Below are 108314 nucleotides of genomic sequence, written 5' to 3' on the forward strand. Positions count from 1 at the left end.
TCTCGCTCCGCCACCAGTCCCAGCCGCTTTCGTCCTCTGGCTGTGCTGAGGGCTCCTGCGCCAGGCCTGTCCCCCTCAGGGCCCCATAGGTCCTGCCACACACACAGATACATCCCACAGACACACATCACGTGCACACACACATACGCACCCATACCACACGCACACACACACCACCAACATGCACACATGTACACACACACAAACACACACCAACACACAGATACCCTTCCCACATCCTCCCCTCACAGATCCCAATGGAAACCCGATAGCTCCCAGCACATCCTTGAGACACGTGTGTGCATGAAAATCAATTTGCAAAGAATATCCCCATTGCAGAGACTGGGGTGGGGACTGGCAATAAACTATGGAGAAGGCAGATCTCTGTGGAGACCTGAAGGGGAAGACAAGGGGTTGCAGCGGGGAGGGTGCTCCGAGCAGAGGGAGTGATGTGTGCGTGAAAGCTCTGCAGCCCTCACGGAGCTCCCCAGGCAGGGGGAGTCCTAGCCGAACACTGAGGCTGTGGACTGTCCTAAATGGGGTTTGTCCTGGAAACTGGGAGAAGTGGGGAAAGACTGGGCCAGGAGGCTGCTAAGAGAGTGGGAGAACTGGGTTTCAATCCTTCCTGACCCTCTCAGGATCAGCGACATCGGACAAAGCTCTCTGCTTCCGTGAGCCTCAGTGTTCTCATCTGCAGCCTGGGGGCAATGCCCCTTCCTAATAAGATCATCTTGGGCATGAATCTGGATGGATTGTACGGCAGGTGGTGGGGACGGAGCCTGGCCCAATGGTGGTGAGCAGGAGGAGTCACCTCTCTGAGTCTGACACAGCGGGGGGTGCCCCCTAACCCCACCTGCTCCGAGTGGCCCCCATTTTCACCCCGTCCCGCAGAGGGCAGGGGAGTGACACTGAATCCACCTTCCTGTCCTCCAGGGGCCTCCAGCAGGCCGTGCCTCCTGAGCAGGCATAGACTTGGCAGCCTTACAGTTTTATTTTCTGAGCCCCCTTGCCTGGCCTTCGCGTCGGCCCCAGCAGGCGGCATAAATTTCCCGCGGCCTATGCAGGGCCCCATTTGCGCATCGCCAGGAATGCTAATCGGCCCCTGGCGGTCCCAGGCGGAGAATCCCGCCTTTCCCTGACATTTGTAAAGTTCACGTTTTCAAAATAAAGCCACGTGAAGGGCGAGGCACCCGTAGATCACTTCCCCGTCACCGGCCTGCTGGCTCCTTCCCTGCCCTTGGCCTTCACTCCCCTGCTTAAAAGCCATCAGTCCTGGGAGAACAGCCCCCACCGAGCTTTGAGCTTTGCTAGCCAGTTCCTTTCTCCCAGCTTCCCGTCTATTTCTGCCCTCCCTCCCTCCTTTCACACACTCACCCATTCACTTATTCTTTCATTTTGCACTATTTATTGAGCATGTAGTGCTCACCCTTCCTGGGTGTGCGTCAAGGACACAGCAGGAAGCCCCAGAATTCTTATCCCCAGGAGCTGACAGTCAAGTGGGAACGCGGGACATGAAACACTCGCTTAATGACAAGTGTGAGAAGCGCCACAAAGTGGAAGGCAGGGGAGGTGTCACAGGGTTGGGGCACCAGGGACTGCTTCCCTGAGGAAGTGGCATCACCCCAGGCCTAAAGGAGGAGCAGGAGTCAGCCCCCACCCCACCCTGGCGAGAAGAGGTAGAAGGGAATTTCAGGATCTGCAGGTGCAAAGTCCTGGGATGGAGAGACCAGGGATGCCTGAGGGTCTGGAGGAGGCTGGTGAGTTCTGGAGTCTTAGGAGCTTCGGCTCAAGAGATCCCCTTTACCCGAGGGGAATGGGGGCCCTGCAGGGTCGTGCCAGGCCCCTGGTGCAGACTGGGGTCCTGCTCAGGTGAGGCTCAGTGCACATGGCGCTCACATGGCCAGGCCCTAGGGCAGCCAAAGCTATGCGTGTGCCTCCCGTCCCTGGATGGGTTCTGCTGACTTTTCATTGGGTTATAACTGGGTTCTGGTGACTTATAACTGGGTTCTGGTGACTTATAATTGCTGTTTCCTTGTCCTCAGCAGAAAGAGCTCAGAAACGAAATTACTGTTTGAGGACAGCCTCCCTGCAGTGAGAACTGCTGGCAAAGACCAGTGTCTTCTTCCTATAGCCGCATAGCGGCAAGCAAGGCCGAGCTCATGGTCTGGAGGGGAGACAGGCCACAAACAGACAAGCAAAAACATGCCCAGCAGGTGCAGTGAGGGCTAGAGGGGAAACCCACAGAGTGGCAGGGGAGCGCTGGGGAAGGTCAGCAGGAGGGTCTGGGACGGCCTCTCCGTAAAGGGACGTTGGGACAGATTGGGATGCAGAAGAAAGGATGGGAAGAGCGTTCCAGGCATGAGGAGCAGCAAGTGCAAAGGCCCCGAGATGGGAACGGGCTCTGTGTGATCAGGACGGAGGCCCGTGTGGCTGCAGCCAACCCAGTGGGCAAGGGGACAGAGTGGCAGGTGTGGTCAGTGAAACCGGAACTGGGTAGGGGGCAATCAAGCAGTGCCTCCTGTAGGGACAGCGAGGCCCGCACAGCTGGGGGCAGAGGCTGCTGGAGAACCCAGGAAGGAAAGGCTCTCCTTTTAAGCAGTACTCATTCATCACTGACTCCCTCTTCATTGATTCACCATCATTCATTCATTCTCACTCATTCATTCCTTTTCTGTCCATTCTTCCATCCACTTCCCATTCATTCATCCCCTTTGCCTTTTGTGAGCATCCACTCTGCTGCCTGCCTGGAGGAGGAGTCAGACCCACTCCCTGCCTGCCCTCAAAGGGCTCCTCGTCTGTGGTGGGGTCAGAGAGACAAGAAAGCCCACTGTAGGGGCCTGAGGTGTTTAATCCACCCATGGCGGGGGGGAGTTCCTGGATCCCTGGCTGGGCCCATCTGTGGGTGACACGTGGCACCGCGAGCTGTGGGCCAGTATCTGGGCACTGGGCAGGGGGTGCTGTGTCATTGTGGACCTGGCTGCCAGCATTTTATCAGGAAGTACCAGGCCCAACGGGAGCTGCTGGGAACCCTGGGTCCCCAGAGGAAGTAGCAGTGGGGGCCAGCAGGGGCCAGAGGCTGGGGCTGGAGCCTCTCACCGGTGGGGCAGACAGCCTGGACCCCTGGGAGCAGCCTGGAAAAGGGAAGCCACTCTAGGCAGACCTCAGAGGACATCCTTTGCTTCCCTTTATCATACAGATGGGAACGCTGAGGCCCAGAGAGGGGAAGGGACTCGCCCAAAGACACACAGCATGGGAGGGGCTGAACCAGGAGAAGAGTCTGGCCTCCTGGGTTCCTCTGGGCACACACCTTCAGCACTGGCAACCAGCTTCCCCATCTCCCCCAGGCCTTCTCCCGGACCGGTGACCCTGTCCCAGCACAGCATGCCCACCCAGGCTCCGCCCAGAGACCCAGAGCCAGCCTCAGCTTTGCTCACCCTTCCCCTAGTCCAACTGGTGATTTTCTGTCCCCAGTGCCTTTCGGTACAGACACCCCCATGCCCAGGGGCCACAGCTTGCTTCCCAGGTCCTGCAGACCCCAGCTCCTCCCTGCTCCTGTTTAGGCTACCACCTCGTTCTCCTCAGGTCCCTGCAGCAGCCACCAAACCATTTCTGCTTCCATACCACCCCCAGCGGGCCAATCGCCCTGCACATCCCAAGAGAAAATCTCCCCACAGTTCCCCATGGCCCCCCGGTGAAGTCTGGGCTCTCCAGCAGGATGTCCCAGGCCCTTCTTGGTTCCCCTCTTCCACCCGCCCCACTCCTCAAATGCCCATCCTCCCACATCCACCCCTGGCTTTTGAGCCTTTCACATGCTGCTGTCTGCCTGGGATGCTCTTCCCCAACCCCTTTTCCTGGATACTCCACTCTCTCCAGGTCTCAGCTGAGACCCCACCTCCTCCAGGAAGCCCTCCCTGATCTCTCCAGACTGGGTGAGGCACCAGCTCTCCATTCTCACTGCCTGGTGCTTATAGCCTTGTGTTGTTATTAACAGCTTCTTCTCTGGATCCCTAAAGTGCAGGGACAGTTTCATCATTTTTCATCACTCTGTCCCCTGTGCCCAGCCCAGGGCCCAGAGTGTAGGCTGAGTAAACATCTGTCCAGTAGATAAATGAATGAATGAATGAATGGATAGACAGCCACGTTTATCTCCTTTGTAGCCCAGCCTGTGGCCCCTGCACCACCCAGAAGGGGACATCCTTTATTCTTCTGAACCCCCTGAACTTGAAGGGCTGCCCAGGGCTGACTCATCCAGGCCCAGACCCACCTCAGACTGAACACAGCAGGGAGGTTGAGACAGTTGCTAGACTGAGTAGTGACATGCCCTGAAGCCAGCCACGTCCGTTGGTCTGTCTAAATCTGTTAACTCTCTAGGAGGAGATGCTCCGTGAGGGTGACAGCTGAGGGGCCCCCTGTCAGCTCCCATCAGCTCCCTCTCCATCCTGCCTCCCATCTCATCTGGCAGGTCTCCACTGAGCTGTCACCTCCTCCGAGAAGCCTCCCTGATTGCTCACCCCATCATGGAGTTCATCCCAGCCCCGTGTCTATTTCCTTTGCGGCTCTTATCATGATCAGTCACTATCTAATTCATCAGGTTGCTTCCTGGGTCACTGTCTGTCTTCCCGATTCTCTGGGGAGCACCATGAGATGACAATCAGCAACCAGCCCAGGGAGGGCGCGGAACAAATGTCCCCTAAAGGAAGGAAGGAAGGAATGGATGGATGGATGAAGGAGTGAATGGAGAGCAAAGTGGAAAGGGCCAGGCACACTGGGGTGTGTACGCGGCTCTCTGCTGACGAGCAGAGTGGTCCTGGGCAAGGAGCTGTCTCTTGCTGGGCCTCAGTTTCCCTGTCTGCAATATGAGGAGAATAACAGTAACTACTTGTGCAGTTGGTGCACTCAGCCCAGGTCTGGCTCCCAGGAGGCCTCACAGGGGGTGACCTTGTCCTTGCTCAGAGGGGCAGGGCCGTGCCCATGGGGATATTGCAATACAGACAGATGAGCATGGGCCTGGCAGTGGGATCCTGGGGGCTGATGTCGCCACTTGCTAACGTCTCTCTTCCATAGTTGTCCACAAGCCCTTGGCAGACCTCCTAGTTTTTAATTCCTGCCCTTGAAGGCTGCCTGCAGAGCGAGTGATGTCTCCCCACTGAACAGAAGGGAAGACCGAGACCCAGGCACGTGGACAGAGGGCACAGGCTTAACAGAGCTTCTGAGCCAGACTGGGCATCCTGGGAACCATCTAGACCAACGCTCTTGCTGTCCACACCAGGAACTGAGGCACCCTAGAAAGGCAGAGCCCTACCCAAGATACCACAGTGAGTCTGAACTCCAAAGCTGCGGGGTGGGGGCAGGGGGAGTTGCCTTTCCCCTGTGCGCTGTGCCCCCAACGCTGGGCTCCAACGAGGCTGCAGAGCTGTCAAGAGAGATCAGCAGGGCCCTGGCCGATCTCCCCAGATTTAATTAACAGGCCTTTCATCTCTGTCCTGAAGGAATCAGCTATCTTCTGTCTTCTTAATTAACGTTCATTAAGCAAATCAGAACAACAGGGTTTTTCTCCCTTCTTTCTTCTCCCGGAAGGTTTTAACCCTTAGTAGGTGGGCTTCAGGGAGGGGAGCCTGCTACCTTTGCTGGTAGCCCAAGCAGAATGCCAGGTCTCTACAGGAGCCCCCTAGGTCCCCAATGTAGGCACATTCCTCATCAGACACATACACACACACACTAGACACACACCACACACACTGGACACACACACACACTCACATATCAGACACATGGGACACATACACACACATCGGACCCACACACACATCAGAGACACACACACTTCAGACGCACACACACATTGGACACACACACACATCAGAGACACACACATACACTGGACACACATGCATACTGGATACACATATACACATATCAGACACATGGAACACACACACGTGCACGCACACGCATCAGCTCCTCCTACCACACCACCATCAGTCTGGTGACCTGGTCTCCACTCCCATCTTCCAAAAGGAAACAGGCCTGGGCGATCTGCTGCTCAGGAGCCTTCTCTGGTTCCCCGCTATGGCTAGGACAATGGGCAGACTCTCACCAAGCTCTGCCGGCTTCATGTCTGTCTGCCTCCCAGGCCCCCTCGTCCGCCTTGTTCCTCTCACTCGCTTCCCACCTCCCCACAGGGCACTTGCAGTTCCTTCCTCAGTTGTGCCCTCCCCACTTCTCCTCCGGAGACCCTCTCCAATGCCACTCCTCTCCTTCCCGAATCAGCTCTCTCTGCCGGTGCTAAGGACAGCTCCCTGAACCCCTGAAGGAAATATTCAGGGGTCCCTGCTCCCGGAGCATTCCCAGACACAGGCACACCCACCAGTGGGTCAAGGCCAGTGTGACGCAGGTCCCACTTACCGATCCTAGGAACTGGTACCAGCAGGGGACCTCACATGACATGGTAGGAAGTACTTAGGTGGCACCAGGGCTCCACTGGGGGGAAGGATGCAGGGGCTGCCACCAGGTGTCAGGGAGAGGGGCTGGAGGTTGGGGATCTGGGGAGGGGCCCCAAAGCTCCAGGCTGCAGGGAAACTGAGGCCACGTGACCTGTGGCTTCTGTGGGTTTCCGGTCATGTGTGTAAAGAGGGGGCCCCTGGCTTCAGGGGACAGATGTCTTGCCAGGGTGGGGGGCCCAACCAGAAGGTGCCACTCAGAATCTTCCCCTGATGGAGAGCTGGCAGCCCTCACCCAAAGACTGGCTTCCTCAGTTCTCCTGGCTCCTTCCCAGCCCCTTCCGGCAGTGCACGTATTTATTGTCCCCTTGTTGCCCAGATTTGGGGGGTTATTCTGAGACTCTTTTTGTGGGTGCACAGACACTACTATGCCCAGGGAGTATACTTTGCTTCCTGAATTCCGTGGACCCCAGTCCCTCCCCGAACCCTATCCTAGGAGGAGCTGACCACAGGGATAGGAGAGAGCTGGTCACATCCTGCCTCGAATGTGTCCCCAACAAACTGCTTCTCTTCCTTGGGCCTCAGTTTCCCCTTTTGTACAGCCTGTGCCCTGGATCCAACCATCTTTATAGGCTCAGATCTTATCGGATCCCAAGCCACAGGGAAGCGGGGACCTTTAGCCACCCCGCCCACAGTGCCATCCCTTCTACTCTGGCTGTCTGAGCCCCTCCTTCCCGCTCTGGGCTTCCCATCAACCTGGCTGCTCCACACTCAGCGCTGGGGCCCCGAGTGGCTGGGGAAGGGCGAGAGGGTGTCAGCTCTCGGGGCCTGAGACATGCTCGTGCCACTCACCCAGAAAGCGGCTTCGGGAAGGAGCTTTGTCCGATGGAGCTCCGCGCCCCCCACGGCGCTAGTCAGCTCCCCTGCCCTGTGCAGCAAGGGCCCGGAGTGTCCTGGGCCACCAGGGGCCGGAGAGGGGCCCGTCCCCGTATTGTGGCCAACATCGCCACCTGGTGGTTGGTCGCCGGTGAACTTGAGCAGCTGGACGGTGAGAGCTGGGAGCAGAAGCTGGGAATGCAGGAGGCACGGGGGTGCTGGGGACCTCCGCAAATGAGGTCACCAGGCCAGGCAGGACGGTCCCCTTAAGGCCTGCTGCTAGGGCTTGAGAGAGGTCGGTGAACACCCAGCTGGTGCCTCTTGAAGGAGCCCTGATCTCTAGCCCAACCCCTAAAGGATCAGTCTTTACTGGCCGCGGGGTTCTCAATTCCAGAAATGCTCCTGAACACCGCTCAGTGCAGGCCACCGGGACACCAGGCAGGGGCATATGTGGCCCTTGCCCCCTAGGGGCTCACAACCTCCAGCCCCTGCAGATCCTCACAGGACAAACTGCCACTGCCAAGAGACCCACATCCTCTGGCCTCTGTGCCCTGCTCCAGCCTCACCCCACAGGACCAGCTCCCTACTCAACACTGCAAACACAGGCCGCCGACCTCACCTACTTGTGCACCCCTCTGGACCTTTGTGTGTGCTGCTGTCTGGGATGCCCTTTCCTCTACTCATCCTTTACAGCTCAGCCTAAATGCTGCCTTTTCTGGGAAGCATCCTCCAACTCCAGGCAGAACGAGCCACCCCCCCCTCCTTGCACCCATTCCAGGCACTGTTTTGTTGCATGTGTCAGCCTGTGTGTCCAGATCTATGCATATCACACCTCTGCCTCACTGACTGTGAGCCCAGAAGGGCGGGGGTTCAACAGTGGGTAACAGTACATTTGCTGAGGGACAAATGACCACAACTCAGTCTTCATCAGGTTCAAACAAGTCTTGGAATGTCATTTGGCTGTTCCCTTCTTTTCTTTAATTAGAAAAAAAGACTTCCTTCCTTCCTTCCTTCCCTCCCTCCCCCCTCCCTTCCTCCTCCTCCTCCTTCTTCTTCATCTTTTTCTTCTTTTTTCTTTCTTTCTTTCTTTCCTTCTTTCTTTCTTTGTTTCTCTCTTTGCTTTCTTTCTTCCTTCCTTCCTTCCTTTCTTCCTTCCTTCCTTCCTTTCTTCTTCTTCTTTTCTTTTCTTTTATTTCCTTCCTTCCTTTCTTCCTTCCTTCCTTTTTTCTTTTATTTTCTTTTCTTTTTCTTCCTTTTTTGAGACACGATCTCACTCTGTTGCCCAGACTGGAGTGCAGTGGCACAATCACAGCTCGCTGGAGCCTCCACTTTCCAGGCTCAAGTTATCCTCCCACCTCTGCCTCCTGAGTAGCTAGGCCTACAGGTGTGCACCACCATGCCTGGCTAATTTTTGTATTTTTTGTAGAGATAGCGTTCCACTATGCTGCCCAGGCTGGTCTTGAACTCCTGGGCTCAAGCAATCCACCAGCCTTGGCTTCCCAGTGTCGAGATTACAGGTGTGAGCCACCACTCCTGCCCATCAGGCTATTTTTTCATGAACTATTTTCCTCTCTGACCAGACCACGGGCTCATAGAGAGCAGGATCTTGTGGGAATTATGGCAATAACAATTTATGGAGCACTCACTCCATGCTGAGCTCTGAGCCAAATACTCACCAAGTGCTTGTGTATTTCCAACAGGAAGGATTGAACACAGGTCACTAAGTGCTCAGGAGATGGTTGGGAGGACTAGAGGGGCTGACACCTGGGACACTGCAGAGCTGACCCACCAAGGAAGCTGCCACCAACCATGTCTGAGGCTACCACTGCTGTTGGCTCTGAGAACCCACAACTGTGCCTGCAATCCAGGGGCTGGAAATAAGAGTCAGAAAGCCACTGCTCCTGCTACTGCCACCACACAGAGACCTCTCAGCACATGCAGGGCTGGAGAATGGGAAGCAGGTCAGGCTGAAAACCTCCCTTCTCTCTGACCTCACTTGCACCAGAAAAATCTGCCAGAAGGGCGGAAGTTGGCCTCTGCCCACTTCCACCTTCTAATTCTCAAGTGAAGACACCCTGCTGGCAGGACCGATTCTCTCTCTCTCTCTCATTTTTTTTTTTTTTATGAGATGGAGTTTTGCTCCTGTTGCCCAGGTTGGAGTGCAATGGCGCGATCTCAGCTTACCGCGACCTCTGCCTCGTGGGTTCATGTGATTCTCCTGCCTCAGCCTCCCGAGTAGCTGGGATTACAGGCATGCACCATCATGCCTGGCTAATTGTGTATTTTTATTAGAGATGGGGTTTCTCCATGTTGGACAGGCTGGTCTCGAACTCCCGACCTCAGGTGATCCGCCCGCCTCAGCCTCCCAAAGTGCTGGGATTGCAGGCATGAGCCACTGCACCTGGCCTGACAGGACCTATTCTACATGTGGGACCCTAGTGGCAAAAGCAGCTGGGAAGAGTAGCTCTTAGGGTGGCAACCTGGGCATATCAGGGAGACATCCAAGAAGGAGGGGGGACCAAGGCTTCATTATCCTCCACAGTCACACAGGTGGTGGAGATAGAATCTGAGCCCAGGTCTGTCCCTGAACATCATGTGGCCAATGGCTTCTGTGTCACACAGATTGAATTGAGAAGATGACCAGTTAATTCGTCCAAGCAGAGTCCTTGACTGAGAATTAGGGTGGCAGGGGCAGGGTCTGCTTTGCCGTGGAGCCTGGGAGGAAGGATGCTGGCTTCCTTGTCCCCATCACCTCCCCCTACATCATGGTCCTGAGCTCTGGAGGGTCCAGAACAAAACTGGCCCCGTCCCACAGGTCTATCTACATGTCCCTGCCGTCAATCTTGCTACATGGGTTGCTAAGCCACTTGCCACTGTCCACGAGTTCCTGTGCATCTTTCCCAGGTGTACAAACACTGCCCATTGGAATCACTATCCCCAGGGCCACCCTAGAGTTGGCTGGAAGGGCAGTGGCAGTCCATTCTGGTCCCATAACTGCACATTGAGCTGACTTACCTGGGAGCCAGGCTAAGATTTTTTCTTCCTCCACCAGCTGGTCATAGTGAACGCCTTCCTCCCAGGCTATAGGTATGAGCCAAGAAGGAAGCATCAGAGATGGGGGGCAACCCGGGAGTCTGTGCCACCAGTTCCTGAACTCCCTCACACTAGGGACGACCCGTCCCTGACCCTGGACCTACTGTTTCCATTTCATGAAGGCTGGCTGTTGGGTCTGCATCCTTGACTTCACGGGGCTAACTGCATCCAGTTCTTGATAGCAGTACCCACCCTATGGTCTGTTGATTTCCTTTGATCATCACTCAGCCTCTACAAGAGCCCGGTCGCAGACCAAGATCTGCCTTTTGGGTGGCGTAGAGCTCTCTGCGGGGCTGGCAGAACCCTGGGGCTCCAGAACCCTGGGGCTCACGATAGTTATGGTTCTTTCCCAGCACAGATTCCACCAGCACCACGGGGCCCACTGGCACACATGCCTAAGAGGCAGGGCTGTTTGCATATGGCCTGGAGCTGCTGCCCAGCCCTTTCCTACTCTGGGCACATGTGCAGCAAGTAGCCTTACCTGTTCCCTGATAAGTGGGTCCGAGAAGTGTTCCTACATGCAGAATATGCTGCTTCTAGGACCGAAAGAGGCCCACCAAGCATTGTACATCTCGGTGATAGAGACAGCGTGACTTTTACTTTGGAGGGTGCGATGGTTCATTTCATGTGTTCACCTGATAAGCCACAGCACCCAGATGTTTGGCCAAACGTGATTCAAGATGTTTCTGTGGAGGTATTTGTTAGATCAGATTAATGTCTAAATCCAAACACTTGGAGAGAAGCAGAGGCATAAAGTGGGTGGGCCTCCTCTAATCAGTTGAAGACTTAGTAGAAAAAGACTGAGCTCCCTGAGAAAAAAGGGCCTTCTACCAGCAGGCGGCACGGGAACTTCAGCTCTTTCCCGAATCTCCAGCCTGCTGGCCTATCCTGCAGATTTGGGACTTGTTGACTTCTACAATCATGTGAGCCAATTCCTTAAAATAAATGTCTCTCAATGTATTGATTTATTTTTACTTATTTATTTTTTTGAGACAAAGAATCTGGCTCTGTCACCCAGGCTGGAGTGCAGTGCCACAATATAGGCTCACTACAACCTCCGCCTCCTAGCTTCAAGCGATTCTCCTGCCTCAGCCTCCCTAGTAGCTGGGATTACGGGTGCATGCCACCACGCCAGGCTAATTATTGTATTTTTAGTACAGACAGGGTTTCACCATGTTGGCCGGGCTGGTCTCGAACTCCTGACCTCAAGTGATCTGCCTGCTTCGGCCTCCCAAAGTGTTGGGATTACAGGCGTGAGCCACCACCCTGGCCTTCTCTCAATTTATTTTCAGTTATTTATTAATCTCTCTCTCACATATATGTGTGTGTGTATATGTGTGTGTACATATTCTCTCTCTCTTTCTCCATATATATATATGCAGCCATGCATCATTTGATGACAGGGATACATTTGGAGAAATGTGTCAGCAGGTGATTCTGCCATTGTGTGAACATCAGAGAACATACTTACACAAACCTAGACGGTATAGCCTACTGCATACCTAGGCTACATGCTGTAGTCTGTTGTACCTAGGCTACAAACCTCTACAGAATGCCACTGTACTGAATACTGCAGGCAATTTTAGCACAATGGTAAGTATTTGTGCCTCTAAATATAGAAAAGGTACAGTAAAAATATGTGGGCTGGGCATGGTAGCTCACACCTATAATCCCAGCACTTTGGGAGGCCCAAGTGATTGGATCACTTGAGGTCAGGAGTTTGAGACCAGCCTGGCCAACACAGTGAAACCCTGTCTCTACCAAAAATACAAAATTTAGCTGGGAGTGATGGCGCCTTTAGTTCCAGCTACTCGGGAGGCTAAGGTGGGAGAATCACTTGAACTTGGGAGGCAGAGGTTGCAGTGAGCCGAGATTGTGCCACTGCACTCCAACCTGGGCAACAGATGAGACTCTATCTAAAAAAAAATGTATATGCTATAAAAGATTAAAAATAGTATACCCATATAGGACACTTACCATAAATGGAGATTGCAGGACTGGAAATTGCTCTGGGGAGTCAGTGAGCGAGTGGTGAATCAATGTGCAGGCCTTGGCCGGGCGCGGTGGCTCAAGCCTGTAATCCCGGCACTTCGGAAGGCTGAGACGGGCGGATCCCAAGGTCAGGAGATTGAGACCATCCTGGCTAACACGGTGAAACCCCGTCTCTACTAAAAAATACAAAAAACTAGCCGGGCGCAGTGGCGGGCACCTGTAGTCCCAGCTACTCGGGAGGCTGAGGCAGGAGAATGGCGTGAACCCGGGAGGCGGAGCTTGCAGTGAGCTGAGATCCGGCCACCGCACTCCAGCCTGGGCAACACAGCAAGACTCCGTCTCAAAAAATAAATAAATAAATAAACAAATAAATAAATAAATGTGAAGGCCTAGGATGTTACTGTACACTACTGTAGACTTTATGAACACTGTACACTTAGGCTATATTAAATTTATTTAAAAATATAAAGTATTCATGCTACGATGTTATGATGGCTATGACATCACTGGACAATAGGAATTTTTCAGCTCCATTATAATCTGATGTGGTCCATCATTGAACAAAACATCATTATGTAGCATATGACTATATATATATAAAGTTAGCACTATTAGCCAATCCCTGCAAACTTTTTTGGGGGATAATCCTGCTGCATCCTTAGCAGGCCCAGAACTTCCCCAGTCAGGCCATGCTGAACTTTTTCCTAGTTGCTGGACCTCTGGCCAAGAGGGGAGGTGGGCAAGGACCATCTTACAGGAGAAAGGCAAGGATGAGCTTACAGGCACCTGCCTCATTTGAGGCTCCTGCAAACTCTTCAAGCAGTGGTGGGGTGGTGGGCACTATCTTCTAGAAATGGGGAGTGGATCCCTTCTTCAGGCCCAGAGTGTTAAAGGAATCTGGAGATTCAAGGTTCTCAGTGAATCTGTCCAGATACCCACCCTGAGTCTCAAGGTCCCACTCCTTCCCTATCTGGACCCTGCCTGTGATTTAGGGTGCTTTCCAGGGATGGGAAATCAATCTCCTCTGGAATTCAGCGCAATGTACAATCAGATCCTGGGCCTGCTTTTCAGCTTTGTCTACCCCGTGTGGTTTGTTTGCTTGTTTTTTGAGATGGAGTCTCACTCTGTCACCCAGGCGGCAGTACAGTGGCACAATCTTGGCTCAGGGCAGCCTCTGCCTCCCGGGTTCAAGTGATTCTTGTGTCTCAGCCTCTGGAGTAGCTGGAACTATAGGTGCACACTACCACACCTGGCTATTTATTGTATTTTTAGTAGAGACAGGAATTCATATGTTGGCCAGGCTGGTCTTGAACTCCCGATCTCAAGTGATCCACCTGCCTGGGCATCCCGAAGTGCTGGGATTACAGGCGTGAGCCACCACACTCAACAGGTCTTTTTTTTTTTTAATTGTTGACAACAAGGGCCTCTGGCTTTCTAAATTTGTTTTGGATTGGTCCAAGATCACCCTGACCTGGTCATTTTCCCTCTTGAAGGCATCAGTGACCTTCAGCAAGGGCCACCCAATCCCACGGTCTCTATAATCACTATTCCCTACTCTCAAGCACCAGAGATTGGATGAACCATCGTCTCTGTCCACCTGTACCTTGGTCAAGTTCACTGTAGGTGAAAGTCTCCTTGCTTTCACTGTTACTGCATGCTGGGAGCTACCAATACTCCACCTAGCTCTAGTGATACCAGCCGGATGTTATTGTAAAAAGTAAAGTAGAAGTTCCTCTTCAAAGAGACTTTCCTCCCCATCTAATTAAGAATAAATGTGTAATCCCAGCACTTTGGGAGGCCGAGACAGGCGGATCATGAGGTCAGGAGATCGAGACCATCCTGGCTAACATGGTGAAACCCTGTCTCTACTAAAAAATACAAAAAACTAGCCGGGCAAGGTGGCGGGCACGTGTAGTCCCAGCTACATGGGAGGCTGAGACAGGAGAATGGCGGGAACCCGGGAGGCGGAGCTTACAGTGAGCTGAGATTGCGCCACTGCACTCCAGCCTGGGAGACAGAACGAGACTCCGTCTCAGAAAAAAAAAAAAGAATAAATGGTAACTTCTCTTAGAAGCAAAATTTATTCAAAGACCCGTGCTAACATTCTTAAGTATCTGCTAGCCGTAATAAAGAAATCAATGTACTTTATGTTCTTAGCTTCCACAATTTAGCCTGAATATTTGCCCTGGCATGCTTATACTGATCCAAGCAGGCATCAGGTCATAACTTATTCCTCTTTCTTATTTAGAAGTGTTTTTACCTTTCTCAGCATTCCACAAGTTATTTCCTCCTTCCTTTATTCTCCTTTGCCTTTGCCTCTTTTAAAAAGTTCTAAGTTGCTAGCCAATCAGGACAAATACAGAATGTGAAGAACCGTTCCAGCCAATGGCAACTGGACTCGGCAGTAAAGTAGACGTGTCAGGTTATAAATGACCCTGTCTCCTATGTTCAGTGTACTCTAGTGGCAAAACTGCTGGTGAGTGTACCCTTTCTGCAGAAAGTAAAAATAGCCTTGCTGAAGAAATTACAGTTATGTTCAAGTGCTATTTCTCTACAGCACCGAGGAACAAGCATTTCTAACATTATCATGGACACATTATGACTTTCCTGGACATTGGGCAGTTTTGTCTTAGCGGGCTCCTTTATTTATTAAAAAATATTAAAAATTATATTTTACCAAGGAGAGAAGGTTATAGAGTTATTGTTTAAGGGGACAGAGTTTCAGTTTCGCAAGATAAAAAGTTTTGGAGGCCGTGTGCAGTGGCTCACGTCTATAATCTCAGCACTTTGGGAGGCTGAGGCAGGCGGATAACCTGAGGTCAGGAGTTCGAGACCAGCCTGGCCAACATAGTGAAACCCCACCTCTAAAATACAAAAATTAGCTGAGCATGGTGGTGGGCGCCTGTAATTCCAGCTACTAGGGAGGCTGAGGCAGGAGAATTGCTTGAACCTGGGAGGCGGAGGTTGCAGTGAGCCAAGATGGCACCGCTGCACTCTAGCCTAGGTGATAGAGCAAGACTCCATCTCAGGAAAAAAATAAAATAAAAGGTCTGGAGATGGATGGTGGTGATGGTTGCACAACAAGGCGAATGTACTTAATATTATTTAACTGTAACTTAAAAATGGTTAAGATAGTACATTTTATTAATATGTTATATGTATTTTACCACAATTATAATTTTTTTTGAGACAGGGCCTCCCTCTGTCACCCAGGCTGTAGTGCAGTGGCGTGATCTCGGCTTACTGCAACCTTCGCCCCCTGGGCTCAAGCAATCCTCCCACCTCGGCCTCCCAAGTAGCTGGGACCACAGGCGTCTGCCACCATGCCTGGGTAATTTTTTGTATTTTTAGTAGAGACGAGGTCTCACCATGTTGCCCAGCCTGGCCTCAAACTCCTGAGCTCCAGCGATCCACCCGCCTTAACCTCCCAATGTGCTGGGATTATAGATGTGAGCCACTATGCCTGGCACTAACATTTTTAAAGATTATATTTAACAACTGTATTGATCTAAAGATGGGTATAGTAATATCATATGTTAAAACATGTTCTTCAGCCTAAAAGTTCATTTTTTTCTTCTGACTTTAAATAAATTAGAACAACTTTTGTGGGTTCCTAGAATTCCTGTAGGCCGCCACATTTCCTGTGCCTGATCGATGAATTAGCTTTGGATGGGCGCACAGCCCAGTTCAGGGTAGCTGGGTGGACCACCAAGAGTCTGCTGCAATCATGTTCTTGACCATAAGAGAAAGCTTTAATGAAAAAGCTTCCATGACACCATCAAAAAATAATCTGGTATTACATTAAATTGATGTTTTAACTTGGGGAGAATTTGTATATGTAAACAGTTGGAAATCCGTGAATACGGATGCTGGTCTCTTCAGGTTTTCTGTCTCTCAGTAGCGTTTTATAATTTGGTTCATTTATGTCTTGCACGTTTCATACTGCATTTATTATTAAGTGTTCTACCATTTTCTACATTATTGCTGGCATCAGCTTTTTTTTTTTTTTTTAAACGTGCTCTATTGCATAGGCTGGAGTGCATTTGCATGACCTCGGCTCACTGCAACCTCTGCCTCGGATGCAAGCGATTCTTGTGCCTCAGCCTTCCAAATAGCTGCGATTACAGGTGTGCCACCATGCCTGGCTAATTTTTGTTTTTTAGTACAGACGGGGTTTCACCATTTTGCCCAGGCTGGTCTCGAACTCCTGACCTCAGGTGATCCGCCTGCCTCGGTCTCCCAAAGTGCTGGGATTACAGGCGTGAGCCACCACGCCCAGCCAGAAAATGCCTATTGCTGGCATAAGTTTTCATACTCTATCCTGTAGTCAGCCATCTTACGGAGTTCTTACTAATTTTAATAGTCTTGGTAGAATCTTTTAGATTTTCTATATGTATGTTCAGGTAAATAGAAGATATAAATATTTATACCTTTTAAGTTTTTAGCTTATTGCATTAGCTAGAACTTCCAAAATGACCTTAGGTACCAATGGTGATATCATATACTAACTCTACTTAGATATAGTTCTGAAATCTCTAACTTATTCCATGGGTCTATTCTGTAGCCCTTTCCAGAACTGTATTGTTTTAATCATGTGTAAATAACTGGTGGTGACCAGTCCACTATAGTTCATCTTGCTTCCAAAAATTTTCTTTCTTTCTTTTTTTTTTTTTTGAGATGGAGTTTCTCTTGTTGCCCAGGCTGGAGTGCAACGGCATGATCTCAGCTCACTGCAACCTCTGCGCCCCAGGTTCAAACAATTCTCCCGCCTCAGCCTCCTGAGTAGCTGGGATTACAGGCACGCACCACCACGCCCAGCTAATTTTTGTATTTTTAGTAGAGACGCGGTTTCATCATGTTGGCCAGGCTGGTTTCGAACTCCTGACCTCAGGTGATCTGCCTTCCTCGGTTTCCCAAAGTGCTGAGATTATAGGCGTGAGCCACCACCCGGGCCAGGAAATTTATTTTTATTTTTTATTTTCCTTAGAGTTTGTCTGGGAATGGCTGCCTTTTTTTTTTTTCGAGACAGGGTCTGACTCTGTTGGCCAGGCTGGAGTGCAATGGCACTAGTACAGCCCACTGCAGCCTGACCTCCCGGGCTCAAGGGATCCTTCCACCTCAGCTTCCCAGGTAGCTGGGACTACAGGCTTGTGCCATGACGCCGGGCTAATTTTTGTATTTTTTTGTAGAGATAGGGTCTCACTATTTTGCCCAGGTTGGTCTCGAACTGCTGGCCTCAAGTTATCCTCCCGCCTCCACCTCCCAAAGTGCTAGGATTATAGGCGTGAGCCACCGCGCACGGCCTGGCTGCTAAATTTTATCGAATGACTTCTCTCCTTCGATTTACTAATGTTAATAAATGGAGAGTAAAGGGGGCATTTATGGGGTTGGGGGCAGAAGGCCTCTCCGAGGTGACATTTGTGATAAGACCAGGTACCCTTGTCACAAATATCAGGTTAGAATCTCTTTGGTGTGAGAGCAGAGCGCAGCCGGCAGCAGGAGTGCTTCTCAGGGTTAAGGGCAACAGAAGCCGCGCAGAGCCATCTCACAACGCTGTCCAGAGCGCACTTTATTGCTAGGAGGAGATGCGCAAACGGTAGCGATCAGGTAGAGATCCTCGTGTCCCCTTTTATCTCAGGACTTCCAAGGCACTGGTGAGCAGTTTCTACTTAATGAGCAGCCACTGAAGCCTCCCAATGGCGATAATGAGCCTGCATCTTTACCTACCCCACTCCACAGACTAGGAAACTGAGGCTCAAAGAAGCCCGGGTCGCCCCTGGGGCGGACTCCCGAGCAGCGCACTGCCGAGCACGTCCAGCAGGTGGGAGTGGGCGCCCGGGGACGGCGCGGTCCCTGGTATTTTTAGTGGGGTGGGGCCGCCGCCGCCCGCCCCTCCCTCCAGCCTCCCCGCCTAGCCGGGGAAGGCGGGTCCTGGCGGCCAGCGCGCGGTCCGCGCCCACCCCAGCCGCGCCCACCCGTGCCGAGAGGGGCCAGCAGAGCGCGCGGCGTCGGTGCCCTTGACCATGGCGGCGGCTGCGCTCCTGCTGGGGTTGGCGCTGCTGGCACCTCGGGCGGCCGGCGCGGGCATGGGAGCGTGCTACGACGGCGCGGGGCGCCCGCAGCGCTGCCTGCCCGTGTTCGAGAACGCGGCGTTCGGCCGGCTTGCCCAGGCCTCGCACACGTGCGGCAGCCCGCCCGAGGACTTCTGCCCCCACGTGGGCGCCGCGGGCGCGGGGGCGCAGTGCCAGCGCTGCGACGCAGCCGACCCCCAGCGCCACCACAACGCCTCCTACCTCACCGACTTCCACAACCAGGACGAGAGCACCTGGTGGCAGAGCCCGTCCATGGCCTTCGGCGTGCAGTACCCCACCTCGGTCAACATCACCCTCCGCCTGGGTAAGCGCGGGCTGGGGGCACCGCCACCACACCCCCTGTCCCCACTCCACTGGGGGTCTGAGGCCAAGGCTTGAGCTGCTGTGCGCCCAGGTGGGGCTGCAGGACCCAGATATGGTGTTGGATTATGGGCGGCTCAGAAATAGGAATTAGGCTGGGTGCGGTGGCTCACTCCTGAAATCCCAGCACTTCGGGAGGCCGAGTTGGGAGGGTCGCTTGAGCCCAGGAGTTCAAGATCAGCCTGGGCAACGTAGTGAGATCCCATCTTTACAAAAAATAAAGAAAAATAGGCCGGGCGCGATGGTTCACATTTGTAATCCCAGCACTTTGGGAGGCCAAGGTGGGTGGATAACTTGAGGTCAGGAGTTCCAGACCAGCCTGGCCAACACGGTGAAAACCCGTTTCTACTAAAAATAGAAAAATTGGCTGCGCGTGATAGTACCTGCCTGTAGTTCCAGCTACTCAGGAGGCTGGGGCAGGAGAATTGCTTGAACCCGGAAGGTGGAGGTTGCAGTGAGCCGAGATTACACCACCTTAGTCCAGCCTGGGCCACAGAGCTAGACGCTGTCTCAAAAAAACAAAAACAAAAACAAAAACAAAAAACAGCTGGGCGTGATGGTGCACAACTATGGTCCCAGCTACTCAGGAGGCTGAGGCAGGAGGATCACTTAAGACTGGGAGGTTGAGGCTGCAGTGAGCTATGATAGTGCCACTGCACTACAGCCTGGGCTACAGAGCGAGACACCATCTCTTAATAAAAAGAAAGGATGAACAAAAGAAGAAAAAAACCAGGACCTGTACCCCTCGATAGCCAGAAGGCTAGACTGAGGGGTGCCCCGTGGGGCGGGAGGGGCAGGGAGGCCCTTGCAGAGCTGTGGGTCTAGGTTGCGATTATAATCCCCTGTAATGGTTTTCCATCCTAGGCTGGAACTGTTGGGGAGGTGACACACCAAGGACTGAATTGGTCACCCTCTAGGACAGGGGCTCCTGATCTTGGGGCTTCTGGTCAACTTCAGTTACTCAGTGGACCCCTGAAGCTGCCTGCAGTCATTGGGTGGGTTCTGGAAGATAGAGGTTGTGACATTCATCACTGCACAGGCAAAGTTTAACCCTCTGGGCAAGGAGGACTAAGTCTCTTTGTGCTGCTGAGTAGCTGCGCCCGGTGGCGTGGCCTCTCCACCCTGCTCATGACTTGCTGAGGTGCAGGAGCCCTTAGATCTCCAGGAATCACAATCTGGAGTCTGAACCCAGCCCTGGTTCTCAGCCCCTGCCCCCACTGCAGGGAGCTGGAATGCTCTCTCCTCCCTGCGAGTTCAGCCCAGTTCCCATGTCCTCTGTGGCCGGGTATGCGCTCAGTGTCTTTCCTGTTGCAGCCTCCACTGCCCTTTCAGGAGGGGCTGGTATCACTAGTTAGACTCCCTTATCTTCCAGGTCAGTCTCCCAAAGCTTTGAAAACTCAAATTATTTTTATAACTCATTTTGGCTGCTAAACCTGACCTGAGGCTGTTTATAAGCTATGTTTATCCTGGTGAGAATGAATATTCATTCGCTTTGCTACTGAAATCTCATCTGAGTGCAGCCGGCAGCCCCAGACCCCACTGGGGGTATTAGCACAATATATGATATAAGGCCTGCATCATCTTTCTAAAAGCTGAAAAATTCTCAATTCCCAAACACATCTGGAGCCTAGGAGTTTGGATTAGGGATGGTGGGACTGTCTCCCATGTTTCAGAAGAGAAAATTGAGGTTCAGAGAGGTTGTTGTGCACAAAGGCACACAGCTGCTAAGTGACCATCTGAGCGTGCAGACAGCTGAGGACATCAGAGGTCAGAGCATAAACTCCTTGATGTGAGTTCTGCCACCATCAACTGAGTCAGCTCCACCTCAGCCTGGTGACAGTGTCCTGGGGAGGGCTGGGAAGTGACATTGGAGTTGGGGGGGACCGTGAGCCCCCTTTGCAGAGCACACGGGTACTAGCTGCCACCCCAGAAGCTCCCTTCTTGGACCACATCACCTTCTCTCGGCCTGTGTGGATCATTAGGTGGGGCTTCTGGACGGGACAAGGGGGAGGGGACAGGAAGCCAGTGGGGAGGGGGGAGTCTGGGGGAGCTGTCTGAATGGAGCTGGCAGGACCCCAAGGCCACAGGGGAAGGAATCTGGAACAGGGTGGGGAGTTGCGGGGGAGACACTGCTGCATGGCAAAGGGTATCACATGTGTCCTGGGAACCCAGGGGCCAAGGAAAGGGCTCAGCCCAGGCACAAACAAGGTGGGAGGAAGTTGGGAGAAATGGCCAAGGTTTTGGATTTGGGGTAGTTCCTGTTTCCTGAGCCTCTGCGGTGTGCCAGGCCCTGTGCTGAGCTGTGCGCCCTCGTTGAACTCTGCCTAGAACTTTAGAAGCGGGGTGGTTCTGATCCTTCTGAAAGCCAGGAGCCTGAGAGCCTCCACACTGTGAATGAAGACAGCAAAGACACAGACACACACACACACACGCACGCGCACACACACTCACACTCACACAGACACACACACGCACACACACACACACACACAGACACACACACGCACTCACACACACTCTCACACACACACACACACTCACACACACTCCCTGCTGTGTCTTATCCCGGTGAGCATTCTTTCTGTTTTGCTGCCAAAAACCAGGCATATAGGAGAGAGTCCACAAGCACGAGTGACAGGGTCACCTCCTCTGTCCTGTGCTCTGGGGCCAGCTCAGCATTCTCTTTTGCCTGCTCTGGGAGGCAGAATAGGGTAGAAATCATGAAACGGGGGCTTTGGACTTAGGCCCAGCAGAGCCACTCACTGGGCAAGCAGCATCCCCTCCCTCAGCCTCAGTTTCCTCACCTGTACCTTGCGGATAAGAGTCGCTCAGGATAATAGCTCCTGAGCAGCTGTTCGGGTTTATGAGGCCGGGTCGGAGCCGTGGCAGTCCTTGTGTGTGACCAGCGAGGCTGCTGAGACGGCTCAGGGCTGAAGCTGCCCTGCGGGTGGGCTCCCCTGCAGGGATTGAGAAATGCTCCTTGCGGCCACCCTGCCTCCTCAAAGACATCCTGACCCTGGGCTCTGTTTACGCACAAGGGGCGCCGGGGGCTCAGCGCAGTCCCAGATTTGGGCTCTTTTTGGTTTTCTTTGACTTAGGTTTGCTCCAGGCTAAGCCATGGCTTGCATAATAGCGGGGGAAGGAGAGGCCTGGGATTGTCAGTGTCCCCTGTGGAGGCCGTCTGACAACCTCTCTTCCTGGTCCTTAGGCCACCTCTGCTGGCTCTGTCCCCCACTGCTCCCTCTCCTTGAAGGCTCATGGGAGGGGAGAGTGGGCGGCCAGCTTTGGCCCGGGGTCTCCTAGAGGGAATGGGGTGAGGGGCAGGGAAGGAGATGGAGGTCGCCGTGTTCCCAGCCCCCCGTGGCTCTCGGACATCTGTTCCCGATCCTCCCGTCATCTCTGAGCTGAGCCTTCCTGTCTGGGATGAAAGGCAGCAGTGGGGTCTGGCAGCCCCAGCCTGCCACCAAGGCCCAGGGAGGCCACTGGCCTGGGGCCTGGGAGTCAGTGGGGGTGTGAGGGGAGTGGACAGTGACGGGGTACAGACCGTTCCGGGGCTCTCACCATGTGCCAAGGACTCGCCCAGGCAGCATTCCACACCGGCGTGCTTTGTTCTTTTACAGACAGCAAAACTGAGGCGCTGAGGGTGAGATCAGTTGCTTAGGATCACACAAGTCAATAAATGGTGGCCCCTGGGACCATCACCCTAACGGCTGCACTTGGGAATGAAGAGGGTCCGGGCTAGGCTGGTTCACATGCTTCAAGCCTCGGTCCTGGGAGGAACAGTGTGGGCTGTGGCTTTCACTGGGCTGGGGGAGTCTCCTGCCCGCTTGCACTTAGATCGCTGAGAATCTCCTGGAATCACAGAAAGACCTCAGTCCCCAAGCGGATGAGTTCTTCCCTCCCTCCCCTGCAGGTCCTGGATGCCCCTGTGTGGAGTTGATTTCTTCTTGCTTTCATTTAGCTGTTTGCTTGGTGGTCACCCAGCCTTGGCTCACTGGCCACAGGATGCAGCTGTGAACAGGGCTATGTGCGGCCCCTGTCCTGGGGGGCTCGGGGCCCGCCAGAAGGTAGCCTATACTGAGCAATGCTGCAAACGAGGATGTATGCTCTGAGAACATGCACTGGTGTGCATGAGCCTCATCAACAGGGTCAGGAAGGGTCTCGCTGAGACCTGAAGGATGGTAGGAGCTGACAAAAGAGGAAAGGATGTTCCAGGCTGAGGGAGCAGCACCAAGAGGCAGAGGCAGCTCCGTGTGTTCGTTGAAAGGCCGGGCCTGGATGGCCTGAGTGCAGACACCAAGAAGACGCTGCGGTCTGGCCAGCCACAGCGAGGAGCTGGGCCCCAGGGGACTGGACATTAGGGGGACCCTGCGACCCCTGAGGGGCCCTGGAGCCAGCTGGGTCTCCTGAGCTTTGGCTCCGTTCTGTCTTCCTGTCGAGTGGGTGGCTGCGTTTGCCTTGGCCTGGGCCAGTGCTAGGGGCCAAGTCCTCCCTCCTGCTCCTGGGGGTTCTGGCTGGAACGCTGAGCCCCAAGCAGGGCAGGGGGTCAAGGCAGCGGCTGGTTAGCCTCCATCCACCCACAGAACTGCCCCCCAGTCCCCTGGGCCCAGCTGGCCTTGGCCATCTCTCTCTCTCTCTGGGCCTCCCAGGACTAATCCAGGAGATGCAGGGGTAGGAAGTCACAAAGCCCAGGATGGGTGTAGGCAGCCTCCCATGGCCTCCGCGTCAGGCCTGTCCACTTCCCACACTGCCCTCCAGCAAGGCCTTGGCCGGGCCAAGGCACTGTCTCTCCTCCAGCGCTTTACATGTGCTGTGGCTTCTGCCCAGCACACTTCTCCTCCCACCTTCAGCCTAACTCACGTCTTGTTCATCCACAAAACCATTGCATGTCTGCCGATCCCTGTGCCGAGCCCTGGGGATGTCTGTCTGCCCCACTCAGCTTAGAGGTGCCTCCTCTGGAAAGCCTCTCACCCCTCCAAGTTTGGGCAGAGGGCCTGCCTGTGCATCCTTGCAGCCCCTAATCCTCCTTCCACCAAAGTCTGGATTACACTGCGTGAGGGCTTGGTTTGTTTATGTCCATCCCTATCTCTGAGCTCCAGAGGGAATGCCTGTTTTCACACCTGTACCCTAGTGCCCAGCCTGCATTTGCCTACTGCGCAGGGTGCTGGGTAAAGGTTGGTCAGGCGAATGAATGGAAGAGCAGCTCAGATTTCACTGAGGCTGGGTGAGACTCACACCTGTAATCCCAGCACTTTGGGAGGCAGAGACGGGAAGATCCCTTGAACCAGAAGTTCAGGGTCAGCCTGGGCAACAAAGTGAGACCCTGTCTTTACAAAAATAAAAATAGAAACGAAAAAATTAGCCAGGCATGGGGGTAAGTGCCTGTAGTCCCAGCTGCTTGGAAGGCTGAGGTGGGAGGATCACTGGAGCCTGCGAGTTCGAGGCTGCAGTGAGCTGTGATCACACCACTTCACTCCAGCCTGGGCAACAGAGCGAGACCCTCTCTCAGAAAAAAGAAAAATGTAGTTGCACAAATGCTTCATGCCTGAGACTGTTCCAAGTGCTTCCAAGGTGTTTGTTCATGTAGCCCTGTTATTGTTATGCCTGTTTTGCAAATGGGGAAACCGAGGCACTACATTGCAGTCACTTGCCCACTGAACCTGAGGGAGTTCAGGTATTTTGCCCAAGGCCACAGAGGCAGGAATTGGTGGGGCTGGGCTGTGAACCCCAGGACTGCAAGATTGCACTGTGTTTCCTCACTGAGAGCGAGGGAGTGAGGAATTCATGGAGGAAGGACCCCCAGCCTTGGAGGTGCCTCCCATACTCCTAAGCCATGGCGTTCATGGCAGCGCTGCCATCCTCCCAACCAGCCCTTCCCTACCCTGCCCTGCTCTCCCTTGCCCAGGCTCCAGTTGCTTGGTCTACCTCCCTTCCCTGCGGCCCCTTGTCCCAGGCAAGCCCTCCCAGAAGCTGTGCCCTTGCCCACCTCATGCCCTGGCTTTGCTTATTTAAATCATAGTCGACATCCAGGACTCCACCTGCACCTTTCGCCCTGGCTCGGTCTCCACCTGAGCCCTTGACTGGGTAACTGGAACAGCCTCCTCAACACCGACCACTCTGGATGTCATGCAGGGGTCCCTGTGTCCCTAGAGGCATTTTCTTTTCTTTTTTATTTTTTTGAGACAGAGTCTTGCTCCACTGCTCAGGCTGGAGTGCAATGGTGCGATCTCGGCTCATTGCAACCTCCACCTCGCAGGTTCAAGCAATTCTCCTGCCTCAGCCTCCTGAGTAGCTGGGATTACAGGTTCCCGCCACCACACCTGGCTAATTTTTTGTATTTTTAGTGGTGACGGGGTTTCATCATGTTGGCCAGACTGGTCTCGAACTCCTGACCTCAGATGATCTGCCCGCCTCAGCCTCCCAAAGTGCTGGGATTACAGGCATGAGCCATGGCACCTGGCCCATAACAGCATTTCCACAGTAACCAAAGCCGAGGCAGCCTAAGTGTCCACCAAGGGGTGAATGATGAGCAAGAGCAAATGTGGTCCATCCATCCAGTAGAATATTACTCAGCCCTGAAAAGGAAGGAGATTCTCACACAGCCACAGTACAGATGAACCTTGAGGACATAATGCTAAGGGAAAGAAGCCAGTCAAAACAGAACAAATACTGTAGGGTTCCACTGATATGAGACGCATCCTGGGATAGTCACATCCACAGAGACAGAAGGTAGAAGTCTGGTTGCCAGGGGCTGGGGGAGGGGCCATGGAGATTGACTGTTTCATGAGGACAGAGTTTCAATTTGGGAAGATGAAAGAGTTCTGGAGATGGATGGTGGTGAAGGTTGCACAACAATGTGAGCTGTGCAAATGGTTAAGATGGTAAATGTCATGCTATGCATATTTCACCACAATAAAAGAAAGTTTGGGGAGAAGTACATGTCGGCCCTGTGGGAAGGCAGCTTGGCAACATGGATGAAGACTTACAAGAATATTCCCGGCCTTTGGCAAAGGAATCCTACTTCTGGGAATTAAAATAAGGGAAGGGTCCTAATGCATGAAAACGTTCATCGAGGCGTTCTTTATAGTAGGGAAAAATTGGAACCATAAGGGAATAGTTAAGTAAATTGTGGGACATAAATTCACATGGTGATTGGAGCCATTCAGTGCAACAGCTGACAAAGGGTTTGTAATACACAGGGAGCTCTTAAGTCAAAATGTTGAATGAAGAAAAAGACACAAGTTGGTACATGTGGAATCATCAGATTTATATTTTAAAATCCCTAAAGAGTAGGCAAAAACGAAAGATATCAAAATGGTAAAAGCGTGTTTGTCCTTAGGACTTGCAGCGACTTTTCTTCCATTTTTCATGTTTCTACATTTTCCCAATATTCTCTCATGAAGCTTGTTCTAATTTAAAAACTGGAGAGAACACATTGCTACAGTATTTTTTTTAAAGCACCCGCATTGCTATGTTTTGTTTTAAGATGTTTTTCAAAGTTCTGGTGCAGCACAGCTTGGCACCGTAACTCCCAACCCCTTAAAAGAAAGCGTGCGGAGCAAACAGAGTCCGGATCTGGGGGCGGCCTGGTGTCTGTGTCTGTTTGGAGCAGAGGTTTCGCATCTTGGAACCAGGTGGGGGACTGGTCCAGATGTGCATTCGCTAAAGGATGCTGTGCGCGGGCTGCTGCGGGTCACCGGCGCAGACTCCTTAGTAAACATCTAGCAGCCAGACACCTCTTGGGAGGGGAGCTTGGAGCCACTTAAAAGGTAGCTGGCAGCTAGAAGCGTGATCGGAAAAAGGCAGTCACTGGGACTTCATGCAAAGGAGCAGCCTCACGCCATAGGAAACATCCCGGCTTTTCCGTCCTTGCCAAACCAGGAGGTGAGAGAAGACACAGCACTATCACAGAGACACAGAGGGGACTTTTTGTTACGAGAGTTAATTAGAGGCTGGGCGTGGTGGCTCACGCCTGTAATCCCAGCACTTTGGGAGGCTGAGGCTGGTGCATCACTTGAGGTCAGGAGTTTGACACCAGCCTAGCCAACATGGTGAAACCCCGTCTCTACTAAAAAAAAAAAAATTAACTAAGTATTTTGGTGGGCACCTATAATCCCAGCTACTTGGGAGGCTGAGGCAGCAGAATCGCTTGAACCAGAGGCAGAGGTTGTAGTGAGTCGGGATCAGACCACTGCACTCCAGCCTGGGTGATAGTAAGACTCTATTTCAAAAAAAAAAAAAGAACGAGTCTGGTGGTTCAACCTGTAATCCCAGCACTTTGGGAGGCTGAGGTGGGTGGATCACCTGAGGTCAAGAGTTCGAGACCAGCCTGGTCAACATGGCAAAACCCCATCTCTACTAAAAATACAAAAATTAGCCAGGCATGGTGGCATGCGCCTGTAATCCCAGCTACCCAGGAGGCTGAGGCAGGAGAACCGCTGGAACCCGGGATGCAGAGGCTGCAGTGAGCTGAGATTGTACCGCTGCACTCCAGCCTGGGCAACAAAGCAAGACTCCATCTCAAAAACTAACTAACTAACTAACTAACTAACTAACTAAATAAATAAATAAATAAATGAAAGCAGCTTAATCCCTCCTTTGTGATGAAAAGGTTTCTTCCAAAGGCAACCAAAAGGCTAGGAAAGGAGTGGCCCCAAGATTTTTTTTTTTTTCCCCTGGTGTCGGAGTCTCACTCTGTAGCCCAAGCTGGAGTGAAGCGGCATGATCTCGACTCACTGCAACCTCTGCCTCCTACGTTCAAGCGATTCTCGTGCTTCAGCCTCCCGTGTAGCTGGGACTACAGGTGCGTGCCACCATGCCCGGCTAATTTTTTATATTTTAGTAGAAACGAGGTTTCACCATGTTGCCCAGGGTGGTCTCGAACTCCGGAGCTCAGGTGATCCGCCCGCCTCGGTCTCCCAAAGTGCTAGGATTACAGGTGTGAGTCACCATGCCCGACCCCCAAGATCTTTTAAACAGCGACGAGAATTAAAACCTGCAGCCCTAGCCCAGCCCCTCACAAGCTCCAGGGGCTAATGAGGCTTCTGGGTGATTGAGACAGCTGTGTTCCTATCAGGAAGGCCAAGCCAAAGTATCATCCTCAACTGTTAGCTGGTGGTGACACTGCTTGGGAGTACTTGGCTTCCCTCACCTCCAGGCCACCCGATACGCTGTTCTCTGTGCGTAGAATTCTGTTCCTTCTGCTCTCCTCACCTGTCTGGCTCCCGTGCACCCCTGCTCATCCCACCAGCTTACTAGACCACATGCCCCAAACTTACTTCTCACCACCTCCTCCCTCTCCATGCTCCTGCCAGCCTGAACTACAGGCTTCACCACGAGGTGGCCAAGCTCTGCCAACATCCTGCCTGATGTGGAATGCACCTTATCTTCACCTTCCCTGGCTAATGGCTGCTCATCCTTGGAACCATAGGATGCCTTGTTGATGCTCCCACAGCCTCCCTGGGCTACTTTGGCCTGTTCTATAAAGACCTGTCTGTCTCAGCTGGGCACGGCAGCTCACGCCTCTGATCCCAGCACTTTGGGAGGCTGAGGCAGGCAGATCACTTGAGGTCAGGAGTTCGAGACCAGCCTAGCCAACATGATGAAATCCCATCGCTACAAAAATACAAAAATTAGCCAGGCTTGGTGGTGCATGCTTGTAATCACCGCTACTCAGGAGACTGAGGCAGGAGAATGGCTTGAACTCAGGGGACGGAGGTTGCAGTGAGCCAAGATTGTGCCACTGTACTCCAGCCTAGACAACAGAGTGAGATTCTGTCTCAAAACAAACAAACAATAACAAAAACAAGACCTGCCTCTCTCTCCCTACCTGTCACCTCCCCTTGGGGCAGGTGCCATGAATCCTTATTGCTGAGCATGGCACCTGGCACACAAGAGGTGCCCAATAAATGCTTGCCAGATGAATGAGTAGATTTGAGGCAGGATTTGTACCTTCAAGGAGTTTATAATCCAGTGAGAGAGTGGAGACAGCAGGTAGTCCTGACAGTATGGGACACTGTCCCAAGTGTGCCTGGGAGTCATGATCCCTGCATGAGTCTCTGCTTAACAATAGCCAGCATTTAGTAGGCACCTGCTGTGTGCCAGGTGCTTTGCCAAGTGCTTTACACGCACTGTATGGCTGAGATCCCCAAACGCTTCATTTACTAATGAGGAGTCAGGCTCAGGGAGGAGAAGGACTTCCTCAGTGTCGTGCCCAAAGTCACTGCTCAAAACCAGGGTGCCCTTCTACTCAGGAGTCCATGGGACCCCAGAGAGAAGGGACTGCCTAGGAAGGGAGTGAAGGGGCTTCTGGTGCCCATGGAGACGTGGAGGTCCCACCCACCCCCCTCCCGGTCTTCACCTGCTGGCTGAGCCAGCAGCTGGGCACAGCAGAGCGTCCCCCACCAGCCGCCCCGCACCGCCCAAGCCAAACAGCAGGAGCGCCAAGTTGCATCCTCTCCAGCCAGCTGGAACATAAAGCCCATCAAGAATGATACCGGGACAGTCATAAAAATCAAGCCGGCCCACATCCGGCACTGACCAAGCAGAATGAGCTCAGTATGAAGAGGCTTATTTTGGGAAAATGGAAACAAAACAAAGCCCTTTAATTGGAGCCATCTGGGGAGTAGCGGCCTGGGGAGTAGGGCGGGAAGGGCTAGGGTGGAAAGTTGAGCTGGGAATGCATGGGTGAGGCTGCCCTGCCCACCTCGAGCATTAGAACCAGGCGGTGAGCTGCTCCCAGCCTACAGGGGAGTCACACACAGCAGGGTCCCTGAGCCCCATCTGGCCACCCACTGCTCCTGTTCTTCCTCTTCCAGGCGAACTCTTGGCAATTCTGGGTGTGGTGACTCCCTGTGAGGAGCTGGGGACTCCCCATGGCCATGACACCAGATACCACAAGACCCTGGCTGAACCAGGGCTAGGCTCCATCACAGCCCTCCCATCTTGGCCCTAAGTCTAAGCCCCAAATATGAATCAAGATTGCCAAGTCTGAAAAAACAAAAAGATTGCCAAGTGCTCCTCTAACCTGGGGAGACCAAATAGTTTTCCTTGGATTGATTGTTGCCTAGGACTTTGTGTTAAGAAGGATTCTGAGGTACAGTCTGAGCTGAAACATGACTGAGACATGACTACACGTTTGCAAAGAGAGGTGGCAGGGCATTCCAGACCATTGCATTAAGTCAGGGAACAGATGAGGGGCTGAGAGGTGACAGAGAGGAGGGCAACCACACGGAATATTCCAGTGAATGAGCTAGTGATCTGGAGAATACTGAGGTCACTTGTTGAGGATGGAGGTGATTCACCAGCTTCTTGTTTTGGTGCATAGAGAGACTAGGGGAGGAAGGAAGATGTCTTTATTTTTTTTCTCCAAATACATATAACACAAACGTGGAGTCTGGCTTTCTTTTGGGTATATCCCCAGAAGTGGGAGTGCTGGATCGTATGGCAAAAAAAAAAAAAAAAAAAAAAAAAGCCTGTTCTTAGGTTTTTTGGTGTTTTTTTTTTTTTTCTCCCCAAATGGCAAAGAGTCACTGGCTTGCTTTTAATTAGCTTTCACTTTTAAGCTTTTGTAATCAACCAGGTGAGAATGGTAGGCGATATTTCCCAACCCTTCTCATGTAAATTCACATTGTAGGTTCTTATTTGGAGTGACACAGGCTCTTCACTGCTTACAAGGTTATTCTTGAGTTGCAAAAATTCTCTCTCCATGCTTTTTCCTGTATTCCTCTATTCAATCTCGGCTGCCACAGAAAGCAGAAAGCAGTCAGAGAGAAAGCACAGGGACGCTCTTTTTGCATCTGTAGTGGAAACCTTAGCCGACAGTAACTGCTCTGGGGCTGTCAAATAGATGCATTGTTTTTAGTTTTTACAGGAACCACCAGCTTTCCACAGCGGCTGCACCATTTCACATTCCCACCCACAGTGCACAAGGGTTCCAATTTCTCCATATCCTTGCCAACACTTGTTATTTTCTGTTTTTTTTTTGTAATAGCCACCCTAATGGATGTGAGGGCCAATTATACATATATATATATAACTGTGTAGGGAAAAACTCCTCAAAATGTGTTTTTCCTCTGCTCTCAGACCACAAGCATCATCAACACAGAAGACTTCTGTGACCAAATGCATGGGGTTTTCCCCCACACAACAAGCAGCAGTACCAGCTGGGTGTCCTCTAATTCAGTTCCAACACAATCTAGTCAGAGATAGCATCAGATCCCACAGGTTGAGAGCTCAGTCCCCAAGGCTGTCTTCCGCCACACACACCAGTCGCAAGTCAAGGCCTCAGAAACTTCTGACAGACTAGCTTCAAGTTCCCATGACCCCTTCTTTGGGTTCAATCAGTTTGCTGGAGCAGCTCGCAGAACTCAGGGTAACAGATGGACCGGTTTATTGTAAAGAATATTGCAAAGGATATGGATGGAGAGATGAGCAGAGTGAGGAACGGTGAAGGGGCGGGAGCTTCCATGCCCTCCCTGGGTGCCACCCTCTAGAAACCTCCCAGTGTTCAGCCATCCAGAAGTTCCTTGAACCCTGTCCTCGGCTTTTTATGGACGCTTCATGCATCAGCATTGCTTCCCCTGGGTATAGGGTGGGACCCTCTCCTGGAGGGTCTTAAGACCCACAGTCAGAAAGGTAGGGGAACTTTAGAGTGAAAGGAGGGCAGGAGAAGGCAGAGGCCTGTCCCTGAGGCCCAACACACCCAACATTCTAACAAAAGACCATAAGGAGGGCTATGGGAGTCATAAGCCAGGAGCTGTGGATGAAAACACACACACACACATATCTATTTTGTTTGTTTGTTTGTATAGAGACAGGGTCTCACTCTCTTGCACAGGCTGGAGTGCGATCACGGCTCACTGTGGCCTCTACCTCCTGAGCACAAGCCATCCTCCCACCTCAGCCTCTCAAGTAGCTGGGATATGCAAGCCACCACACCCAGCTAATTTTTAAATTTGTTCTTATTTATTTATTTTTTGTAGGTCGGGTGTGGTGGCTCACACCTGTAATCCCAGCACTTTGGGAGGCTGAGGTGGGCGGATCACGAGGTCAAGAGATCGAGACCATCCTGGCTAACATGGTGAAACCCCGTCTCTACTAAAAACACAAAAAATTAGCCAGGCGAGGTGGCGGGTGCCTATAGTCCCAGCTACTCGGGAGGCTGAGGCAGGAGAATGGCGTGAACCTGGGAGTGGAGCTTGCCGTGAGCCGAGATGGCGCCACTGCACTCCAGCCTGGGCGACAGAACGAGACTTCCGTCTCAAAAATAAATAAGTAAATACATAGAGACAAGATCTTGCTATGTTACCCAGGCTGGTCTTAAACTCCTGGGCTCAAGCGATCCTCCAGCCTTAGCCTCCCAAAGTGCTGGGATGACAGGTGTGAGCCACTAAGCCCGGCTTGGAACACCTTTATTACCCTGTACCTATTAGCAGTCACTTTCTGTTTCCCCCCAATCCCCGTCCTGAACCCCTATCCTGTGACAACCACCTGCCTTCTTCCTATCTCTGTGGATTTGCCTATTCTGGACATTTACGTGGAATCCCATAATATGTGGTCTTTGGTGATTAGCTTCTGCCACTTAACGTTCTCGTGGTTCATTCTTGTGGTTGCTTCTGTCAGCACTTCATTTCTTCTTGTAGCCCCGTCATATTCCATCATATGACATACCACGTTTTATTGATTCATTCATCAGTTGGTGGGCATTGGAGTTGTTCCCACTCTTCGGCTGTTATACAAAGAAAGCTGCTGTGAACATCCGTATGTATGTTTTGGGTGGATGTATATTATGTGTTTTCATTTCTCTTGAGTATATGCTGAGGAGTGGAATTGCTGGGTCCTGTGATAACCCTGTGTCTAACATTTTGAGGAACTGCTGGGCTGTTTTCCAAAGTGGCTGCCCCATTTTACATTCCCATCAGCAGCGTATGAGGGTTCCAGTGCCCCCACTTCCTCACCAACACTTGTTATTATCTCTGTCGACGCTAGCCAGCCTAGTGGATGTGAAGGGGATCTCATTATGGTTTTGACTTGCATTTCCCCGCCGGCCAATGGTGTGGAGCATTTTTTCTTTTGTTTCTTGGCCATTCATATATCCACTTTGGAGAAATGTCATTCAAAACCTTTGCCGTTTTTGTTTTTTCTTTTTTGAGTTAGAGTCTCACTGGGTTGCCCAGGTTAGAGTGCCAGGTTCTCACTCGGTTGCCCAGGTTGGAGTGCAGTGGTGTGATCATGGCTCACCACAGCCTCAACAGCTTGGGTTCAATCAGTCCTCCCACCTCAGCCTCCTAAATAGCTTGGAGGCACAGGCCACCGCGCTCGGCTTATTTTTTATATTTTTTGTAGAAATGGGGTTTCACCATGTTGCCCTGGCTGGTTGCGAACTCCTGGGCTCAAGCAATCTACTTCCCCTTTGCTTGTTTTTAGTTGGGTTGTCTTTTTGAGTGGTAAGTATTCTTTATATATTCTGGGTAAGTCCCTTATCAGATATATGATTTGCAACTATTTTCTCCCACTGTGTGGGTTGCCTTTTCATTTTCTCGGCGGTATTCTTTAAAGGACAGAACTTTAGATTTTGATTAAGTCCAGCTTATGTATTTTTTTCTTTTGTTACCTGTGCTTTTGGTGTCATTTCTAAGAAGGCTCTTCTAGCACAAAGTCCCAAATATTTATTTACTCCTCTGTTTTCTTCTGAGAAAGAAGTTTTAGCCTTTTTTTTTTTTTTTTTTCTTTTAAGACAGAGTCTTGCTCTGTCGCCCAGGCTGGAGTGCAATGGCACCACCTCAGCTCACTGCAACCTCCACCTCCTGGGTTCAAGTAATTCTCCTGCCTCAGCCTCCCGAGTAGCTGGGATTACAGGCGCCCGCCACCATGCCTGGCTAATTTTTGTATTTTTAGTAGAGATGGGGTTTCACCACGTTGGTCAGGCTGGTCTCGAACTCCTGACCTCAGGTGATCCATCCGCCTCGGCCTCCCAAAGTGCTGGGATTATAGACATGAGCCACCGCACCCAGCCTTTTAGCTCTTACTTAGAGTCAAGATGTTTTGGGAGAAGACTAGGATGGCTTGTCCTTGACACCTAAGGAAGATGGTGATGGCAGTGGGCAGCCTCCTGGGGGTCTCTGGGACCAGGGATGGAAGGATCAGAGAATAGAAAGCCGGCCATGGGGAGGGGACTGGGTGAGTTCTGTGCTGCTCTGGGGAGTAAGAGGCTACTACCAACGGTAGAGATGCAGGAGGGACTTCCTGTGTGGGCCATTCTTCCCTTCATTCATTCATTCCTGCACCAACACTCAGTGAATGCCTGCCAGGTGTCAGGCACCTTGCTAGGTGCTGGGGTGGCAGAGATTACCAAAGAGACGCCCGGTGCCGACGATGAGGAGCTCTGTCCAGAGTGGGGAGCCACTGCTGAGCAGGTAACTCTGCAGGAGGCTAGCTGTAGGGTCACATTGCAGGAGGCCCCCTCCCCTGTCTTGGGGGGATGTCAGGGGTGTGGATTAGGGCTTAAGGTTGAGTTGGGCTTCTGTGAGGAGGGGGTACCTGGATGGAATCCTTAACGTAGGAGGGTAGGGGGAGATGGTGGCATTTCAGGCAGTGGGAAAATTGCCTTTTAAATTCAGGCTGTACTTCCTTCTTATTATTGAAATTATACCCGCTCTCAGCGTAGACGCCAGATACTTCCCAGCTCGAACTGTGGAAGGCGGGAGTTCTCCTGCGCCCGCACCCCAGCCTCCCTCTCCGCCTGACTGTCTGAGCCGTTTCTGTTCCCTGATGCATCCTTATCTCCCAGCCTTGTGCCTGCACTGCCGCGTCGGGGTTTTTCTCTTTTTAGGCATTGCCTGTTGACATCCCATGAGGGAAGGAGGAATTGGGAACCCCCTTCCCTCTACCACAGCCATCCTTTCTACCCCAGGGTAGCTGAGTCATTGTGATGGAGTCAGGTCCGCTGTTGAGGATGCTTCCAGGGTGGAGCGCAGGGCAGGCAGGTGCCTAAAGCCTGCAGATCCCCTAACTGGATGTCGGGGGCATGTGGGGGAGTGGGGCTAAAGCCCAGGGAAGCGAGAGGCCACTGGAAGGTGGGGGTTCAGGGAGCAAGCAGAGGGGCTCAGGAGGAGGCCAAGGCAGGCAAGGGAGAGGAGAGCAGGTGGAGGCCCCGGGACAGGGGACTTTTGAGGTGATGAGCATGATCAGAGGCCCAGGAAAGGAGGTGTGATCAGGGGCCCCTGGCTGTGGCCACGGGGGGCTGTGAGTGAGGTGACTTTGCAAGTACAGTGTCTTCTGTGGAGTGGCCCAGAGAAGCTGAATTGTAGTAGGTTGAAGGTTGAGTTGGGAGATGAGGCTGTGGGGCAGTGGATTTAGACCTGTCTTGGGAAATTTGGAAGATAGAAACTTGGAGCAATAAGGGGTCCAGGGAGGATTTCGTGAGGATTAGGAGATCTGTAGTCATTGCAAGGGAATGAGGCCGAAGGCCCAGTGCAAGGATCGGCTTTGTTGGGGTACAGTAAAAGAAATAACTTTCTAACAGTAGAGCAGGTTTTCTTAGAATGTGGCAACATCCCATTGCTGGAGATATTTGAGCAAAAAGAGATGGCTGCCTATCAGGGGTGTTGCAATGGAGATTCCTGTGCAGGGTGGTAAGTTGACCCGGAAAAGGAACCGCAAATACTTGGGAAGCATGCGGGCATTGTCCTTCCCAGTGCCCCAACAGGCATCACGAATGGAGGGTGGCATGCCCTGTCTAGAGCTCTAGACAGCTTCCAACGATCCATCCACGCTAGTGCATGCAGTGCAGCCATCTGCCCTCCCCGGACCAGGATTCCATTCCTCCCACCCCTTCCATAAAATGGGCCCTGTCTTCCTGGCTGCAGGGAAGGCTTACGAGATCACGTATGTGAGGCTAAAGTTCCACACCAGTCGCCCTGAGAGCTTCGCCATCTACAAGCGCAGCCGCGCCAACGGCCCGTGGGAGCCCTACCAGTTCTACAGCGCCTCCTGCCAGAAGACCTACGGCCGGCCCGAGGGCCAGTACCTGCGCCCTGGCGAGGATGAGCGCGTGGCCTTCTGCACCTCCGAGTTCAGCGACATCTCCCCGCTGAGTGGGGGCAATGTGGCCTTCTCCACCCTGGAGGGCCGGCCCAGCGCCTACAACTTCGAGGAGAGCCCTGGGCTGCAGGTCAGAGAGGAGTGGGGCTTGGGGCGTCGGGACGGGGTTGGGATTGGGTCATGGCAGTAGGAGGGTCTGATGTGGCAGGACACACAGGGTGGGGGACCTGCAAAACCCCACAGGTTTTATTTTATTTTTTTTCTGAGTCTTGCTCTGTCACCCAGGCTGGGGTGCAGTGGCACAATCTCTGTTCACTGAAATCTCCGCCTCCTGGGTTCAAGCTATTCTGCCTCAGATTCCCAAGTAACTGAGATTACAAGTGCCTGCCACGACGCCTGGCTGATTCTTTTTTGTATTTTTAGTAGAGAGGGGGGTTTTGCCATGTTGGCCAGGCTGGTCTTGAACTCCTGACATTAAGTGATCCACCTGCCTCAGCCCCCCAAAGTGCTGGGATTACAGGCGTGAGCCACCACTCCTGGCTGACCAGCAGCACTTTCTGTGATGACGGAAAGCGCCTTTAGCTGCACTGTCCCATGTGGTGCCACCAGCCACCATGAGATGTGGCCAGCACAGCTGAGGAACTGGATTTTATATTTTATTTAATTTTAATACATTTTAACTTAGATAGCCACATGTGGCCAGTGGCTGCCACGTTGGAGCGACCGCTGCGGGGTGGCGGGAATGCACACACTGTGACCAGTGTGGTGCTTGGCACGTAGGGCGTACCCACCCATGCTCTGGAAATATGCGTGCATGACAGCTCCCTGTCCTTGTCCTCGCAGTAGAGAGGCCTGTGGCCATGTCGGTCCATTCAGGGCCCTCCAGTTCAGCCCACATAGGTCCACCCAGGTGTGTGGACCTGCCAGTCCACGTTGCTATGTGTCCATAGCTGTTTATCTACACACAAGTGTGTTGGGCGGCTCTCCAGTCCACCGGTCCCCAACCCCTGACTGCAGACTGGTACTGGTCCGAGGCCTGTTAGGAACTGAGTCACAGCAGGAAGTGAGCAGCAGGCAGGCGAGCATTCCAGCCTGAGCTCCGCCTCCTGTCAGATCAGCTGCCTGTGGCATCAGATTCTCCCAGGAGCCACTGGGTTGCATGTCCTCATGAGAATCTAATGCCTGATGGTCTGAGATGGAACAGTTTCATCCTAAACCACCGCCTACCCCGTTTGTGGAAAAAATTTGTCTTCCACGAAACCTGTTCCTGGTGCCAAAAAGGTTGGAGACTGCTGCTCTAGTCCATTTCCCCAGGTTCGGACCCGAGACGTGTCTGAACCCGGGGAACCTGCCCTCTCCTCCCCTCCAGACTTTCAGAGCATCTCCTTTGCCCATCTGGGATAACGAGGGAACCGGGGTTAGAATCCTGCTTCCAGAGGGGACACCGAGACCCAAAAAGAAGTTGCATCCTGCCAGCGATGTGCAGCACGAGAACACATGGAGCCGGCTGTGTCGGGGTCCCAGGACCACATTTGGGTTTAGTGATTCACTATAAGGACTCATGGAACTCAGAAAAGCTGTGAGGCTCAGAGCTGCAATATTTTGCAATGAAAGGCTACCGGCTAACATTAGCCAGGGGAGAGGCGCACGGCCAGGTGTCAGGAGGGACCAGGCTCTGAGTGTCCAGCTATTCTCCCAGTGCAGTGGAGTCACACGCACAGCACATATTTCCCCAGAGCCGCATGTGACCGTGTGCACAGACTACTGCCAACCTTGAAGGCCAGAGGTTTATTTTTAATTTTTTTTTTTCTTAGACAGAGACCTCGTCTCACTATGCTGCCCAGGCTGGTCTCGAACTCCTGGGCTCAAGCAATCCTCCCACCTCAGCCGCCCAAAGTGCTAGGCTTAAAGGTGTGAGCCATCACACCTGGCCTGAAGTCCAGTGTTTTTACTGGAGGTTGGCAGTGTAGACACAGCTGACTGCCTGTGTGGCCGACCTGTCTCCAGCCCCTCCCAGAGGTGAAGCCGATTCTGTGTGGCCCAAGGCCCTCACCGCAAATCAATTTATCAGCATAGACTGTGTAGTGTGGCCAAGGGAAGTCACTCTTATCAGGTGGGACATCCAAGGATATGGAGGTCACTCCCTTGGGTCCAGGGCAAAGGGCCAGGCCCCTCTTCAGGCAAGCCAAATCCTTTATCACACAGAACCACATCTCCAGACCTCCAGGCCCTGCTTATCCCACTAAAAATGTACACATGTCACCATGATTTTGTTTACAAATTACAATTTCTTCTCCGTGGGCTCCAAAACTCTGTAGGTTAGAAAACGTCAGCTGAGATCAGATGAAGACAGGCAGGGAGGGCCGGCCCCTGCTCCCACCTGCGTCTGTGCAGCCACCACCCCGGGGACATCCTTGGCCGTTGGAGGTTTTCTGTCTCGTTGCCTCATGTATTCTGAATACTGTCCCTGATGGAGAGATGATCTTTTGAGAAATGTCTCCCCTGCTGCTTCTGGATAGAAACCAAGAGCAGAGCAGGACAAAGAGAGGCAAGTCTACCTTACTCTTTTCTCCTGATGCTCCCTGGACACATTTAGGGTGCAGGTGCTTTCTCAGAGGACACAGAGCTTGGAAGGAAGGATGTGGCTCCTGGGTCTTGGGCCCCTCTGACCCCCATGGAGCGGCCTAGGACTTTGGAGGAGAAGGCCGCGACCTGGCTGTTGCAGAGTAAGACCGCCAGAGTTGAGTGGCTGCCTGAGCACCCCTTGGACATACAGCCCAAGTTGTGCACCTCCTGCTTCTCCTTAATACCACAGCCTGGGTCCTGGGATCCATCCAAAATCAACTCCAGCACCCACTCGTAGCTTAAGCTGGAGTTCCAGTGCCTGAGGTCAGTGGGGCTTGCCCTAAAATGACTTTTTTTTTTGCTTTTTTTTTGAGACAGAGTCTCACTCTGTCGCCCAGGCTGGAGTGCAGTGGCCGGATCTCAGCTCACTGCAAGCTCTGCCTCCCGGATTTACGCCATTCTCCTGCCTCAGCCTCCAGAGTAGCTGGGACTACAGGCACCCGCCACCTCACCTGGCTAGTTTTTTGTATTTTTAGTAGAGACCAGGTTTCACCGTGTTACCCAGGATGGTCTCAATCTCCTGACCTCGTGATCTGCCCATCTCGGCCTCCCAAAGTGCTGGGATTACAGGCTTGAGCCACTGCGCCCGGCCTTTTTTTTTTTTTTTTTTTTTTGAGACAGTTTTCGCTGTGTTGCCCAGGCTAGAGTGCAGTGGCATGATCTTGGCTCACTGCAACCCCTGCCTCCAAGGTTCAAGCAATTTCTCTTACCTTAGCTTCCCAAGTAGTGGGACTGCAGGTGTGCTCCACCACATTGGCTAATTTTTGTATTTTCAGTAGAGATGGGGTTTCGCCATGTTGCCCCAGCTGGTCTTGAACTCCTGGTCTCAAGGGGTCTGCCTGCCTCGGCCTCCCAAAGTGCTGGGATTACAAGTATGTGCCATCGTGCCGGGCCCTCAAATGACCTTTAAGGCACCAAGACATGCCCCCTGCAATTGAGGCTAAGGCTTCTCTCTCCCGGTGTCCATCCTATGTCCCAGAGATTTTGACCCCACTCCTTTACTGCCGTTGTCCTTGCAGACTGATGGATTGGGTTACAGACCAGGAAGCAGAGGCAGGAGACCTTGGGCAGGTCACTGCTGTCTCTGGGCCCCACTGGCATGATAAGGTGTTGGGGTAGACACAGGAAGGCAGACCAGCTTCGTGGTTAAAGCTGGGGCCCTGGGATCAGGTAGACCAGAATCCCGGCTCTGCCGTGCATGGGCTGTGCAACTTGGAACAGAACAGTTACCCTCTCTGAGCCTCAGTCTCCTCATCTCTAAATGGGGTTAATAACAATACCTACTCCAGGGTTACTGTGAGGCCCGAGCGCTAACCACACAATATGCGCCAGTAGCCGCCGCACCTCCTAGCTCTGACTTCCAGTTGGTTTGAATTCTCCAGGTGGCACTTTTTTCTCGGGAAGGAAGCATCGCGGTGCCTTCAGCTCTGGACGGCCGGGCTTCCCCACCCCAGGCCTTAGCTCCTTGTTCAGCAGCCGGTCCAGCAGCATCAGAACCTGGGCACTTGTTAGAAATGCAAGCTCCCCGGCTCCACCGCTGACCTCTGAATCAGAAGCTGCACTTTAACCAGATCCCTGAATGCACGATGACCTTTGGGAAGTGCATCCTGGGGTGATCCGGGCCTGTGAACTCAAACACAAGCTTAGCTTGGTGCAGAGGCTGCCACTTTAGTGTTTGGGTGCTGGACCCCTCTTCCTGGCCAAGGCATCCTCCGGCAGAGTCCCCGGGTGCCTGGCGGTAGCTCCGGTTGCCGAGCTCTAGGGGAGCAGGAGGGGCTACAGGCCTGAGTCACGCTGGGGCAAAAAGACGACCTGCCAGGAGCTCATTTTCTGTACTGATGGGCCTGATTGCTAAAGCGGGGGCTCCTGAGCGGAATCAAAACGCTGATTAATATTCAGCTGGAGCCGCTGCTGATGGTAACAGCAGGCAAATGAAAATGTCAGTCTTCACGTGGGTTTTCCCCGACTGCCCCTCCACGCTCTTCCATGGGGAAGCTGCTCATTCGGGAATCCGCAGGTATTTCTCGAGCGCCTGCTAGAGCCAGGCAGAGCCCAGGGCTGGGGAAGCAGCAAGAACAAGGTGCCGCAAGTCCCTGCTGTGTTTAGGGCAGGTGACCTAAACACAAGAGCCTGACCCTCAGCATGTGAGAAGCCAGGAAACTCAGGGCCTGCTGCACGCCAGGCCCCACTGAGCAGGGGAGAAGGTCGCGGGGGCACACCATCCCCCTGCTGTATCCCTGGAATGGGGTGCAGGAGCCCCTGGGAAAAGCCAGGTGACCTGCACAATGGGGTCTTCAGTGGGCTGCTTCGACCCCTGTCCCCCCCAAACCTCAGCTGCTTCCTGACCACGGGCCCGACTTCACAGCCAGTGCTGACACTGGCTACCCTCCTCCAGACACCATTGAAGGGGAAGTGCTATTTTTGTTCCATTTCACAGGTGGAAAATGGAGGTTCTAAGACATTGAAGTTGCACCAGTCGGTGGCCTAGCACCCAGGTTGGGGTGACCCCCCCAAAGCACAGCCTCATTTCTGCAGCATTCTCAGAATTGGCTTGAGCTTGGCCTGTTCCTGTGTCCCAGGAGCCCCTGGGGCAGCCAGCTGGACCTGCCAGCAGAGTGATGGGGGTAAATACTAAATACTCGGGAACCTGCTGATGGCTCCCTCTCCCCTCTGCCCCAGGAGTGGGTCACCAGCACTGAACTCCTCATCTCTCTAGACCGGCTCAACACGTTTGGGGATGACATCTTCAAGGACCCCAAGGTGCTCCAGTCCTACTACTATGCCGTGTCCGACTTCTCTGTGGGCGGCAGGTAGGTGGGAGAAGGGAGGCAGGGTCCCAGGACTCAGATCTGAGAGCAGAAAGCGGCTGCTGTGGGGGGGCACAGAAGCTAGGTGTGCCCCAGGGGAGAGGGAGGGAGCACCTGCCATTCAAGGCCCTGGGGGCCCCCACCCAGCCCACCTCCTGCCGGGTCCCCTGCATCAGCTGATTTGCCATGTGCCAGACACACTGGGTCTTGGTGCCCATTGTCCCCTCAGCCTGGAGGTTCCTCCCTTTCTCCCTTCCTTCCTCCCTCCTTCCCTCCCTCCCTCCCTTCTTTCCTCCTTCCCTCCCTCCCTCCTTTCCTCCTTCCCTCCCTCCCTCCCTTCTTTCCTCCTTCCCTCCCTCACTCCCTCCTTTCCTCCTTCCCTCCCTCACTCCCTCCTTTCCTCCTTCCCTCCCTTCTTTCCTCCCTCCCTCCCTTCTTTCCTCCCTCCCTCTCTTCCTACTTTCCTTCCTCCCTCCCTCCCTTCTTTCCTCCCTCCCTCCCTTCTTTCCTCCCTCCCTCTCTTCCTACTTTCCTTCCTCCCTCCCTTCTTTCCTCCCTCCCTCCCTCCTTTCCTCCCTCCCTCCTTTCCTCCCTCCCTTCTTTCCTCTCTCCCTCCCTTCTTCTTTCCTCCCTCCCTCCCTTCTTTCCTCCCTCCCTCCCTTCTTTCCTCCCTCCCTTCCTCCTTTCCTCTCTCCCTCCCTCCTTTCCTGCCTCCCTTCTTTCCTCCCTCCCTCCTTTCCTCCCCCCCTCCTTCTTTCCTCCCCCCCTCCTTCTTTCCTCCCTCCCTCCCTCCCTCCTTTCCTCCCTCCCTGCTTTCCTCCCTCCCTCCCTTCTTTCCTCCCTCCCTCCCTTCTTTCCTCCCTCCCTCCTCCTTTCCTCCCTCCCTTCTTTCCTCCCTCCCTCCCTTCTTTCCTCCCTCCCTCCCTTCTTTCCTCCCTCCCTCCTTCTTTCCTCCCTCCCTCCCTTCTTTCCTCCTCCCTCCCTTCTTTCCTCCTCCCTCCTCTCTTCCTACTTTCCTCCCTCCCTCTCTTCCTACTTCCTCCCTCCCTCCTTTCCTCCCTCCCTTCTTTCCTCCCTCCCTCCTTCCTCCCTCCCCCTTCTTTCCTTCCTCCCTTCCTCCTTTCCTCCCTCCCTCCCTCCTTTCCTGCCTCCCTTCTTTCCTCCCTCCCCTCTTCTTTCCTCCCTCCCTCCCTTCTTTCCTCCCTCCCTCCCTCCTTTCCTCCTTCCCTCCCTCCCTTCTTTCCTCCCTCCCTCCCCCTTTCCTCCCTCCCTTCTTTCCTCCCTCCCTCCCTTCTTTCCTCCCTCCCTCCCTTCTTTCCTCCCTCCCTCCCTTCTTTCCTCCCTCCCTCCCTTCTTTCCTCCCTCCCTCTCTTCCTACTTTCTTTCCTCCCTTCCTCCCTCCCTCCCTCCCTTCCTTCTCTCGCTTTCTTTCTTTCTGAAGGAGTTTTGCTCTTGTTGCCCAGGCTGGAGTGCAGTATCGCAGTCTCGGCTCACTGCAATCTCTGCCTCCCAGGTTCAAGCAATTCTCCTGCCTCAGCCTCGGGAGTAGCTGGGATTACAGGCGTGCACCACCACGCCCAGCTAATTTTATATTTTTAGTAGAGACCGGGTTTCTCCATGTTGGTCGGGCTGGTCTTGAATTCCCAACCTCGGGTGATCTGCCTGCCTCGGCCTCCCAAAGGGCTGGGATTACAGGCGTGAGCCACAGCCCCCTTCCCCTTTCTAGTATGGGAATGTTACTGGCTCCTCTCTGGCCCCTGGTCCTGGTCCTGGTCCTACACACCCTTAGCACCCGTCAGTGCCCTGGGCAGTTTGTCTCTCCTCCAACATCTGTCCCCTCCACGAAGCAGGGGCTGCCCAGGAGAAAGAGGCCCATCTCTCACCTCAAGTCTCAGGGCCTGTCTTGCACATGGCCACCTGGCAGTGGGTGCCCAGGGAGGGCTGTGGGACGAGGGAGGCACGAACGTCTTCCCCGTCAATGTTTCTCAGTTTTCTTTGAAAGGAGAGAGGAAAACAGGTGCTTTCCTGCCCCAGTCACATGGGGACGGCAGACACTGATCAGATTGCTCCCCAGTGAACACATCAGCCCGCGCCAGGATGACAAGGAAGGGGAGGAAAGGGACAGCGTGTGCCTGGGGTCGGGGAGGACAGGAGCTGGCGCTGCAGATGGGACCCGGGAGTGGGAAGGCTGGGGTTGAGGACCAGGGGATGGCCAATGTGGCTGGGTGGACGGTAGGCGGGCAGACGTGGAGAGATTGGCAGAGTGTCGGGGCCTGGGCAGGTTTAGCCTCACCTGGCAGTCAAGAGGAAGCTGTGGAAGGATTTGGTCAGGGTAGTAACAGAGTCAGATTTTTAAAACACCCCCAAACCCCTGACAGCCAAGTGGGGCGGATAAGAGGAGAGAGGAAGTCGAATGTCAGGAATCAGGGCAGGAGGTGGCAGCTTGGACCAGAGGGTTGGGGTGGGGGGAGCATGGGTCTGAACGCGATTGAGGACGGAAACACAGCTCTGTGTGTGAACCATGGGCCGTGGGAGTGGGGAGCAGGGATGACACCGGACTCTGGGCCTCCACAGTTCAGACGCACTTGGGTGGCATTAGAGAGATGGAGAAGGGGGAAGCATGAGGCTCAAATGCCTGTTTGGGTGTGTGAGCTCCAGGGAAGGTCAGGGCTCGTCACTGAGAGCCCCTACGGCCATGAGGATCCCCCTGCTCCAACCTGCCCTCTTATGTGAGTCAGCGGGAGGAGCTCCCCGGGGAAGGCGGCCGTGAGCTCCAGTGCCTGCTGTCAGGGGACTTTGGGCCAGAGGACATCCAGGTTCCAGCTGCCAGAGCCAGACCACCCTCAGACCGCAGCTGGCTGGGGCAGGCTGCTCACGGCAGGGGACAGGTGGCCCCAACAACCTGTGTTCACAGTGGAGCCCATGGGGTCTCACTCTCCTTTCCCGGGTCGGAGGGCTTCACAGGGCAGGTTGCAGCATCCCCTCCAAGGCAGAAGCAGTCCCTTGTCACTTCCCTGGTGACCACTGTCCCAGGATTGCCTGGCACCTGCCTCACCCCAGGAAACCCTGGGGTGCTGCCTGCCTAACCTGGGCCCTGAGTGGAAGCCGTGCCGCGTGCCCTACCACACACTGTGTCCCCATATCAGCTAAAGCACCTGGAGTCCCAACAGCAGTTGGCGATTTGTCAACACCCGCTGAGGGTAGAGCGTGGAACGTGGCTTAGGGGAGCCACCGAGTGGCCACAGAGGAGTGTCCAGGAGCTCAGGGTCCACGTGTAGTTGGCGAGGACGGGCTTCAGGTCCAGCTCAGCCACTTAGCATCTGTCAGTTCCAAGGCCTGAGCCTGATGCCTCCTGTGTGAAATGGGGACACTAACGTCCCTCCCACCTCCGGTGAGGCTCTAGGGAGAAGCTATTGCCTTGGCCAGGGGCACAAGCCATGGCCTCTGAACAGCTTGGGACAGGGACAGTGGTGGGGACAGGGACAATTACTCACAGGTTCAGGCTCTGCCGACCATGCCGCGGGCTCCCAGGGCACCCCTGTTCCTGCCGGATTCCACCCGTCTCTTGACCCTGTGTGTGGAATGGGGACACAGGCCGGGGCTGCGCTCAAAGATGCTGTATTCGCCCGTTGTTGTACTGCTGTAAACACCTGAGATGGTATTTATTTATTTATTTATTTTTGAGACTGAGTTTCACTCTTGTTGCCCAGGCTGGAATGCAATGGCACGATCTCGGCTCACTGCAACCTCTGCCTCCCAGGTTCAAGTGATTCTCCTGCTTCAGCCTCCAGAGTAGCTGGGGTTATAGGCATGCACTGCAACACCTGGCTAATTTTGTATTTTTAGTAGAGGCTGGGTTTCTCCATGTTGGTCAGGCTAGTCTCGAACTCCTGACCTCAGGTGATCCGCCCACCTTGCCCTCCCAAAGTGCTGGGATTACAGGCATGAGCCACCACACGCAGCTGACGGTAATTTATTAAAAGAGGTTTCATTGGTTCACAGTTCCACGGGCTGTACAGGAAACACGGTGCTAGCATCTGCCTGGCTTCTGGGGAGGCCTCAGGAAACTTACAACTTAAAATCATGGTGGAAGGTGAAGAAGGAGGAGGCCCATCACATGGCCAGAGCAGGAGCAAGAGAGAGAGCAGGGGACAGGGTGGGGCGGAGGGGCGGGTGCCACACACTGCTAAACAACCAGATCTCATGAGAACTCACTCACTTTACAGTGCCGAGCGGGGAGGATGCTAAACCATTCAGGAGAATTCCAACCTCGTGATCCGATCACCTCCCACCCAGGCGCCACCTCCAACACAGGGGATTATAGTTTGACATGAGATTTGGTGGGGACACAGATCCAAACCATATCAGACATAGGCTCACAGGGGATTTGGAGGGACTCAGGGGCTGTCCCTGTTTGGGGTACCCTCTTTCCTGCCCTTTGGGACACAGTTAAGGGATAGCTGCTGGAGGCGGTCCCCTCAGCCCCCCACACCTGTGCTGCTGTGACTGCCGGCCCGCTCTCTACTCGGGAGACTAAGGTGACTTCTTCCTGGGTCCCTCTCAGCCCCCAGGTGGGGCTCCTGTCAGGTAGAAGCTTTCTGTGGCGGGCACTTGCTAGCTGGTGGCTTTGGGCAGCTTCTCCGTGCCTCACTTTGCCCACCCATTATATGGGGGTGGGACCAGGCTGGTGAAGATGGAATGGATTTGTTCCAGAGCTCACCAGCACAGTCAGTTCTCTGTTACTGCTGCCCCCAGGGCACATAGTAGGCGTTCAGTGAGGGCCAAGATTGAGGGTGGAGTCTGGCTCATACCTTGTCTGCCCTGCCGGCACCTGCGGGTCCCCTTCCTCTTCCCTGTCTTTTCCCAGGTGCAAGTGCAACGGGCATGCCAGCGAGTGTGGCCCCGACGCGGCGGGCCAGTTGGCCTGCCGGTGCCAGCACAACACCACCGGCACGGACTGTGAGCGCTGCCTGCCCTTCTTCCAGGACCGTCCGTGGGCCCGGGGCACCGCTGAGGCCGCCCACGAGTGTCTGCGTGAGTGTCACGGGGCATCAGGGACCTGAGGCTGGTGTTGCAGGTGGGGAAACGAACTCCCCCGAAACCTCACAGTGGTGGCTCCTCCTGGGTACGCCGGGAGGGGCAGCTCGGGGTCTCTCGGCTGCTGCAGAGATGAGGACGAGCGGAAGGGGAGCCTGGGGAGGGGGTGCATTTAAGCCTCAGTCTGTCCTCCACTAAGTAGCTCAATCTTGGCCCTCACTGAACACCTACTATGTGCCCTGGGGGCAGCAGTAGCAGAGAACTGAGTGTGCTGCTGAGCTCTGGAACAAACCCACGCAGAGGCGCCTGTGGTGGGAGGGCTGGATGGTCCCTGACTTACTTCTTTGTGTTAACCGCTCCCACCCCAGCAGTTAATCAGAACCAGGCTACCCCACAAGCAAGGGGGTGCTGACGGCCCACCCAGACTCTTCCACGGGCCCCCAGGCAGCTCTTTGGTGTCCCAGCCCCCATGTGATGTGGCTTTGACCATCTAACCTCAGAGAAGCGCTGGAGAGAGGATGATGCCATCATGTCTTCTCCAGGGACACAGGCCGAGAGCAGGGACCCCCTGACTTCCCTTCTGGCTACGGCGCCGGCTGCAAGACCCACCCTGTACCCAGACAGCCTGGTTTCCTCCAGGCTCTCCATGCACAGCCACTGTTGCTGGGCGCCGGATCCCAGCTGGTGCTGGTGCTGCTGGCAGGAGCACATCTTCACTCACAGGCCCGCCAGGCTCGCCGGGCGGGCAGCTTGGCCTCTGGGCCCCGCTGTCTTCTTGGGCCTGGGCCATTGGCGACCATAACCGGGGCTGGGCGGGGAGGGGTGGGGGGCGGCTTGTTCTGAGGGTGGGGCGCTGTCTGCAGGAGCTGCCCTTGCTGGCCTACCTCCACCAGGGAGTCCTGGGGCCAAGGAAGCTTTGCTGGCTGGCTTCCACCGTCCCAGCCTGCTGCTGTCTCCGCGGTGGGGACACAGTGGCCAGACTGCTTCTACCATGTCCTCAGCCCTGTGCTCACGTCTGTGTCTCTCAGTCAGCAGCCTGGGAGCCAGGGTTTCATACTTGACCCTTCATCCCCACCCTCACCCGCAGCTGAGACAGCCCCGAGCCCTGAATTCTGCCCATCCGCATCACTCCAGTCTGTCTAACTTCTGTCCATGGCAGCCGATGCCTTGGGCCTGGGCCTGTCTCCTCTCCCTGCACACCTGAAGTTTCCTCTTCCCTGCTCTCCATGCCCCCAGCCCTCCCCTGCCTGCAGCTAAGGCTCTTTTCTTGAAACAAGGTCTCACTCTGTCACCCAGGCTGGAGTGCAGTGGCACAGTCATAGCTCACTGCAGCCTCAAATTCCTGGGTGCGTTTTCCTCCCACCTCAGCCTCCAGAGTAGCTGAGACTACAGGCACATATCACCATGCCAAGCAATATTTTGTAGAGATTGGCTCTCACTGTTGCCCGAGCTGGTCTTCAAACTCCTGGGCTCAAACAGTCCTCCTACCTTACCTCCCGAAGTGCTGGGATCACAGGTGTGAGCCATGGCACTGGGCTAGGGCTTTCTAAAGGACAAATTGAATAACATCCATCCCCTGCTTAAACCTTCCCATGGCTCCCCCTTTGCTCCCAGCTAACGTCCACTGACCACGGCAGCCCAGCTTCCCTGGAGCAAGCTCTGCTAGCCTCTGACTTCACAACTGCCTCTGCACTGCAGGCCCCCACTGCACAATGTCCCCGCTTCCCTGCCATCATGCGACATGCCGCCTGCAGCCTCATGGCACACCCACACCAGGCCATGCTTCTATCTCTGGAAGTGGGGTATCCCCTGGGCTTTTGCCTGTGTCTGTGATGCCCTTCCCGCTCACTGTTCCTCTGCCTGGCCTATTCCTCACTGCTCAGCCTTCAGATTCAGCACGGCTGTGACTTTTTTTTTTTTTTTTTGAGACGGAGTCTTGCTCTGTCGCCCAGGCTGGAGTGCAGTGGTGCGATCTTGGCTCACTGCAAGTTCCGCCTCCTGGGTTCATGCCATTCTCCTGCCTCAGCCTCCCAAGTAGCTGGGACTACAGGCACCCGCCAACACGCCCGGCTAATTTTTTTTTTTTTTTTTTTTTTTTTTTTTGTATTTTAGTAGAGACGGGGTTTCACCGTGTTAGCCAGGATGGTCTCAATCTCCTGACCTCGTGATCTGCCCGCCTCGGCCTCCCAAAGTGCTGGGATTACAGGCGTAAGCCACTGCGCCCGGCCACGGCTGTGACTTCTTCTGGGAAGCCTTGTCCCACCACCCCAGCACAGCTGCAGGGGCCCCTTCTTTCGGCTCCCAAAGCCCTCTGACTCTCCTGTCCCAGCCCTGCACCTGCAGGGGGTTTGCTTGCTTGCTTGCCGTCTGGCCTGTGGGCAGCATGAGGGCGGCAGGTGTACGTGGCTCTGCACCTTTCATGGATGCACCCCTGAGCTCACTCTGGGAGCCAAGACAGAGCCAGTCCCGCACACAGACTTTTAAAAATGATTTAATGGGGAAATGAAAGGTGACTTGTGCTTTCTGTACCCCTGAGTGACCTCACACAATAGTGAGGTTCACACTGTTATTATGGCTTGGAGGACCTACAGGAGATTTTTGAGTGAGCCATGCTGCCACTCCAGAAGGCAGCCAGCCTCTGATCAGTGCCCGTCTATCTGGGTGTATATCCTGGTTGCCTGGGGGGTCCTCTTTCTGCCCGTTGTTTCGGTGTATTTACTAACGGTGTCCCGTTTGCTCTTAAGAGTGTCCTGTTTTGGCCGGGCGCAGTGGCTCACGCCTGTAATCCCAGCACTTTGGGAGGCCGAGACAGGCGGATCACGAGGTCAGGAGATCGAGACCATCCTGGCTAACACGGTGAAACCCCATGTCTACAAAAAAATACAAAAAAACTAGCCAGGCGAGGTGGCGGGCACCTGTAGTCCCAGCTACTTGGGAGGCTGAGGCAGGAGAATGGCGTAAACCCGGGAGGCGGAGATTGCAGTGAGCTGAGATCCGGCCACTGCACTCCAGCCTGGGCGACAGAACGAGACTCCATCTCAAAAAAAAAAAAAAAAGAGTGTCTCTGACCTTGATCAAGCTGGGCCTGAACTCCATTCTGGACCATGCTCTTGCCCTTCTCTTTGCGCTGCCTGCTCATTTAGCACAGGGAGGCTGACTGGCACAGATGCCCCCTCCTGCCACATCACAGGAGACTCACACACCTTTCCCCGCTCCTGCCCACAGCCTGCAACTGCAGTGGCCGCTCCGAGGAATGCACGTTCGATCGGGAGCTCTTCCGCAGCACAGGCCACGGCGGGCACTGTCACCACTGCCGTGACCACACAGCCGGGCCACACTGTGAGCGCTGTCAGGAGAATTTCTATCACTGGGACCCGCGGATGCCATGCCAGCCTTGTGACTGCCATTCGGCAGGTGAGTGGGCTCTACATCCCCGGCCTCCAACTCCCGCCCCTCCTGGCTTCCACTGCCCTGTGCCCTTCCTCTCCCAGGCTCCCTACACCTCCAGTGCGATGACACAGGCACCTGCGCCTGCAAGCCCACTGTGACTGGCTGGAAGTGTGATCGCTGTCTGCCCGGGTTCCACTCGCTCAGCGAGGGAGGCTGCAGGTGAGGGCGAGGGGCGGCCTAGTATGGACACATTGCACGGAATGACAAGAAGCAGGGGGGACAGGCTGTCGGTAGTGCCTCCCCTCCCCATCCCTTCCTGTCTGCAGCTACCTTGCCCTAATCCTGGTGAGGACTGGGGAGGCCAAGAGACAAAAACAGACCATAATGAGACCAGGCTGAGCCCTGTGGCAGCTCGGCGGATCTTGCAAGTGGAGGGCAGCCTTCCTGCAGGAGGTGCTGCATAAGTGCAGGGAGAGGGGAAGGATGGGTGTTTGAGGTGGGGCGGGGGGCACGGGGGGCCTCTGGAGGAGCTGTGGATCGGTGGGAAGCAGGAGTGGGTGAGGAGGAGGCTGAGTGGAGGCTACAGCAGAAACACCTGGGCAGCGTGCTTGGGGATTTGACTGTGGAGAAGGAGAGCAGGGCAGATTCCAGAGCCTAGTGCAAGGAGGAGCTGACAGGACATGGTGACCAGGGGGTCGAAGAGGAAGAAGGGGTGAAGGCTGACCCTTGGGGTTCTCGGGGCCTCTGGATAACAGGGCATGCAGTGTGGGGGAGTGGGGTGGGAGAGGCTGAGTGTCATCTGGGTACTCTGAGTCTGGTACCCAGTGGGACAGCTGAGGGGAAAGAGGAGCAGGGGCTCCTGGGGTCTGGACCTTACCCCAACAGATTTGCCATCACTTGATTGAGAAAGTATACAGTGGTCAAAAAACAAACAAAACAAAAAAGCTATGATAAATTTAGAAGCACTTTTTTTTTGAGACAGATTCTTGCTTTGTTGACCAGGCTGGAATGCAACACCGCAACCTCTGCCTCCCCGGTTCGAGCAATTCTTTGCCTCAGCCTTCTGAGTAGCTGGGATTACAAGCATGCACCACCATGCCCAGTATCTCTATTTTTTTTTTTTTTTTTTTTAAGATAGAGCTTGCTCTGTCACCGAGGCTGGAGTACAGTGGCGTGATCTCTACTCACTGCAACCTCTGCCTCCCAGACTCAAGTGATCTTCCTGTCTCAGCCTCCTGAGTAGCTGAGACTACAAATGTGCACCACCACACCCGGCTAATTTTTGTATTTTTTGCTAGAGATGGGGTTTCGCCATGTTGCCCAGGCTGGTCTCGAGCTCCTGGGCTCAGGTAATCCACCCTCCTTGGCCTCCCAAAATGCTGATGACAGACATGAGCCACCCCGCCCGGCCCAGAAGCACTTTTAAGTGAACTTGCTTTGGTTAATAACAGGCATCCTTGTATATTTGAAAGGCAGTAGAAACACATTGGGGATATCTAGGAGATCTCTGATTCCTCGTAAAATATTTGGTGGTTCTGGGCATAAAACTGACCATGAGATGGGGCCTGGCTGTTTCCCTGGGGTCGTTCTCACTCTGGACCTTTGCACGTGCCACACTTCCCAGCCCTGCCCCCTCTCCCCATCCTGTGGCTCACAGCCTCCTGCTCATTCTTCAGGTCTCAGCTGAGGGGCCCCCCTCTCTGGACGCCTTCCCTCCCACCTGCCCCTTGCCTGCACCCCCAGGCTGAGTCAGAGGCCCTGCAGTGCGGGCACAGCCTCTCGTACATCTCCCATAACACGTATCGTGGTACAGGGTCTGTGTGATCTGTCTGTCTACACTGGACTGTGGGATTCACTAGGGAGGAACCATGTCTTGTTAGATGAGTGGATGGATGGAGGGAGGGATGGAAAGATGCATGGATGGGTGAATGAATGGGTGGATAGGTGGCTGCTGGACAGAAAGATGGAAGCATGAATAAGTGGATGGAGGAGTGAGGGGAGAGATAGAAAGATTCATGGAGGCCGGGCACGGTGGCTCACTCCTGTAACCCTGGCACTTTGGGAGGCTGAGGCAGGTGGATCACCTGAGGTCACAAGTTCAAGACCAGTCTAGCCAACATCATGAAACTCTGTCTGTACTAAAAATACAAAAATTAGCTGGGCGTGGTGGTGTATGACTGTAATTCTAGCTACTCGGGAGGTTGAGACAGGAGAATCACTTGAACCCAGGAGGCAGAGGTTGCAGTGAGCCGAGATCGTGACACTGCACTCTAGCCTGAGTGGCAAAGTATGACTCTGTCTCAAAAAAAAAAAAAAAAAAAGAGAAGGAAGGAAGGAGGGAGGGAGGGAGGGAGGAAAGGAAGGAAGGAAGGGAAAGAAAGAAAGAGAAGAAAAGAAAAGAAAGAAAAAGGAAAAGAAAGAAAGAAAAGAAAAGAAAAGAGATTGGTTCATGGATGATGAGTGAGTGCATGGATGAAGATGGAAGGGTCCTGGATGGTGTGTGCCGGCTGGGCAGATGGGCCACTGTACCAGGGATGGATGGGTCATTTCCTTGGCAAGATGGGAACAGTAAAGCCAGGTGAGACTCCTGCATCAGCCTCACTCTTGATGTTGGGAGCCGGGAATGCTCCCTTCCTAGGATGAGCTGTTCCCACTCTGAAGTTGCTCATTGCACATTTTCCCCTTGTCCTGTCTCTTTGGCAGACCCTGCACCTGCAATCCCGCTGGCAGCCTGGACACCTGTGACCCCCGCAGTGGGCGCTGCCCCTGCAAAGAGAATGTGGAAGGCAACTTATGTGACAGGTGTGTGAGCTAATCCAGCAGTAAGCTTGCTGGAAGTGACCTGGGGGCTCACTGATGAGGTAGCAAAGCTGTGGAGTGCAGGGAGGAGCAAGGGGCACAGTCTTCATGGACTTGGGTGACCTTGTTACCCTGTGCCCTTCCTGGAACACCATGTATCTGTCATACAGGAAGTTACTCAAAAGCTTTATGGCACTGTTTATGCTTTGATCCAACACCACTGATCATTTATAAGCTGAGAAAATACATGTCTTAGCTTAGAATCCTGAAAAGAAAAAGCTGGAAGAATAGGAGAGACCATCTAATCCAGGGATAGCAAATACATGGTGCTCGTACTACCACGTGCTGTGGCAGACATCACTAATGGTGCACTATCACAGCCCTCCCGTTTCACACTCACTGCAGACATAGCTAATGGAGCACTATCACAACCCGCCCTTTTCACACCCACAGCAAAACATCACTCATGGAGTATTATCAACCCTCCCCTTTCACACCCATGACAGACACCACTAATGGAGCACTATCACAACCCTTTCACACCCACGGCAGACATCACTAATGGAGCCCTGTCACAGTCCTCCCTTTTCACACTCACGGTAGACATTACTCATGCAGCACTGTCAGTACCCCTTTCACACACACAGCAGACATTTCTAATGGTATACTCATGGTAAAGATCACTAAAGGAGCACTACCACAGTCTTCCCCTTTCTTACCCACAGCAGATATCACTAATGGAGCACTATCACAACCCTCCCTTTTCACACTTATGGCAGACATCACTCATGGAGCATTGTCAACGCACCCCTTTCACACCCACAGCAGACATCACTAATGGTATAACCATGGCAAACATCACTAAGGGAGAACTATCACAACCTCCCCCTTTCATACCCACAGCAGGCATCACTAATGGAGGACTATCAACCCTTGCCTTTCACAGCCACGGCAGACATCACTAATGGAGCCCTATCAACTGTTCCCTTTCATAGCCATTGCAGATATCACTAATGGAGCACTACTACAACCCTTCTTTTTCACTCCCACAGCAGACATCACTCATGGAGCACTGTCAACACACCCCTTTCACACCCACAGCAGACACCACTAATGGCATACCCACGGCAGACATCACTAAGGGAGCACTGTCACAACCCTCCCCTTTCATACGCACAGCAGACATCACTAATGGAGCACTATCAACCCTCCCCTTTGACACCACGACAGACATCACTAATGGCATACCCATGGCAGACACCACTAAGGGAACACTATCACAACCCTCCCCTTTCACACCCACAACAGACATCACTAATGGGGCACAACAGTCTTGGCCATGAGCCCTACTATAACCTCAGGATCCTTCTTAACACCCTGCTTCAGGAAGCCCCTACCCATTGAGCTGGGTTTTGAGCCTGTCTGCCATCTTTGCAGTCTGATCATGGTACAAATGGAGCATCTGAAGCTCTGCAAGTCAAAGGGGGCTCTCCCAATGCCACGAAGTTCATAAACTTCCTCTTTCAAGTGTTCAGGAGGCCTTCAAGCTCCAGCAGTGCAGCCAGCAGACAAACATGGGTTTAGCTCCTCGGGTACACACTATCTCTTCTTCCTGGCTTTGTGTCTGACATTCCCCAGAGCTGCTTGGAGAAGTGGCTGATTCTGGGGCTGGGGCTGGAAAAAGACAAGATAAGTCCAAGGCGTCTTATAGTGCTAGGAAGCAAGGAAATGCTGAAAAACAGACACAAACAAAACAACCCAAACCAGAATGCAGGCCCACGTCAAAAGGACACAGGAGCCGACATGAAAGAGCTCTCAGGGCTGAAACAATTTGAGCAACAAAATAAACAATGATAGTATTGGATTATAACCCAGAGAATGAAGTCAAATCCACAAATCCATCCTGATGTAAATAGATAGTTGAATACATAAATAGATGGGGGTTAAGGGACAAACCTTCCTTGCAGAAGAATTCCAAGTGATGAATGTGGAAATGAAGGAACTAGAAAACCACTGTTCAAACCTCACAGCGGGAATTGCTACAGGCAAGAGCTGCTGATGCATGCTGACATTGGTGGGCAGAACTTTAAGGAAAGGGGGGATATTTGCATAGCCTCAAAATATCTTTTAATTACTGGGGTGGCTTGAACATCTGTCCATGGGTTCTTTGATACTCTTCCCTCCAGGAAGTCGAGCTTAATCCCCCTGTTTTTGAGACTGGGCTGCATTTAGTGACTTGCTGCTTTTTTTGTTTGTTTGTTTTTGTTTTTGAGATGGAGTTTCGCTCTTTCACCCAGGCTGGAGTGAAGTGGTGTGATCTCGGCTCACTGCAACCTCTGTCTCCTGGGTTCAAGTGATTCTCCTGCCTCAGTCTCCCGAGTAGCTGGGATTATAGGTGCCCACCACCATGCCTGGCTAATTTTTGTGTTTTTAGTAGAGATAGGGTTTCACCACGTTGGCCAGGCTGGTCTCGAGCTCCTGACCTCAGGTGATCCACCCACCTCAGCCTCCCAAAGTGCGTGAGCCGGCTGGGTGCAGTGCCTCATGCCTGTAATCCCAGCACTTTGGGAGGCCGAGGTGGGTGGGTCACGAGGTCAGGAGTTCAAGACCAGCCTGGCCAACATAGTGAAACCCTGTCTCTACTACAAATACAAAAATTAGCCGGGCATGGTGGTGCACACCTGTAGTCCCAGGTACTCGGGAGTCTGAGACAGGAGAATCGCTTGAACCCGGGAGACAGAGGCTGCTGAAATCACACCACTGCACTCCAGCTTGAGCAACAGAGCGAGACTTCATCTCAAAAAATGTAAAAATAAAACATAAAAAAATAAAAATAATAAATAATAGATTTTTAAAAAGTGCGTGAGCCACCGCGCCCGGCCTGTTCACTGACTTGCTTCTAATCATTGGACCGTGGTGATTGCACAGTGGAGAAGACTGGCAGACAGCACCCTCAGCAGGTGATGAAAGTCAGCATCGCTTGGATGTCATGTGGGTTTCCTGTGCTCCCACGTGATGTGACAAGAAGGGCACTTCACCTCTGTGTATTTCTTTCCCAAGCCTACAACCCTGGTCTAATCATGAGGAACATCAGGTATTCTAAAAATACCTGATTAGTGCTTTTCAAAAAGTGTCAAGATAGTGGCAGATATGGAAAGACCGAGAAGCGGTGATAGGTTGGAGGAGAACAAGGATACCGCTAAATGCAACGCCACGTTCCGGATGGGATCCTGCAGCAGAAAGCAGACATTAGAGGAAAAAGTGGAGAAATCCTAATAAAGTCGCTGGGTGTGGTGGCTCAAGCCTGTAATCCCAGCGCTTTGGGAGACTGAGGCAGGTGGATCGCCTGAAGTCAGTTCGAGACCAGCCTGGCCCATATGGTGAAACCCCATTTCTACTAAAAATACAAAAATTAGCCGGGCATGGTGGCAGGCGCCTGCAATCCCAGCTACCCGGGAGGCTGAGGCAGGAGAATCTCTTGAACCCGGGAGGCTGAGGCTGTGGTGAGCCAAGATTACACCACTGCACTCCAGCCTGGGCCACAGAACAAGATTCTGTCTCAAAAAAACGAAAAAAAAAATCCAAATAAAGCCTGGAGTTTAGTTAACTTAGTTTTGACAAATGTACTGTGGTAATGTCAGATGTCAGCATCAGGGGAGGCTGCCTGAAGCAGATATGGGAACAATCTGTAATGTTCTTGCTATTCTTCTAGAATTCTGAAAAAATTTTGTTTTTAAGTTTCTGCAGTGATTCTAGACTCTCATTGGTCCAGGTGGGATACCCTGGTCCCACCCCTTCCTGGCTGATTTCTGAAAAACTTTTGTTTCTAAGTTTCTGCAGTGACTCTAGACTCTCATTGGTCCAGGTGGGATACACTGGTCCCGCCCCTTCCTGGCTGATTTCTGAAAAACTTTTGTTTCTAAGTTTCTGCAGTGACTCTAGACTCTCATTGGTCCAGATGGGATACCCTGGCCCCGCCCCTTCCTGGCTGATTCACGTGGCCCTGGTGGGCATGTTCTGCCTCCATTGCAGATGTCGCCCTGGGACTTTTAACCTGCAGCCCCACAATCCGGTCGGCTGCAGCAGCTGTTTCTGCTATGGCCACTCCAAGGTGTGCGCGGCCACTGCCCAGTTCCAAGTGCATCACATCCTCACCGATTTCCACCAGGGTAAGAGGTGCCCCCTGCAGACGTCTCCCAAGGGTCTGCTCCCAGCCTAGCGGCAGGTGGTCCTGCCCTGGGGACATCTTGCACTGGTGGATCTCCCATTGAGGAGAGAAGCCACAGGGCTGCACAGCCTAGGTGGGGTCGGGGGTGAGATGATGGCTCCCCAGTGCCCACCTGCGACCCCCAGCTCCCTCTCCAGTCTCTGACTCTTCTCTTTATACTCCTGGTGGGGTTGGGGCCCAGGTACGTGACGCTTTTTGGATCCTGTAGGGGAATTTCCACTCACCCCATTGAGACTGGCCTCCCTTGGTATATCTAAACACTGGGTATATCTAAACACTGGGAATTCAGGCTCTGTCTCCTGGCCTCCACTTATTGAGCACCTGCTGTATGCCAGGCACTGCGCTGAGCACCTCACATGCAAGGATTCTCATTCTCCTTTTAATGATGAAGTAACTGAGACCCACAAAAGGTAGGCCACTTGCCTGAAGCCACATAATAGTTGTGAGCACTGGGTTTATCAGCTCCTGAGTTTTGCTCCTTTTTTTTTTTTTTTTTTTTTTTGGACACAGGGTCTTGCTCTGTCACCAAGGCTGAAGTGCAGTGGTGCAATCACGCACAGCTCACTGCAGCCACCACCTCCCTGGGCTCCCGTGATCCTCCCACCTCCTGAGTAGCTGGGACCACATGTGTGCACCACCATGCCCGGCTCATTTTTGTATTTTTTTTGTACAGACGGAGTCTTACCATGTTGCCCAGGCTGGTCGAGAACTCCTGAGCGTAGGTGATCCGCCCACTTCGGCTTCCCAAAGTGCTGGGATTATGAATGTCGGCGCCCAGCTGTGTTTTGCGCTTACTACTATGGCAGCCGCTACCATGGTCCCTGACTCCACGTGGTACAGCCGCATCTTTTTTTTTTTTTTTTTGAGACGGAGTCTCGCTCTGTCGCCCAGGCTAGAGTGCAGTGGCCGGATCTCAGCTCACTGCAAGCTCTGCCTCCCGGGTTTACGCCATTCTCCTGCCTCAGCCTCCCGGTTAGCTGGGACTACAGGCAGCCGCCACCTCGCCCGGCTAGTTTTTTGTGTTTTTTAGTAGAGACGGGGTTTCGCTGTGTTAGCCAGAATGGTCTCGATCTCCTGACCTCGTCATCCACCCGTCTCGGCCTCCCAAAGTGCTGGGATTACAGGCTTGAGCTACTGCGCCCGGCTGTACAGCCGCATCTTTAAAGAGGAAAACAGCAGAGCTCGGAGCTCTGCATTAAACCAGAGGCTGCGTGGGCCCCAGCTGTGTCCCACAGAGCGCCCCCCGCTTTCTGCTTGTTCCCAGAAAGGAGCGAGGCATCAGCTGGAGCAGAACCTCGGGGCCCACGCTGGTGCGCCCCAGACATGAGGGCCGCGCGCCCTCTGCTGGATACCGTGCAGAAAGCAGGACCCAGAGATGTGCGGACCAGGACAGCGTGTCTGGATCCTGGGTCCGGGGGTCTAGGGCGTTAGCGTTGGGCAGGACTCATTTTCTAGACCCTAAGAATAGTGTCATGATCTGTTTTCACCTTGGGCCAGGCACTGGGTGTGGCCGGCCCTTCAGGGGTATCGTCTCATTTTGTCTCACAGTTGCCCTTGGGCAGCAGTTCTCAAACTTTTTGGTCTCTGGATTCCTCCTTTTTTTTTTTTTTTTTCCCGAGAGGGAGTCTCACTGTGTTGCCCAGGCTGGAGTGCAATGGCACGATCTCAGCTCACTGCAACCTCCGCCTCCTAGGTTCAAGTGATTTTCCTGTCTCGGCCTTCTGAGTAGCTGGGACTGCAGGCGCCCACCACCATGCCCAGCTTATTTTTGTATTTTTAGTACAGATCTGGGGTTTCACCATGTTGGTCAGGCTGGTCTTGAACTCTTGACCTCAACTGATCCACCCTCCTCAGCCTCCCAGAGTGCTGGGATTACAGATGTGAGCCACTGCACCCGGCCTCTGGATCCCTTTATGCTTGTGAAAATTATTGAGGACCCCAAAGTGCTTTTGTTTAATGTGGGTGGTTTACATGGATATTTGCTGTCTTAGAAATGAAAACTGTGGCTGGACACAGTGGCTCATGCCTGTGATCCCAGCACTCTGGGAGACCGAGGGGGATGGAACACCTGAAGTCAAGAGTTTGAGACCAGCCTGGCCAACATGACAAAACCTCGTCTCTGCTAAAAATACAAAAATTAGCCAGACATGGTAGCCAGCTCCTGTAATCCCAGCTACTCAGGAGCCTGAGGCAGGAGAATTGCTTGAACCTGGGAGGTGGAGGTTGCAGTGAACCGAGATCACGCCACTGCACTCCAGCCTGAGTGAGAGGGTGAGACTCTGTCTCAAAAAAAAAAAAAGAAAAGAAAAGAAAAGAAAACTGAGTGGTTTTTAAATTTTTATTGTTTATTATTATTTTTTTTTTAGCAGAGACAGGGTTTCGCCATGTTGGCCAGGATGGTCTCGATCTCTTGACCTCGTGATCCACCTGCCTCGGCTTCCAAGAGCACTAGGATTATAGGTGTGAGCCACCATGCCTGGCTGATTTTTTGTTTGTTTGTTTTTGAGTCAGAGTCTTGCTCTGTCACCCAGGCTGGAGTACAGTGGCATAATCTCAGCTCACTGCAACCTCTGCCTCCGAGGTTCAAACGATTCTCCTGCCTCAGCCTCCTGAGTAGCTAGGATTACAGGCACCTGCTTCCATGCCTAATTTTTGTATTTTTAGCAGAGACAGGGTTTTGCCATATTGGCCAGGCTGGTCTCGAACTTCTGACCTCAGGTGATCCGCCCACCTTGGCCTCTCAGAGTGCTGGGATTACAGGCATGAGCCACTGCGCCCAGCCTCCTAGTTTCTTCTAAATGCCTGTCTGCAAACTTCTCTTCATGTTGACATCTTCCTTTCTCTGACCTCTTTCCCCACGTTCCTTTCTTCTTACCCCTTGGCTGTCCCAGATGTTTGGCCTCTGCCTCATTGCCCCCTGTCCCCTGGAGAGGCAGCCCCTTAAGGTCACTCGCTGTGTGCTGGGCTGTGCTCTGTGTTAACTGCTGTGGCCAGAGGGAGGAGGCACTGGACTGGCACGGGGACCAGAAGGCCTGGGCTCCCGTCCTGGCTGGACCCCTTCCTAACCAGGTGGCCTCCCTGCCTGTGATGGTGTTAATAACACGGGTCACTAGAAGGACAGGGTTCGTGAGGTCACAGGTGAGAAAGTTATCTGAGAGCCTGAAGATGAAGTCAAGTCTGGTACTATTAGAGATGCCCTGATGTCCCAGGGCACCCATGTGGGGGTCTTCAGGCTGTCTTCATGTTGAGCTCAAAACCCCACTGAAAGGGCAGGGCAGGCTTCCAGGCCTGACCATGCCCCAAGCAGAGCTGGGTCCCTGAGCTTTCTAGCTTCTCCTGAGGCTCCCTCCCACCCCAAGGCTCCAGCTGGGGCTGGCACCTGGAGACCACCCTCTGTGGCCTCACACTGATCGGGGGATGTCTGTGTTTGCTGTCTAGGAGCCGAAGGCTGGTGGGCCAGAAGTGTGGGGGGCCCCGAGCACCCCCCACAATGGAGCCCACATGGGGTCCTCCTGAGCCCAGAAGACGAGGAGGAGCTCACAGCACCAGGTACCTCCAGCACCAGGTGGGGGCTGACTGCCCCGTGTCAGTTCCTCCTGCTGCTAAACAACTCGCCACACATTAGAGGCTGAAAACAATGCCAGTTTATTCTTTTGGAGTCCTGGAGAAGTCAGAAATCGGTCTCTCGGTGCTAACATCAAGGTGTCAGCAGGACTGAGTTCCTTCTGGAGGCCCATGGGAAAGTCCCTTCCTTGCCTTTCCCGGCCTCTAGAAGCTGCCTGCATTCCTGGGCTCGTGGCCCCTTCCTCCATCTTCAAAGCAGCTGAGTTTGTCTCATGCCCCATCACTGGCTCCAACTCCCCTGCCTCCCTCTTGTGTGTTTACTATTAAACTGGGCCCAAATGATTGATAGGGCCCAGCTGGATAACCCAAGATGCTCTTCCTACCTCAGGTCAGCTGATTAACAACCTAAATGTCCCCTGCCACAGAACACACCATATAAACAGATTCCAGGGATTAGGGTGTGGATGCCTTTGGGAGGCTGTTATTCTGCCATCAGACCACAGTATCTGATGAAACCCCCATTTTTCTGGTCATAGCTTTATCACGGAGGGCTTCTTCAGTGCCACAGAGCCATAGCCACTGTCATGGCCCAGAGAATCTCTGTGTTTCATCAGCCCCTCGCCCACCAGGCCACCGCACCCCAAGCCCAGGGCCACAGCATTCTTGCAAAAGGATGGAGGTTCTTGATCATTCTGACCTCTCCACCCCACAGTGAGGGGACCTGTGGGTTCCTGGCGACTGTCTCAGTCCCAGAACCCAGAGCCTAGAGCCCATCTTTAGCCCCACTGTGGCTGATTCAGGGCCTGCCAGCGCCCCAGACCAGCTCTGCCCTCTCCCTCCCTCTCCCAGAAAGGCTGGGGAGATGATGTCACAGATGGCTGAGGAGCCGTGTGCCCCGCAGCCAGGAAGTCAGAGGCCTCGGGCCCTTCGTGGGGCAGGTGCTACAAGCTCAGAGTCCCATGAGCAAAAAACACACTCTGCTCCATGGCCACTCTGCTGGCATATGGAAGAAGAGGGGCTTATTCCTGCAGGAAGTGCTCGCTGGGTGTTGGGCACACTGCAGGGGTGAGATGGATGGACGGCCTGTCCTCGTGGTGCTCTCAGGCCAGCCCACTCCCAGAGCACCCTGAGCAGCTGGAGGTGAGGGCATGGCAGGGGAGCCAGGCTTCTGCCCGTTGCTCACGGAGGGGACACAGAAACAAGCGTCTGGGCTGGCTGGTGACAGCATCAGAGGGAATGAACACGCAGACCCTCTGGCCAGCATGTCCACTTTCTGTAGTCTACCTATGAGCACTTGGGGGCAAAGACCAGGAGCTGAGTGAAGATAAGTATTTAGGCCGGGCGCAATGGCTCACACCTGTAATCCCAGCACTTTGGGAGGCCGAGGTGGGTGGATCTCCTGAGGTCAGGAGTTCAAGACCAGCCTGAAATGGTGGCTGGTGAAACCTCATCTCTACTAAAAATACAAAAAAGTTAGCCAGACGTGGTGGTGCATGCCTGTAATCCCAGCTACTCAGGAGGCTGAGATGAGAATTGCTTGAACCCGGGAGACGGAGGTTGCAGTGAGCCAAGATTGCATCACTACACTCCAGCCTGGGTGACAGAGTAAGACTCTGTCTCAAAAAAAAAAAAAAAAAGGGGAGTATTTAGTGGTGTAAGCTTGGGGCAGTCCCAGGAGGGATGGGTAGTCTATTGGTGGACTGTGATGCAACCTTTACAAAGACTGCCGATTGTGGAACAGTACGTGGATCCATCTCACGTGTAGAACATGAGTAGCAAAAGATGGGAGGGGAGCATTGCACTGGCGCTGGTGACTGATTCTGGAGGCTGAATCGGGGTGCAGCCGGAGCATGTGGCCACCATCTCCCGGGGCTCCCTGCTTCAGGCTGCTTCTGCACAGGTGAGCAATTCCCCCAGCCAGGAAACGCTCTGGGGCAGAGGGACACAGAGACTCTCAGTGTATCAGGAGCTGCCCACCGAAGCTGTGGCGGGGCATACTACAGAATTTGAGGGGTGCACTGCAGAATGAAAACTGCCCCCCAATTCCCAAATGGGGGAAGTACCATTAAAGGTACTAAAATATAAACACTTGTTTTTCCCTACAATTTTGCCCTTTATTTGTCATGGTGTTTTTTGGTTTGCTATTTGCTGCCATTCTAGGTAAAGAAAAATTTTAAGTTATTAGCAGGAAACATATTAAGTTATTAGCATGAATTTTACCTTTTTTTTTTTTTTTTTTTTTTTTCTTTTTGAGACGGAGTCTTGCTCTGTTGCCAAGGCTGGAGTGCAATGATGTGATCTCAGCTTACAGCAACCTCCGCCTTCCGGGTTCAAGCGATTCCCTGCCTCAGTCTCCCGAGTAGCTGGAATTACAGATGCCCGCCACCACAGCTGGCTAATTTTTTGTATTTTTAGTAGAGATGGGGTTTCACTATCTCGGCCAGGCTGGTCTTGGACTCCTGACCTTGTGATCCACCCGCCTCGGCCTCCAAAAGTGCTGGGATTACAGGCGTGAGCCACCGCGCCCGGCTGCGTATTTTGTTCTTACGAGGACAGTGGAAATACTGCACACAACAAACCCAGCCACTTTTATTTCACTCTTTGACACATGCATGTTCCACTAACATGGCACACGTCCATGGCTTTCTCACAGGTAAGGGAAAGACTGCTGGGAAAGGAGGGTGGCCTGTGCTCTTTCCTCATGGGTCACGATCTTCCGAAGCAATGATTGATTGATACAGGGAAGTGACATGAGTCAGAAGGTACTGTACAGGGCTTCTCCGTGGTTTGTGTTTCTCGGAACACCAGTGCCTTCTTTCCAAGTTCGGAGCAAGTTCTGATTGGAAGGGAAGGTGTGGCCTGGGGCCCAGCGCGCCTCTGCTCGCTCAGCCAGCTCACTTACCTTAATGTCACCTGGAGTCCCGCCAAACTCCTGCTGCTGGGTGTTCCCTAGGAATTCCGTGTTCGTGGGCATCGTGAATGCTGCTCGCGAGCAGGCAGCAGCCTCTGTGGTCACACGTGTGTGTGTATCCCCTCCGTTCATGCTTGGACTCTGTGTTCCATTGGACACCACTTCTAAAACCCTAGTTCAAAGATAAAATTATTAAGAATGTGAAGATGGTCACAGTACAGCATGAAGCCAAGTGTGGGGGCGTGTGTGACTGCACAGGTCACACGCCTGTGAAGCCGGGGACAGGCTGCGGAGGTGTGGGCGGGTCCCCTGCAGGGTCTGCCGTGCCGGGAGCTTTTGATTTTCTACCCACTGCACTTTTATCTTGTTTGAATGTTTAGTTGCCAATAAAATCAATATAGACTTTTTAAATCAAGCTAACCATATGAAGACTGTCAAAGCCTTCTTTTGTCTTCAGAGAAGTTCCTGGGAGACCAGCGGTTCAGCTATGGGCAGCCCCTCATCCTGACCTTCCAGGTGCCCCCCAGGGGCTCCCCACTCCCTGTGCAGCTGAGGCTGGAAGGGGCGGGCTTGGCCCTGTCCCTGAGGCACTCTAGCCTGTCTGGTCCCCAGGATGTCGGGCATCCCAGGGAGGTAGAGCTCAGGTTCCAGTAAGTATCCTCTTCTGTCCTGAGAGATGGGGAGGTGGGAGGGGTGGTCTCTGAGGTCCGGGCACATTTCAGATGCCCCTGTGGTCTGGGGGGCTGCACCCCATCCCCAGCCGTGGCACCCCCACCCTATGTCGGGATCTCACTTTGACCACTTCTCTCACCAGCCTGCAGGAGACCTCTGAGGATGTGGCCCCTCCGCTGCCCCCGTTCCACTTCCAGCGGCTCCTCACCAACCTGACCAGCCTCCGCCTCCGTGTCAGTCCCGGCCCCAGCCCTGCTGGTCAGTAAAGACAACCACATGCCCAAGACCCGAGCGCTTGCCAGTTCTCAGAACTGGGCTGGGCTCCTGGGGCCACGGTCTTGTTGGGACCTCGCGGCCGGGTGGTTATTGTCCTGTTTTGCCAAGAAGGAATCTGAGTCAAAAGTCAGGACCGTTGCCGGAAGTCATATAACCTGTGAAGGCAGTGGGGATGGTGGCTGAGGTCAGATGCAGGGACTGGACAGGAGAGAGGCCTAAAGGATGGGCCTCAGAGGCAGGTGTGTGGCCAGCAAGCCACCCAGACCCACTGGGTGTGGGCACTCCACCTTCGCTGAATCCACCAAGCCCCGGTCCCTGCCGGACGCAGCCCACAGCCGGCAGTCCAGGAGTCCCCTGGGAGAGTGACTCCCATGCTGGTCACTGGTGGTATTCTACCTAAGCCACCGTAGGAGGGTGTGGTCTTCCCAAAGGGGGCCAAGCCATCACACATCATTGATGGGGATCTGTCACCACCTCCCACCCTGGTCACAGTGATTGACAGCCTTAGCCTCTGATGTGTTCCTCATTATAACCTACCCACACACGCTATTTTAAAAATCAATATAGGCCGAGAGCAGAAGTTCACGCCTGTAATCCCAGCACTTTGGGAGGCCGAGGTGGGTGGATCATGAGGTCAGGAGTTTGAGACCAGCCTGGCCAAAATGGTGAAACCCCATCTCTACTAAAAATACAAAAATTAAGTGGGCATGGTGGCATGCACCTGTAATTCCAGCTACTTGGGAGGCTGAGGCAGGAGAATCGCTTAAACCCGGGAGGCGGAGGTTGTAGTGAGCCAAGATTGCACCACTGCACTCCAGACCAGGCGACAGAGCCAGACTCCATCTCAAAACAACAACAACAACAACAACAAGAAAAAAACAGCCGGGTGTGGTGGTCTGTACCTATAGTCCCAGCTACTCAGGAAGCTGAGACTGGAGGATCGCTTGAGCCCAGGAGGTTGAGACTGTAGTGATTTGTGCCACTGCACTCCAGCCTGGGTGACAGAGCGAGACCTTGTCTTTAAAAAAACAAAGCAAAAAACAAAAACCCTAGTGTCTGTGTGTAAAATGAAGCTGAGCTCTAGGCTCAGATGTTTACAAAGGGGTTTTTCTACCCTTCCAGCACCAAGCAGGACATTTGAAAGTCACGTGGGGAGTTTCTGGGAATGTCAGTTTCTGGGAACTTTAGGCCTCTTCATCCACATGACAACTAACATGTCCTCAGATTTGCTTCCAGGGGAGGGAGATTTTGCTCTTTTTGAGAACCTCTGGCTCAAATGGTAGTTTTCCCCGGGCCTCTTTTGAGTCCAAGGGTGCTGGAATGCACTGGAGAAGCAGGCGATATAGTGACCCTCCCTCACACCTGCAATCCCCAAACTTCCTCTTTCCATGGGTAATGTTTTGGGAGGCCTCTCTCTAAATCTTTCTGTGTGTGTGTGCTTAACATCTGTATTTTTTTTTTTTTTTTTTTTTTGAGACAGAGTCTCGCTCTGTCACCCAGTTTGGAGTGCAGTGGCGTGATCTCGGCTCACTGCAAGCTCCGCCTCCTGGGTTCACGCCATTCTCCTGCCTCAGCCTCCCGAGTAGCTGGGACTACAGGCGCCCGCCACCACGCCCGGCTAATTTTTTGTATTTTTAGTAGAGACGGGGTTTCACTGTGTTAGCCAGGATGGTCTCAATGTCCTGAGGTCATGATCCGCCCGCCTCAGCCTCCCAAAGTGCTGGAATTACAGGCGTGAGCCACCGCGCCCGACCTTTTTTTTAAACATAGAAATGTGATTACACAGTCGGGCGTGGTGGCTCATGCCTGTAATCCCAGTTCTTTGGGAGGCCGAGGCGGGCGGATCGGTTCAGCTCAGGAGTTTGAGACCAGCCTGGGCAACATGGTGAAACCCTGTCTCCGCTAAAAATACCAAAATTAGCCGGGAGTGGTGGTGCACACCTATAATCCCAGTTACTCGGGAGGGAGAATCGCTTGAACCTGGGAGGCAGAGTTTGCAGTTAGCCAAGATCATGCCACTGCACTCTAGCCTGGGTGGCAGAGACAGACCCTGTCTCAAAAAAAGAAAGAAAAAGAAAGAGAGAGAGAGGAAGGAAGGGAGGGAGGGAAAAGAAAAGAAAGAAAAGTAATCACACAGTACAATATTCTGGGACTTACTTTTTGTCAGCTAACCAGCTAACATTGTGTCCTGCAGGTTGTTCCTTGTCATTACGCGTAGAAAGCCTGGTTTTCGGTGTCTGGTGTGTAAGATCCTGCGGTATGGGTGCTCTGTGAGGTTTTAGCCATCCCCCTATTGACAGGCACTTGAGTGGTCTCCAGTTTTCCCCATTACAACTGTGTCACAGGGAATAGGGACCAGACTCATAGAAAGGTCTTGGTATTCCAGTATAAGTGTTGCTTTAGGACAGAGTGTTGGAAATGGAGATATTAGGTCAAAGAGGGAGCATTTTCCATTTTCATCCACGCTGCGGAATTTTCCTTCAGAAGGCCTGCTCTGATGAGGAGTGTCAGCTGCCCCCAGTCTCCCTGTTCTGTGTCTACAGATGGTCGTTTTCATATTTTGCCCAGAGTTTATAGTCGTTTTCTGTGGGAAGGCTGATCTGCCAGGACCCCTACTCCTCTGTTACTGGAAGCAAAACCTCCTGATTAGTATTCATACATCCACACTCATTTTTTTTCAAATATCAGATTTCTTTATTTTTAAAACGTACCCATTATAGTTTATCTAAATGCAAAATGTTCACTTTCCTTGCAGGTAAGAAATGTCACTGACATTTCTGTGTAATTAGCTTCTTTTACATCAAAATCCTGTTCTAGTCATTAGTCTCAAAATCTCCTATAACACTTAGAACTTTAGGCTGGGCGTGGTGGCTCGTGCCTGTAATTCCAGCACTTTGGGAGGCTAAGACAGGAGGAGTCCTTGAGGTCAGGAGTTCAAAACCAGCCCGGGCAACAGGGCAAAACCGTTTTTCTACAAAAAAATTAAAAATTAGCTGGGTGTGGTGGCACACACCTTTGGTCTCAGCTACTTGGGAGGCTGAGGCAGGAGGATCATTTGAGGCCAGGAGTTCAAGGCTGCAGTGAGCTATGGGTGTACCACTGCTCTCCAGCCTGAGTGACAGAGCAAGATTCTGTCTCTCTTAAAAACAAACAAAACAACAAGAAAAATCTTAAAACTTTAGAAATAGACCTTACACTTTGCCTAAATGTAGCATTCAGTTATGAGCAGGCCAGGTGAATTTCCTACACCCCATCCTCCACTAAAATTCATCTATAAAATGTTACCAGTCTGAGAGGTGTGAATGGTATCATCGTTGTTTAAATCTATATATCTTTAATAACCTGTGGAGTGGATATCTTTCCATAAAATTCTCAGCCATATCTATTTCTTCTTGAAAACTGCCGATTCATCTCCCTTACCCTTGAATTGACTATTAAACAAAAAAAAAAAAATTCAACTGGCACAGTGGCTCACACATGCAATACCAGCACTTTGGGAGGCCAAGGCAGGGGGATTACTTGAGGCCAGGAGTTCAAGACTAGCCTGGGCAACGTGGAGAAACCCGATCTCTACAAAAATTTTAAAAATTAGCTGGGCTTGGTGGCTTGCCAGCTCCTGGGGAGGGTGACGTGGTAGGATCACTGGAGCCTGGGAAGTCGAGGCTGCAGAGCTATGATTGTACCGCTGCACTCTAGCCTGAGTGACAGAGTGAGAATCTGTCTCAAAAAAAAAAAAAAATCATTGATTGTTAGGCTGCCTTTATATATGTGGGCCTGGTTCATATGTGAATAGGAGGGTTTTGAGGGGAAGCATGTGCAGGGAGCTTGTGCCTCCTCTCTTCCTCTCTCCCTTCTCGCCCTGCAGGCCAAGTGTTCCTGACTGAGGTCCGGCTCACATCTGCCCGGCCAGGGCTTTCCCCGCCAGCCTCCTGGGTGGAGACTTGTTCATGTCCCAATGGCTACATGGGCCAGTTCTGCGAATCCTGTGCTCCGGGATACAAGAGGGAGACGCCACAGGGGGGTCCCTATGCCAGCTGTGTCCCCTGCACCTGTAACCAGCATGGCACCTGTGACCCCAACACAGGTGAGTGTCCCGGCATCCCATCTGAAGGCACCCAAAACAGCGAGATGAGTACTGACCTGAACAGGGCCAGCCTGGCACAGGCATTGAGGTGTCGGCCAAGCTGAGGGGCAGTGTGGGCACTGAGCTTTCCCATGCTGCTTACTGCCTGGCCGCCTCATATTTTAATAAAAGTTACTACTGGGATTTATTGAAGCCTCAGACTCTGTGCCAAGGACTTTTTATGCATCAGGTGAGAGCCGTAAGCCAGCTGCTATGCAGGCCGTCTGTCCGTGCCACCTTCTCCCCGGGCTGATCCTTTTCCCGGGAAGGATCAGAGAAAGACCTCAGGCGTTCTTACATGCAGAGGGTGCTGTGAGGAAGGGCAGAGGCACCAGCATAGTGGGTGACAGCAGGAGGGTTCTCATGAGGGTCACACAGGTGACAGCAGCTCATAGGTGCCAACCCAGAACCACAGACCTGCCACCCTCACCCCTTAGTGGCCTTGAGAAAGTCACTTCCCTCCCTGAGCCTGCTTCCTCTTCTGTAAGGTGGGGATATTGACAGTATATACACAGCCTCTGTTTCTACACAAAGCCGCATGGAGTTCAGGAGACACCGAGGCTCTGAAAACACAGGCTTGGTTGCATCAGAGCTCAGCCATAGCTAACCAGGAGTACCTTAGGGAAGCGCAGATAATGAAAGTCTCTACTTTTCAGGACACTTGGGAAATAATAAAATAGGGTCACCAGGTTCCTATATGTGCTATTCACCTTCTCTACACTACATCATTGACTCCTGCAGACATTCCTGCGGGAGCCAGGCCCCTTCCTGTCCCGTCTCACAGGAGAGGGCCCCACGGGCAGATACGTGGCCAGCAGGCGGCAGAGCCGTGCCTCCCTCCAGCCTGGACTCCCAGGGCCTGGTCACTACTGGCTACTCATTCCCACTTCTTTTAGTTTTATTTTATGTTTTATATTTTATTTTATTTTTTGTGGGGGGTGACAGAATCTCACTCTATTGCCTATGCTGGAGTGCAGTGGTGCAATCTTAGCTCACTGCAGCCTCCTGCTGAGTTCGAGAGATCCTCCCACCTCAGCCTCCTGCGTAGCTGGGACTATAGACACCTGTCACCATGCTCAGCTCATTTTTATATTTTCAGTAGAGATGGCATTTTACCATGTTGAGGCTGGTCTCAAACCCCTGACCTCAAGTGATCCACCTGCTTCAGCCTCCCAAAGTGCTGGGATTACAGGTGTGAGCCACCATGCCTGGCCCACTGATCCCCACTTCTATAGGAGCAGACCTGGCCTTGCTCGGGGTCACATGGCCAGGAGGCACTTAAGTAGGCTGGGCCCAGGCCTCTCTCCACTCCCACACAGAGGGCCTCATGCCTAGATGCCTGCTGCCTCCCCAGAGCAGGTGGGGGCTCTCTGAGAAGAAGGCTACTGGGCATTTTTCTTCCTGAAAAGACAGTAGCAAGGCATGGTGGCTCATGCCTGTAATCCCAGCACTTTGGGAGGCCAAGGTGGGTAGATCACCTGAGGTCAGGAGTTCGAGACCAGCCTGGCCAACATGGTGAAACCCATCTCTACTATCTCTACTAAAAATATAAAAATTAGCTGGGCGTGGTGGCGGGCACCTGTAATCCCAGCTAGTCAGGAGACTGAGACAGGAGAATCGCTTGAACCCAGGAGGCAGAGGTGGCAGAGAGCTGAAATCACGCCATTGCACTCCAACCTGGGCGATAAGAGCAAGACTCTAGGGGGAGGGGGAAGAGGCCAGGCGCGGTGACTCACGCCTGTAATCCCAGCACTTTGGGAGGCCAAGGCAGGCAGATCACCTAAGGTTGGGCGTTCAAGACCAGCCTGGCCAACATGGTGAAACCCCATCTCTACTGAAAATACAAAAATTAGCCAGATGTGGTCAGGTGCCTGTAATCCCAGCTACTTGGGAGGCTGGGCATGAGAATTGCTTCAACCTGGGAGGTGGAGGTTGTAGTGAGCCAGGATCACGCCACTACACTCTGGCCTGGGTGACAGAGCAAGACTCCATATCAAAAAAAAAAAGAAGTCGGCCGACGTAGCCAGGGAGGGCAACCACAGCCACGCGCCACATGCCACACACCACATACAGGGCACTCTCTCTTCTTATGTCCATGGCAGGCATTGGTAATCGAGCCCAGATGAGGCCGTCTAATCCCTCCCTGTTGCAGTGCTTCCCGCAGCCCCTCTGGAGGAAGCAGAGTCCTCCCATGGCTGGGATCAGTCTGTCATCCCCACAGAGCCTCTGGCCCTGCCACAGCATCCCGCTCAGCTTGGCCAAGTCCTCGTCTGTGAAATGGGCAGTGTAACCCTGCTCCCTAGGCTGGGAGGAGGAATGAGCCTATGGGTGTTGGGCCTAGGCTGGGGCAGTTCCCTTTGGATGCCAGCCCTGCTGTGCATGAGCGGCCTGGTCCTCACTCTTCCTCCCAGGTCACCTTGTCTTGGCTGCTGGGGTGCTTGCTGCCTGGGGACCTCCTGGAAGTGGTGGTCTTGGTTAACCCCGTCTCAGCCAGGCTTCTCACTCAGTCCCTGGCAGTGGGCCTCCCTTCTCAAGCACCCCAGGCTCTGAGCAGATGCCAGGTGTGGTCATCCTGGGGAAGAAGAGTTTGCAGAATCCACCATCATCAGGAGCCAGAGGGCAGAAACAGGGGTTCCCGCCTCTGAGACTAGGTATCCCCTGTGTATCCCAAACCACATAAAGGGGAGCCTCTTTGCAAAGTCATGTGAGGCAGAATTCTGGGTCTATGTCTCCCTTGGAAAAGTTGCTCTTCCTTTTGGTCCCTTGGAATCAAGAGGACAACCGTGTAGCGAATGGTAGCTGTGTCACCTGTTGGTTCAGAGAGAGATTTCGGAACACAAAATAATAACAGTGCTGGCCGGGCGCAGTGGCTCATGCCTGTAATCCTAGCACTTTGGAAGGCCGAGGTGGGCAGATCGCTTGAGGTCAGGAGTTTGAGACCAGCCTGGCCAACATGGAGAAACCCCATTTCTACTAAAAATACAAAAATTAGCCAGGTGTGGTGGCGCACACCTGTAATCCCAGCTACTTGGGAGGATGAGGCAGGAATATCACTTGAACCTAGTAAGTGGAGGTTGCAGTGAGCCAAGATTCTCGCCATTGCACTCCAGCCTGGGTGACAGAGTGAGACTGTCTCGACTAGTGATAATAATAATAACAACAGCATCGACTATTATGTGTGCCAGAGAGTGTGCAAGGCACTTTGAATGCATGGTCTTGTTGGACCCTGACAAGAACCCTTTGAAGTCAGTGCTGTGGTTGTTCCCATTTTGCAGATGAGGAGACTGAGATGTGGGGGCATTAGACAACTTCCCCAGCTTTGCACAGGCAGTAAGTAGTGGACATGAACCGGGTGGTCCAGCTCCAGGCCTGGACCCTCAATCCCCAGGCCCTGCTGCCTCCGCCTGGGAAAGGTTCCCACCCCACTTCTGCCCGGGATGTGCTCCCTGACCTCTCCTGCCAGGATGCCCACCATCTCTGGGCATTCTGGATTCAGATAGTGGTAAACAGGTGCTTGTCTTGCCCCTCAGGGATCTGCGTCTGCAGCCACCATACCGAGGGCCCATCCTGTGAGCGCTGCTTGCCGGGTTTCTATGGCAACCCCTTCGCGGGCCAAGCCGACGACTGCCAGCCATGTCCCTGCCCTGGCCAGTCAGCCTGTACAACCATCCCAGAGAGCGGGGAGGTGGCGTGCACCCACTGCCCCCCGGGTCAGAGAGGTGAGTGACTCCTGCGCCAGAGCCCTGCCCCACCAAGGGCCAAGCCCCGGCGCTGTGACTCTGCCCTGGGCTCCAGGGTTAGGGCTCTGGGTTTAGGGTGTGGCAGGTGAGGGAGAGCCCAGCTTATAGGCAGCAGGCATGGAATCCCTTAGCCCCATAACCAGAGCCCCAGGCTGCTGCATATTGCCAGCAGAATTTGGGCCATTTAAAATTTGGGCCATTGACGCCGGGCGCGGTGGCTCAAGCCTGTAATCCCAGCACTTTGGGAGGCCGAGACGGGCGGATCACGAGGTCAGGAGATCGAGACCATCCTGGCTAACATGGTGAAACCCCATCTCTACTAAAAATACAAAAAACTAGCCGGGCGAGGTGGCAGGCACCTGTAGTCCCAGCTACTCAGGAGGCTGAGGCAGGAGAATGGTGTGAACCCGGGAGGCGGAGCTTGCAGTGAGCAGAGATTGCGCCACTGCACTCCAGTCTGGGCGACAGAGCGAGACTCCACCTCAAAAAAAAAAAAAAAATTTGGGCCATTGAAAAATACTCATATCTGGTCCCTGGCCCCTTAGAGTCTGGGTTAGTGATAGTTGAACAAGTTCCCTGGGTGATTCTGTCACACAGCTAAGGTGGAAAACCTCAATTAAACTTCTAGCCTTTAAAAAATGTCATCAGGTGATGTGCAAAGCAGAACCACCCACGCCCACCCTTGTTCTCAGGCTTATTGCATTCTTTCCTGCTCTGGACTTAGACATCCTCGACTGGTTTTTTTTTAAAAGCAGCTTTATTGGCTGGGCGCGGTGGCTCAAGCCTGTAATCCCAGCACTTTGGGAGGCCGAGATGGGCGGATCATGGGGTCAGGAGATCGAGACCATCCTGGCTAACATGGTGAAACCCCGTCTCTACTAAAAAATACAAAAAAAAAACTAGCCAGGCGAGGTGGCGGGCGCCTGTAGTCCCAGCTACTCGGGAGGCTGAGGCAGGAGAATGGCGTAAACCCGGGAGGCAGAGCTTGCAGTGAGCTGAGATCCAGCCACTGCGCTCCAGCCTGGGCGATAGAGCAAGACTCTGTCTCAACAACAACAACAACAAAAAGCAGCTTTATTGAGATACTATTCATATACCTGACAGTTCACCCATTTAAAGCATACAATTCGGCTGGGTGTGGTGGCTTATGCCTGTAATCTCAGCACTTTGGGAAGCCAAGGTGGGCAGATCACTTTAGTCTAGAGTTCAAGACCAGCCTGGGCAACATACCAAGACTCGCATCTCTAAAAAAAAAAATACAAAAATTAGCTGGGTGTGGTGGTATGCACCTGTAGTCCCAGATACTCTGGAGGCAGAGGTGGGAGGATGGTTTGAGCCTGGGAGGTGGAGGCTTCAGTGTGCCCAGATTTCACCACTGTACTCCAGCCTGGGCGACAGAGCCAGACTCTATCAAAAAAAAAAAATTTAAATAAAGTATAGGCCTGGTGTGGTGGCTCATGCCTGTAATCCCAGCACTTTGGGAGGCTGATGCGGGCGGATCACGAGGTCAGGAATTTGAGACCATCCTGGCTAACACAGTGAAACCCCGTTACAAAAAATTAGCCAGGCGTGGTGGCGCGCACTTGTAGTCTCAGCTACTCGGGAGGCTGAGGCAGGAGAATCACTTGAATCCAGGAGGTGGAGGTTGCAGTGAGCCGAGATTGCACCATTGCACTCCAGCCTGGGCAACAAGAGCGAAATTCCATCTCAAAAAATAAAGTAAATTCGATGACTTTTGGCATATTACAATATTAATTTTTATTATGATAAAATATATATAACATGAAATTTGCCATTTTAACCATTTCTAAGTGTGTAACTCAGCATCAGGAAGTACATTTGCAATGCTGTGCAGCTGTCACTCATCCATCTCTAGAACTTTTTCGTCATCCCAGACAGAAACCGCACCAATCAAATGTATTGTTGAGACCGGGCGCCATGGCTCACGCCCGTAATCCCAGCACTTTGGGAGGCCAAGGCAGGTAGATCACCTGAGGTCGGGAGTTCAAGACTAACCTGGCCAACATGACAAAACACCATCTCTACTAAAAATACAAAAATTAGCTGGGAGTGGTGGCAGACACCTGTAATCTCAGCTACTTAGGAGGCTGAGACAGGAGAATCGCTTGAAACCAGGAGGTGGAGTTTGCATGAGCCAAGAGTGTGCCACTGCACTCCAGCCTGGGCAACAGAGCAAGACTCCATCTCAAAAAAATTAAAAAAAAAAAAAAAAGTATTGTTGAATAGATAACAGCTGTTCTCCTCTCTGTCTCTATGAATTTGACTGCTCCCAGTATTCCATTTAAATGGAACCATACAGTATTTGTTCTTTTGGGTCTGGCTTGTTTCACGTAGTGTAATTTTTTAAGATTCCTAGACATCTGATTTTGCTTTTGGTACTTGTGGCTGCATTAAATTGATTTGTCAAATGCCGTGTGCTTTCACTGGGACCATTCTGAAAGCAGTTCTCTGGCAGCCAACAGGGCAGGGCGGATGGCCACAGAGCCAGGAGCTCAAGAACCGAGGGATGGAGATTGCACCGCAGAACCCTGCACCTCACTGGCCACCATGCTGTCCCTCCATTCTCATTATCTTCCTTACATTTTCTAGCTCCCGACTGTGGCTCCCCTGGCTTGCAGATATGCGTGAGGCCAGTGAGAATGGACAGTTAGAGAAGCTCAGGCGGACCCAGGCTGAGACATACTTGAGGGAGGATTTCAGGGGAGCAGGCAGTGCTGTGTGCAGAGGGGACCACCCTTGAGAGGGAGGGTCACCTGGAATGGACTTTAGACCTGGGACCTTCTGCCACTACCCTTCTTACCTACACCAGTGTCCTCTGGGTCCTGGGAGGGCCTCACACACCAAGAGCTCACCTGGGGACGTCTGAGTCAGGATTGACCGAGGTCAGGTCCTGATTCTCACTTGTCCCGGGACGACTCCTGCCTGCCATCCTGGCCCCTTGCAGCCCTTCCCAGGACCTCCAGAGCTGCCCCCTGCCCTGTGAGCTGTCCCCACCTGGTTCCAGGTGAATGGCCACTTAACACATGGGGCTCATTCTTCATCATCAGTTTCAATCTCCCCCTTTCCTGTCTTATTTTATTTCTATTTTAGAATCTACAAGGCGGGTGCTAGCCTCGACCTTGAACTCTGTTCCAGTTTGTCTTTTCCTTTCCTTTCCGTTCCATTCCATTCCATTCCCCCCTTCCCTTTTCAGGGTTGCCCTTAGCACTATTAACTTTTTTTTTCTTTGGAAACAGAGTCTGGCTCTGTCCCCCAGGCTGGAGTGCAGCGGCGCGATCTCAGCTCACTGCAACCTCCGCCTCCCAAGTTCAAGCGATTCTGCTGCCTCAGCTGCCTGTAGCTGAGATTCTCCTGCCTGTAGCTGGGATTACAGGCACCTGCCACCACGCCTGGCTAATGTTTGTATTTTTAGTAGAGATGCGATTTTGCCATGTCGACCACACTGATTTCGAACTCCTGGCCTCAGGTGATCCACTCACCTCAGCCTCCCAAAGTGCTGTGATTATAGGTGTGAACCACCATGCCCGGCCAGTACCATTAACTTCATTTCAACTGACCAATGACTTTTGAGGACACAAGGGGCTCACAACTATTCTTCACAGTGGCAGCAGCTATTTTTTAATTATAAAATTATTACATACTCTTGACTGACTTAGTAACTTCAGAAAAAATAAATGAAAAAATAGAAATAAATGTACATACTCGTTGTAATGTTGGAGCAGTGTAAAAATATTAAGAGGCACATAAAACATGTAAGCGGCCAGGCACGGTGGCTCACACCTGTAATCCCAGCACTTTGGGAGGCCAAGGCAGGCGGATCACCTGATGTCAGGAGTTCAAGACCAGCCTGGCCAACATGGCAAAACCCCATCTCTACTAAAAATACAAAAATTAGCTGGGTGTGGTGGTGCGTGCCTGTAATCCCAGCTAGTTGGGAGGCTGAGACAAAAGAATCACTTGAACCCAGGAGATGGAGGTTGCAGTGAGCCGAGATCATGCCATTGCACTCCAGCCTGAGCGACAGAGCAAGATTCCATCTCAAAAAAAAGAAAAAATAATAATATGAGCAAAGCAGCATTCCTGTCACGTCCAGGGGACCATGGCTATTACTTGGGCCTGACATTGGTTTCATGTAGAGATAGGCAGAGAGATGGACATGTTTATAAAGAGTGGCTGATACCACATGAAGCACTTGGAACAAGTATGTTCTTTTTTTTTTTTTTTTTTGTATTTTTTAGTAGAGACGGGGTTTCACCGTGTTAGCCAGGACGGTCTCGATCTCCTGACCTCGTGATCCGCCCGTCTCGGCCTCCCAAAGTGCTGGGGAAACAAGTATGTTCTTTTATGCCCCGTCTATGTCCAGAGTGGATCCCTAGAAACACCCTCCAAAAGCCCCCTCACACAGCATCTCTTCTGTGGCTCACAGTGACCTGGGGGCTGGAAGATGAGCCAGAAAGTCCAGGTCAAACCCAGAAAGCAGGGCAGGAGTCTGCAATTCAGAGTCTAGAGGAAGTTCAGGAAACATGAGAAACAGAAAAGGTAAAGGGGCAGGGACTGCACAGGAAAATCCACCCAGCTAAGAGGGAGATGAGGAAGAGGACCAGGAGAAGCAGGTGACTGACGTTGGATGGTGACAATGAAGAAGGTGAGGAAGAGGGTGATCAAGACAATGGTAATGAAGAAAATGAGGATAATGATCAGAATGATGACAATGAGGTGATGATAAAGATAAGGTGATGATGACAGTTGTGCGGGTGCAGTGGGAATGTGGACCTCAATTCTGTGGGCAACTGTGACCCCCCTGTCTGGCCACTGCCTGCGCTGGCTCACAACACCGCAGGCGACCACGGGTGATGATGAGGATAATAGTCAAGAAGGTGATGATGATGAAGATCATGGTCAAGATGACAATGGTGATGAAGGTGATTATGAGGAGGATAATGGTCAAGATCATGAAGATGAAGGTGATGGTCAACATGAGGATGAAGTAGGTGATGAGGATGAGGATAATGGTCAAGATGATGAGGAAGATAACGGTCAAGATGATGATGAAGGCCAGGTGTGGTGGCTCACGCCTGTAATCCCAGCACTTTGGGAGGCCGAGGCAGGCGGATCATGAGGTCAGGAGCTCGAGATCATCCTGGCTAACACGGTGAAACCCCGTCTCTACTAAAAATACAAAAAATTAGCCAGGCATGGTGGCAGGCACCTGTAGTCCCAGCTACTAGGGAGGCTGAGGCAGGAGAAAGGTGAACCCGGGAGGCGGAGCTTGCAGTGAGCCGAGATCGTGCCATTGCACTCCAGCCTGGGAGAGCAAGACTCCATCTCAAAAAAAAAAAAAAAAATTAGCCAGGCATGGTGGTGTGCACCTGTAATCCCAGCTACTACGGAGGCTGAGGCAGGAGAATCGCTTGAACCCGGGAGGCAGAGGTTGCAGTGAGCCGAGGTCACACCACTGCACTCCAGCCTGGTGACAGAGCGAGACTCCATCTTGATAATAATAATAAAATATGATGATGAAGAAGGTCATGATGATGGTTGAGGTGCTGATGGGGATAGTGGTGATGGTGAAGATGATGGTGACGATGATGATGAGGGTGTGAGGACAGATATGTGATGATAGCCACTGCTGCTGAGTGCTTACTACATGTCAGGCCGGATGTTAAGCGCTTTCCACAAATTATGTCAGTCCTATGGGGAGCCGCCATTGTTGTCCCCACTTTAGAGAAGAGGAACCTGAGTTCCTAGAGGTGCGGTGGCTTGCCCGGGACCACATAGCTGTGGGCGGCCACTGGGAGCTGGTCCCAGGTCCTCCTGCCCAAGCCTGTGCTTTGCCCCGGGGAGGCTGGAGGGACGCTTGCTCTGCTTCACACCCACCCTCATCCCTGGTGGGCCCAGCTGACTGCGTTCCTCACACGTGCTCCCTCTACGCACAGGGCGGCGCTGTGAGGTCTGTGATGATGGCTTTTTTGGGGACCCGCTGGGGCTCTCGGGGCCCCCCCAGCCCTGCCACCAGTGCCAGTGCAGCGGGAATGTGGACCCCAATGCCGTGGGCAACTGTGACCCCCTGTCTGGCCACTGCCTGCGCTGCCTGCACAACACCGCGGGTGACCACTGTGAGCGCTGTCGTGAAGGTTTCTACGGGAGCGCCCTGGCCCCTCGGCCCGCAGACAAATGCAAGCGTGAGTACCCACCTCCAGACCCCGGGGTGGCGCACAGTGGGCCCCTTCTCCTCTGCCCTGGCTCAGGACCCAGAAGGGGTGACTAAGGAACCCACTGGAACCAGCTGGCCCCTCTGCAAGACCATCCAGCCTCAGGCAGGTCACTCCCTTTCCCTGTCTCTGTGTCCAGAAAGCACAGGGGTTTGCCCCTCTCCAGGGTCTCTTTAAGCCAGGAGATCTCATAAACTCTGATCCCAAAGCCTGGATAGTCTACCGCTTACCTCCCGCTCTGCAGTTAGCACATATGGCTGACCCGGTGATCGCCCTGCGCCGGGTCTCCAAGGCCATGCTTCCCCGCATCGCCTCAGTCAACATTCAGCCCCTGGGAGGCTCCCAGAGCCCTGCAGGACGGAAGCTCAGTCTTCACCCCACACTCATGTCCTTGGAGCCCTTTCCTACGCCGCAGCTGCCGGCTCCTGCTCACTCTTTTTGTGGAACCCCGGCAGGAAACACAGCTCTGGCCCAGAATGAGATGCTCCCCTGGTGGTGGCCAGGAGAGCAGGGTCACGGGACCCAGAGCAGTGGGTGCAGGGCTTTGCCTATGACCCTCACCCAAGTCTCTGGCCCTCTGCAGCCTGCCAGGGCTCAGGGCAGGCTCAGAAGGACTGTCTGCCGCCATGACCATCCTGGGCTGTCCCTCTAAGGATATAGTCAATGGGCTGAGGCTTGAGCTCGGTCCTGGAGCCTTTTTCCAGCAGGGGTTTTGGAATCTGGGCTGAATGTGCAGTATCATCTCCGGAGGCTCCCCCATCTCCTCTGCCTCTGTTGGACCCCCAAAGGTGGAACAGACAATCTGCATTGTTGCCAACACCCCTTCCTGCTCCTGCCCCCAGCCTGCAGCTGCCACCCACAAGGCTCGGTCAGGGAGCAGATGCCCTGCGACCCAGTGACAGGCCAGTGCTCCTGCCTGCCTCACGTGACTGGACGGGACTGTAGTCACTGCTACCCTGGCTTCTTCGACCTCCAGCCTGGGAGGGGCTGCCGGAGGTAAGTAGGGTAAGACTGCTGGTGCCCTGGGGACCTCACCAGGATGGAAGAAGGCACCAGGCAGCCCCCAGGGAGGGGCCTGGTTCGGAAGGTGTTATCCTAGGCCCACTGCCAGGCGCGTTGTGCCCTTTGCCAAAGGGGGGCAAAGGGATGGACTCTTGGCATCGGACTCATGGTCCTGCCAGCCTAGGATGCAGGCCAAGAGCAGCCCTAAGGGATGTCCAGGTGGGCAGGTGGCCGGTTTGGTCTCTGATTCCCTTCTCAGTGACACTGTCACTGTGTGGCCTTTTGGCCACAGTAGCATCTTAGACAAGCGTCCTTAGGGAACAGTGGAGGACTCCAGGTAAACACCAAGTGGAACAAACAGGTTTCTTCCTTGCAGGACTTCTCAGAGCCCTTGCTATGCTGATTGCATCGCGACTTTCCAACAGAGGGGTATAGTCTGCCCGAGACATGTTTGTCCCCATAGCCTTATTTTATCTTCTTTTCTCCCCGAGCATCCAGGGAGACTTGTGCTTTCCAGAGCACAGCTGGGGAAGCTGTGCCATGCACCAAGAGGAGATGGGGTCTTGTCAGCAGAGGGCTGTGATCTGAGGCCCCAGCCAGCTGCAGCTGGCAGAGGCTGGGCCAGAAGTGGCCCTGAGCTTGCCTCAGACCCAGTTCCTTCCCTTATCACAGCTGCAAGTGTCACCCACTGGGCTCCCAGGAGGACCAGTGCCATCCCAAGACTGGACAGTGCACCTGCCGCCCAGGTGTCACAGGCCAGGCCTGTGACAGATGCCAGCTGGGTTTCTTCGGCTTCTCCATCAAGGGCTGCTGGGGTAAGGAGGCTGGGTCCTTCCCAGGCTGCCTGGAAGGTTGGGCCTGAGGTCTCTGGGCAGAGATGACAGATGGGGAAAATGGGTGCAGCAGAAAAGGATGGTCAGATACAGGACAGGGTCCTGAGAGCAGCCGGAAGCGTGGAGGGAGTTGCTCCTGTGGCAGTGACCAGGAGAGCAGCATCACATGAACCCAGAGCAGTGGGTGCAGGGCTGTGCTTGTGACTCTCGCCCAAGTGTCTGGCTCTCTGCAGCCTGCCAGCGTCCTCATGCCAGCCAGAAATGTAGTCCCAGATGCCGCTATTAAGTGCCTGTGTGCCTGGGGCCATCATGTCACTCTCTGGGCCTCAGTTTCCTCACCTGTAGAGCTGGGCTGCATTGTCAGTTGCTAAACCTGGCTGATCCTCAGATCCCCAGGGAACATTGGAATAAGCCAGACTCTGTGCCACCTTCAATCTTCTGAATCAGAATCTCCAGGGAAGGGCCCAGGAATCTGTTTTTGATGCTGCCCAGGGCGTTCTGGGAACACCCAGAACCCAGCACCCACTGCCCCGGCCCCTCTAGCCTGCAGGTGCTCCCCACTGGGCGCTGCCTCAGCCCAGTGCCACGAGAACGGCACATGCGTATGCAGGCCTGGCTTTGAGGGCTACAAATGTGACCGCTGCCACGACAACTTCTTCCTCACGGCAGATGGCACACACTGCCAGGAATGCCCGTCCTGCTATGCCCTGGTGAAGGAGGAGGTGAGTCTGCCCAGACCCACTCAACTTTCCATTCATTCTGTATCCCTAGCAAGTGCCAGCTCTATGCCAGGCACCAGGAACTGCCTGCTTACCCCCAGAGCTCAAGCCTTACAAGCCCACCACCCACCTTCTCCCTATGCCCACCCAACCCAGCTTCGGGCCTGTTCCAGCCTGGCTCAACCCTCACCTAGGCCCTTCCCCTGCTCTGGGTGGATGGGGGAAAGGTGACTCTTGTCACCTGCCTTTCCCGAACATGCCGGGCTGGGGTCTCACTTTCTCAGGTTCAGTGGGGGTGAGACCACAGATGACCCCTTGGTAAACAGGGTTAACAGGAGGCGATTCTGAGTGGGGAGGTGGGTGGTGCTGGAGTCAGGAGTTCAAGCTCTAGGGTTAACCCATTGGGGTTCCCCTCCCCCAACTCTGTTCATTGTCATGTGTCTGGGCAGGCAACAGCCTTGGTAAGCCTCAGTCTCTCTCCTACTCCAGACTGGAGATAGTTAGGCCTGCAATCCTTTTCTAGAAACCAGTGGGGCCAGCTTTCAGAATGTGTGGTATTGTAGAAAGATAAGATGGCATGCACTGAAGGCCGGGCGCTGTGACTCACTCCTGTAATCCCAGCACTTTGGGAGGCTGAGGCGGGCGGATCATGAGGTCAGGAGTTTGAGACCAGCCTGGACAACATGGTAAAACCCCATCTCTACTGAAAATACAAAAATTCGCCAGGTGGGGGTGGCGTGCACCTGTAATCCCAGCTACTCGGGAGGCTGAGGCAGGAGAATTGCTTGAACCTGGGAGGTGGAGGTTGCAGTGAGCCAAGATCACGACTGCACTCCAGCCTGGGTGACAGAGCTAGACTCTGTCTCAAAAAAAAAAAAAAAAAAAAAAGGCTGGGCGCGGTGGCTCAAGCCTGTAATCCCAGCACGTTGGGAGGCCGAGACAGGCGGATCACAAGGTCAGGAGATCGAGACCATCCTGGCTAACACAGTGAAACCCCATCTCTACTAAAAAATACAAAAAAAACTAGCTGGGCAAGGTGGCGGGCGCCTGTAGTCCCAGCTACCTGGGAGGCTGAGGCAGGAGAATGGCGTAAACCTGGGAGGTGGAGCTTACAGTGAGCCCAGATGGCGCCACTGCACTCCAGCCTGGGCAACAGAGTGAGACTCTGTCTCAAAAAAAAAAAAAAAAAAAAAGACATGCTGCACTGAATATCACGTAATCCCCCACTGTGAATGGGCAGCCCCCATAGTCAAGCCCGGTGATATTTATGCAGGAAAACAGATGACTATTTCCACCAAGTGGGTAAATGAAGACCACAAGTAGCCTTTTTCAGAATAGGTTTATTTCAGTTCAGGTTTTGCTCGAGTGAGGAATGGAACGCCCTGTGGCTTTTCAGAACATTTTGGACTTGGGAATGGAGGACAGGGCCCGGGACCTGTGCCGGCCACTTAGAGCGGTGACAGGGGGAATCAGACTGGGGCATGGCAGGCATTCGTGCTAAGGCTGGCTCCAAGGAAGTGCTCTGTAAATGTAGTTATTGTTTGTCTGATGAAAAGACGGGGCTAGGGAACGTTTGTAGCACATTCAGCCAGTGTCCATAGCGTGCTTTCTCCATGTGGCGTCCTGGGAACACAGTGAACAGGACAGACAGAAATCCTCCTGAGGCATCCCTTCCCATCCCTTCCTCTCTCCCTTCGAGGTAGGACAGCAGTGTGGTCAGTGGTGTCAGCAGGTGCCGTGGGGATGGGAGGGGAAGGGACAGCTACCATGGGGTGGGCACGGTTGGCTCTCAGGGGTGCGGCATACCCTTAGCATTGAGGCCCAGGGAAGGATTTGGAGAAGGGAACCCACAGGGAGAGTGGCAGGGTAGAAGCTGGGGGAAATGTCTGGGCAGGACCTGCATGCCAGCAGCCTCATACACCTTTTCTTCCTGTCCTCTCCAGGCAGCCAAGCTGAAGGCCAAACTGACTTTGATGGAGGGGTGGCTGCAAGGGTCCAACTGTGGCAGTCCCTGGGGACCACTGGACATTCTGCAGGGAGAGGCCCCAAGGGGGGACGTCTACCAGGGCCACCACCTGCTTCCAGGTACAGCGGGAGCGTAGAGTGGGAGGGTGGGAGGCAAGGGGAGGTCCCCAGTGCCTGATGTCTGGTCTTGTCAGATGCTTTGGGGACCCTCACAACACAGCCCTGTTGCCATGGGCCTCTCCTTCAATGTCCCTAGCCCACCTGTAATTTTATGAATATCAGTCCTTGTCCCCATGCCCCTGCCCTACCCAGACTCTAAGCTCAGTGAGGATGGGGCTGGGCTCATTCATTTATTCACTCCCTCCACAAGGGTCATGAGACGCTGCTCCAGAGGCTCGACTGGGAGGGTCTTACTCTCTTGATTCTGGGCTGTTTTGCTTACTGCCATAGCCCAGCACAGTGCTCAGCACATAGAAAATGTTAATAAATGAGTAAATAAGAAAAAAGAAGGAGGGCCAGGTGTGGTGGCTCATTCCTGTAATCCTAGTACTTTGGGAGGCCAAAACAGGAGGATTGCCTGAGCCCAGGAGTTCGAGATCAGTCTGGGCAACATAACAAGACCTTGTTTCTACGAATGGAAGCAGGGAAGGAGGGAAACAGGGAAGGAGGGAGGGAGAGAAGGAGGGAAGCCGGGAAGGACAGAGGGAGGGAGGGAAGGAGGGAAGCCGGGAAGGACAGAGGGAGGGAGGGAAGGAGGGAAGGAAAAAAAAAAAAAAAAGAAGGGAGCTGTCACTAAAGCCAGGAGGAATTTGGCCTTGGGACCTGGAAAGGCGCTGAAATGGATTGGATTCCTTTGTGAAGTTTTATGTGTATAAGCGCCATACTCCTTTAGCAGCCAGACAGAGGCGAGCTGAGAACCTGTTAGCAGGACTCACTGTGGAAATAGGGGCTATCAGATACCATGTCTTAAAATGCCCATGTGAGCCACATGGTGAATTAGAGCTGATTTGAGGGGTCCAGAACTGCTTGTGTGGCCCCGGGAGGCCTGGGTCTCTCCCGGTCCCTGTGTATGACTGACTGACTGTGGGTGGGACCTTGGGTCCTGTTTGCCTTCTCTGGGCCTCAGCCTGCATCTGGAAAATGGGGAGCCTCTGCCTTTGGGACTACCTGTTGGTGCTTGGGGCTGCTGATGCCTGGGAAATGGAGGGCACAGAAGGGGACCCCTGGGGGTGGGGGCTTTTGTGTGACGTCTCCACCACTCTGTGACCCCCGGGCTGTGGGCTTCCCATAGGAGTTCGGGAAGCCTTCCTGGAACAGATGATGGGCCTCGAAGGTGCTGTGAAGGCCTCCCGGGAGCAGCTGCAGAGGCTGAGCAAGGGTGCCCACTGTGCCCAGGCCGGAGCCCAGAAGACCTGCACCCAGCTGGCAGACCTGGAGGCAGTGCTGGAGTCCTCGGAAGAGGAGATCCTGCATGCAGCTGCCATTCTCACGTCTCTGGTATCCCAGGGGACCCCCCTACCCAAACACACCAAGCCTGGGCATTGGTCCCTGCCCCAGCCCTTCCCATTGACCTGGTGACCTTGGGTATGACTCCCCACTTTGGGAGGCTCCATTTCATCTGCGAAATGGGGATCACACAGTACCTCCTCCGTGGATTCAGCGAGAGGACATTTGCAAAGGGCGAGGCATGTTCTGAGTAGACTGAATGCACAGTAAGTGGTGGGCAGCATCCTTATTGGGGTTTCTGTATCCTAGGACTCTGCTCACTGGATGCCGATGTCGTGGCCAGCTTTGTGCATTTATAGAATGACTGGTGCCATCCAGTTCTGCCTCACAATTGGGCCAGATGTGGCCCTTGCCCTTTGGGGACGGGAAGTCAGTTTCCTCCTCTCTTCCTCTTCTTTCTACAGGAGATTCCTCAGGATGGTCCTGGCCAGCCCACCAAATGGAGCCACCTGGCCACAGAGGCCCGTGCCCTCGCCAGGAGGTGAGTCCCAAGACATGGTGAGGTTGTGCCTGGCCCTTCTCCTGGGGGTTCCTGAGTCAGAGTCAGCCCCATAGGTGCCCCCACCCAGAAGTTGGGATCAGATATTACAAGAGCTATCTGGTGGGGGCAGTGTCACCAGTAGGTGGAGGGGCAGGCAAGGGGAGTCCAGAGATGTTGGGGGCAAAGCTTGGTTGACTGAAGGCGTCAGAGAGCATCTGCCTGCTTTCTCTTTGTGAGAGTTGTATAATATACAAGTTATTATATTGGGGGGAGAGTTCACACTATACAGAGGCCTTTACCCACGGCACTCCAGCCTGGGCAATAGAGTGAGACACTGTCTCACTGTATAATTCAGTGATTTCCCTATGTTCTCAGGGTTGCAAAGCCATCGCCACAACCAGTTTTAGGATTTTCATCATCCCCAAAACACCCCTGGACCCATCTGCCATCAGCCCCCATTTCTCCTTACCTCCCCAGGCCCTGGAACCACCGCTCTACTTTTTGTCTGTATAGATTTGCCTATTCTGAGCGTTTCATAGAAGTGGAATCACACAGTGTGTTGCCTTTTACCACTAGCTTCTTAGCCCAGTGTTTTCAAGGCTCATCCACATCGTGGCATGGACGGGTGCTTCGCTTCTCTTACGGCTGAGTAGTAGCCCATTGTATGGAAATGCTACATGTTGTTTATCCGTCTTCTGTTCACAGACATTGGGTTGTTTCATCCACTGCCTTTAAGAAGCAACTTTAGGCCGGGCGCGGTGGCTCACGCCTGTAATCCCAGCACGTTGGGAGGCCAAGGCGGGTGGATCACGAGGTCAGGAGATCGAGACCATCCTGGCTAACACGGTGAAACCCCGTCTCTACTAAAAATACAAAAAAAAATTAGCCGGGCCTGGTGGCAGACGCCAGCAGTCCCAGCTACTCAGGAGGCTGAGGCAGGAGAATGGCAGGAACCCAGGAGGCAGAGCTTGCACCGAGCTGAGATCATACCACTGCACTCCAGCCTGGGCAACAGTGCGAGACTCCGTCTCAAAAAAAAAAAAAAGGAAGCAGGTTAAGGCCAGGCACAGTGGCTCACACCTGTAATCCCAGCACTTTGGGAGGCTGAGGCAGGTGGATCACTTGAGGTCAGGAGTTCCAGACGAGCCTGGCCAACATGGTAAAACCCCATCTCCGGCCGGGCGCGGTGGCTCAAGCCTGTAATCTCAGCACTTTGGGAGGCCAAGACGGGCGGATCACGAGGTCAGGAGATCGAGACCATCCTGGCTAACACAGTGAAACCCCGTCTCTACTAAAAAATACAAAAAACTAGCCGGGCGCGGTGGCGGGCGCCTGTAGTCCCAGCTACTCAGAGGCTGAGGCAGGAGAATGGCGTAAACCCGGGAGGCGGAGCTTGCAGTGAGCTGAGATCCGGCCACTGCACTCCAGCCTGGGCGACAGAGCGAGACTCCGTCTCAAAAAAAAAAAAACAAAAACAAAAACAAAAAAAACCCCATCTCCACTAATAGTACATAAATTAGCCAGGCGTGGTGGCGGGTGCCTGTAATTCCAGCTACTTGGGAGGCTGAGGCAGGAGAATGGCTTGAACCTGGGAGGTAGAGGTTGCAGTAAGCTGAGATCACACCAGTGCACTCCAGCCTGGGCAATAGAGTGAGACTCCATCTCAAAAAAAAAAAAAAAGCAGCTTAAGATCCTAAAAACACAAGATCTGTGACAATTTTCTCCTTGAGCTACACTCCAGGGACCTTAGACTCATTTTACAGATGGGAAAACATTCAGAGAAGTTAAGGAGCTTCCTAAGGACACCCAGTTTGGAAGCAATAAAGCCAGGATTCAGACCCAAGCTGTTGTGACCACTCTCTTCTATGCTGTCTACATTGGGGTGACTGTACAATTTATTGTCCAAGCTGAGATGCTTTCATGTGTGATAAAATGTCCTATTGGCCAGGCACAGTGGCTAACACCTGTATTCCCAGCACTTTGGGAGGCTGACACATGAGGATCGCTTGAGGCAAGGAGTTACAGACCAACTTGGGCAAGATGGTGAAAGCCCCATCCCTACAAAATAATTTTAAAAATTAGCCGGGCATGGTGGCACACACCTGTAGTCCCAGCTACTTGGAAGACTGAGGCGAGAGGAACCCTTGAGCCTAGGAGTTTGAGGTTGCAGTGAGCTGTGATGGTACCCACTGCACTCCAACCTGGCCAACAGTGTAAGACTCCATCTCTTAAAAAGAAAAAAATAAGGCCCTGGCTGGGTGTGGTGGCTCACACCTGTAATCCCAGCACTTTGGGAGGCCGAGGCGGGTGGATCACCTGAGGACAGGAGGTCAAGACCAGCCTGGCCAACATGGTGAGACCCCGTCTCTACCAAAATACAAAAATTAGCTGGTGCACACTTGTAATCCTGGCTACTCGAGAGGCTGAGGTAGGAGAATCTCTTGAGCCCGGGAAGAGAGGTTGCAGTGAGCTGAGATCACACGACTGCACTCTAGCCTGGGCAATAGAGTGAGACTCTGTCTCAGGAAAAAAAAAAAAAAAAAATCCTATTAATCCTTATGCCGAGACAACAGACACAAACTCCATGTCTCTACGTAACAGGAACAGGGCATGGAGTACCTTTCCTGTCAGGCCTTGAAGTGTGTAACACAGAAAGATGGAAAAGGAGTACTTGTCTTTGTGGCTGTCCTCTGTTTGGGGCAGCAGGAGGCCTGTGTAGTAGGGGGCATAGTTCTGGTACTGGGCCCCTTCCCTGCGAGCCCTTGGTGATGCTCAGGTGGGTGTCCTCACACAGCCACAGAGACACCGCCACCAAGATTGCAGCCACTGCTCAGAGGGCCCTGCTCGCCTCCAACACCAGCTACGTGCTTCTCTGGAGTCTGCTGGAGGGAAGGATGGCCCTAGAGACCCAGCGGGACCTGGAGGACAGGTGAGGCCTCCCCAGGTGTGGGTAGAAACTTTAGAGTTGGCCTCCTGGAGTTGACAGGCCTCGCCAGAGGCTGCTATTTCCAGGGCTAGCTCCCTTGAGTCCCGACATTCTTTGTCATTGGTGTCTTGGGGTGTCTTGGGTCAGCATCCCGCTGGAAGTGGGGCCACAGGGTCTTGGGCCACTCGGTGGTGAGTCGCAGTAACCCACTTTTGCCTGGGATGGAGTGCAACTCAGCCTCTTCAAGAGAAGGGACAAGAACTGAAACCCAGAGCAACAGATCCCTCGCTCTCCCTCTGCAGCATTCCCTGAGCACCCCCTGGCCCCTGTGCCCCAGCCCAGGGCAGCTCCTCTGAGCTCCTCTGCGGCACCAGCTTCTTTCTCTGCCTCTGCAGACAACCGGCTCTGCTTCTCTGCTTTGGTGACCCCTTCTGTCCTTCTCAGTTTAAAGGTCCATGGAGACTCCCCAACATCTTGCTGAGCCCCTTGACGTTCCTAAACGAGAATGGGATTGGCTCCGTTTAGATCAGATGTCCTGCCCTGAGCCAGTTGGCATGGCTGGGGGAGGTCACATGACCCACTCCAGGGGCAGGGCGCTGGCTCTCTAAGGAAGAGTAAAGGATGGAAGGGAAGCCAGAGGTCTCCACCCCAGCAGTGCCCTTGTCAGGGAGGAATGGGTGGGACAGGGTGTGGACAGCTGGTCAGGACAGAAAACCCATCCTAGCTGATTGGTTATAGACCACAGGCCCATCAGGGCAAAAGGGCCCACAGAGATTCTGCAGCCCAGGGCTCTCCATTCTTCCGTGGTGAGGATGTGCCCAAGGTCTCCGGAAAGGGCATGGCTGAGTCAGGATCAGGGCCAGGGCCACTGTGCTCCCCACTTCACCGGGCATTTTCCTCTTCGCCATTTACCCAGAAGAGCCAAACATTTGCAAACATGTGATTCTTGAGTGGAAACCAAGCAGAGCCCTTTTCAGCAAAGTGTGGCTGAACTGAATGATGCAGAAATAAGAATGTGGCCCTTTCACAGCCCGTCTGGCTCATTTGAAAGCTGCAGAGAAACGGCCACTTTCCGGGGCAGCTGTACCGACCCCACAGAGAGCTATTCTGCCTGGGAAGTTGGCAGAGGCCTTTGCAAACCAATGGCTCCAGCCTGGGACCCAGACAGGGATGGGGAGGGCTAGTTCTGCACCCATCTCCATGGCCTCTATTTCCTCCCAGGTACCAGGAGGTCCAGGCGGCCCAGAAAGCACTGGGGACAGCTATGGCAGAGGTGCTGCCTGAAGCGGAAAGCGTCTTGGCCACAGTGCAGCAAGTTGGCGCAGATACAGCCCCGTACCTGGCTTTGCTGGCTTCTCCGGGAGCTCTGGTCAGCTCAGTTGTCTCAGAGCTCCAAGTGGGGTCGGGAGGGTCTATTATAGAAGCTGGAGGCTGGGCACAGTGGCTCACGCCTGTAATCCCAGCACTTTGGGAGGCCGAGGTGGGTGGATCACCTGAGGTCAGGAGATTGAGACCACCTTGGCCAACGTAGTGAAACCTCGTCTCTACTAAAAATACAAAAATTAGCCAGGTGTGGTGGTGTGTGCCTGTAACCCCAGCTACGAGAGAGGCTGAGGCAGAAAAATCGCTTGAACCAGGGAGGCAGAGGCTTCAGTGAGCCAAGACTGCAGCACTGCACTCCAGCCTTGGTGACAGAGCGAGACTCCATCTCAAAAAAGAGGAAAAAAAAAAAAACCAACAAACCTATTATAGCATCTGGAGAAACCAGTGGGGCCCAGGCAGAGGCAGGTGATGCGGCTCATTTTTAACTATATCACAGCTAAGTCAAATGATATAAGACCCAAATGATATGAGGCTTGGCAGAGTTAGAGCCCAAGCATTCTCTGTTGATGATAATGTCAAGGCTGGGGCCTCTTCCTCCTTACAATGACATTAGCAATGTCATCAGATGGACACAGGATGCAATTCCAGCTCTGCCACTCCAGCTCTGTGACCTCGGCCAAGGACTTTCCCTCCCTGAGCCTCAGTCTGTCACATGGAACTCACCCATTAGCTTATTTCAAGGCTGCTTCCATGGGCGCTGGACAGAGATTGGGGAGCAATGCACGAGGTAGCTGGCCGGCCCCTCTGTGCCCATCACCTTATACTCATCACCTCTGTGTGAATCAGGTCCATTGTGTCAATTCAGTAACCCTGAAATCCCAAAACTCAGAAACTGAACATGAAAGAATTCAGCTTATACAAATGCATTTGGGACAAATGCTAACCCAGATTGATGCCCAAGGCTGCTTGTTTGAGGTCTTCACTCCTCCCACGGCATGTGGAGAGTGATGCACAGCTGTTAGTGTGTTCGAGCCCAGGTTCTGCTTCCAACACCGCTGAGGGTGTTCGATTGTATGTAGTACCTGCATGGTTCTCCTCTAAAGTCTGGGAAATTCTGCATTCTGAAGCCATCCAGCCCCCAGGTCTCAGTTCAGGACTGTGGAGCTGAGGAAGCGTTCCCACTTTGCAGTGAGGCAGTGTGGGTTGGGGAGGTTGGCTGGGTTGCTCAAGGCCACACAGCTAGAAATTGGTAGGGCTGTCATCCGAGCCCCAAGCTAGGGGTTCCCCAGCCTGGCTCCTCTTGCCCTGGCCCCTCTGCCTCCTAGGGTCCACACAAAGCCCCACCCCTGCTATTCCTGCCTCTGGGCTTCCGAGCTACCTGGGGCATCCGCTAGCTCATCAGGTTTTCAGGAGGCTTGGGGTTCTGGGCTGGCAGCCAGGGGCAGACCCGATGCCTCAGTCCAGCAGGGCACCTCCCCTAAGTAGAGAATCTGCCACTTGCCCTTCCTGCCAGGCCCTGCCTGAGCCCACTGTCTCCCTGCAGCCTCAGAAGTCCTGGGCTGAAGACCTGGGCCTGAAGGCGAAGACCCTGGAGAAGACAGTTGCATCACAACAGCACATGGCCACCAAGGCTTCCCGAACCCTCCAGGCTGCTGCCCAGGCGGCACTACGGCAAACAGAGCCCCTCACACAGGTCAGCTTCAAAGCGGGGGACCTGGGAGAGGTTGGGGCTACCCTGAAGGTGACTTGGAGTCAGGGTTGCAGGAAGGAGAAGGGCAGAGACAGAAGTAGCTCTGTCCTGCCGGGCACAGTGGCTCACGCCTGTAATCCCAGCACTTTGGGAGGCCGAGGTGGGTGGATCACAAGTCAGGAGATTGGGACCATCCTGGCTAACATGGTGAAACCCCGTCTCTACTAAAAATACAAAAAATTAGCCAGGCGTGGTGGCACATGCCTATAGTCCCAGCTATTTGGAAGGCTGAGGCAGGAGAATTGCTGAACCCAGGAGGCGGAGGTTGCAGTGAGCTGAGATTGCACCACTGCACTCCAGTCTGGCAACAGAGTGAGACTCCATCTAAAAAAAAAAAAAAAAAGGTATCTCTGTGCATCCCTGTGGTACCTCCTGCAAAACTCCACATGCAGCCTGAGGCAGGGGAGGGGACCCTGATACCCTGAGAAGAGACGATGGACAGACCGACAGAGGATAGCACCAGCAGCACGCGGGGCCACACCCACCATCCTGGGATCGTTCTCGCTCATGCCTGCATTCATTAGTTCATTCTGTAGTTCATTCATGGCTCATTTGAAAGCTGCAAAGAAGTGGCCACTTTCCAAGGCGGCTGTACCGATATTTTTGTTTGTTTTCAATTTTGTTTTTGAAACAGAGTCTTGCTCTATTGCCCGGGCTGGAGTGCAGTGGTGCAATCTCGGTTCACTGCAACCTCCATTTCCCGAGTTCAAGTGATTCTCCTGCGTCAGCCTCCAGAATAACTGGGACTACAGATGTGTGCCACCGTGTCTAGTTAAATTTTTTTGTATTTTTAGTAGAAATGGGGTTTCACCATGTTGGCCAGGCTGGTCTTGAACTCCTGGCCTCAAGTGATCCACCTGCCTTGGCCTCCCAACGTGCTAGGATTATAGACATGAGCCACCACACCCAGCCCCATTCCTTTTTTTTTTTTTTTTTTAATTATTTTATTTATTTATTTATTTATTTATTTACTTTGAGACAGACTCTTACTCTGTTGCCAAGGCTGGAGTGCAGTGGTGCGATCTTGGCTCACTGCAGCCTCTGCCTCCCAGGTTCATGCAATTCTCCTGCCTCAGCCTCCATAGTTGGGATTACAGGCCCGCGGCACCACGCCTAATGTTTGTATTTTTGGTGGAGATGCGGTTTCACCATGTTGTCTAGGCTGAACTCCTGATCTCAGGTGATCTCCCCTCCTCAGCCTCCCAGAGTGCTGGGATTACAGGCGTGAGCCATCGCACCCGGCTTCCATTCCTTTTAAAGACAGGATAAGGGGGCTGTCTGTGAGGCGTGAGAATGTATCTGAAGAGCAGAGCCCAGTGCCCGGCGCTTACTTGGGGAGCTTGGCTTTGCCCCGGGGTAGCACCTGCTGATCTGGTCCACTGCCCTCGTCCAGGGTGAGGGTGCCAGGAAGTGAGGTGACTTCCCCAGGAGTCAGGGCCAGGCCCCAGCATGTACTGATGCCTCACCCCACCACAGCACTCATACCTTCGTCCTCCTCTCCACCCCATGAGCAATCAGAATAGGCCTGAGGCAGTACTAGGTGGCTCCTCAAACTCTACTATTATTTATTCTTTTTTTTTTTTTTTTTTTTTTTTTTTGAGATGGAGTCTCCCTCTGTCGCCCAGGCTGGAGTGCAGTGACTGGATCCCAGCTCACTGCAAGCTCCACCTCCCGGGTTTACGCCATTCTCCTGCCTCAGCCTCCCAAGTAGCTGGGACTACAGGCGCCCGCCACCACGCCTGGCTAATTTTTTGTATGTTTTTTAGTAGAGACGGGGTTTCACCATGTTAGCCAGGATGGTCTCGATCTCCTGACCTTGTGATCTGCCCGTCTCGGCCTCCCAAAGTGTTGGGATTACAGACTTGAGCCACCATGCCCGGCCTATTTATTTATTCTTATTACAGTGATATTCACATGGCTTACAAACACCTATTTTAGATTAAATGGCTTTTAGCACATTCACAAAGTTGTGCCACCTCCACCTCAGTCTAGTTTCAGAACATTTTCACCACCCCTAACCCCAGGCCCACTCAGCAGTCACTCCTCATTTCCACTCCCGAGGCCCTGGCAGCCTCCACTCTGTTCTCTGTCTCTGTAGATTTCCTTCGTCCAGCACTTTCGCAGAAACAGAATCATGTAATACGTACCGATGGTGTCAGGCTTCCTCCTGTTAGCATCCTCTTTTCAGGGTTCACCTGCCTTGCAGCCTGGATCTATACTTCCTCCCTTTTTAAGGCTCGGTCATATTCCAGTGTGTGGATGAAGCATATTTTGTTTACCCACTCATCCATCAAACCCATATTCTTTCAGTGGATCTAGTCCTGTTGAGTGGCAGCGGGGAAGAAACTGATTTTCCATAAGTCAAGGTGTGTCATAAACAGATTTGTGATTTTCACATCTACTTACTGAGATAGAGCAGTCTTGTCTTCTCCTCTTCTCTCCCCTTCCCCTTCCCCTTCCCCTCCCCCTCCCTTCCCTTTTTTTTGAGATGGAGTCTTTATGCCACCCAGGCTAGAGTGTAGTGGCTTGATCTCGGTTCACTATAACCTCTGCCCCACAGATTCAAGCCATCCTCCTGCCTCAGCCTCCCTGAGTAGCTGGCATTTCAGGCATGCACCACCACACCTAGCTTTTTTTTTTTTTTTTAATTTTTAGTAGAGACAGGGTTTCACCATGTTGGCCAGACTAGTCTCGAACTCCTGACCTCAAGTGATCTGCCCACCTCAGCCTTCCCAAGTGCTGGGATTATGGGCAAGAGCCCCTGTGCATGGCCAATAGAACATGTTCTGAAGAGATGTTCAAGTGTTCTTCTCGTTCCTTTTTTCTTTTTTTTTTTGAGACGGAGTCTCGCTCTGTCGCCTAGGATGGAGTGCAGTGGCACAATGGCGTGATCTTGGTTCACTACAAGCTCCGCCTCCTGGGTTCACGCTTTTCTCCTGCCTCAGCCTCCCAAGTAGCGGGGACTACAGGCGCCAGCCACCACGCCCGGCTAATTTTTTGTATTTTTACTAGAGACGAGGTTTCACCGTGTTAGCCAGGATGGTCTCGATCTCCTGACCTCGTGATCCGCCCGTTTTGGCCTCCCAAAGTGCTGGGATTACAGGCGTGAGCCACTGCACCTGGCTATTCTCATTCCTTTAATCCTAGTGTTTCAGTTTTCCTTTGGGATTTTGTGGACAGATATCTCTTGGGAGATATTCAGGGTTCAACTTTTATATAATAGCACAGATCAGGTGCTCCGGGTGAACAGTGTGACCCAGAGTCAGGGATTTGGTGATGACTTGGGCACCCATATATGTGGGTTTGGTGCCCACTGAGCTGCCCCCAGGCCCTGCACCTGTGGAGCCAGCTGCCCAGCCTCTCCTCGTCTCTCTCCAGCTACACCAGGAGGCCAGAACCGCCCTGACCCAGGCTTCCTCATCTGTCCAGGCTGCCACAGTGACCGTCATGGGAGCCAGGACTCTGCTGGCTGACCTGGAAGGTATGTGAGTCTAGCTGACCACTAGGCTCTGTAATGCACAAACGCCCCTGACAGACACTCAACTCTCACCTCAGCCAGGGCAGGCTTGCAGAGGACAGGAGTCTGGTCTTGTGGGCTTAATGAAGCTAAGCGGACTTTCCCTCCACCTCTCAGGATCCTGCCCCATCTCATACATCACTCACCTTGGACTTGCCCATGTGGCTATCCTATACACCCCAGGTCATCAGACCACATGCAGAGCCCCTCCAGACCAAGTGAGAGGAGACTCTGATATCATTGGCTGTCCACCCAGGTCAAGTCCACTCTGGCCTGGGCTCCAGTTAGTTATCTGGTACAAATATGGCTGTCTGGGTCCAATGTTGAGTTGCGGCTATGGGAAGGGGATGGAGTTTCTCTTTAGAAGGAGTTTTGGGTTGATGCCATTCCAGGCTCTTTTTTGAGCTTTGGGAAAACAGGGCCAAGTGCCCCCATTTTGCAGATGGGTAGGCTGAGGAAAGGAATTGCTATTCATCCCTGGGTCAGAGCTAAGCTGGGAATAGAAGCCAGCAAGTATTGCAATTCTACAAGTACCCACCTGTGCAATGGGCTTCTGTGATATCCAATTTGCTCCGGAGAGAAGCCCCCTCACCCTTTATTTGTGGCTCCTTATCCAACAGGCTGGATAAGGAACATACTCTGAACCCCAGATGTCTCTTGGGGTCTGAGGCCAGAAGTCAGGCTTCTGCTGTTGTCTTGGTTCTGTGGCCTCCTTCCCCAACCCTGCCCATTGCCCAGAAGAGATGGAGCTCTAGTTGTGGACCCAGCTCCTCGGGGGCAGAGTATGGGCTGCCAGTGCTCCTGTTCCCCAGTTTCCTGGCAGCTTGAAGTCCTAGTCACCCATCGTTTGGGGACTTCCTGTGGGAAAGGCGTAGCCATGTGTGCTTAAGTATCTAGAGTCATATTTAGAAAAAGGTACATTCAATGACTTATAAGGATGAAATGTTAGGATCTTAGAACATTAGAATTATAAGAGGTCTTACGGTCATCTGGTGCAAATCTCACACCTGGCAGTAGACTCATCCACCCTCAGCTTGCCTATCTCCTACAATGGGGATCTCACTACCTTACAAGGGTTTATCTTCTCATTGTCGGGGTTCTGAGAATGAGAACGTTCTTGTTTGTAGTGGATGGAAATTTCCTTGCACTGCTCCCATAATCCACAAGAGGGCTAACCTCAACCCTCTAACCCCAGGCTCTTTTTCCCATTCTGATCCCATTTTAGAGACACTCCCTCTTACCACCAGCTGGGCTGTGCTCAGTTGGTGTTCAGGATAAAGGGAAAATTCACGAAGTGAACTGTGGAGCAGTTTTCCCCAGGGTGTGGCCGGGGGTCTCCTAGCCTATGATACGCTCTGCCAAGAGAGGGCTTGTATTCAAATAAGTTTAGGAACTGTCTCTTGCTGCAGCGTCCTCTTGAGGTCTTACAGAGAACACTTGAGATTATTAAAGGCTCTGAGAAGGCCTGTAATAAAGAAACCTGCTTCACTTTCAACTTAATTGACACTTCTCCCTAATGTTTGTTAACACCGTGGACAATTAGGGTTCCACAGAATACATATTGAGAAACATCAATTTTGTGTAAAAAGGAGCAAAGCAGATCTAATTTCTGGGTAGAACAATTCTATAATATTATGCCCCCAAAGATTAGAAGGCTTCATTCATTTTAAAAATTGACTTTGTCCACTGTAATCGGTAATTTATTATTATTATTTTTTTCCTGAGATAGTCTCACTCTGTCGCCCAGGCTGAAGTGCAGTGGCACAGTCTCGCCTCACTGCAACCTCCGCCTCCTGGGTTCAAGCAATTTTCCTGCCTCAGCCTCCCTAGTAGCTGGGATTATAGGTGCCCACCACCATACCCGGCTTTTTTTTTTTTTTTTTTTTTTTTTTTTTGGTATATTTAGTAGAGACGGGGTTTCACCATTTGGCCAGGCTGATTTTGAACTCCTGGACTCTGGTGATCTACCTGCCTCAGCCTCCCAAAGTGTTAGGATTACAGGTGTGAGCCACGGCGTCCAGCCTGTAATCAGTTCTTTTGATGATAAACTTCCTTTAGAATTTTTTTTTTGAGTTGGGGTCTCACTCTGTCACCCAGGCTGGAGTGCAGTGGTGCAATCATAGCTCACTGTAGCCTCCAACTCCTGGCCTCAAGTGATCCTCCCATCTCAGTCTCATGAGTAGCTAGGTCTATAGGTATGTGCCACCATGCCCAGCTAAGCTTTTGTCGTCTTGTAGAGATGAGGTCTCACTATGTTTCCTAGGCTGGTTTCGAACTCCTGGACTGATCCTCCTGCTTCGGCCTCCAGAGTAGCTGGGATTACAGGTCTGAGCCACCACATCTGACTAAATTTCCCTTAGAATGTTATCTGAAAGGAAAGAAAATAGTCTCTTTGTTTACCAAGAAGGAAACTGCTTCTTACTGGATAATAAAATCTATGGGAATTCTAACATTTCCACCAGGTGTGGTGGCTCACACCTGTAATCCCAGCACTTTGGAAGCCAAGGTGGGTGGATCACTTGAAGCCAGGAATTTGCAATCAGCCTGGCCAACAAGGTGAAACTCCATCTCTACTAAAAAAGAAAAAAAAAAAAAAAAAAGCTTAGCCAGGTATGGTGTTGTGCGCCTGTAATCCCAGCTACTCAGGAGGCTGAGGTAGGAAAATCACTTAAACCCGCGAGGCAGAGGTTGCAGTGAGCTGAGATCTCTCCACTGCACTCCAGCCTGGGCGGAGACCTTGTCTCAAAAAAAAAAAAAAAAAAAAAAAAGGATTGTAACATTTCCCTTTTTGTCTTGATCGCTTGAGAGCTCAGTGATCAATCAAACATTTGGTTTCTGCAATGTCATTATCCAGATTTTCTGGTACTTGTTCCTCCTTCTCTGTCCTTCCTCATCCTTCCAGTTACATCAGACTCTTGGTTTTCCATGGTAAGGATCCATTTGTTGATTTACTCATCACTATACACTGCCTCAAAGTATTGTTTAGATATAGGCGGTACATGAAAATGCCGAGCTGAGCAGACTGAGCCGTGGACTGTGCTAGCCCCCATCACTGGCCCCAGCATGGACCACCACGTAATTCCTTGACTTTAATAGACGTCCTAATAGAATGAATACCCATCTCAAAATTCCCCGAGCAGTATGTCTGTGTCTTGCTTGCTTTTGTTTCCTCCTGGATAAGCCTGAGAAGGTGATAACGCAGGTTGCATGCACCTCAAACTTCCACTCGTTGTCCAGGGATCTGTGGCCAGCCAGGCAGCTCTGCCAGCGGCTGCCTGGGAGGCACTAGAGGTGTGAGCCCAGTTCCCCTGACCCAGCCTCAGCGGGGTTTGCAGGAATGAAGCTGCAGTTTCCTCGGCCCAAGGACCAGGCGGCACTGCAGAGGAAGGCAGACTCCGTCAGGGACAGACTCCTTGCAGACATGAGAAAGAAGACCAAGCAGGCGGAGAGGATGCTAGGAAACGCGGCCCCTCTTTCCTCCAGTGCCAAGAAGAAGGGCAGAGAAGCAGAGGTGTTGGCCAAGGACAGTGCCAAGGTCAGGGCGGTGGCTGTGACAACAGTGGCCTCCTGCCTCCTGGGGGACTGCCCTTCCGTGGGCCCCTTCCCGACATCCGTGCTGACTACTCCGCACTCACTCACTGCTCAGTGGGCCCAGGCATTTAGCTCAGGGACTTCACGGGGGTGAGCCTGTGGGTTCCTCCCAAAATAGGCGTCATTGCTGTCCCCGTTGTACAGGTGAGAATGCTGAGATGCAGCCAGGCTCATGAACTTAACCAGGACTTACACCTGGGTCTGCTGGCTTTCCTGCCTAAACTTCTAGGTTTTTCTTTTCTTTTTTGTTATTTTGAAGTTTGCATTTATTTATTTTACTTGCCTTTTTGTTTTTAATTTTTTTCTTAATTTTTTGAGATAGAGTCTTACTCTGTGGCCCAGGCTGGAGTGCAGTGGTGCCATCTCAGCTCACTGCAACCTCTGCCTCCTGGGTTCAAGTGATTCTCCTGCCTCAGATTCCAGAGTGGCTGGGATTATAGGCGTGCTCCACAACACATGGCTAATTTTTGTATTTTTAGTAGCGCGGGGTTTCACCATGTTGGCCAGGCTGGTCTCCAACTTCTGATCTCAGGTGATCCACCTGCCTTGGCCTCCCAAAGTGCTGGGATTATAGGCGTGAGCCACTCCACCCAGCTTAAGTTTTGTGTGTGTGTGTGTGTGCGTGTGTTTTGTGGAGACTGTCGCCCAGGCTGGAGTACAGTAGCGCAATCACAGCTCACTGCAGCTTCAACCCTTGGGCTTAAGTGACCTTCCTGCCTCAGCCTCCTGAGTAACTGGGACTACAGGTCTGTGCCACTGTGCCTGGCTATTTTTTTTTTTTTTTTTTTTTTTTTTTTGTAGAGCTGTGGAGTCTCGGTCGGGTGTGGTGGCTCACTCCTGTAATCCCAGCACTTTGGGAGGCCGAGGCAGGCAGGTCACTTGAGGTCAGGAGTTCGAGACCAGCCTGGCCAACATGGTAAAACCCTGTCTCTACTAAAAATACAAAAAAATTGGCCGGGTGCGGTGGCTCAAGCCTGTAATCCCAGCACTTTGGGAGGCCGAGACGGGCGGATCACGAGGTCAGGAGATCGAGACCATCCTGGCTAACACGGTGAAACCCCGTCTCTACTAAAATATACAAAAAATTAGCCGGGCGAGATGGCGGGCGCCTGTAGTCCCAGCTACTCGGGAGCTGAGGCGAGAGAATGGCGTAAACCCAGGAGGCGGAGCTTGCAGTGAGCTGAGATCCGGCCACTGCACTCCAGCCTGGGCGACAGAGCGAGACTCCGTCTCAAAAAAAAAAAAAAAATTAGCCAGGCATGGTGTCGCGCACCTGTAGTCCCAACCACTCCGGAGGCTGAGACACAAGAATTACTCGAACCTGGGAGGTGGAGGGAGGTTGCAGTGAGCCGGATTGCACCACTGCACTCCAGCCTGGGCGACAGAGTAAGACTGCCTCAAACCAAAAAAAAAAAAAAAAAGAAAGAAAAAGATTGGGGTCTCTATGTTGCCCAGACTGGTCTTGAACCTCTGGCCTCAAGCAAGCCTCCTGCCTCAGCCTCCCAAAGTGCTGGGACCATAGACATGAGCCACTGCACCCAGCCCTGGCTGATTTTAACTAGGCTTTTTAAAAATTAGTGCCAAATTCTAATCATTGCATATCTCCCCAGCTCTGCTGCTGGTTCTGTTGCTCACACACCAAGGAAACTGTCTTTATGGTGCCTAGGTAAAGTGCTGGATTTGCTGTAGGGGCCCCCTGGCTTGATCTCTTGTCATGCCACTTGGGCTTTGGCCAGCCCCTCCTCCCCTCTGTGCCTCCGTTTCCTCATCTGTAAAATAGTGGGAATTTCTCCTCCTGAGAGAAATGTGTGGTATCCAGCAGTCTGCACTGTGCCCAGCACTTAGCCTGCGTTCAGTACGTATTTGTTGCATGCATGAATGAATGAATGATCTGCCTCGTACAGACTGCTTGACATTATTGCCATAAGAGCTATTTACCTCCAAAAGGACTTACTGCACTCACCTCTTCTCCCTGCCACTGCCACCCATCCCATAGCTTGCCAAGGCCTTGCTGAGGGAGGGGAACCAGGCGCACCGCCATGCCAGCCAGCTCACCAGCCAGACGCAAGCCACGCTCCAACAGGCGTCCCGGCAGGTGCTGGATTCTGAAGCACGCCAACAGGAGCTGGAGGAAGCTGAGCAGGTACGTGTGCCAGGGCCCCCACGCTGTTGCCTCCTGCCCCGGCAGCCAGGGTGGGGATGCCATTCAAGCTGTTCTTCCTCCTCCCCTTGGAAGGTGGGTGCTGGGCTGAGTGAGATGGAGCAGCAGATCCGGGAATCACGCATCTCCCTGGAGAAGGACATCGAGGCCTTGTCAGAGCTGCTTGCCAGGCTGGGTAAGGAGGCCCCAAGGCTGGGCCCTGAACCCCTGGGTCCGTGGGGCACCTCTAGGATCGGATCTTCCTGTGAGCTCTAGTCCTGGGGAAGATTTCCTCCTTGTCCTCATCACCACGCTTCCTGCATCCCCGTCTTTGTGGTCAATCACAAGCATTTATAACCACGCCCAACCCTCTGTGCCATGTAAGACAGGGTTGGCGTCTAGAAGTGAGTTCACTTTGAGTAACTCTTTGTGCCTCCAGAGGCCTCTATTCTTGGGGGAGGGGCAGGGGGGCACACAGAAAACTCACCGTTGTCAAGAACACCTACAGGCACCTGGTGAGTAGATCAGCCCTCAGGAGCTGAGGGTTCAGGAGAAGAAGACTGTCATGGCAGAAAATGTGGTATCAGGTGCTGGTTTGGGATCAGACCAAGATTCAACTCTGGCTCTGTCCCTTCTTTGGCCCTTAGACCTTGGGCAAGTCACTCCACCTCTCTGAGCCTCGGATCCCCCATCTGGAAAACGGGAGTAACAATGGGGTGGTTTAGAAAGCGCTTACCACAGTGCGTGGTGTATATTGAGAGTGAGTAAATAGTGGCTCATAGGAAGGAGGTCAGATTCAAGATGGGCCTTAGCAAGGAGGCATTTTGGATGAAGGGAACAGCACCTCCCAAGGCACAAAGGTCCCAGAGGCCCAGTGTTGTGGGGAGGCTCAGGAGACAGCAGACGGGGCAGTTGGACTGAAAAGAAGAGCAGGTATTTTTTTCAAATTGTAAAAGACACATAATATGTTCCATCTTAACCATTTTGAAGTGTACAGTTCAGCAGCATTAAGTATATTCATTGCTGTGCGATCATCACCACTACCAGAACACTTTCATCACCTCCAACTGAAGCTCTGACTTCCTGAAACACTAACCCCCATTTCGCTCCCCCAGCCCCTGGCAGCCATCGTTCTACTTTCTGTCTCTATGAATTTGACTACTCTGGGCCAGGTGCAGTAGCTCATGCCTGTAATCCCAGCACTTTGAGAGGCTGAGGTGGGCGGATCATTTGAGTTCAGGAGTTTGAGACCAGCTGGACCAACATGGTGAAACCCTGTCTCTTCTAAAGATGTAAAAAAAAATAGTCAGGCATGGTGGCACATGCCTGTAATCTCAGCTACACAGGAGGCTGAGGCAGGAGAATCACTTGAACCTGGGAGGCAGAGGTTGCAGTGAGCCCAGATGGCAACACTGCACTCCAGCCCGGGCGACAGAGTGAGACTCTGTCTCAAGAAAAGAATTTGACTACTCTGGGGACCTCATATAATTGGAATCATACAGTATTTGTACTTTGAAAAATTTTTTTGGAGACAGGATCTTGCTCTGTTACCCAGGCTGGAGTGCAATGGTGCAATCGTGGCTCACTGCAGCTTCAAACTCCTGGCTCAAGCAATTCTTCCACTTCAGCCTTCCAAGTAGCTGGGACCACAGGCAGGCACCACCACACCCAGCTAATTTTTTTTTTTTTTTTTTTTTCAAGACAAAAAAATACGCTCCTTATGTTGCCCAGGCTGGTCTCAAACTCCTGGGCTCAAGTGATCCTCCTGCCTAGGCCTCCCAAAGTGCTGGGATCACAAGCGTGAGCCACCGTGCCCAGCCTTATTTGTCTTCTTTTGACTGATTTATTTCACTTAGCAGAAAGTCATCAAGATTCACCCATGTGGTAGCATGCATTTTCAATTATCATTCGTAATAAGAGAAGGGAGAATTGCCACGCTCTGCACGTTGTCTGGACACCAGGCCCACGCTAAGCTATTCACACATGTGATCTTACAGAATTCTTATACTCACTTTTTTATGCAAGGACAGTTACTCTTTTGCCATTTTGCAGATGAGGAAACTGAGTGTGGAGAGTTTCTTTTTATTTTTTATTTACTTGTGTTTTTTGTAGAGACAGCATCTCGTTATGTTAACCAAGCTGATGTTGAACTCCTGGCCTCAAGGGATGCTCCCACTTCAGGTTCCCAAAGTGCTAGGATTACAGGAGAGAGCCACCACACCCAGCCTAGCACAGAGTTTAGATAATGTGCCCAGGGTCCCACAGCCAGCTGGTGGGGAAGCCATGGCTCACCTGCGGGTCCAAGTGACTCAGAGTGCATGCAGGTAGCCCCTAGTCGACACCTAAGGCCCTGTCATGGAGCAGACACTCTCTTCAACCTTTCCTGCATTGTCACTGTTGTTCATTCACTTGTCACACTCTGTGTCGGCCTTGTGCTTGGCCTGGGGATGCGGAATGAACAGCACATGCCTGGCCTCTGCTCCAGGAGCCCTAAGCAGCCTGGGCAGGTAGAGTGGGGGCTGTAACCCATTTCTGAATCTCTTCGAAGACCAGGCTGTTTGGATTTTGCTGTGGGCAGTGGGGCCTCTTGAGGTCCTCCCAGGTCAGCAGGGCCTTGGCTCCCCTCTGCCGTCTCTTGCACCCTGGCTTGGTGCTTGCAGCTGCTTACCCAGGAGATCCAGGGCCTTGGGGAGCCCTGGGGCCCAGTGGAATCCTGCGGGGTTAGAAGAAACCGCTTGGGGCTGGATGCGGTGGCTCACACCTGCAATCCCAGCACTTTGGGAGGCCAAGGTGGATGGATCACAGGAGGTTAGGAGTTCAAGACCAGCCTGACCAACATGGTGAAACCATGTCTCTACTAAAAATGGAAAAATCAGGCCAGGCGCAGTGGCTCACACTTGTAATCCCAGCACTTTGGGAGGCTGAGGCAGGCAGATCACCTGAGGTCAGGAGTTTGAGACTAGCCTGGCCAACATGGTGAAACACTGTCTCTACTAAAAATACAAAAAATTAGCCGGGAGTGGTGGCAGATGCCTATAATCCCAGATACTTGGGAGACTGAGGCAGGAGAATCGCTTGAACCTGAGGCTACAGTAAGCCGAAATCATGCCACTGTACTCCAGCCTGAGGCTACAGTAAGCCGAAATCATGCCACCGTACAACAGAGCAAGACTCCGTCTCAATAAATAAATAAACGCATACATGCATACATACATACATACAAAAATTAGCTGGGCATGGTGGTGTGGGCCTGTAATCCCAGCTACTCGGGAGGCTGAGGCAGGAGAATCACTTGAACCCAGGAGGTGGATGTTGCAGTGAGCTGACATTGTGCCACTGCACTCCAGCCTGGGTGACAGAGTGAGACTCCATCTCAAAAAATAAAAAAAGAAGCCACTTTGGACTTACCTCCCCATTGCCATCACTCTCCCACCTGGCTGAGATCCATCTTTCTGTTAAACATTACACTTAGTGACAAGGTGACAAGGGCCAGATGGGAGAGAGGCAGCCTGCAGATTCTATTCCATCACTATTGCTAGCAGTTCTAATGTGAGCACCTGGCCCCAGGGTTAGGGTTGGGGTTAGGGTTAGGGTTAGGGTCGATGCTTGGGGAGACACAGAGAAGTCCTTAACCCCAGGAAGTAGTGTGAAGACATGCAGGGGCCAGAACTAGGACCCCACTGCCGCCTTCCAGGCCTGCAGTCCCTGATCCAGCTGCCTCACTGCCTCGCTCTGAAGCCAGACACCCTGTGGTTTACCCCAGTGACTGCCCACATCCAGGCCTACAGGCAGCATCTGTAAATACGTGTGTCAGTGAATTGAGCCAGCATGTTCGAGCTGGCAAAAATCACAGGGGCCTCTCTCCCACACTGTTTTGTAAATGAGTAAACTAAGACTCAGAGAGGACTCACCTGAGGCCTTCTTTTTTGACAATAATAATAAAACCATCAACAAAAATGACATTTGTCAAGTCCCACCCAGGAGGATGTTCCCGAGTCTGCCGAGGGGCCCATTGGGATGCATGGTTCCTCACCCACCTCCCAGACCTTCTGGTCCCCATCTTTCCCTGGTGGATGGTGGGCTGTTGGAATCCTGGGAGGCCTGAGTTGGGGAGAGGCTCAGGGGCTGGGGGGTGCCCTGGGGCCTGCAGGGCTGCCGGCTCACAATGAGGCTGTTTGTGCCCCACCACAGGGTCGCTGGACACCCATCAAGCCCCAGCCCAGGCCCTGAACGAGACTCAGTGGGCACTAGAACGCCTGAGGCTGCAGCTGGCCTCCCCGGGGGCCTTGCAGAGGAAACTCAGGCTGCTGGAGCAGGAATCCGAGCTGCAGGAGCTGCAGATCCAGGGCTTCGAGAGCGACCTCGCCGAGATCCGTGCCGACAAACGGAACCTGGAGGCCATTCTGCACAGCCTGCCTGAGAACTGTGCCAGCTGGCAGTGAGGGCTGCCCAGATCCCCGGCACACACTCCCCCACCTGCTGTTTACATGATCCGGGGTGCGCACACTACCCCACAGGTGTGCCCACACAGGCATGCCCCGGAGCCGGCTGCTGTGAACTCGCCCCCACGTGAATAGTCACACTCCCTGCCGATTCTGTCTGTGGCTTCTTCCCTGCCAGCAGGACTGAATGTGCGTATCACCCGGGTATCAGTTCACACTCACCCCTGCACATGCATAAACAGGCACACCCCGGTGTCAATAACATACACACGTGAGGGTGCATGTCTGTGTGTATGAACCACATGTGTTCAGGTCCATCCAGTCTACAACTTACGGTCCGCACACATTACAGTCCACAGCTGTTGTGAGAGCCACCTGTGTGCTAGGCACCCTCTGGATGTTGGGCAAGTTGTTACATGAGATGCCCTGGGGTGCTACCTCCACTCACTCCAGACAGCAGGGAGGTCTCAGCAGATCTGCAGAGATCAAGGGGGTCAGTAACAGCCGAAGCCCCTAGTCCCAGAGCTGGCTGCCCTGTGTTTCACGGCAGCTCCCTGACCTGTGTTGCTGCATGCACGCCCCATAGCCCAACACAGCCAGAGGACCAACAGGCCAAGAAATGCAAGATCCTGGGAGGGTTCTCAGCAGTGGAATCTGAGACCCTGAGGCCATGGCCAGGCCTGCTAGTCCGGCTAGAGCAAGGCCCACTCCTGGCAGGAGTGTCACTGGCTTCACTGGATGCTGCCCTCTCAGGGTCCTGGGACTGCACCAGACGCCCTGAGGGAATGGCCCGCCCTGGCCTGTACCCACTTCAGCGTGTGATCTATCCAGAGAGCCAGGCCCAACAGCGCCTAGGTCAGGGGGCTCAGGCTACCAGGAGCACGCCTTTGTGCCCCCAGCAACCCAGTTGACCTTTAATTGACACTTTCCAAACCAGCCCTGCAGCACCACTTGCCATGCGGGAGGCCACAAGGGTGTGCAAGCCTGGCTGCCATTCCAGTCTGTCCTGCCTGGGAATCGCCCTGTGGCCAGGCCCGCACGCCGGCCTCTGCCCAGGACTCCTCAGCATTTCCTCTTGGCATCCTTCCCTCTCCCAGGCCCTCTTCCAGCAGATGGCAAGGCCTTGGCATTGGGAAGACAGGCACCTCTGCGGGCTCAGCCCCCTCCCATGGCTCCCCTGACAGGGGCAGGGGTAGGGCAGCAGCACAGACCAGTTCTGTTTAACGTGGAAATAAAGGACCCTTTTACTGGGCAGGGTGGTGTGCCTCTCACCCTCCTCCACTGGTGGGCAGCCAGGGCCCTGGCTGTGGGTGCGCACATGACACGCCTAGTGGGTGGCCAGCGTGTGGACCGGACGCTGGTAGGAAGGTGGCAAAAGCTGAGCTCGTGGCTGGGCCAGTACCTCCCATTAGAGGGTTTTTCTGGGGTGGTGTGATCACAGGTACCTACCACGCAAAGCCTAGGAGCTGGGGCGTTGGAGGGGTGGGGTGCAGAGAAGCCCTCAGCTGACCTCTGGTTCAGGCTGGAGACGAACTCACAGCCAAGTGTCCAAGGATGATGAGGATCAGGGAGGGGCGTCATCCAGGAGTGGGAGGGTGTGGGTTGGGCATTGAAGGGTGGGGAGGCAGAGGGAAAAGCAATCCAGGCAAGAGGGTGGACAATAGTCCGGGGCCTGCAGAGTGGGGGCTCGGCCAACTTGCATCACTCCAGGAACCCAGGTTGAATGGGGTGGGATGTTGGAGCTGCTTAGTCAGGGCTCTTGGCCGCAAGCCCCAAACCTCTCCTGAGGTGATTTCAGCAGAAAAGTGGTGTTGGGAGGGTCGCTTGGAACCCTGGGGTAAAAAAGGCTGCTAGGCGTTGGAGGTAGCCTAGGGAGGGGAGCCTGAGGCTTCCAGGATAGGTTGGCTTCCCTCTTTCCCCCTCCCACCTCTCTTCTTGGTCTCTGTCTCTGCTCTCCTGTCCTGTATCTACTTTGTTCTTTTCTCTTTATTTATTTATTTTTTTTGAGACGGAGTCTCGCTGTGTCGCCCAGGCTGGAGTGCAATGGCATGATCTCGGCCCACTGCATCTTCCACCTCCCAGGTTCAAGCAGTTCTCCTGCCTCAGCCTCCCGAGTAGCTGGGACTACAAGCACTTGCCACCATGCCCAGCTAATTTTTGTATTTTTAGTAGAGACAGGGTTTCACCATGTTGGTCAGGCTGGTCTCAAACTCCTGGCCTCAGATGATCCACCTGCATTGACCTCCCAAAGTTCTGGGATTTCAGGCGTGAGCCCCTGTGCCCGGCCCGTTCTTTTCTCTTCACAGAGTGGCTTTCTTTGCTTTTCCTGTGCCTGATAGGAGAAGATACCCACCCCCACCACCATCCCCTATAATGGTCCCAGGTGTACATGTCATCAGGTCCAGTGCTTGCAAGAGACAAGCTGGTGACTGTGTCCTGATTCCAGCTTCTCTGCTTAGGTGAAGTCCTCCCCATCCCCTGTCCAGGATAATGAGGATCTCTCTGGATCCAAGGCCATATAATGGATGATAGTGCCACCCACCAACCTAATGGGAGATGGAGTTCAGAGAAGAGGTGTGCTGCTCCACAGAAAACTGTAAAATCCAGGCTACAGTGGGGGATTGACATGATTAAGCTGAGCTAGGAGTGACTTGGTCCCTAGATGTCTGGGCAGAGGTGGAGAGGCCGAAGATGGGGGAGCTGCTGCTGCACAGTGAGTTTGGTGATTGGCGGCCGGTGTAAGTGATGTCGAGATGATGGGATTCTCCCAAGACCTCTGGGATAGGGTCTGATGTCCCCCTCCCGCCTCCCTCTAGTGTCTCAGCTGATGGCACACAGTCGTCCTGTTGCCTGCTCTTGGCATTCAGCCTTGATCCACTCAAGCCATGGGATCCAGCAAACTTAGTCCCAGCATCCCTGATGGGTGGAGAACTCAGGCCTGACGTGTTGTGACTCACGCAGTCTAATCATGCCTGGTGCATGTGCTGATCCATTCTCTGGCCTCAGAGGTGGGGCCACTGCCGGGTGGAATGCGGCAGCTGTTGAACATCTGGCTAGGAATGCAGTCCAGCAGCTGAGCAAGAGAAGGTGGGGTGGCTCCTGCCCTGTAGGATGGCTGACTGGGCCAAGCAGCCCGACTGGCCAGGGCAATAGGCTGCTGGAGCCCGGAGAGAGAAGTGCATTATAAGGGCTCTGTCCTAAGTCCGCTCCCATCCACCTAGGGTGATAACAGTAAGCTTTTACCCTCCGCTTAAACCATCCAGCAAGTCATCAGAGTTACAAAAGTCCCTGCTTAGTGCGTTCTGGGTTACTTCATTGTGAAGATCAGGGCACTAAAGCTCAGCCAGGTCAAGTGCCTCGCCCAAGGTCATGCAGCTTGGCCAAATCCAAACCCTTGGTGAACGGACAGAGGAGCGTCACCTAGGAGAGGTGGGCGCTGGTCTTGCTGGGGAGGAGGGGCCTGCCCCTAGACTGCTGTCCTGACCTCAACCCCATCCCATTCTGCCTAGTCCCTCAGGGCACTTCCCTCCCCAGGGACAGCCACAGAAAAAAAGATGATCTCGGCTGGGCGTGGTGGCTCACGCCTGTAATCTCAGCACTTTGGGAGGCTGAGGCAGGTGGATCACCTTAGGTCAGGAGTTCGAGACCAGCCTGGCCAACATGGTGAAAACCTATCTCTACTAAAAATACAAACATGGCCAGGCGCGGTGGCTCAAGCCTGTAATCCCAGCACTTTGGGAGGCCGAGACAGGCGGATCACGAAGTCAGGAGATCGAGACCATCCTGGCTAACAGGGTGAAACCCCGTCTCTACTAAAA

The 108314-nt window shown here is 53.2% G+C and overlaps 1 protein-coding gene and 1 pseudogene across 2 annotated transcripts; one reads left to right on the forward strand and one right to left on the reverse strand.

Moving 5' to 3' along the window:
- Positions 1-18333: 18333 nt before the first annotated feature.
- Positions 18334-105748, forward strand: LAMC3 (laminin subunit gamma 3). Of its 2 annotated transcripts, XM_033194156.1 has the most exons (28): positions 18334-18797; positions 35722-36026; positions 41201-41331; positions 46196-46362; positions 49591-49779; positions 49857-49974; positions 52459-52557; positions 56587-56723; positions 60221-60331; positions 63715-63907; positions 64072-64187; positions 68071-68289; positions 71859-72047; positions 78026-78271; positions 79144-79297; positions 79976-80118; positions 80680-80858; positions 82799-82940; positions 84112-84317; positions 84731-84807; positions 87602-87736; positions 88955-89102; positions 90600-90749; positions 94185-94287; positions 97659-97858; positions 99911-100057; positions 100151-100250; positions 104246-105748. In XM_033194156.1, the coding sequence occupies exons 1-28, from the start codon at positions 18425-18427 to the stop codon at positions 104494-104496; spliced, it is 4728 nt and encodes a 1575-aa protein (XP_033050047.1). In that variant the 5' UTR covers positions 18334-18424; the 3' UTR covers positions 104497-105748. The 2 variants fall into 2 exon arrangements, 1 of the variants encoding a protein (XP_033050047.1); XR_004433210.1 differs by lacking the exon at positions 97659-97858.
- LOC117074020 lies at positions 30569-30707 on the reverse strand (annotated as a pseudogene).
- Positions 105749-108314: the final 2566 nt, after the last annotated feature.

Source organism: Trachypithecus francoisi, unplaced genomic scaffold (assembly GCF_009764315.1).
Source record: "Trachypithecus francoisi isolate TF-2019V2 unplaced genomic scaffold, Tfra_2.0 Contig01585, whole genome shotgun sequence".
NCBI classification, from domain to species: Eukaryota; Metazoa; Chordata; class Mammalia; order Primates; family Cercopithecidae; genus Trachypithecus; species Trachypithecus francoisi.

What these genes read in the sequence shown, in the direction of transcription:
- LAMC3 (XM_033194156.1), top strand. Translation starts at nt 18,425, where the DNA reads ATGGCGGCGGCTGCGCTCCTGCTGGGGTTGGCGCTGCTGGCACCTCGG. An exon ending in CAACATCACCCTCCGCCTGG is followed by an intron (nt 18,798 to 35,721) that starts GTAAGCGCGGGC and finishes TCCTGGCTGCAG; the next exon opens with GGAAGGCTTACGAGATCACG. An exon ending in CTGCCCCCCGGGTCAGAGAG is followed by an intron (nt 72,048 to 78,025) that starts GTGAGTGACTCC and finishes CTCTACGCACAG; the next exon opens with GGCGGCGCTGTGAGGTCTGT.